Source organism: Manis javanica, chromosome 15 (genome assembly GCF_040802235.1).
Source record: "Manis javanica isolate MJ-LG chromosome 15, MJ_LKY, whole genome shotgun sequence".
NCBI lineage: Eukaryota > Metazoa > Chordata > Mammalia > Pholidota > Manidae > Manis > Manis javanica.
Window position 1 is genome coordinate 29,628,836 of NC_133170.1, and position 142,569 is coordinate 29,771,404.

At 46.4% G+C, this 142,569-nt stretch overlaps 2 protein-coding genes across 13 annotated transcripts; one reads left to right on the forward strand and one right to left on the reverse strand.

Annotated features, from left to right (window-relative positions):
* The first annotated feature begins 38,729 nt into the window (after positions 1–38,729).
* Positions 38,730–97,643, forward strand: DDX11 (DEAD/H-box helicase 11). Of its 8 annotated transcripts, XM_073223308.1 has the most exons (27): positions 38,730–38,865; positions 55,143–55,290; positions 61,542–61,790; positions 62,274–62,360; positions 62,628–62,785; positions 81,421–81,466; positions 82,406–82,513; positions 82,705–82,792; positions 83,225–83,433; positions 84,934–85,086; positions 86,006–86,052; positions 86,397–86,476; positions 87,297–87,341; positions 87,456–87,523; positions 89,600–89,638; positions 89,903–90,014; positions 90,144–90,269; positions 90,746–90,858; positions 93,458–93,530; positions 93,865–93,968; positions 94,687–94,836; positions 95,112–95,180; positions 95,295–95,395; positions 95,822–95,906; positions 96,195–96,273; positions 96,437–96,591; positions 96,698–97,643. In XM_073223308.1, the coding sequence occupies exons 2-27, from the start codon at positions 55,147–55,149 to the stop codon at positions 96,842–96,844; spliced, it is 2,835 nt and encodes a 944-aa protein (XP_073079409.1). In that variant the 5' UTR covers positions 38,730–38,865; positions 55,143–55,146; the 3' UTR covers positions 96,845–97,643. The 8 variants fall into 8 exon arrangements, with proteins under 8 accessions (XP_073079409.1, XP_073079410.1, XP_073079406.1 ...); XM_073223309.1 differs by having other exon boundaries at positions 95,112–95,395; positions 96,665–97,643; XM_073223305.1 differs by having other exon boundaries at positions 95,112–95,395.
* Positions 97,640–112,624, reverse strand: WASHC1 (WASH complex subunit 1). Of its 5 annotated transcripts, none has more exons than XM_017672235.3 (12): positions 111,894–112,436; positions 110,942–111,224; positions 109,395–109,548; positions 101,557–101,668; positions 101,197–101,343; positions 100,852–100,988; positions 100,473–100,608; positions 100,187–100,388; positions 99,937–100,098; positions 99,122–99,280; positions 98,242–98,310; positions 97,640–98,084 (listed from the first exon to the last, which is right to left on the reverse strand). In XM_017672235.3, exons 2-12 carry the CDS (start codon positions 111,000–111,002, stop codon positions 97,948–97,950), a joined length of 1,476 nt encoding a protein of 491 aa, XP_017527724.1. In that variant the 5' UTR covers positions 111,003–111,224; positions 111,894–112,436; the 3' UTR covers positions 97,640–97,947. The 5 variants fall into 5 exon arrangements, with proteins under 5 accessions (XP_017527724.1, XP_017527723.1, XP_036857449.1 ...); XM_017672234.3 differs by having other exon boundaries at positions 110,942–111,437; XM_037001554.2 differs by lacking the exons at positions 110,942–111,224; positions 111,894–112,436 and adding an exon at positions 112,471–112,624.
* Positions 112,625–142,569: the final 29,945 nt, after the last annotated feature.

The following is a 142,569-nucleotide window of genomic DNA, read 5'->3' on the forward strand; positions in this document are numbered from 1 at the left end:
TTTACTAGGATCTCCCCTATACCAGGTCCCCCCCAAAACCCCTTTACAGTCACTGTCCATCAGCATAGCAAAATGTTGTAGAATCACTACTTGTCTTCTCTGTGCTGTACAGGCCTCCCCTTTTCCCACCCCCACATTATGCATGCTAATCATAATACCCCCTTTCTTCTCCCCCCCCATCTTATTCCTCCCTACCCACCCATCCTCCCCAGTCCCTTTCCCTTTGGTACCTGTTAGTCCATTCTTCGGTTCTGTGATTCTGCTGCTGTTTTGTTCCTTCAGTTTTTCCTTTGTTCTTATACTCCACAGATGAGTGAAATCATTTGGTACTTGTCTTTCTCCACCTGGCTTATTTCACTGAGCATAATGCCCTCTAGCTCCATCCATGTTTTTGCAAATGGTAGGATTTGTTTTCTTCTTATGGCTGAATAATATTCCATTGTGTATATGTACCACCTCTTCTTTATCCATTCATCTACTGATGGACACTTAGGTTGCTTGCAATTCTTGGCTATTGTAAATAGTGCTGTGATAAACATAGGGGTGCATCTGTCTTTTTCAAACTTGAGTGCTGCATTCTTAGGGTAAATTCCTAGGAATGGAATTCCTGGGTCAAATGGTAAGTCTATTTTGAGCGTTTTGAGGAACCTCCATACTGCTTTCCACAATGGTTGAACTAATTTACATTTCCACCAGCAGTGTAGGAGGGTTCCCCTTTCTCCACAACCTCGCCAACATTTGTTGTTGTTTGTCTTTTGGATGGTAGCCATCCTTACTGGTGTGAGGTGATACCTCATTGTGGTTTTAATTTGCATTTCTCTGATAATTAGCGATGTGGAGCATCTTTTCATGTGTCTGTTGGCCATCTGTATTTCTTTTTTGGAGAACTGTCTGTTCAGTTCCTCTCCCCTTTTTTTAATTGGATTATTTGTTTTTTGTTTGTTGAGGCGGGTGAGCTCTTTATATATTTTGGACGTCAAGCCTTTATCGGATCTGTCATTTACAAATATATTCTCCCATACAGTAGGGTACCTTTTTGTTCTATTGATGGTGTCTTTTGCTGTACAGAAACTTTTCCACTTAATGTAGTCCCACTTGTTCATTTTTGCTGTTGTTTTCCTTGCCTGGGGAGATATGTTCAAGAAGAGGTCACTCATGTTTATGTCTAAGAGGTTTTTGCCTATGTTTTTTTCTAGGAGTTTTATGGTTTCATGACTTACATTCAGGTCTTTGATCCATTTTGAATTTACTTTTGTGTATGGGGTTAGACAGTGATCCAGTTTCATTCTCTTACATGTAGCTGTCCAGTTTTGCCAGCACCATCTGTTGAAGAGACTGTCATTTCACCGTTGTATGTCCATGGCTCCTTTATCAAATATTAATTGACCATATATGTTTGGGTTAATGTATGGAGTCTCTAGTCTGTTCCACTGGTCTGTGGTTCTGTTCTTGTGCAAGAACCAAATTGTCTTGATTACTATGGCTTTGTAGTAGAGCTTGAAATTGGGGAGTGAGATTCCCCCCTACTTTATTCTTCTTTCTCAGGATTGCTTTGGCTATTTGGGGTCTTTGGTGTTTCCATATTAATTTTTGAACTATTTGTTCCAGTTTGTTGAAGAATGTTGCTGGTAATTTGATAGGGATTGCATCAAACCTGTATATTGCTTTGGGCAGGATGGCCATTTTGATGATATTAATTCTTCCTAGCCATGAGCATGGGATGAGTTTTCATCTGTTAGTGTTCCCTTTAATTTCTCTTAAGAGTGACTTGTAGTTTTCAGGGTATAGGACTTTCACTTCTTTGGTTAGGTTTATTCCTAGGTATTTTATTCTTTTTGATACAATTGTGAATGGAGTTGTTTTCCTGATTTCTCTTTCTATTGGTTCATTGTTAGTGTATAGGAAAGCCACAGATTTCTGTGTGTTAATTTTGTATCCTGCAACTTTGCTGTATTCCGATATCAGTTCTAGTACTTTTGGAGTGGAGTCTTTAGGGTTTTTTATGTACAATATCATGTCATCTGCAAATAGTGACAGTTTAACTTCTTTACCAATCTGGATTCCTTGTATTTCTTTGTTTTGTCTGATTGCCATGGCTAGGACCTCCAGTACTATGTTAACTAACAGTGGAGAGAGTGGACATCCCTGTCTTGTTCCCGATCTCAGAGGAAAAGCTTTCAGCTTCTTGCTGTTCAGTGTGATGTTGGCTGTGGGTTTATCATATATGGCCTTTATTATGTTGAGGTACTTGCCCTCTATACCCATTTTGCTGACAGTTTTTATCATGAATGGATGTTGAATTTTGTCTAATGCTTTTTCAGCATCTATGGAGATGATCATGTGGTTTTTGTCTTTATTTTTGTTGATGTGGTGGATGATGTTGATGGATTTTTGAATGTTGTACCATCCTTGCATTTCTGGGATGAATCCCACTTGGTCATGGTGTATGATCCTTTTGATACATGTTTGAATTCAGTTTAATAATATTTTATTGAGTATTTTTTCATCTACATTCATCAGGGATATTGGTCTGTAATTTTCTTTTTTGGTGGTGTCTTTGCCTGCTTTTGGTATTAGGGTGATGGTGGCTTCATAGTATGAGTTTGGGAGTATTCCCTCCTCTTGTATTTTTTGGAAAAGTTTAAGGAGAATGGGTATTATGTCTTCACAGTGTGTCTGATAACATTCCGAGGTAAATCCTTTTGGCCCGGGGGTTTTGTTCTTGGGTAGTTTTTTGATTACCATTTCAATTTCTTTGCTCGTAATTGGTTTGTTTAACTTTTGTGTTTCTTCCTTGGTCAGTCTTGTAAGGTTGTATTTTTCTAGGAAGTTGTCCATTTCTTCTAGGTTTTCCAGCTTGTTGGCATATAGGTGTTGTTTGTATTTCTGTGGAGTCTGTCATGATTTTTCTGTTCTCATTTCTGATTCTGTTGATTTGTGTTGATTCTCTTTTTCTCTTAGTAAGTTTGGCTAGAGGCTTATCTATTTTGTTTATTTTCTCAAAGAACCAGCTCTTGGTTTCGTTGATTTTTGCTATTGTTTTATTCTTCTCTATTTTGTTTATTTCTTCTTTGATCTTTATTATGTCCCTCCTTCTGCTGACTTTAGGCCTCATTTCTTCTTCTTTTTCCAGTTTCGATAATCGTGATGTTAGACTATTCATTTGGGATTGTTCTTCCTTCTTCAAGTGTGCCTGGATCACTATATACTTTCCTCTTAAGACTGCTTTTGCTTCGTCCCACAGAAGTTGGGGCTTTGTGTTGTTGTTGTCATTTGTTTCCATATATTCCTTGATCTCTATTTTAATTTGTTCGTTGATCCATTGATTATTTAGTAGCATGTTGTTAAGCCTCCATGTGTTTGTGAGCCTTTTTGTTTTCTTTGTACAATTTATTTCTAAGTTTATACCTTTGTGGTCTGAAAAGTTGGTTGGTAGAATTTCAGTCTTTTGCAATTTACTGAGGCTCTTCTTGTGGTCTAGTATGTGGTCTATTCTGGAGAATGTTCCATGTGCACTTGAGAAGAATGTGTATCCTGTTGCTTTTGGATGTAGAGTTCTATAGATGTCTATTAGGTCCATCTGTTCTACTGTGTTGTTCAGTGCCTCCATGTCCTTACTTATTTTCTGCCTGGTGGATCTGTCCTTTGGGGTGAGTGGCGTGTTGAAGTCTCCTAAAATGAATGCATTGCAGTCTATTTCCCCCTTTAGTTCTGTTAGTATTTGTTTCACATATGCTGGTGCTCCTGTGTTGGGTGCATATATATTTATAATGGTTATATCCTCTTGTTGAACTGAGCCCTTTATCATTATGTAGTGCCCTTCTTTATCTCTTGTTACTTTCTTTGTTTTGAAGTCTATTTTGTCTGATATTAGTACTGCAACCCCTGCTTTCTTCTCCTGTTGTTTTCCTGAAATATGTTTTCCATCCCTTAACTTTTAGTCTGTGCATGTCTTTGGGTTTGAGGTGAGTTTCATGTAAGCAGCATATAGATGGGTCTTGCTTTTTTATCCATTCTATTACTCTGTGTCTTTTGATTGGTGCATTCAGTCCATTTACATTTAGGGTGACTTGAAATATATGTACTTATTGCCATTGCAGGCTTTAGATTCGTGGGTACCAAAGGCTCAAGGTTAGCATCTTTAGTATCTTACTGCCTAACTTAGCTCACTTATTGAGCTGTTATGTACACTGTCTAGAGATTCTTTTCTTCTCTCTCTTCTTATTCCTCCTCCTCCATTCTTCATATGTTGGGTGTTTTGTTCTGTGCTCTTTTTAGGAGTGCTCCCATCTAGAGCAGTCCCTCTAAAATACCCTGTAGAGGTGGTTTGTGGGAGGCAAATTCCCTCAACTTTTGCTTGTCTGGGAATTCTTAAATCCCTCCTTCATATTTAAATGATAATCCTGCTGGATACAGTGTCCTTGGTTCAAGGCCCTTCTGTTTCATTGCATTAAATATATCATGCCATTCTCTTTTGGCCTGTAAGGTTTCTGTCGAGAAGTCTGATGATAGCCTGATGGGTTTTCCTTTATAGGTGACCTTTTTCTCTCTAGCTGCCTTTAAAACTCTTTCCTTGTCCTTGGTCTTTGCCATTTTAATTATTATGTGTCTTGGTGTTGCCCTCCTTGGGTCCTTTCTGTTGGGAGTTCTGTGTATTTCCATGGTCTGTTCAATTATTTCTTCCCCCAGTTTGGGGAAGTTTTCAGCAATTATTTCTTCAAAGACACTTTCTATCCCTTTTTCTCTCTCTTCTTCTGGTACCCCTATAATACAGATATTGTTCCTTTTGGATTGGTCACACATTTCTGTTAATATTGTTTCATTCCTGGAGATCCTTTTATCTCTCTCTATGTCAGCTTCTATGCGTTCCTGTTCTCTGGTTTGTATTTCATCAGTGGCCTCTTGCATCTTATTCATTCTGCTTATAAATTCTTCCAGAATTAGTTTCACTTCTGTGATCTCCTTTCTGGCATCTGATATCTCCCTCCAGACTTCCTCGTTTAGCTCTTGCATATTTCTTTTCATCTCTGTCAGCATGTTTATGATTTTTATTTTGAATTATTTTTGTGGAAGACTGGTTAGGTCTGTCTCCTTCTCTGGTGTTGTCTCTGTGATCTTGGTTTGCCTGTAATTTTGCCTTTTCATGGTGATAGAAATAGTTTGCAGAGGTGGGACGAGTGACTGCTGGAAGAACTTCCCTTCTTGTTGGTTTGTGGCCTTCCTTTCTTGGGAGAACAGCGACCTATAGTGGCTTGTGCTGGGCAGCTGCACGCAGACAGGGCTTCTCATACCTGCCTTGCTGCTATGGAGGTTGTCTCCGCTGTTGCTGTGGGCATGACCTGCCTTGGGTTGGTGCTCCAAAATGGTGGAGCTGTGGAGCGGCTGGGAGGCTATTTATCTCTGTGAGGGGCCTCCGTGCTCCCTGCTGCCCAGGGGGTTAGAGTGCCCAGAGATCCCTAGATTCCCTGCCTCTCGACTAAGTGTCCCGGGATACTTCTGTCTGGTTTTGGGGTCCCTGTCCCTTTAAGACTTCCAAAAAGTACTTGCAAAAAAAAAAAAAAAAGCCGCTTGCTTTTCTTTGTCCTAGGGCGCCAGTCTCAGGGACCTGCTCACCGGTCTTGCTGTCCTGTTTCCCTAGTATCCAGGACCCCCGGCATGCACTGTGTGGGATGGCTGGGGCTGGGTGTTTAGCAGTCCTGGGCTCCCTCTCCCTCCCCGCTCTGCCTCCTCTCCTCCTGCCCAGAGCTTGGGGGAGGGGCGCTTGGGTCCCGCCAGGCTGGGGCTTGTATCATACCCCCTTCCGGCTGGGGCTTGTATCATACCCCCTTCGTGTGGCACTGGGTTCTCGCAGGTGTGGACATGGTCTGGATGTTGTCCTGTGTCCTCTGGTCTCTATTCTAGGAAGAGTTGTCTTTGTTATATTTTCATAAATATATGTGGTTTTGGGAGGAGATTTTCGCTGCTCTACTCACGCCACCATCTTGGCTCCACCCTCCAGATAGATATCTTTTAAGTCCACCTGATGTAATGTATTATTCAGTGCCTCTGTTTCCTTATTTATTTTCTGTCTGCTTGACCTGTCTGTTGATATGAGTGGTGTGTTAAGGTCTCCTACGATGAATGTGTTGTAATCTATTTTCCCATTTCATTCTGTTAGTATTTGTTATATATATTTTGGTGTTTCTGTGTCTCGTGCATAGATATTTATAATAATTATATCCTCTTGTTGGAATGACCCCTTTATCATTATGTAATATCCTTTATATCTTATTACTTTCTTTGTCTTGAAGTCTATTTTGTGTGATATAAGTACTCCTACTCATGCTTCTTTCTCCCTATTGTTTGCATGAAATATCTTCTTCCATCCCTTCACTTTTAGTGTGTGTATGTCTTTGTGGCTAAAATGAGTCTCTTGTAGGCAGCATTTAGATGGCTCTTGTTTCTTTATCCATTCTGTCACTCTATGTCTTTTTTCTTTACTTTTTTAAAATTTTGGTATCATTAATACACAATTACATGAGCAACATTGTGGTTACTAGATTCCCCCCATTATCAAGTCCCCACCACATCCCCCATTACAGTCACTGTCTATCAGCATAGTAAGATGCTATAGAGTCAATACTTGTCTTCTCTGTGCTATACTGCCTTCCCTGTGCTTCCCCGCTACATTATGTGTGCTAATCACAATCCCCCTTATTCCCTTATCACTCCCTTCCCACCCATCCTACCCAGTCCCTTTCCCTTTGGTAACTGTTAGTCCTTCTTGAGTTCTGTGAGTCTGCTGCTGTTTTTTTTCCTTCAGTTTTTTTCTTTGTTCTTATACTGCACAGATGAGTGAAATCATCTGAGACTTGTCTTTCTCTGCCTGGCTTATTTCACTGAGCATAATACCCTCCAGCTCCATCCATGTTGCTGCAAATGGTAGGATTTGTTTTCTTCTCATGGCTGAATAATATTCAATTGTGTATATGTACCACCTCTTCTTTATCCATTCATCTGCTGATGGACACTTAGGTTGCTTCCATTTCTTGGCTATTGTAAATAGTGCTGCAATAAACATAGGAGTGCATATGTCTTTTTCAAACTGGGCTGCTGCATTCTTAGGGTAAATTCCTAGGAGTGGAATTCCTGGGTCATATGGTATTTCTATTTTGAGTTTTCTGAGGAACCTCCATACTGCTTTCCACAATGGTTGAACTAATTTACATTTCCACCAGCAGTGTAGGAGGATTCCCCTTTCTCCACATCCTCTCCTACATTGTTGCTTGTCTTTTGGATGGTGGCCATCCTAAACTGGTGTGAGGTGATATCTCATTGTGGTTTTAATTTGCATTTCTCTGATGATTAGCGATGTGGATGGAGCATCTTTTCATGTGCCTGGTGGCTATCTGAATTTCTTCTTTGGAGAAGTGTCTGTTCAGATCCTGTGCCTATTTTTTTATTGGATTATTTGCTTTTTGTTTGTTGAGGTGTGTGAGCTCTTTATATATTTTGGCATGGGTTTCTTTAGGTTTACCCTGTTTGGAGTTTACTGGGCTTCCTGAAATCTCTGTATTCATGTCTTTCACCTAACTTGGAAAGTTTTTAGCCATTGTTTCTTCAAATTTTTTAGCACCACACTGTTTGTCCTATCCTGGGAGTCAGATGACACAACTGTCAGACCTTCTGTTATTGTCCCATAGGTCCCAAGATTCTGTTCATTTTCAATCATTTTTCTCTTTGTTTTGCAGACTGGGTAATTTTCATTGATCTATCTTCAAATTCACTGACTCTTTCCTCTGACATCTGTTTTGCTACTGAGTCTACCCAATTTTGTATTTCTCCATTCTAAAATTTCCCATAGTACTTCTTTATATCTCTTACTTTTTTTTCTGTATACATTCAAGAATGTTCACTATTACTTTTGGGGGAATTTTTTAAAATAACTGCTCTAGCTCTTTGCATGCTGAGTAATTTTGGATTGTATCATGGACATTACAAATATTAAGTTATGTGACTCTGGATCTCTTTTAAATCCTGTGGAGAATTATGATATTATTGTTTAGCAGGCAATTGACCTATTTAACTTCAGGCTCAAAGTCTGACTCGCCTTATGTGTGTTCAGCGTCAGGTCTGAATTCATAGCCTTTGCTATTCTGAGTTTGTGCCACCCAGTGGCACAAACCATTGGCTGGGACTTGGACCATTGTCTGTCCTGTAGGTTGGTCCTCAAAGTCTATGGTATGCAATTATGGTCAGATGTAGGCATGGAGTGAGCATGGGAGTTCATAAGCAACTTTATAGGGTAACTTTCTTGAGCTCCTCTCTGCAACCTCCCTGGGCTCCCTTTTTTTCCAGTTGTCTGGCAAGAAAGCTAGAGTTTTAGCCTGGCTGCAATACCAGGCCACCTCTGTGACTGTGCCCACAACTGGGCTAAGTGGTATGAGGGCAGAGAGAGGAAATAATGTTTTTGTCCATTCTCTTGGGGCCTCAGCTCCTTCACATGGAGAGTAAGGTTCACCTCCCTCAAAGTTTTGGCCCCTATGGACTCCCACTGGGGCTTGTTTGGGGGCAGTGACATGAGAGGATAGAGGGAAGAAAAGAAGTGAGGTATCTCCTACTCTCTCTGAGCACTCTGAGTTCCCTTTGTGGCTCTCAGAGCACTAACTAGAGGGCTTCCCTTGGAGTTCTCTGTCAGCCCGTGATGCTGGCTTCCCAGGCTCTGGCAGCCTTGCCGGCAGGTTAGGGGACCAGGAAGTATCAAAGCCATGGCCCCAGGTTACTGAGACCAGGACATTCCCTTCCCTCCTCAGTAGCTGGAGTGTCAGCAACCTCTTCATGTTTGGCCCCTGGAAATGCTCTTACTTTCTTCAAGCTTATCTATGCACTTAATAAAATTTTTATATATTTGAGGTAGCATTTAAAGGTGTTTGTAGTGGGAAAGTTGTCAGGTTATCTTTTCTTCCATATTTCTGGAATGGGAAGTAAAGAATTGTGGTCTGAGAAACAGTGAATAGTCATCATCTATACAGTGGTGACTTGGCAGAATGAACAGAACACTGACCCCAGGGCTGTAAGAGGTGGATTCTAGGCACCACTCTACCATTTTCCTCGTCCTGTGAACACAATTCAGCAAAGCTTGGTTTTATTATCTATAAAATCTTTTTCTATTATCTTGTTGGTCTGCCCTCTTTTTTCTTCTTTGAAGAGAAGTTTCAAGACCTTCTTTGGATTTATTCTCCATGTTTCTTAAGTTTTCTTTTATATTTCCCATATCTTTGTCCACTTTAGAAGAATCCCTGGGCTGATTGTTCTCTTACTACTTCACCCTTTATCTGTGGTTATTCTACTGTTCAACCCACCTACTGAATTTTTAGTTATACTTTTATGCAGCCTACGCTCTGTTATTTTCTTTTGGTTAATGGTGTGATATCGAAATAGCTATTACATTATTCTATGGGGATACTGCTTTCCTTTGCCTGTATTTATTTATTTATCTATAATTTTAAAGTTTGGATTTCCAAACACTTATAAGAAAAGCCCTCAAAATCTTTCTTTTTTTTTTTTTTTTTACAAACTCTTTCTGAGGATTCAATTATATTTTCTCTGAAGTTTTATTCTGATTGTATTATTAACTGTATCCTTGGATGCTAGGAGTTTTTTGTTTCTCTGTGGTGCTCGTTTTCCTAAATGTCTGATGATTCCTGGTGGCAAGTCCTGGAAACTTCCCAGTACAGCTTTCAGTGGCCTCTCTGTGAAAGCAGTCCCCGTTAGCACGGTCTGACTTGAGTAACTGTGGGGAAGCATCCAGGGATGTATGGACAGCTAGAGGGGCCAGTAGCCAGTCTTCTGATCTGGGGGCTCTCTGCTGTCTCTGCTGCTTGCTGCTTGGTAAAAGGGATAACGAGAGGGCAGGGTGCAGGGGGAACCCAGATTGTATGACTGAACTCTTGCACCCCAAATGACCACATTGTTGGTTGACCCACGTCCCCCACTCCCTATATTCGCAGCCCTTCCGCTTGGAACTTTCCCAGAACACTCCCTCCTGCAGCGTCCATGGTTGCCCGCACTTGAGGCTGTGGTTTCAACTCTATTTTCCCCTCCTGTCTGCTGTTAATCTTTCAGGGATCCCGTAGTCCTCTGTGCAGGGGGCCAGGGGAGGGAACCCAGCTAATACTTCAGAGTCATATGGATTTTAAAAATTTATCTCTACTATTTCTGTTAGGGATTTGGGACAGGAAGGGATGAGTGAAACAATACTCTATCATCCATCTTCAGCTAATCTACATGTGATACTTTTTCTTTTTCTTTTTTTTAATTAAAGTACTAACATTGAATCATCTCTGTGTCTAGCCATTATGCTCACTGTGCAAAAAATAATGTGTGCATCCAATCTGTCAAAATGTCTGTTTCTCTGTATCCTCCTTTAAGTTCTGGGACTGTCTTGTCCCACATTTTGCTGTTATTTGGCACTGTGCCAGCTCATGATAGCTGCCAATACCTGTTTGTTCAGTTACTATATCATGTACTCTTCCAAGTGCACAGTTTAGCTGTTTGGGGTCCTTGCTAATTGATACAAACTAAAATAGACCTAAACAATCATATTCAAAGCATAACTAGGATAATAGTATGTGTTTTTAAAACTTGGCATTCTTGAGCCAAGTACATAGAATAGTTGCAAGCCATAGATATGGTACCTCACAGAATGGAAACTATGATCTCAGCTTCCCCAGCACTGAACCGTAACAAATTGACTTACTAGCTCTAGGGGTCTAAAGAGGCTGATTCAGTTACACAAAGTATGCTGCCTTTGCTTTATGTAAACACAATGCCATCAGTGTACGTTCGGCATGGAAAATGAGATGTGGGGTATGGATGTCGGGCCAGGCAGGGCCAGAGGGATGCCTGGCACACAGCATCTGGCATCCACAGCAATAATGGCAGCAGCCCTGTGGCATGCGTGTCAGGACACTCAGACACACACGTGCACTCAGAAACAGAGGCTGAGACACGGGGGCTTCTAGAAGCAAAACATTTGTGTTGAACTGAACCTGGCTTCTGGGCTAGGGTGGGGTACGATGTTGAGAATGGCAGGTAGGGAGCCCTGATCAAGGGAAAGTGAACTTGTTCTTGGAGAGCAGACGTGCTCTCTCCAGCAGCCTGGAGACTTGGGAGCAGGATTGTCCCCTCAGGGCTCCACCCCTGGTTTCTAACCATGACATTTTTGTACCTCTGCTTACATCTCCTTGTTATTACAACTGAGGTCTCTACCAGGTAATAGACCCCTGTTTCCAGCACCACAGGGGAATTTCAGGAAAATATATCCAGAATGGAAGTCCTAAACACCTCCGTACACCAGAGAATTCACCTTGCCTTCCTCGTCCCGCCCAGCCTCCATGGAAGCCTGCCTGGGGCACCAGGCAGAGGAGTTTTCCCCAGCAGAGTCCTTCTAGTTACGCTCAGACCCATGTCTAGTGCCTCACAAACCATGCGGCCAAGAAGTGGTTCTTCACTTTGCCGCTGAAGCCCAGCTGTTGGTGTCCACTAAGTATAAAAGGAAAGCGCCATGCGGCTGTGGGCTCTGGTGGTCATGAGGCTCTTTCAGTCGTGGTGAGCCAGGGTTCCTCCCGCCCTCCTTACCCCGGCATGCCGGGTGGTTTCCTGTCTCTGCCCCCTGTCCCCACAAAACTCGAAGACCCTGCTGGCCATTCCTTGACTGGACCAACTAACCCTGCGCCTCTTCCTCCATTCACTATCCGGCACGCAGCAGCAGATTGTCTGTGGAACGTGTACATTGGAGCATGTCACCCCCCTTGCTTAAAGCCCCTCGGGAGCTCTCCAGTGCTCTTCGGATTGCCCCTCACCCTAGGCCACAAGGCCATGACTGAGCTGGTTTCTGACTCTGTCCCTACCCCTCGCCTCCTTACTTCCCCCTCACTGCACACTGCAGCCACCCACCGCTGTCTACACGGTGACTAGACACCTTCTCCCTTGGGGATACTCTGCCCTCGCGCCCCATGGGCTGCCTTGGAGGCTCTTATTCTTTGGGTCTAAGCTCAAATGGCATCTTCCCAGAGAGGCATTGCCTGCCTGGCCTCCAAGGAGTCCCATTAATCTGGTAAATTCATACTTAATGTGTTTTCTTGTGAATTTTGTCTTTCCTCCATGAGAATGTTTAGTTCTGGAGGGTGGGCTCTATCTGTCTAGGTCATCACTGTGTCCCCGGCCCTAGCATAGCACCCTGTGTTAGTAAGTGCTCAGTAGTAGTAGTTGAATGAATAGTTATTGTTTAACACAGTGAAACACTGCACACAACCCCTGTCAATTACGCACTGACAGGGGGTTCATCAGAGAAATTATGATAGAATCATGTGATTGGATATGTTGTACAGAGAAATATGAGAAGAAAAAATATTAATCCTATTTTTGTAAAAAAAAGCTTATGTAAGTATTTTAGAAATACAATGCAAGTATAGGTATGAAAGTATTAGTAGTGTTATCTTTGTGGGTGAGTGATTTTTCCTCCTTTCCTTTAAAAAAACATTTTCTATTTAAACATTTTTCTATGTAAGTAAAACAACTATTATTTTTAAGGGGGACAAAATTATTGTAAATCAAGTTCTGTAGTAAAAAAAAATGTACTTGTCGAACAATTGGGAAGATGTCTCTTCTTAATTGTGTATAGAATTGATGTTGTCATTAAAAAGAAAAAGACTGTTGGGTGGAAAGTAAAGGGATTTGGGTAGCAGGCCTCGGAGATCAGGAGCCTGAATTGACCTCCTTTCTGGTTTCAGCTCTGGGAAGTCTGAGGAATGATCCTGTGGAAACCATCCAGTCTTTGGTCAGCACTCTCCTGAAAAATACTGATGAATATGTTAAGCCTGAGTCTGTCTATATTTCCAGGATGAGCCAGCTGAGAAATAGCGTCTTTGGAGCCTGTGGTAGGAAAGTCCAAGAGAGAAAGAAACGACTGTTTAAGACTATCCAACGGGAGAGAGGAGTCAGAAAAAGAAAAGATGAGGTCAGTCAGAAAAAGAAAACCTGGAGTTGGCTTCAAGAACCTCTAAATTCACTGTACAACCGCCACAATGGGAGGGTGCAAAACTCTCCACTTGCTAAGAGGTGACTTACATGAGCAGTCAGCATGGCTCCAGGTGCTATGGGCTGAAAGTCCACCTAAAGAAGCTGCGTATGCCCCAAAGCAAGCTGCTTCTGAGCCACTCTGATGTGCAGAGCTGGGGACTAGAGAGAGGCCTTTCTGTTATTTGCCAGATGCCAGCCCTTCCCTCCCCAATCTTCTGTCCAGCTGGGTGGGCTACTTTAGATTAAACACAAGGAGGCAGTTTTGATCTTAGAAAATACAGTCTGTTTCTTGTCCTTTATCTCTCCAGGGGATTGTTGGCTATCAGCACATACACTTGTCAATAAAGCTTTTTTTCTCATCCTAAGTCAAGATGGCTTTCATTGTAGCTGTGGATGATTAGGGATAAACCCAAGGGACAGGAACAGCTCTGAAGCAGCTTCCCAACCTTCAGGCAAAGTTTCAAATGGCAGAGGACAGACGAGCACAGTATCACCACCTGCTGGGTAAAGCTCCCATGCCGGATACTGTTGCACAGTGTGTTCAGATTTCAGGGTTCAAAGGTGGGCTTGGTGCATACGGTGGAGTGGCAGTAACTCCAGCCGCCTCTCTTGCTCAGGGAGCATATCAGATTGTTGTGGAGTGATTGACATTGATGTTGAGATAACTTTGAGTCCATTCTCATTTATTTTAAAAAATCAGTCTAAGACTTAGATTTGAATCCTCACTCGCTCTACCAGGTACTGGTTCTTACTGACCAGTTCTTTCACCTACTTCAAAACTGCTTCTCTGTGCCTGACGAATATCGATGAAACGATATTGATAATACCTTCCATGGTGGTGTCCCCAGTCTCAATTCTTCCCTTCTCCCCTATTTTGAGCCATGCCTTTGGTTATTGCCTAGAATAAATAATATTCTTTAAGGTTTCCTACCCTTGCTTGCAGCTAGGTGGGGCTGGTTAACTAAGTTCTGACCAAGTGGGTGCAAGGGGAGGTGGGGGATGTGACTCCCAAGAGGCGCTCTGAAAGGGCCAGGGTACACGCATTCTTGTTCTGCCCATTTACTGGTGACTGGAATGGAGACATGATGGTTGGAATTTAACAGCTGTCTTGGACCATCAGGGGCAACGGATGTATTGAAGATGGCAAGGCAGAAAAATAAAAGGGACCTAACTTGGTTAGGAGAGTGGAGCTGTTTACTAGGTTAAGGAGTTCACTTTCAGACTTAGTTTATCCAGGGCGAGGATGAAAGATACAATTTCATTTATTTAATCAATGTTATTTGAGTTTCTTTCCCAGGCACACCCAATCCTGATGGATTTATATTATCTTTCAACATTGCTATGAGGATTAAAGGAGATATAAAGTGCTTAGCAGTCTGCCTGGCACAAAGTTAGAGGGCAGTAGTATTTTTTTTTTAAATTTCGGTATCATTAATCTACAATTACATGAAGAACATTATGTTTACTAGGCTCCCCCCTTCACCAAGTCCCCCCCACATACTCCTTCACAGTCACTATCCATCAGCGTAGTAAGATGCTATAAAATCACTACTTGTCTTCTCTGTGTTGCACAGCCCTCCCCAAGCCCCGCCACACACACTATATATGCTAATCGTAATGCCCCCTTTCTTTTTCCCCGCCCTTATCCCTCCCTTTCCACCCGTCCTCCCCAGTCCCTTTCTCTTTGGTAACTATTAGTCCATTCTTGGGTTCTTTGATTCTGCTGCTGTTTTGTTCCTTCAGTTTTCCATTGTTCTTATACTCCACATATGAGTGAAATCATTTGGTACTTGTCTTTCTCTGCCTGGCTTATTTCACTGAGCATAATACCCTCTAGCTCCATCCATGTTGTTGCAAATGGTAGGATCTGTTTTTTTTCTCATGGCTGAGTAATATTCCATTGTGTATATGTACTACCACCTCTTTATCCATTCATCTACTGATGGACATTTAGGTTGTTTCCATATCTTGGCTATTGTAAATAGTGCTGCAATAAACATAGGGGTGCATCTGTCTTTTTCAAACTGGAGTGCTGTATCCTTAGGGTAAATTCCTAGAAGTGGAATTCCTGGGTCAAATGGTATTTCTATTTTGAGCATTTTGAGGAACCTCCATACTGCTTTCCACATGGTTGAACTAATTTACATTCCCACCAGCAGTGTAGGAGGGTTCCCCTTCCTCCACAACCTCGCCAACATTTGTTGTTGTTTGTTTTTTGCACTGTGGCCATCCTAAACTGGTGTGAGGTGATATCTCATTGTGGTTTTAAATTGCATTTCTCTGATGACAAGCGATGTGGAGCATCTTTTCATGTGTCTGTTGGCCATCTGAAATTCTTCTTTAGAGAACTGTATATTTGGCTCCTCTGCCCATTTTTAATTGGATTATTTGCTTTTTGTTTGTTGAGGTGTGTGAGCTCTTTATATATTTTGGATATCAACCCTTTATCGGATCTGTCATTTATGAATATATTCTCCCATACTGTAGGATACCTTTTTGTTCTATTGATGGTGTCCTTTGCTATACAAAAGCTTTTTAGCTTGATATACTCCCACTTGTTCATTTTTGCTTTTGTTTCCCTTGCCCGGGGAGATATGTTCATGAAGAAGTCACTCATGTTTATGTCCAAGAGATTTTTGCCTATGTTTTTTTCTAAGAGTTTTATGGTTGCATGACTTACATTCAGGTCTTTGATCCATTTTGAATTTACTCTTGTGTATGGGATTAGACAGTGATCCAGTTTCATTCTCTTACATGTAGCTGTCCAGTTTTGCCAGCACCATCTGTTGAAGAGACTGTCATTCCCCCATTGTATGTCCATAGCTCCTTTATCGTATATTAATTGGCCATATATGTTTGGGTTAATGTCTGGACTCTTTATTCTGTTCTACTGGTCTGTGGCTCTGTTCTTGTGCCAGTACCAAATTGTCTTGATTACTGTGGCTTTGTAGTAGAGCTTGAAGTTGGGGAGCAAGATCCCCCCCACTTTATTGTTCCTTCTCAGGATTGCTTTGGCTATTTGGGGCCTTTGGTGGTTCCATATGAATTTTTGAACTATTTGTTCCAGTTCATTGAAGAATGCTGTTGGTAATTTGATAGGGATTGCATCAAATCTGTATATTGCTTTGGGCAGGATGACCATTTTGACAATATTAATTCTTCCTAGCCAAGAGCATGGAATGAGTGTCCATTTGTTAGTGTCCTCTTTAATTTCCCGTAAGAGTGTCTTGTAGGTTTCAGGGTATACGTCTTTCACTTCCTTGGTTAGGTTTATTCCTAGGTATTTTATTCTTTTTGATGCAATTGTGAATGGAATTGTTTTCCTGGTTTCTCTTTCTATTAGTTCATTGTTAGTGTATAGGAAAGCCACAGATTTCTGTGTGTTAATTTTGTATCCTGCAACTTTGCTTAATTCCAATATTAGTTCTAGTAGTTTTGGAGTGGAGTCTCTAGGGTTTTTTATGTACAATATCATGTCATCTGCAAATAGTGACAGTTTGACTTCTTTACCAATCTGGTTTCCTTGTATTTCTTTGTTTCGTCTGATTGCCGTGGCTAGGACCTCCAGTACTATGTTGAATAACAGTGGGGAGAGTGGGCATCCCTGTCTTGTTCCTGATCTCAGAGGAAAAGCTTTCAGCCTCTCGCTGTTCAGTATGATGTTAGCTGTGGGTTTACCATATATGGCCTTTATTATGTTAAGGTACTTGCCCTCTATGCCCTCTATGCACATTTTGTTGAGAGTTTTTATCATGAATGGGTGTTGAATTTTGTCGAATGCTTTTTCAGCATCTATGGAGATGATCATGTGGTTTTTGTCTTTCTTTTTGTTGATGTGGTGGATGATGTTGATGGATTTTCGAATGTTGTACCATCTGTGCATCCGTGGGATGAATCCCAGTTGGTTGTGGTATATGATCCTTTTGATGTATTTTTTTAATTCGGTTTGCTAATATTTTGTTGAGTATTTTTGCATCTACGTTCGTCAGGAATATTGGTCTGTAGTTTTCTTTTTTGGTGGGGTCTTTGCCTGGTTTTGGTATTAGGGTGATGTTGGCTTCATAGAATGAATTTGGGAGTATTATCTCCTCTTCTATTTTTTGGAAAACTTCAAGGACAATGTGTATTATGTCTTCTCTGTATGTCTGATAAACTCCGAGGTAAATCCTTTTGGCCCGGGGGTTTTGTTCTTGGGTAGTTTTTTGATACCACTTCAATTTTGTTGCGGGTAATTGGTCTGTTTAGATATTCTGTTTCTTTCTGGGTCAGTCTTAGAAGGTTGTATTTTTCTAGGAAGTTATCCATTTCTTCTAGGTTTTCCAGCTTGTTAGCATGTAGGTTTTCATAGTATTCTCTAATAATTTTTGTATTTCTGTGGGCTCCGTCGTGATTTTCCTTTCTCGTTTCTGATTCTGTTGATATGTGTTGACTCTCTTTTTCTCTTAATAAGTCTGGCTAGAGGCTTATCTATTTTGTTTATTTTCTCGAAGAATCAGCTCTTGGTTTCATTGATTTTTTTCTATTGTTTTATTCTTCTCAATTTTATTTATTTCTTCTCTGATCTTTATTATGTCCCTCTGTCTGCTGACCTTAGGCCTCATTTGTTCTTCTTTTTCCAATTTCGATAATTGTGACATTAGACTATTCATTTGGGATTGTTCTTCCTTCTTTAAATATGCCTGGATTGCTATATACTTTCCTCTTAAGACTGCTTTTGCTGCGTCCCACAGAAGTTGGGGCTTTGTGTTGTTGTTGTCATTTGTTTCCATATATTGCTGGATCTCCATTTTAATTTGGTCGTTGATCCATTGATTATTTAGGAGCATGTTGTTAAGCCTCCATGTGTTTGTGAGCCTTTTTGCTATCTTTGTACAATTTATTTCTAGTTTTATACCTTTGTGGTCTGAAAAGTTGGTTGGTAGGATTTCAATCTTTTGGAATTTACTGAGGCTCTTTTTGTGGCCAAGTATGTGGTCTATTCTGGAGAATGTTCCATGTGCACTTGAGAAGACTGTGTATCCTGTTGCTTTGGATGTAGAGTTCTGTAGATGTCTATTAGGTCCATCTGTTCTAGTGTGTTGTTCAGTGCCTCTGTGTCCTTACTTATTTTCTGTCTGGTGGATCTGTCCTTTGGAGTGAGTGGTGTGTTAAAGTCTCCCAAAATGAATGCATTGCATTCTGTTTCCTCCTTTAATTCTGTTAGTATTTGTTTCACATATGTTTGTGCTCCTGTATTGGGTGCATATATGTTTATAATGGTTATATCCTTTTGTTGGACTGAGCCCTTTATCATTATGTAGTGTCCTTCTTTATCTCTTGTTACTTTCTTTGTTTTGAAGTCTATTTTGTCTGATACTAGTATTGCAACACCTGTTTTTTCTCCCTGTTGTTTGCATGAAGTATCTTTTTCCATCCCTTGACTTTTAATCTATGCATGTCTTTGGGTTTGGGGTGGGTCTCTTGTAAGCAGCATATAGATGGGTCTTGCTTTTTTATCCATTCTGTTACTCTGTGTCTTTTGATTGGTGCATTCAGTCCATTTACATTTAGGGTGATTATTGAAAGATATGTACTTATTGCAATTGCAGACTTTAGATTCGTGGTTACCAAAGGTCAAGGTTAGCTTCTTTACTACCTTAGTGTCTAACTTAACTTGCTTAATTGAGCTATTATAAACACAGTCTGATGATTATTTCTCTCCCTTCTTATTCCTCCTCCTCCATTCTTCATATGTTGGGTGTTTTGTTCTGTGCTCTTTTTAGGAGTGCTCCCATCTAGAGCAGTCCCTCTAAAATACCATGTAGAGGTGGTTTGTGGGAGGCAAATTCCCTCAACTTTTGCTTGTCTGGGAATTGTTCAATCTCTCCTTCATGTTTAAATGATAATTGTGCTGGATATAGTATCCTTGGTTCAAGGCCCTTCTGTTTCATTGCATTAAATATATCATGCCATTCTCTTCTGGCTTGTAAGGTTTCTGCTGAGTAGTCTTTCTGATGAAAGCCTGATGGGTTTTCCTTTGTAGGTGACCTTTTTACTCTCTCTGGCTGCCTTTAATACTCTGTCCTTGTCCTTGATCTTTGCCATTTTAATTATTATGTGTCTTGGTGTTGTCCTCTTTGGGTCCCTTCTTTTGGGAGTTCTGTGTGCTTCTGTAGTCTGAGCAACTATTTCCTGCTCCAGTTTGGGGAAGTTCTCAGCAATTATTTCTTCAAAGACATGTTCTATCCCTTTTTCTCTCTCTTCATCTTCTGGTACCCCTATAATGCGGATATTGTTCCTTTTGGATTGGTCACACAGTTCTGTTAGTATTGTTTCATTCCTGGAGATCCTTTTGTCTCTCTCTGTGTCAGCTTCTCTGCATTCCTGTTCTCTGGTTTCTGTTCCATCAATGGCCTCTTGCATCTTATCCGTTCTGCTTATAAATCCTTCCAGAGATTGTTTCATTTCTGTAATCTCCCTCTGGACGTCATCCCTTAGCTCCTGTATAGTTCTCTGCATCTCTGTCAGCATGGTTATGACCTTTATTTTGAAATATTTTTCTGGAAGACTGGTTAGGTCTGGCTCTGCAGATCCTCTCTCAGGGGTTGTTTGGACTATTTCGTACTGGACTAAATTTTTCTGCCTTTTCATGATGATAGCAGGGGCTGTAGGCAGGTTGCGGGTGTGTCAGCTGGGAGAAGAAAGTCCTTTCCTGCTTTCTGGATGCCTTGCCCTTCTCCGCTGCCTGTGTCGGTTTTCCGCACTCCTGGAGTCCACTGGGTTAATCTCCTAAGCTGCTCTGGGCGGGGTCTCCGTCAGAGCAGTGCAGAGCTCTGCAGGGAGTGGCAGGCACGCCAGGTGCACTCCTCCGCGATAGCTGCACCCCTCCCAGGCAGCTTTGTACCAGCAGTGGCCTTTGGGTCTGGCCCAGGCGGCTGTGCATCAGGCTGGGATTCTGTTCACCTGCTGGGAGCATGGCTGCTCCCTCTGGCATCGCTACAGGTGCACGCGGGCCTCTCTCGTGCCCCTCTGTCACCACTGCCTCTGGCATGCACGGGCCAGTCCTGGGCCACTTGGTTGCCGCTGCCGTGGGCTCATGTGGTCCTTTCCCGGGCCCCTCTGGTGCCACTCCCACTGGTGCACACAGGCTGCTCCCCGGCTGCTCGGTTGCTGCTGTGGCAGGCTCGCATGAGCCACTCCTGGTCCCCTCTGGCGCCACCGGTGCATGTGGGCTCCTCCCAGTCCCCTCTGGCACCACTGCCCCCGGCGCGTGCTGCCACTCTCCCACTACTGGGCCAGTGTGTCGGGGTCCACGCCAGTTGGGGGAACGACTGGCAGGCTGCTTCTTGCCATGAGGGGCTTTAGAGCTGTGCTGCCTCCTCAGGGTTTAGGGCACCTAAGGTTCCCCAGAATTCCCAGCTGCTGGCTAAGTGTGCCGGGATAAGTTCATCCAGCTATGGGGTCCCTGTCTCTTTAAGATTTGCAAAAAGCACTTGCTTTTCTTTTGTCTCAGGGGTGCCAGTTGTGAGGACCTGCCTGCAGGTTCTGCTTTTCCGTTTCTCTAGTATCCAGCAACCTGTGCACCTTGTGGCTATGCTCTGGGTGTGGATTTCTAGAGCTGGTTGTTTAGCAGTCCTGGGCTTTCACTCCCTCCCCATTCCGACTTCTATCTTCCCTCCTGGTTCTGGGGTGGGGGAGCGTTCGTGTCCTGCCTGGCTGCGGCTTGTATCTTACCCCTTTGGTGTGATGTTGAGTTCTTGCAGATGTAGATGCATCCTGGCTGTTGTACTGTATCCACTGGTGTCTCTTTTAGGAATAGTTGTATTTATTGTATTTTCATAAATATATATGTTTTTGGGAGGAGATTTCACTGAAGTACTCACGCCGCGATCTTGGCTCCCCTTGGGTCTTGCTTTTTTATCCATTCTATTACTCTGTGTCTTTTGATTGGTGCATTCAGTCCATTTACATTTAGGGTGATTATTGAAAGATATGTACTTATTGCCATTGCAGGCTTTAGGTTTGTGGTTACAAAGGTTCAAGGGTAGCTTCTTTACTATCTTACTGTCTAATTTACCTCGCTTATTGAGCTATTATAAACACAGTCTGATGATTCTTTATTTCTCTCCCTTCTTATTCCTCCTCCTCCATTCTTTGTATGTTAGGTGTTTTGTGTCTCTGTGTGTGTTCTTTTGTGTTCCCTTTGACTGTTTTTGTGCATAGTTGATTTTATTTTTAGCCTTTAGTTAGTATTTGATTGTTCTGCTTTCTTTGCTGTGATTTTATTTTCTCTGGTGACATCTGTTTAGCCTTAGGAGTGCTTCCATCTGGAGTAGTCCCTCTAAAATACCCTGTAGAGGTGGTTTGTGGGAGGCAAATTCCCTCAACTTTTGCTTGTCTGGGAATTGTTTAATCCCTTCTTCATATTTAAATGATAATCCTGCTGGATACAGTATCCTTGGTTCAAGGCCCTTCTGTTTCATTGCATTAAATATATCATGCCATTCTCTTCTGGCCTGTAAGGTTTCTGTTGAGAAGTCTGATGAAAGCCTGATGGGTTTTCCTTTGTAGGTGACCTTTTTTCTCTCTCTGGCTGCCTTTAAAACTCTTTCCTTGTCCTTGATCTTTGCCATTTTAATTATTATGTGTCTTGGTGTTGTCCTCCTTGGGTCCTTTCTGTTGGGAGTTCTGTGTGCTTCCGTAGTCTGAGCAAGTATTTCCTCCCCCAGTTTGGGGAAGTTCTCAGCAATTATTTCTTCAAAGACACTTTCTATCCCTTTTTCTCTCTCTTCTTCTTCTGGTACCCCTGTAATGCGAATATTGTTCCTTTGGATTTAGTCACACAGTTCTCTTAATATTGTTTCATTCCTGGAGATCCTTTTATCTCTCCTGTGTCAGCTTCTCTGCGTTCCTGTTCTCTGGTTTCTATTCCATCAATGGCCTCTTGCATCTTATCCATTCTGCTTATGAATCCTTCCAGAGTTTGTTTCATTTCTGTAATCTCCCTCCGGATGTCATCCTTTAGCTCTTGTATATTTCTCTGCATCTCCATCAGCATGGTTATGACCTTTACTTTGAATTATTTTTCAGGAAGACTGGTTAGGTCTATCTCCTTCTCAGGGAGTATGATTTTGGTCTGTATCAAATTCTTCTGCTTTTTCATGGCGATAGAAATAGTTTGTGGAGCTGGCACAAGTGACAGCTGGGAGAAAGTCCCTTCTTGTTGGTTTGTGGCCTTCTCTCCTGGGAGAACAGCAACCTCTAGTGGCTTGTGCTGGGCATCTGCGTGCAGACAGGGCTTCTGATTCTTGCCCAGCCCCTATGTAGTTTAGCTCCGCAGTTGCTGTGGGCGTGGCCTGCCTCGGGCTGCTGCTCCAATATGGCGGAGCCATGTTGGAGGGGAATCGGCCGGGAGACTGTTTATCTCCGTGAGGGGCCTCTGAGCTGTGCTGCTGCCCAGGGGATTAGGGTGCCCAGAGTTCCCTGGGATTCCCAGCTGCTGGGCTAAGTGTCCCAGGACACTTCCTTCCAGCAGTGGGATCCCTGTCCCTGTAAGCCTTTCAAAAAGCACTCGCTTTTCTTTGTCCCAGGGGTGCCGGCTGCAGCGACCCACTCACAGGTCTTACTGTCCTGTTTCCCTAGTTTCCAGCACCCCACACATGCACTGTGTCTGTGCTCTGGTGCAGATGGCTAGGGCTGGCTATTTAGCAGTTCTGGGCTCCCTCTCCCTCCCCACTCCAATTCCTCTCCTCCTGCCGGGAGCTGGGGTGAGGGGCACTTGGGTCCTGCCAGGCCGCAGCTTGTATCTTACCCCCTTCATGAGGCACTGGGTTCTCGCAGGTGTGGATGTAGTCTGGCTGTTGTCCTGTGTCTTCTAGTCTCTCTTTTAGGAAGAGTTGTATTTGTTGTATTTTCAAAAATATATGTGGTTTAGGGAGTAGATTTCCACTGCTCTACACACGCTGCCATCTTGGCTCCACCCCGAGGGCAGTACTATTTTTTTCAAAGCTCATAAAACATTTAGGCTCTTGGAACTTGGTTCTGAGAACTTTGGTAGATGTGGAAGACCAAATAACTAGTTTCCACTTGGGTCAAATTGACTAATTTTACTTCTTTGAATTTAACGATGATCAGAATGTTTTTGCTTCTAAATTTTATGAGCTCATAGATAAAATTTTTCTCAAACCAGTTTCCTTATATTTAAAAATGAGAATATTTAAACTTACTTCTTAAGATTTACAGAATTAAATGAAATAGTGCTAAGTACTTGGTATAAAATAAATGCTTAATAAATGGCTGTAATTATTACCTAGGTATGATGGTTACTTTTATATGTGAACTTGGCTGGGCCATGGTGCCCAGATATTTGGTCAAACATTATTCTGGATGTTTCTGTGAGAGTGTATTTGGATGAGATTAATATTTAAATTTTAAGTAAGTAAAGGAGATTGGCCTCTATAATGAGGGTGGGCCTCATCCAATCAGTTGAAGATCTGACTAGAACAAAAGACTGACATCTGCAGAGCAAAAAGGAATCCTGCCAGCAGATGGCCTTTGGACTTGAACTGCATCAGCTCTTTCTCTGATGGCCCATCCTATAGATTTTGACTTGCTGGTCTCCATAATTGTGTGCTAGTTCATTAAAATAAATCTCTCTATATACACACACACTTTGGAGAATCCTAATACACCAAGTATAAGGTATTATCCTCTGAATATACAGAGATGTCAACTCTTTAGGATGACAGAGGTAGCTGGTAGGGGTTCATGAGAGGTAGCTGAATTTTAGAGGAGCAACGCTAGTCTGATTTTAGCTTCTGAACTGAAGAACTGAGACTTCTAATGCTTTATGTATTGGCATTTGCCCCCTCAGCCTTTGCCTAGCTTTAGACTCTGTCTTTGGCTTTCTGTCTTTCACTTCACTTTGCTTCAAGCTTGGACTTCTCAGGAGACTCTCAATCCTCTATGATCTCTATTTTTGCCATTGTGCCCTGGCTTTACATTCTGTACTAAGACAGCTACCCCAACCCTATCCAGGATTTCAAGGGCCCTTAATCTCATATCTTTTGGGATCTTGACCAAGTCAGGATAGCTGCAGAGGAAGATGTCCGCAGGCAGAGAGAAGGGTGCTCTCTCAGAGCCCCGGGGTCACCCTCTCCAGCCTTTTGCACAGCCTTCTTTTCTTGCACCCTCAGGCACATGTACTCATTTCTCTTCTCTTCTCGAGACTTCTTGAATGGATGATGTCCTTCTGTTCCTCCAGCCATCTCATCATTTAGACTCCTCTTAATCCTTGCAAAGTGATTTTGTTCAAACTGCTGTGTTGACATGCTCTCATGGGGTTGCCAGGGGATTTATTCTCTAGTTACTGCTCTCCTTGACATTGCTGTATCTGACACTGTTGATCCCTGATAGCCCTAATTTGCCTTCACTGCTCTAAGTAATCATTCTCTCATCTCCTTTTCCTATAAATGCAGCCATTTCTTAAAGGTCATTCCTTTATTTTTTCCTCCTTTAAAAAAGAAACTGGTAAAATATATGACATAAAATTACCGTATTAGCCATTTTTAAGTGTACAGTTGTGTTCAGTACATTTACATTGTTGTTTTGCAACCACTCTCCCCAACTCTCATCCTCTTAAAGTGAAACTCTACCCATTAAACAACTACTCCCAATTTCTCACTCATCTTAGCCCCTGGCAACCACCATTCTACTTTGTATCTGCATGAATTTGACTACTTTAGGGACCTCATGTAAGTGAAATAAATCATACAGTATTTGTCTTTTTTTGTGACTGGCTCATTTCCCTTAGCATAATGTGGTTTAAATTTATGTGTCAACTTAGCTGGGCCAATGGTGCCCAAATATTTCATCAAACATTATTCTGGATGTTTCTGTGAAGATGTTTTTTAGATGATATTACACTTAAATCAGTGGACTTTGAATAGAACATATTATTCTCCATAAGGAGGGTGGGCCTCATCTAATCAGGTGCCGTAATGGAACACAGCACAATCTCCCTAGAGTAAGAAGGTTCTGCCAGGAGAGAGCCTTTGTACTTGAACAGTAACTCCTCCCTGAGTCTCCAGCTTGATGGCCTTCCCCATCAGATTTTGGACTTGCCAAACCTCCATAATTGGGTGAGCCCAGTTCCTTAAAATAAATCTAATTACACAACCTGATTTTTCTGGATAACCCTAATACACATATAATGTCCTCAAGGTTCATCCATGTTGTAGCATGTCAGAATTTCATTCTACATTCAGGCTGATTAATCCATTGTGTGCCCATACCACATTTTGTTTATCCATTCATCTGTTGATGGGTACTTCCACCTTTTGACTGTTGTGAATGATGTGGCTATAAACATAGGTGTGCAAATATCTGTTCAAGTCCCTGCTTTCACTTCTTTTGGGTATACCCAGAAGTGGAGTTGCTGGATCATACAGTAATTCTACTTATAATGTTTTGAGGAACTGCCATGCTGTTTTCCATAGTGACTACCTCATTTTACCTCAGCAGTGCACAAGGGTTTCCATTTCTCCACATCCTTACTAACCCTTGTGATACTCTGTTTGTTTAGTAGCCATCCTAATGGGTATGAAGTGGCATCTCACTGTGGTTTTAATTTACATTTCCTTAATGATTAGTAGTATTGAGCATCTTTTCCTGTGCGTCTTGGCCATTTGTATATCTTTGGAGAAACGTCTATTCAATTCCTTTGCCCATTTTTTCACCAGACTGTTTTTGTTGTTGAGTTGTGGAAATCCCTTATTTTCAGCCCTCAATCAGAGATACGATTTGCATGTACTGTATCCTAAGCCATGGGTTGCCTTTTCACTGTTGATTGTGTCCTTTGATGCACAGTTTTACATTTACTGTAGTCCAGCTTATCCATTTGTACTCTTGCTGTTGTACTTTTGGTTTCATATCCAAGAAATCCTTGCCAGATCCAAATGAAGTTTTTTTCCCTATGTTTTTATCTAAGAGTTTTATATTTTTAGTTCTTATATTTAAACCCACTTTGAGTTAATGTTTATATATGGTGTAAGGTAAGGAGCCAACTTTGTTTTTTGCATGTGGCTGCCTCCCCACTTTTTTTTTTTAAACGATTTGCTTCCTCAGAAATGTTACTACTTACCATGGCTTTCGTTCTTTCATCAGAGGTGATCAATCCAAATATCCAGCTCCCACCTCTTTCCTGAGCTCTAGGCCCCCATTTTCAAAAACCACTGACCACCTCATAGAAACAGTGAGGAGGGAGGGACAACCTGAAAATTCAGTCTGATGAATTAGATAAACCTATTATGTGAGGAAGCAGAATGTATCCCACACCCACACTCTAGGAATATATCTAACATGATCAATATATTACATTATATATTGATATTGATATCAATATATCTAACTCAAGAAAATTATCTAAATGTACACCTGACACGGTCATCAAATAAATTAGGGCTTAAGAGAAGCAAATATTAGGGTGCTTCTTGCACTGTTCCAGGGTGAGGCACATAGGGGCTTGGGGATGGGAGCAATCTGGTCTCTAGAGTTACCTCCTATATGACAGACACATCTCATGGGACTTCCCCAGTACCTGTTCCTCTTTCCCTTGTTCTGATGCTACACTAACCAAGCAATCTTCCAGTTCACATGGGCTTCCCGAGTAGAAAGAGATAAATTAGCTTATGCTGCAAGAAATGGCTCCTTTGCAAGTGAATCCACTGGCATGATTGTAAATTTAGTGATCATGCGTCTGTAGTGAGCCTGATATTTTCTGGGTTTACTAAGATAATTCAGCTTCTCGACTGAATTATTTTGATAAAAATAATTGAATAACCAAGTTAGTTATATGAGTCAATGAATGCCAAGGCTAGGCTACCCTGGAAGATGCCTTTAGGAGGTCCTGGTCCTGCCTGTAACATGATGACCTCCCCCTATCCCAAAATGCACTAATGTGTACCCCACGAAACTGCATAACTCTATCTCAAAAACAAGAATGTTCATATTCTCCCTTAAAATGCACTATCACTCCTGACCTCCTTATTTCTGCTGTCCCAATTGCCAAAAGCCTACATCTCAAAATTTGATTCACAGTGAGGACCCAACTTTACTTTTTACACAATTTTATTTATTTGTTAGATCTATATTACAGTTATTTCTAAAGAGGAAGCTAAGAAAGCTTATAATAAAAGCATAAGGACACTAAAACCAAACCCAATTAGTATGAGTAATAGCAAACCTTTGTTGAGTTTTTATAACATGGCATGTGAGGTGCTAAACCCTGTTAACAAGATTATCTCATTTAGCTTACCAGAATCCTGTAAGGTAGATCCTATTATTATATCCATTTTATAAGTAGGAAAACAGAGGCTCAGAGGGCTTAAACACCTGCCAAAGCCATCTAGGTCATCAATAGTGGAGTGAAGATCTGAATCCAGGCAGTCTGACTTTACAAGGGCATGAACTTAAAATTAACAAGTAATGAGAACTGAAAAAAAGCATAAAAAAATGCTGGCCAATGAAAAACTAAAACCACACATTTAGCTCTGTGATTACTAGCAGCAAAGGCAAAGAGGACTATATCATGGTGTAAGATACATCAGAGACTTTAGCACGTCATCAGTGTCTGACGTGCTCACTCCTCCCTCCGGTGCCTCCAGCCTTACACATGGGTGTAAGTAGCTTTCAGTGTTGAGTTACAGAAAGCACATCTGTACATTTGTAGAAAAAAAATTCTCTCCTTGGCCCTGAGCTTTGAGAGGAGTTTGAGTTAATTCAGCTAATGGCATCATCCAAGGCCATTTAATAAGAAATGCAGAGGTGGGCCACATAGGGCTAATTTCTGATTTTACCTTTGGAACATAGCCCAAGGTCTAATGTTGGAAGTACTCATTCTATGTAACCTGTGGGTGAGGATGAGAGGTGGATAGAGGGACATGAACTGGGTTTAGGGCCTGCTGTTACCAGCCTCCATCTCTCCATTACTGAGGTCCAGGTCCCTGCTGCACTGTCTGCTTTACTGCATAATCTGACTTGTTTGCTTGCTCTGGTGTCTTTCCCCTCCAAACCATCCTTCACCCTGCTTCCAGCTTAGTTTTTCCAAGACATTGCTTTTGCAGTTTCACTCTGTTCAAAAACATTTCAGTGACTTGCAAATTGCTTATAGCAGTAAGTCTAAACTTACTACCTTGCTGTTTAAAGTCTTTTACCGCCAGATCCCAACTTTATCTTCATGTCTTATTACCTACTTCTCCAAAGGTGCTTCTTAGAGGATTCATACCCTACCCTATGAGTGTGTGGGTGCAGAGGAAGGTGGTGGTGGTGGTGGTGGTGTAGGATCTGAAGAATCAAAAGTTAGCATAAGTACAGCCATCTTAAGGCCTAAATACCACCCCCTAACCCAGAAGAAGCAAAATCATTAGAATCTTGAAAAACAAGTTAGTTAGCCTGTGTCAATTGTAGTGACCTTTCTGTGTCAATTGTAGTGACCTTTAGTTAGCTAACCGTAAATCAGTTAATCATATATGCCTAGCTTATCTTACTAGAACCACCCTAGACATTCCGTAGGTGATCTCATCTAATCAGACCCCAGGATGTGGCGCCAGCAAAAGATTTATGAGCCTATAGAAAAAACTCTGTATTGTGATTATGGAAAATTTTACCCCTTTTGAAAATACTATAAAACCTTCTGCCTTAGTGTGCTCGGGGTCCTCGTTGAGACCTGCTGCGACAGGCTGACTTGGACCCCAACTAGTTGGCTTCCGAATAAATTCCTCTTGCTTGTTGCATCAAGAAACGTCTTTGGTGAGTGATTTGGGGCGGCGCCTTCCTCAGGGGAATCCAACATTTGGGGGCTCGTCCGGGATCGGTTGTCCACCCCGCTTCACTCCCGAAGTCGCTCTTGGAGGAAGAGGTAAGATTAGTGGCGCCTTGAGTTGTTGTTTGTGTTCTGTTTTCTGTTTCAGTGAGACCGGTCAGAGTTCTGAAGGGTACCCGTTGTCTGGCAGCCGTCTCAATCCCGTACAGGGGCTGTGACTGCGGTCGGTAGACGTACTAGAGCACCGCAGGCTGCAACCCTGGGGGACGCCTCAGGGAGGTTGGGGGGCCAGGGACGCCTGGTAGCCTCCCGTCTGTTTTTCCGGCAAACTGAACCTGATGAGATAGGGTTGATTTTTGGGCGCCGAGAATTTCAACCCTCTGATTCCTTTCGGTTTCTGTTCGAGGCTCTGAAAAGAACCAAAAGCGGCCGCTGTGTGTCTAATCTGTGTGTGTCTTTGTTTTTTGTGTCCTTTACGTGTCTAATTATTGTTATACTGACAATGGGACAGACAGTGACGACCCCCCTTAGCCTGACACTAGATCATTGGACGGAAGTTAGAGCGAGGGCACGTAACTTGTCAGTAGAAGTGAAAAAGGGACCATGGCAGACTTTCTGTTCCTCCGAATGGCCCACCTTCAATGTTGGGTGGCCCTCGGAGGGGACTTTTGATCTCCCCACTTTACTAGCAGTAAAAGCTATTGTTTTTCAGGATTCGTCTCAAGGACACCCGGATCAGCAACCCTACATTGTAGTCTGGCAAGAGTTGGTGGAGAACCCACCACCCTGGGTAAAGCCCTGGGTGCAAAAGAAAATGGGCCCTCGAGTTTTAGCTGCCCAGACTCAACCTCAGAAAAAAGAAAAAGAAACTACCAAAGTTTACCCTGATACTCAAGATTCGCTTATAATTGATGATCCCCCTCCCCCTCCTTACCCTCCTGCCCCCACGGCACCCCCGGTGCCCCCGGCCCCAGCACCCCCAGCACCCCCAGCACCCCCAGCTCCGGCACCCTCAGTCCCTGATGCTGAGGCAGTAGGGCCGGCTCCGGGACCTGCCCAGGGCACCCGGCGCCGCCGAGGGGCCATCTTGGACCCACCGGGTATCTTTCCTCTCCGGTCTTATGGAGTTCCCATCCTTGGAGAAGAAGGGGAACCGCCTTTCCAACCTCTGCAATATTGGCCCTTCTCCTCTGCTGATTTGTATAATTGGAAAGCTAACCACCCGCCCTTTTCAGAGGAACCGCAGAAACTAACTGGTTTAGTAGAGTCTCTGATGTTTTCCCACCAGCCCACCTGGGATGACTGTCAGCAGCTTTTACAGGTGCTCTTCACCACGGAAGAGAGAGAGAGGATTCTCCTGGAGGCACGGAAGAATGTGCCTGGAACCGACGGACGGCCTTCGCAACTCCCTCATGACATAGAGAGGGGGTTCCCGTTGACTAGACCCAACTGGAACTTTAATTCTCCAGAAGGTAGGGAGCGACTAACCATCTATCGCCAGGCTCTGGTGGCGGGTCTCCGTGGGGCCGCCAGACGCCCCACCAATTTGGCCAAGGTAAGAGAGGTCAGCCAGGGAGCCACTGAAGCACCTGCAGTATTCTTAGAACGCCTGATAGAAGCCTTCAGGCGGTATACTCCCTTTGATCCCACTTCTGAGGGGCATAGTGCTTCAGTGGCCCTTGCTTTTATCGGGCAATCGGCACCCGACATTAGGAAAAAACTTCAGAGATTGGAAGGCTTACAGGATTTGTCGCTGAAAGATTTAGTGAAAGAAGCAGAGAAAGTTTATCATAAGAGAGAGACTGAGGAAGAGAAAGAGTTAAGGAAAGAGAAGGAGAGAGAAAGTAAAGAAGAAAAGAGAGATAGAAAGCATGAGAGAAATTTAACAAAGATCTTGGCCGCAATAGTAGAAAGTAAGGGACGACCGCCCTCTAGTGGTAAAACTAGTAAGGCAGGGTCCCTGGGCAACCGACCTCCTTTAGATAAAGATCAGTGTGCGTACTGCAAGGAAAAGGGGCATTGGGTGAAAGAATGCCCTAAGAAACCACCACGGGGACCTCCGAAGAAAGTGTTGTCCCTGCTAGAAGATGAAGATTAGGGAAGACGGGGCTCGGAGCCCCTCCCCGAGCCTAGGGTAACTCTGAAAGTGGAGGGGCAACCCGTTGAGTTTCTGGTAGATACCGGTGCTCAACATTCAGTACTGACCCAAGCTAGAGGCCCCCTTTCTAGTAAAAAGTCTTGGGTGTTCGGGGCCACGGGTCAGAAACAATATGCATGGACTACCCAAAGAACAGTGGACTTAGGAGTGGGACAAGTAAACCACTCATTCCTTGTTATACCAGAATGCCCTACACCCTTGTTGGGAAGAGACATCTTGACCAAAGTCGGGGCCCAAATATCCTTTCAGACTGAAGATACCCAAGTGACTGATAGCAAAAAGAGACCTTTGGGCCTAAGCATCCTGTCCATAAAGTTAGAAGACGAGTACCGCCTTTTTAAAGAACCAGAACCCTCCCGAGTTAATCAGAGGTGGCTCAACCAGTTTCCAGGGGCCTGGGCAGAAACGGCAGGTATGGGACTTGCTGTAAACCAGCCCCCGGTAGTCATAGAATTGAAAGCCTCAGCCTCACCAGTAACTGTGAGACAATATCCAATGAGTAAAGAAGCCAGAGATGGGATTAGGCCCCATATCCAGAGGCTCATAGAGCAGGGGATATTAGTAAAATGTAAATCCCCATGGAACACTCCCTTGCTGCCCGTAAAGAAGGCGGGAACAGGAGATTATCGACCAGTGCAAGATTTAAGAGAAGTTAATAAGAGAACACAGGACATTCATCCCACTGTGCCGAATCCTTACAACCTGCTAAGCTCTCTGGCCCCAGAAAACACTTGGTACACAGTCTTAGATTTAAAAGACGCCTTCTTTTGTTTGCGCCTGCATCAGAGTAGTCAACCGCTGTTTGCCTTTGAGTGGAAAGACCCCTCCACAGGAACTACTGGACAATTGACCTGGACTCGCTTGCCACAAGGATTCAAGAACTCACCTACCCTCTTCGACGAGGCTTTACACCAGGACTTGGCCTTTTACCGAGCCTCCAACCCGCAGGTAACCTTGTTACAATATGTTGATGACTTACTGATAGCCGCTCCTACACAGGAAGTCTGCCAAGCGGCTACTGAAGCCCTTTTGACTGAACTTGCTAGGCTGGGGTATAGAGCATCTGCCAAAAAAGCACAGATCTGCCAACAACAAGTGACTTATTTAGGGTATTCCCTGAGAGAAGGGAAAAGGTGGCTTACTGAAGCCCGGAAGCAGACTGTGACGCAGATCCCGGTCCCTACTACTCCGCGCCAAGTCCGCGAATTTCTGGGAACAGCAGGGTTCTGCAGATTATGGATACCTGGATATGCCACCTTAGCTGCCCCCCTGTACCCCCTGACCAAAGGGGCAGCCCCGTTTGTTTGGGGACCTCAACAGCAACAGGCCTTTGATGAGATCAAGAAGGCCCTCCTGTCGGCACCTGCTCTGGCCCTCCCAGACGTATCTAAGCCGTTCATCCTTTTTGTGGATGAACGGAGTGGAGTAGCTCGGGGAGTGTTGACCCAACAATGGGGACCTTGGAAGAGACCTGTCGCCTATTTGTCAAAAAAATTAGACCCAGTAAGTAGTGGGTGGCCTGCCTGTTTGAGAGTAGTGGCAGCTGTGGCCCTCCTAGTTAAAGATTCTGACAAACTGACACTGGGACAGAAACTTACTGTGGTTGCTCCACATGCGTTAGAGAGTGTGATTCGGCAGCCACCCGAGAGATGGATGTCGAATGCCAGAATGACTCACTACCAAACCTTACTCCTGAATCGTGATCGAGTAGAGTTTGCCCCCCCTGCCATCCTAAACCCGGCCACTCTGCTCCCCGAGTTGGGGAAAGAAGTGCTTCATACCTGCCAGGAAATCCTGGCTGAAGAGACAGGAACCCGCCAGGACTTGCAAGACCAGCCCTTAAGGGGAACAGGACTCCTGACTTGGTACACGGACGGGAGCAGTTACATCATGGATAGTAAAAGAATGGCTGGAGCTGCAGTAGTAGATGATGACCGAGTTGTATGGGCCAGTGGACTCCCAACGGGCACCTCTGCACAGCGAGCAGAACTCATCGCTCTGACTCAGGCCCTAAGGATGGCAGAAGGTAAGAGACTTAACGTCTACACTGACAGCAGATACGCCTTTGCCACTGCTCATATACACGGGGCTATTTATAGACAGAGAGGGCTGTTAACTTCTGCCGGGAGAGATGTTAAAAACAAACAAGAAATTTTAGATTTGCTAGAAGCCATCCATAGGCCTAAAGAAGTAGCAATAATACATTGCCCTGGACACCAGAAAGATGACTCTCCAATAGCTCGAGGAAACCGGAGAGCAGACCAAGCCGCAAAGCAAGCGGCTCAGGGAATGAACATTTTGCCCCTCCAAGTGTGTCCGGAAGCCACTCACATCAAGAGCTTCCAGTACACACCTGAAGATCTCATTTGTATAGACAAATTAGGGTTCAAAAATTCTTTGCCCCAAGAGATATACAAGTCTGAAAAAGGGAAAGTTGTCCTGCCCCAGAGAGAGGCAGCAGAATACTTAAGGCAATTACATCAACTGACACATTTGGGAGCAAAAAACCTAAAGACCTTAGTTCGAGACTCCCCTTATCATGTTATTAAATTAGGAAAATTAGCTGACGAGATTGTAAAAAATTGTGTTCCCTGTCAATTAGTAAACGTGAGCAAAAATCAAGCAATATCCGGGAAAAGACTTCGAGGAGATCGCCCAGGAGCTTATTGGGAAGTTGACTTCACTGAAATTAAGCCTGCCAAGTATAGATATAAGTACCTTCTAGTTTTTCTAGACACATTTTCAGGATGGACAGAGGCGTTCCCCACCAAAACTGAGACAGCTCAGACGGTGTCTAAAAAGATCCTTGAAGAAATATTTCCCAGGTTTGGAATCCCAAAGGTAATCGGCTCCGACAACGGCCCTGCTTTTGTTGCCCAGGTAAGTCAGGGATTGGCCAAGATCCTGGGGACGGACTGGAAATTGCATTGTGCATACAGGCCCCAGAGCTCAGGACAGGTAGAAAGGATGAACAGAACTCTAAAAGAGACCTTGACTAAATTGTCCATAGAGACTGGCTTATGTGATTGGTTAGTCCTCCTTCCCTTCGCCCTATTTAGAGTCAGGAACACTCCCGGCCGCTTTGGACTAACGCCTTTTGAAATAATGTTTGGGGCCCCAGCTCCGCTTCAGTCAGCACATCTTCATGTATTCCCTGAGTGTGCAACTAATAAGTTTTTGCTTGAAAGGTTACGAGCCTTGGAAGCTGTGCAGAAAGAGGTGTGGGCCTCCATCAAGGAAGCCTATCGGCCAGAGGAACTCTCAGTGCCTCACCAGTTCCAGGTGGGAGACCCTGTCTATGTAAGAAGGCACCGGACAGGAAACCTCGAGCCACGGTGGAAGGGGCCTTTCGTCGTCCTCCTGACTACTCCCACAGCTGTAAAAGTGGACGGCGTCTCTTCCTGGATACACGCTTCACATCTAAAGAAGGCACCCCCGGACCCAGACTGGCGAGTAACTCGGACTGATAACCCCCTTAAGCTTCGCTTGTGTAAAAAGAATTATGCTGTTAGTAATTCTGATGTTTCTGCTACCTCCAACCCACCAGAACCCTAACCCTCATGAGCCCAGGTTACTGACATGGCAAATCATTACCCCAGCTTCCCGCCAAATAGTAGTCCAGATAACAGGACAACACCCTAAGGGAACCTGGTGGCCTACCCTCACTGTAGACGTATGCACTCTTTTCAAGCAAGACCCTAAGTATGAGGACACAGTTGGAGTACCCGGATGTAGCACTCGGGATTATATAGTGCATTGGGGCTCTGGGACTATGAAAGAAATTCAAAGTGCCTGCTTTTATGTATGCCCGGCCCCCTCAACTGATGCTGAGGTCTCACAATGTGGAGGGCAGACAGATTTTTTTCTGTAAAAATTGGGGTTGTGAACAGACAGGGACATGCCATTGGCTGACAGGAAGCGCAGGGAGACCCCCTCCAGGCCTTATAAAAATCCAACGAGGTGCCACTCATGCCCAGTGCAAGACTCATCCCACCTGCAATCTCATTGATATCTCCTTCACAGATGCAGGAAAAAGGGCAGCAAACTGGGAAAAGGGGCTTACTTGGGGACTAAGACTGTACCAGAGTGGGTATGACAATGGAGTCTTATTTATGCTCAGGCTAAAAGTAGAAACTCTCCCGGCTATCCCAGTGGGACCCAACACTGTCCTGCAGGACCGGCCGCGTCTCCCAGCCCCGGCCCCCGAGCAGACCCCAGCCCCCCCTGTAGTCTCTACCGCCGCTCCCTCTGTTTCCACTCCTGGTCAAGTTGCCCCTTTCCCTAGCACAGGACGACGCCTCCTTAACCTCCTTGAAGGAGCTTTTCAGGCCTTAAACACCACCAATCCTAAAACTACTGAATCCTGTTGGTTGTGTTTCTCTTCTGGGCCGCCTTATTATGAAGGATTAGGATTGTTAGGCAATTTTAATAAAACAACCCGTCACGAGATCTGTAGCTGGGGAAGCCACCGGAAACTAACTCTAACTGAAGTAACTGGAAAAGGAAAATGTTTAGGTACAGTCCCCCCCACCCATAAAGCCTTGTGTAATGAAACCGTAGCTATAACCCCCTCAGGTAAAAATGAGTATCTAGTCCCTCCCCCCGAGGGATGGTGGGCTTGTAATACTGGAGTGACCCCATGTGTCTCTACTTCTGCCTTCAATTCCTCTCGCGATTTCTGTATTATGGTTCAGCTAGTACCCAGGTTAATGTATCATGATGATCTCTCATTCGTAACTGAATTTGAACCTAGGCATAGATATAAAAGAGAGCCGGTCTCGCTGACCTTAGCCGTGTTGTTAGGGATAGGAGTTGCAGCCGGAGTGGGAACGGGGGCAGCCGCTATTGTTCAAGGGAACCAGCATTATGAAGGACTAAGGACTGCTATTGATGAAGACCTAAAAACAATAGAGCAATCCATTACAAAACTTGAAGAATCTCTAACTTCCCTCTCTGAGGTAGTCTTACAGAATAGACGAGGGCTGGATCTACTGTTCCTAAAAGAAGGAGGACTGTGTGCAGCTTTAAGAGAAGAATGCTGCTTTTATGCAGATCATTCCGGGATAGTAAGAGATTCAATGTCAAAACTTAGAGAGAGGCTAGATCAGAGGAAGAGAGAGCGAGAAGCAGGCCAAGGACTGTTTGAATCTTGGTTCACCAGGTCCCCGTGGTTTACAACCCTGATATCCACTCTGGCTGGGCCCCTACTCATCCTTGTGTTGCTTCTAACTTTAGGACCCTGCATGTTAAACCGGTTAATAACTTTTGTTAGAGAAAGAGTGAGTGCCGTTCATGTACTAATGTTGAAGCAACAATACCACTCACTCAACTCCTAAGAAGATACAAACATTCCATGATTGGAATGCCCCAAAAAGAGAAATGGGGAAATGTAGGATCTGAAGAATCAAAAGTTAGCATAAGTACAGCCATCTTAAGGCCTAAATACCACCCCCTAACCCAGAAGAAGCAAAATCATTAGAATCTTGAAAAACAAGTTAGTTAGCCTGTGTCAATTGTAGTGACCTTTCTGTGTCAATTGTAGTGACCTTTAGTTAGCTAACCGTAAATCAGTTAATCATATATGCCTAGCTTATCTTACTAGAACCACCCTAGACATTCCGTAGGTGATCTCATCTAATCAGACCCCAGGATGTGGCGCCAGCAAAAGATTTATGAGCCTATAGAAAAAACTCTGTATTGTGATTATGGAAAATTTTACCCCTTTTGAAAATACTATAAAACCTTCTGCCTTAGTGTGCTCGGGGTCCTCGTTGAGACCTGCTGCGACAGGCTGACTTGGACCCCAACTAGTTGGCTTCCGAATAAATTCCTCTTGCTTGTTGCATCAAGAAACGTCTTTGGTGAGTGATTTGGGGCGGCGCCTTCCTCAGGGGAATCCAACAGTGGCCTTTGAAGCAAAAGGCCAAAACCTAGTTTATCTTCTTGAAGTGTCAAGTTAACCAGATGACAATTACTTTATGCTAAAAACAAGCATGGATGCTAGAGTAGAATGCAACACCTATTATGATTTTTTAAGTTGAAACTGAGGCATCAGAGATCCTTTCAGGATTTTGGTGGGCCACACCCCAAGACCTGAAGGACATCAGTTCTTGCCCTCTCTAAACACCACTAACCAGTGGTAGTTGTAGATACAAGAACCTGGAATCACCTTTTGTAAATTCTCACCCCCACGCTTTTCCGCAACTTGCAACACAGTTCTCTCTGAAAGCCTTTCCTTCAAATCCCAGCAAACTGTCCCTAATCTGGGAAGTCACACTAACTACTAATGTCTCTTTCTATGGGAACACTTGGCATAAAATGCTCCTGTTATCATTTCATAGAACCATACCATTATATTGTGATGATAAATATGTACTTGGTCTTCATCCCCATTCCTAAAACCCTTGTAATTTCCTAAGTGAGGAGATGCAGAAGAGATGCCTTTTGTTGTGTTAATATAGTGATTGTTGAAAAGCCCCTGGGTAACCTGAGGAGGAGGGCTGGTTGCCAGGGGAACCAACCTAGTGAGCAGAGGGCTGGAACTGCGGTCAACACCCAAACCTTCTGGGAGGGGAGAGGACCTGGAGATTGAGTTCAATAACCAGTGACCAATAACAGAATCTATCAATTATGCCTATATAATGGAACCACCATAAAAAAACAAAAGGGGCGGGTTTGGAGCTTCTGGGTTAGTGAACATGGGAGAGCAGCCCGCCTGGAGTGGGCATGGTAGCTCCATGCATGGAAGCTTCCCGTATACCTTGTTCTATGCATCTCTTTCACCAGGCTGTTTCTGAGTATATAGACTTTTTAATATTAAAGTGGTGCTCTAGTAAGCAAAATGTTTTCCTGAGTTCTGTGAACCTCTGCAGCAGATGAATCCAATCCAAAGAGGGGTTCTTGGGAACCTTACATCTAAAGCATAGTAAGTCAGAAGCACAGTAACAATTGGACTTGCAATTGGTGTCTGAAGCGGGAACTGGGCAGCCTCCTATCTCCAGTTTGGCAGTGTCAGAAATTAATTGCTTGGTGGTACTGGAAAACCATGCATTGGGTATATGTTTCAGAAAAGTTGGTAGAGATCATCTAGTCCGATCTTGCCTTTGAACAAAGTAGAATCCAAGTTCAGGGAGGTTACAATAATGTTTTGTCCTAACTAGGCGAGCTCCCTGATGGCACGGCTGGTACTTTGCCGCCTTTGACCACCCCTCCGCGTACTGCAGGAACGATTCCAACTTGTCAGCTAGAGTGCCTTCATTTACACAGTCAGAGACCTCAAGACAAGACCAAGGTTGAAAGTCCTGCACAACCCTGTTGAGGTGGGCAGGTCAGTACCAACCTAAAATTAAAAGTAACGGGTCCACACACACTGAGGCCTGACGCGAACCGGGGCCAGAGCACGTTTCCTGATTCTCGATACACTATCTGGACCATCGGGTGGTTGGTAAACCTCAGCCAACGTGATCCAGTCAAGCAACTGCTGTGCGATTGGCACCTGTGGCGTTAATTGGAGGGGTCATCCAATCATCCCGCACTGGCAAGCAGGGTAGTGGGAAGAAGAGAGCTAAGCCCATACCCTCGGAGCGTCAGTCGAGATCCACACTCCCAGGGCCGGAAAAACAGCCCGAATTAGACCTGCCGCGCAAGCGCAATGGCACAAACAACGGAAAGCCCTGCCCCTTCGTGCCGGAGCGCGCACGCGCAGGGGCATAGGGGCGTAGCAGCGCCACGCTCCTCCCCGGGCGCACGTTGCCGGAGGTGGACGGCGATTTCAAGTTCGGCCACCTTCAGCTGGTTGGTTGCTCACCCGCCTGGCTTCAGCAGAGCAGTGCCGCTGGCCGAGAGGGTAAGCGCGGAGCCGCGTGGTGACACCGGAGGACGAGGAGAATCGAGATGAGAAAGGGCCGACTGCGGTGAAAACGCAAATGAGGGGGCGCTGTGTGCGCAAAGGGGCGGGGCCAGTCGAGAGCGGGAACGCGGTGCGGATGAGGAGGGCGTGGCCAATGCGTGATGGACAGGCGGGAAGCCATTGCGAGGAGGGAGGGAGCCACTGAAGGTGGCGCGGCGCCTTCGAGTTTTAACTGCAAACACGCCTGAGGGGCGTCAGTTAAGCCCCGCTATGCAAAGTGGTTTTCGCAAATTATTTTACTTAGTGGCCACTACAACGCTATGAGTGTGCGTAATTGCCTGTCTTAGAGAGGTGGAAACTATGAGGCTTGGGAATATTAATTTCAGCGAGGATGCAGCTGGGATCCCAAACTTGGCCGGCCGACCCCAGAAACCTACCGGTAGCGGCCGGACCCAGCGGCCCCTCGGGAAATCAAGGTGGAGCAGGGCCCAGTCTAGAGGCCTGCATGAATGGAAATGCCCAGGACGTTGGAAGTGTCATAGAAGTGTGAAAGCTCTGAGGATGGGCCTGGGAGGGAGAGGGGAGGCCAGAAGAGGAGAGAATGTGGGAGAGAATGAAGGCCCTCATTGAAGGTTAGGCATCTAACACACGACTTCTGCGGGTGGGGGTGGTGAAAGGAAAGGAGCGACACACAACAGCAATTCACCGGAGAGTTCCGCTTTATTAGGGAAAGGTGCTGGGTTATATAGGAAGGGGCATAGGGTGATTGTGGTGTTACTTCTATGGGGCTGTTGGCTGTTGGCTAGGTGCTGGGATTGGGAGGGGGGCGAGAGGTGATTGGGCTTCAGGTGGCGCCGGCGGGAACCGAGGACCCCGAAAAGAAGCCGGAAGTTTGCCATCTTACTGGTGGGGACCCTTCATTCCCCCCTTTCTCCTCTATGGGTTTGTGGACGTTGCTTTCTCTCTGACTGCTTCCTGCTGAACAGGGGCGGAGAAGGGAGTGAGGGTTTGAGGATTGGGAGGAAAGGGTTGATAGGACTCCCCACAGTAAGGATGAGTAGATGTGGACTTCTTCAGGTTGGAAATCAATGAAGGTTCCCTGTAACCATAGGTTGAGGACCTGTTGATTCCAATGGTGCCAAGAGGATATGGGTGTCAGGAGCCAGGCGTCTGCGGCCATTGTTTCCAGGAACAGTTTCCAGCGGAGAGAGGGGTCTATCTCAGCATGTGGTGAGGAGGTCACGTGAGGGTGAGGGGTCTTCTGTGACCAGAAGCTGGTAGTTCCTGAGTAAAAGCTGGTTGAAAGCTTGATTAGAGATTTTTCCGACTTGGGATTTGATGAACTTTATTATACAAGGTAAGAAGAGACAGACGAGAAGAATGACTATTATGGGGCCTGCAATGGGCCAGAGCCAGGTGAGGAGGGGATTTGTTAGTATTGAAGAGAATGGGTTGGAATTGGAAGCAGAGTGGAGGCTGGAGGCAAGGTCAGTGAGTTTGGTGATGTCAGTTTCTACAATGCCAGATTCGTTGATGTAATAGCAGCACTCTTCCTGGAGGAAGACGCAGGTGCCGCCCTTCTCGGCTGTAAGCAGATCTAGGGCCCGCCGGTTTTGAAGGGTGACTTTAGCTAGCGAAGTGACCTGTCTTTGAAGAGAGGCTAGGGAATCGGCAGTGGATGTCAGGGCTCCCTCAAGTTTGGCGTCGAGATCTCTAACTGCCCATAGAGAGTGACCCAAGGCTCCTCCCGAAAACCCCACCCCAATGGCTGAGGTGATGAAAGAGATACCGACCATGATGGGAAGGCTGCCTTTTTGTGCGCGAGTGCAAGGGAGGTTGGAGCTCAAGGAATTCTGCCATGCTGTAAAGTGTAAGCTGTGGGATTAGGGTGACGAGAATGCAGGGTGTATCGGAGTTGAGAGGTAGTGAGTTGAAAAGGCTGCCATTACACTAAAAGAAGTGTCCCGGTTGTGTAAAAGTCTTAGAGCCGGAGGTAGGGGTGTAGATAGAGAGGCAGTGAAGTGCACTGGAGGGGGGTGGAGTTGGGCCTACACAGTGGTGGATGGTGAGATTATCTGGGTATTCTGGTTCCCATAGGGGTATGTCTGCCAGGGGACGGAGGGGTTGTCCTTCTGCATGGAAGGAGTGGTTGGAAATATTGAGGGGCACGGCGGCCAGCAGTGGGCGCTGTAGTGATGCGCACAAGAAACAATTGGCGATGTTGAGGGTGTGGTTGAGAAAGATGGTGGTGTCTTGAATGAGCTGTAACCAAGAGTAGGAGGAATAAGAAGATGAAGAGGTGCCATCAAGAGTTTGGATAATGACTTTCTCGGAATGTCTGATATCTGATGCAACTTGAGAGATCTGGGAGCGAGAGGGAACATACTCTCGAGAGATATGAAGATACCATGGGGGGTCGAGGACCCCTTGTAGTAAACTGAGGCTGTTACTCCAGCAGCCCATCGAGAGTCCCAGGGATCTGGGATTGATAAGGAGAATGAGCCGTTGGGATATTTCATGAAATGGTTGGAGGAGTAATACTGTGGGTACTGGAAGTCACCCATGTAGTGAATGGTGCAAGACCAGTAGGGACATCCCCCGTAGGTGTCTTGCCATCGCCTGCAATAGGCTTGTCTTTGGTCATAGAGGAAGCAGAGGTAGGGAGAATAAAGGTAGCTGTAAATGAATACTTCGGTGGAGGGAGGAAAGTGGAGGTACAAAGGCTCAGAGCAGCCTTTCAGAGGTCAGTCTGATGTGGCAATGAGGGCAGTAACTTTTGTTTGATGCTGTGTGTAAGTCTGCTTGACTTTGAATCGCCATACAAAGGAGGGTGGGGCGGCAGGGAAGACAATAGGAATGAGGGAAAAAAGCGAGAGAGCAGTAAAGGAGGAAAAAGTCATGATTCAGGTATGGATGGCAAAGGGGGTGCACGGGAGATGCGGAGCTTCAAGGGATCAGAGGGATGAGGCGTGGTAGAGTAGACAGCGTCTTGGGCTGTATCCGAAGGACTCTGGATTGTGACTGATGGGTCTTGGGTGTCCAGAGAAGGTGGGTCTTGGGTATTTGGTTTCAACCTGGAGATATGAATCCAAGGGGTGACAGAGTTATCAGGCAGTGAGAGCTTGGCAGCCGAGGGGGTGCAGAGAATAACTGGGTGTGGACCTTCCCATTTTGGGGTGAGAGAGGGCTGATCCTCTGGTGGCTTATAAAACACTAGTTGGCCGGGCTGTAAGACAGGAGGATTTTGGGAGGCGGATGGATCAGGAAGGAGCCAATCCTGATATTTCCACAATTCAGTGTGGAGGAGAGAGAGTAGTGGAAGGGCTATATTGGGAGGAATTGGTCCTTTGTGGGAAGGGAGCCCCGGGGGTAGAATCGGGCGGCCGTACATGATCTCAAAGGGCGACAAGAAGGAAGGTTTCTTTGGGAGGGCTCGAATGCGGAGTAGAGCTAAGGGAAGTAAGCGAACCCAGTCAAGGTGTAGTTCTAGAGATAGTTTGGTCAGGATGTCTTTTAGAGTCCTATTGGCTCTTTCTACTTTTCCTGAAGCTTGTGGTCGATAAGGACAATGTAAATGCCAGGGGAGCGAGAGCGACTTGGAGAGGTTCTGGATAATTTGGGCAGTGAACTCAGGGCCGTTATCTGATTGGAGGGAAGTGGGCATCCCGAACCTAGGAAAGATCTGGGTGAGGAGGATAGAGGCAACTACGGATGCTCGTTTGTTAGTGGTGGGGAAAGCTTCGACCCATCCTGAAAATGTATCTACTAGCACGAGTAGGTATCTGGTACGTCGTACAGGGGGCATGTTAGTGAAGTCTATTTGCCAATCTGCAGCGGGGACATTACCCCTTGCTTGATGAGCCGGGAAGGGTCGGGCTTTGAGGGGGGTATTAGGGTTAGTGCGTTGGCAGATGGTGCACTTGCAGGTGATTTGGTTAAGTAGGGTTTTGTCTTCAGGAGAGAGAGGAAAAAAAGATTGTAAAAAATGGATCAAGGATTGGGAGCTGGGATGGAACAGGTCATGTAAGAGGCGGAAGAGAGACTCTTTGTCCTGAGAGCAGAGGGCGTCTTGTGATAAGGCTAAAACTGCAAGGGCAGACGGATTGTTGTCTGGTGCGTTTTCTGATAGGGCAACTGACCGGGCTACTCTGTCGGCCTTGTTGTTACCTCTTGCAATGGGGGAGTCATCTTTTTGATGTGATTTGCAGTGGACTATGCCTAGTCGGTGTGGGAGTTGTGAAGCCTCTAGAAGTTTAGTAATTAAGGCTGAATTAGTTATGGAATTCCCTTTTGTGGTGAGGAGGCCTCGTTCTTTCCATACTGCCACGTGGGACAAGAGAATGTGGAATACGTACTTGGAGTCAGTGTACAATGTGAGAGATGTGTCCCGGGCCAGAGTGCAAGCTCTGGTGGCTGCAATGAGTTCAGCCTGCTGATTGGTTGTACCAGGGGGTAGGGCTCGTGCTTCAATGACATCTTCGAGGGAGACTACTGCATATCCTGAGTAGTGGATGCCCTCATGTTTAAAGGAGGACCCATCAGTAAACCAGATGAGGTCGGAGTGTGAGAGGGCTCCTTCGGAGATCGTGGAGTGGCACGGAAGGAAGTTGTGAAGGGCTTCCAGGCAATCATGCGAGGGAGTATGAGGAGAGTAGGGCAGAGGAAGAAGAGTGGCCAGATTCAGGGGCGGGCAGGGGAGGAAAGAAATGTTTGGATTTTGGAGGAAAGAGGACAGTAAGGTCAGGAGTCTGGAGGGAGGGAGAGTCTGTAAACTTTTGTAGGTTAAGAGATCTTTTAGGTGATGTGGGGACAGAATGGTAAGGGGCGCTCCGAATGTTAGTTTATGAGCTTCTTTCTGCAAGAGCTGTCCAGCAGCTAATGCCCGTAGGCAGGGGGCCCATCCCCGAACTGTGGGGTCTAATTGCTTGGAGAGATAAGCTACTGGGGCAAAGGATGGGCCATAATATTGGCCTAGGACTCCTAGAGCTTGACTGGACCTCTCATGAATGTATAATGAGGAGGGCTTCGACAAATCAGGGAGATGGAGAGCTGGAGCTTCTACAAGGGCTTGACGGAGCTTAATGAAGGAGTGTCGGGGTGAGGATGATAATGATTCTTCAGGGGGGCCCTTGCTGAGGTCGTATAGGGGTCTTGCCAACAGGGAGAAGTTAGGGATCCACACTCTAAAATACCCAGCCAAGCCTAGAAAGGAAAGGATTTCTGTCTTGGTTTTGGGAACGGGCAGGTCAGAGAGGAGTCGTTTTCTGTCTAAGGTAATGGACTTTCTTTGTTGAGACAGAAGGAATCCAAGGTAAGTGACAGAAGGGGAAGAGATTTGAGCTTTGACAGGGGATACTCGGTAACCTCTGGAAGCTAGAAGGTTAAGTAGAGACGCAGTGTCAAGTTGAGACTGTTCCCACGAGGGACTGCAGAGCAGAAGATCATCTGCATATTGTAATAAAGTGGACTCGGGGTGATCATGGTGAAACTGTTTGAGGTCTTGAGCTAGGACTTGTCTAAAAATATGGGGACTATCTCGCAAGCCTAGTGGTAAAACTGTCCAAGTAAGTTGTACAGAATGTCTGGTGTATGGGTCTGTCCAGGTGAAGGCAAAAAAATCTTGGGAGGAGGGGTCTAGAGGGATAGAAAAAAATGCGTCCTTGAGATCTAGGACTGAGAAGTGGGATGCGGAAGCAGGGATCTGCGATAAAAGGGTGTATGGATTTGGAACTAAGGGATGGATAGGGACAACGGCTATGTTGATGAGGCGAAGGTCTTGGACAAGGCGGAAAGATCCGTTGTTTTTTTTAACAGCTAATATGGGGGTATTAAATGGGGAGTGAGTGGGTCTGAGGTAGTTTTTGTTTAAGAGATCTTGAATGATGGGTTGGAGGCCTATGAGGGCTGAAGTGGTTAGGGGGTATTGGGCCTGACAGATATACTGAGAGGGGTCACGTAATTTGATAGAGGCAGGGGGACATAGGGCCATGGAGGGGCTTGTAATGTCCCAAACTTTGGGATTTACAGGGTGTATAAGGGCAGAACTGGAGCTTTCATTGGGTAGAGGGGGGTTGTCGGCTATGAGGGCCATCAGAAAGGGAGTACTGGGGGCTGTGGGATTGGATATAGTTATGGAAACGTGGAGGAGGGAAAGGATGTCCCGTCCTAGTAAAGGGATGGGACACTGGGGCATAACTAGGAAGGAGTGGGAGAAAGGTATGGGACTGTCTAGGATTGTGCATAAAAGTGGGGGGGGTTTAATAGGAAAATCTGTTTACCTCCTACCCCGACTATAGGAGTAATGGCTGGCGTGGTAGGGCCCCGGTATTCTCGCAAGACTGAGAAGGTGGCTCCTGTATCTAGGAGGAAGGAGATGGGGCGACCGTCTACTGTTAAAGTAACCCTGGGCTCCTGTTTGGTGATGGAAATGGTCGGGCGAGAAGCCCCCGGGCCCCATCAATCTTCTTCTGCCAGCCCCACTACGGTGGGCTTAGGATGGGGGTTGTTCATCCAGCCTCCCCTTCGGGTGGTTGGGCAATCAGACCCCCAGTGGCCCTTTTTGTGGCATCTGGGGCATGGGGTGGTAGGAGATCTGGGGGAGGGGCATGCCCTTGACCAATGTCCCTCTTTTCCGCACTTGAAACAAGCTCCTGGTGGGGGCTTGTCTGTAGAGGGGCGCCCAGGTTGTGGTTTTATCAGCTGGGCCAACATCTGGAAATTGGCCTGATCAGCTTTTTGTTTATGGTGTTCTTTCTCCTCCTCCCGGTTATGGAAGACTTTAAAGGCCACTGTTAGGATCTCAGTCTGTGGGGTAGCGGGGCCCTGTTCTAACTTTTTGAGTTTAGCTTTAATGTCGGGGTAGCCTTGAGCTAGGAAGTATGTCATAAGGACCTGTCTTCCTTCAGGTGTTTCTGGGTCCAGGCTGGTATACTGTAATAGGGCTTGAGTGAGTCTATCTAAGAACTCGAAGGGGGTTTCGTCTCTCTTTTGAATTATGTCTTGGAGCTTTTGAAAATTGACTACTTTACGAGCTGCCTTTTTTAGACCTGCTATTAAGCAGGAGGCAAAAATATCTCGAGAGTGGAGACCCACGGCGGTGTTATAATCCCAGTGTGGGTCTTGTTCGGGGACAGCAGTGGGACCAGGGGGACAGGTGGGGTCAGTCCTGTGGGTTTCGGTAGCATGCGTTTGGGCGAAGTCCCAAGCTCGTCTTCGCTCCTCAGGGAGGAGAGTATTGGCCAGGAGCATGAAAATGTCATGATGCGTGAGGCTGTAAGACTGGAGGGTCCATTGAAACTCCCTGATGTAGGTCGTGGGATCAGTGGAAAAGGAACCTAGGCGTTTCTCTAGTTGGGCTAAATCTCCTAAGGAGAAAGGGACGTGAACGCGCATGATGCCTTCAGATCCTGCTACTTCCCGGAGCGGGGCGATAATTTTGGGAGGCCCTCGGGACCGAGTCTGAGGGGGACTGAAGGGTTCTGGCTCAGTCTGTGCGGGAGAAACAGGTGATGGGGGCAAAGCCGCGGTAATTTTGGGAGGCTCTCGGGACCGAATCTGAGGGGGCAAAGACGGACAAGGCTCTTGGAACTTAGTTAGAGGGGGGCTGAAAGGCTCAGGCTCGATTTGCGGGAGGGGGGAAGGTGAGGGGGACGGAGGAGGAGGTGGTGAGGTGCAGGAGGAGATGGTGGAGGAGGGGAAAGGGAGAGGATGGGAGGCTTCTGCGGGGGTGGAGGCGGCGGCGGTGATAGAGGAACGGGGAGGGGCTGTTGTAGGAGAAGAAGGGGAAGGGAGAGGATGGGAAGCTTCTGCCGCGGGGAAAGAGGCAGCGGTGGCGGCGGTAGAGGAAGGGGGAGCGGCTGTTGTAGGAGGAGAAGGGGAAGGGAGAGGATGGGAAGCTTCTGCCGCGGGGAAAGCGGCAGCGGTGGCGGCGGTAGAGGAAGGGGGAGGGGCTGTTGTAGGAGAAGAAGGGGAAGGGAGAGGATGGGAGGCTGCTGCCGCGGGAAAAGGGGCCGCGGTGGCGGCGGTAGAGGAAGGGGGAGGGGCTGTTGTAGGAGAAGAAGGGGAAGGGAGAGGATGGGAAGCTTCTGCCGCGGGGAAAGTGGCGGCGGTAGAGGAAGGGGGAGGGGCTGTTGTAGGAGAAGAAGGGGAAGGGAGAGGACGGGAGGCTTCTGTCATGGGGAAAGAGGCAGCGGGGAGGGTGGAGGGGTTGTAGGAGGGGGAGGGGCCGAAGGGGGAAGTCTGTATGGCGGAGGCTCGTCGGCCGGGTCAAAGGTCATTGAAGAGGGACTGGGAGTGTGTGGAGGGGAGGGAGACGGCTTGCAGGCTAGGAGAACTTGGGGCGGGGAGCAGGTGGTGCAGAGGCTGGGATTTTGAGCTAGGAGGCGAAAAGCTTCGATATAGGGAATCTCCTTCCATTTTTTCAGGCGCTGGCAGTAGTTAAAGAGATTGCGAGTGATGTTAGGATCAAGAGTTCCCCCTGCGGGCCATTGGTTGTTATTGTCTAGGGGGTATGTCGGCCAATCTTGGGAGCAATATTTACGGAGAAGTTTTGGTTTTATATCAGGTGTCAGGGAGAGGGTAGCCAGATGCTTAAGCAGGCATTCAAGAGGTGAACTTTCAGGGAGGGATGAGGAGGCTCCCATGGCTAAAGGACAGAGAAGGAGACAAACAGGGGAAGACAAACGGAGATCCTCGGACTGGAGGCAGACCACAAGGAGACAAAGGGCGTCCCCGATGATCCTTGGTGGTCTGCAGAAACTTGTATACGAGTCGGAATTTCTTGGGAAGTGTGGGTCGTCACCCAGACTTCCCTAAGAAGGCAGAGTGCCGGAGTCACGAGGTACCTAGCGCTAGGCGTTTTCAGCAGACCGAACAGCTTTCGGCAGACGGAAGAGAAGGAGGAGGGGGCGGGAAAGGGAACGTTCTCATCCGCAAAGGAGTCACCTCGTTTATGGCTGTTGGAGGGGGGTGGGCTGAGAGTCTGCTGCAGCTGTGAAGGCCTGAGGTGGGGGTTTATGGCTTTTGGAGGAGGGGCCTGAGGGTCCGCTGCAGCCGTGAAGGCCTGAGGCGGGGATTTATGGCTGTCGGGGGAGGGGCCTGAGGGTCCGCCGCAGCCGTGAAGGCCTGAGGCAGGGAGCGTTCCCTCCTCGTCCCGAGCGTCAGGGCCTTGCCCTACGATCACGGTCAATGGCACTGCGATAGCTCGGAGAAGAGTGGCCCACCCCGGGGAGATTTTGCTTAAAAAGTTTCAGCTGAGGCGGGGTTTTATGGCTTTTGGAGGAGGGGCCTGAGGGTCCGCCGCAGCCGTGAAGGCCTGAGGCAGGGAGCGTTCCCTCCTCGTCCCCGAGCGTCAGGGCCTTGCCGGACGATCACGGTCAATGGCACTGCGATAGCTCAGGGAAGAGTGGCCCACCCCGGGGAGATTTTGCTTAAAAAGTTTCAGCTGAGGCGGGGGTTTATGGCTTTTGGAGGAGGGGCCTGAGGGTCCGCCGCAGCCGTGAAGGCCTGAGGCGGGGAGCGTTCCCTCCTCGTCCCCGAGCGTCAGGGCCTTGCCAGACGATCACGGTCAATGGCACTGCGATAGCTCAGGGAAGAGTGGCCCACCCCGGGGAAATTTTGCTTAAAAAGTTTCAGCTGAGGCGGGGGTTTATGGCTTTTGGAGGAGGGGCCTGAGGGTCCACCGCAGCCATGAAGGCCTGAGGCGGGGAGCGTTCCCTCCTCGTCCCCGAGCGTCAGGGCCTTGCTGGACGATCACGGTCAATGGCACTGCGATAGCTCGGGGAAGAGTGGCCCACCCCGGGAGGCGGGGGGGGGGGAAACTTACCTAAAGGCCAGAGAGGAGTGGTGAGTGTGATGAGCCAGTGCCAGAAAAAGAGGACGAGGGCAAGCTGCTGCTGGTGTTGGGGGAAGACAGGGCCCAGTTGGGGTGTCCCGTCTCCCGGGTTTTGGCACCAATGAAAGGAAAGGAACGACACACAACAGCAATTCACCGGAGAGTTCCGCTTTATTAGGGAAAGGTGCTGGGTTATATAGGAAGGGGCATAGGGTGATTGTGGTGTTACTTCTATGGGGCTGTTGGCTGTTGGCTAGGTGCTGGGATTGGGAGGGGGGCGAGAGGTGATTGGGCTTCAGGTGGCGCCGGCGGGAACCGAGGACCCCGAAAAGAAGCCGGAAGTTTGCCATCTTACTGGTGGGGACCCTTCAGGTGGGGTCACAGTTCAGTCTGTAGCTGTAGTTTATACCCAAGTAAATAATGAGTGATAATCGAGGACTGGAGAAAACACTTTCAGAACTCAGCATATGAGGTGCTTCCATGTGTCTCCCAGCAGCTGGGGAGTTGCAGTGCGTGCCACGTGCAGAAGAGCTTCTCTTGGGGTGGTGTTGTCTCCCAGGTGTGAGATGTTAAGGCATTTTAGGAGCATAATGGCAGGGTTGTAGCTGGAACATAGTTGTCTTGGACTGACGTAATAAAATGCTGTAGACTCAGAAGTTTGTTTCCTCACAGTTCTAGAGGCTGGAAGCCCAAGATGAAGGTGCCTACCTGTTCAGTTCCTGTTGAGAGCTCCATTCCTGACTTGCACACAGCCCCATTCACTGTGTCCTCACCTGGTAGGGGGAAGAGCCCCTTTCCCGTCCTCCTCTTAGGAAACCACCAATCCCTTTCCAGATCAGGACCCACTCTAATGACTTCATTTAATCCCAATTACCTCCTAAAAGCCTTATCTCTACATTGAAGGTTAGAAATTTAACACTTGACTTTTTTTTTTTTTTTGGTATCATTAATATACAATTACATGAACAACATTGTCGTTACTAGATTCTCCCCATTATCAAGTCCCCACCGCATATCCCATTACAGTCACTGTCCATCAGTGTAGTAAGATGCTATAGAATCATTACTTGTCTTCTCTGTGCTATACTGCCTTCCCCGTGTACCCTTACTACATTATGTGTGCTAATAGTAATGCCCCTTATTCCCCTTATCCTTTCCTTCCCTTCCCACTCATCCTCCCCAGTCCCTTTCCCTTTGGTAACTGTTAGTCCATTCTTGGGTTGTTTGAGTCTGCTGCTTTTGTTCCTTCAGTTTTTTCTTTGTTCTTATACTCCACAGAGGAGTGAAATCATTTGATACTTGTCTTTCTCTGCCTGGCTTATTTCACTGAGCATAATACCCTCTAGCTCCATCCATGTTGTTGCAAATGGTAGGATATGTTTTCTTCTTATGGCTGAATGATACTCAATTGTGTGTAAGTACTACATCTTCTTTATCCATTCAGCTACTGATGGATACTTAGGTTGCCTCAATGTCTTGGCTATTGTAAATAGTGCCGTAATAAACATAGGGGTGCATATGTCTCTTTGAAACTGGGCTCTTGCATTCTTAGGGTTAATTCCTAGAAGTGGAATTCCTGAGTCAAATGGTATTTCTATTTTGAGTCTTTTGAGGAACCTCCATACTGCTTTCCACGATGGTTGAACTAATTTACATTCCCACCAGCAGTGTGGGAGGGTTCCCCTTTCTCCATGTCCTCGCCAACATTTGTTGTTGTCTGTCTTTTGGATGTTGGCTAGCCTAACTGGTGTGAGACAATATCTCATTGTGGTTGTAATTTGCATTTCTCTGATGATTAACGATGTGGAGCATCTTTTCATGTGCCTGTTGGCCATCTGAATTTCTTTGGAGAAGTGTGTTCAGATCTTCTGCCCATTTTATAATTGGGTTATTTACTTTTTGTTTGTTGAGGTGCATGAGCTCTTTGTATATTTTGGATGTCAACCCCTTACCGGATATGTCATTTATGAATATATTCTCCCATACTGTAGGATGCCTTTTTTGTTCTACTGATGGTGTCCTTTGCTGTACAGAAGCTTTTTAGTTTGATATAGTCTCACTTACTCATTTTTGCTTTTGTTTCCCTTGCCTGTGGAGATATGTTCATGAAGAAGTTGTTCTTGTTTATATTCAAGAGAGTTTTGCCTGTGTTTTTTTTTTTTTTTGAGTTTTATGGTTTCATGACTTACATTCAGGTCTTTGATCCATTTCAAGTTTACTTTTGTGTATGGAGTTAGACAGAAATCCAGTTTCATTGTCTTACATGTTGCTGTTCAGTTTTGCCAACACCAGCTATTGAAGAGGCTGTCATTTCCCCATTGTATATCCATGGCTCCTTTATCATATATTAATTGACCATATATGGTTGGGTTTATATCTGGAGTCCCTATTCTATTCCACTGGTCTATGGATCTGTTCTTGCGCTGATACCAAATTGTCTTGATTACTGTGGCTTTGTAGTAGAGCTTGAAGTTGGGGAGTGAGATCCCCCCCCATTTTATTTTTCCTTCTCAGGATTGCTTTGTCTATTCGGGGTCTTTGGTGGTTCCATATGAATTTTGAACTATTTGTTCCAGTTCATTGAAGAATGCTGTTGATATTTTGATAGGGATTGCATTGAATCTGTAGATTGCTTTAGGCAGGATGGCCATTTTAACAATATTAATTATTCCTACCCAAGGGCATGGGATGAATTTCCATTTATTAGTATCCTCTTTAATTTCTCTTAAGAATGTCTTGTAGTTTTCAGGGCATAGGTCTTTCACTTCCTTGGTTAGGTTATTCCTAGGTATTTTATTCTTTTTGATGCAATTGGGAATGGAATTGTTTTCCTGATTTCTCTTTCTGCTAGTTCATCATTAGTGTATAGGAATGCAACAGATTTCTGTGTATTAATTTTGTATCCTGCAACTTTGCTGAATTCAGATATTAGTTCTAGTAGTTTCGGAGTGGAGTCTTTAGGGTTTTTTATGTACAATATCATGTCATCTGCAGTGATAGTTTAACTTCTTCCTTACCAATCTGGATGCCTTTTATTTCTTTGTGTTGTCTGATTGCTGTGGCCAGGACCTCCAGCACTATGTTGAAAAAAATTGGGGAGAGTGGGCATCCTTGCCCTGTTCCCGATCTTAGAGGAAAAGCTTTCAGCTTCTTGCTGTTAAGTATGATGTTGGCTGTGGGTTTGTCATATATGACCTTTATTATGTTGAGGTATTTAACCCTCTATACCCATTTTGTTGAGAGTTTTTATCATGAATGGAAGTTGAATTTTGTCGAATGCTTTTTCAGCATCTATGGATGTAATCATGTGGTTTTTGTCCTTGTTGTTGATGCGGTGGATGATGTTGATGGATTTTCAAATGTTGTACCATCCTTGCATCCCTGAGATGAATCCCACTTGATCATGGTGTATGATCCTCTTGAGGTATTTTTGAATTTGGTTTGCTAATATTTTGTTGAGTATTTTTGCATCTATGTTCATCAGTGATATTGGTCTGTAGTTTTCTTTTTTTGTAACACATGACTTCTTGAAGGGTCACAATTCAGTCTGCAGCACTTGTTTATACCCAAGTAAATAATGAGTGATAAATCAAAGACTGAAGAAAATGAATTTTCAGAAAAAATACATATCTGAGGTTCTTTCATGTGTCTCACCTCATTTAATATGCATAAGGTTTGCCATCTGGGTGTCCCTGAGCACTGGTGGGGAATTCTGGGGAGAGCTGTGTGGGAGGCCATGGTTGTCGTTGACGCAGCCAAACTGAAGAGGTCAGAAAAGGTTACATCAATCGTCCTTAGTAGCGCTTAGTGACTCCATTATTCGTAGATTTATCTAAACCCTTCTTAACTTGTGATAAGGCTTGAACTGCTTCTGTAAAGAGATCTATAATTACCACCCACAGGGAAGCGAAATAATAATTACTTTTGTTCTGTATCATTTCATGTTATCATTTGAAAGTTTAGTCACGAAGCCTGCCTTTTCACCCTGCCCCCCTGATAGCAGGAAGCCTGAAATGTTAAGCTCAGGGGGTTGGCAGTCTTGTAGATGTGGCTTCTAATCCTGATTCAGGCACTTGTTGAGCAATCGTAGCCAAGTCTTTTGACTTCCTGAGTGTTCACTTCTTTATTTATAAAATAGGCTAATAAAAATGTTGACCATACAGGTTGTGAGGTTTTATGAGAACAGTTTGAAACCATTAGAGAACTGGCCCTTGGACTTGATATTTAAGTCATGGGCCATCCTCCACCTACACCTCAGGAACAGAGACCTCTGCCTGTAGCTCCCCAGTCAGGCTGGCTACTCATTAATTCATTCAAAAATTATTTGAATGCCTACTATGTGCCAGAGTGAGTTTTAGTGTCAGGGAGGAGCAAGATCAATAAAGTTTTCTCTTCTATGCATTCTAGTGTGGGGAGGACAGTAAATAAAGAAAGTTCAGATAGTGCTAAGAACCTGAAGAAATTAAGCATGGGTAATGAGATAAAAGAGGGACTGAAAGTAGTGTGGGGTCTGTGTGTGTTTGGGTGAGGCATGGTATTTGGTCACTATCAGGAGGCCGAATAAGAGGCTTCTCTAGGGAGGTGAGCTGAGCCTTACGTAGAAGAGAACCCATCATTCCCAGGCAGGGGGCGGTGGTGAGCAGCAGGTGCAAGGCCTGGGCTGGTTAGATCAGGGTAGGTACCTCACTGAGCAGGTTTTAAAGGAGAGGAGACGCTGGTCAGATTTTTCTCTTGGGATTTGGAACTAACAACATGAAAAGAATTTTTTGGTTGACAGTAGGAACTGAAGCTAAAAAGTAGAAGGGGGCCAAAGAGGCTGTATGCAGGCTGAACTTTGGGGTAACCAGGAGCTACGAATAAGGAGAAGAAATTGGTTAGTGGCTCTATCTGGCATGTGACTGAACAGGAGAGTGGCAGACAGTCCATGGGTATGTACTTGGTGAGGTTCCTGGAGCTGTCTTGAAATCAGAACTATTTTGTAATTCTAGTCTGCAAGAAGTTCCATCCTGTTCTTCCACTTACCAAATGGTCTCAATTCTTAATCTCTATATGATTCTTTTCAGTAAATGTCACATTTCTTAAGCTAGTCATCTCTTGTAGCTGGATGCATTTGACCAAAACAGAACCACATGGACCTGGATTTGGATCCTGGTTTTGCTCTTATTAACTGTGACTTTAAACAGTTATTTAATTTCTGTAAGCATTAGTATCCAGAATAGTATCCTTATAGTGTGAGATAAAGTAAATGGGGCTGTAGAGTATTTAATACATAGTAGGTACTCAAAATGTGTCAGATACCCTTCTCTTTCCCCTTTCCTTCATATCTAAATGGTCTTTCGATCTTTTGCCTCCCTCTCGGTGTTGAACTGTCCTAGTTTTTTAAAGTCACCCTTGGAGTTTCCCCTCTGCGAGCCATTTTTGCCACCCCTAAGCTGTGACTGGAAGAACACTTGGCACCTACCTTTCTCTTCATAAATGTATTGACACCATCACTCATCTAATGAGGCTACTTATGTAGCAAAAATGTAAATGGGTTTCAGATTTACTAAAATTGCTACTTAGAAGAGACGGATCTGCCGAATAGCTTGGAGTGGTGGCTTCCAAAAAGAATGTGGGAACCAGGAAGAGTTAGTCCTCCAGATGGTGATTAAAGGAAGAAAGGGTATGTAAAAGCTGTCTCAGGGAAATTGGGTTCAGAAGAGGAGAAAGAAGATCAGCCTGGAGAGAGATGTTCCTTTTTGCCTTAGACCTTTTCCTGGCAAGGAAGCTCTCCTGGCCAGGCTTTAGACCCTGTGAAGAGAGCTCCCCAGTCTGGAACCAGACAGAAAGCTTTTATTTCTTGAGGCTAGGAGATGTTTAGGAGGAGGCTCTGGTTTGTACCAGAAATGGAGGCTGGGATGAACTAAGAAGCAGCCCACGGTGTCTGTAAAATCTGGGCAAATGTGTGCCTGTGCTATGTGCAGAACTGACTTGTAATTCTCTGCCTGGGTGGCGTGGTTTTCCAGGTCCTCACAACAGGATGCAGGAAGCAGGTTTGTCATGCTAATACCGTTCTCTGGAGGTGTAGAGCACAGTGCCTCAAAGGAACCTTGAGCGTCATCCTTGATCCCGGGGATGCAGGTCCTTCAGGGGAAATCTCCACACCTTTCATAGAGGCTTTAGGAGGGTGTCCCAGCAGCAGAGGAATCCCAGGTGAAAAGGCAGGAGTTCTGTTTATGGCTTTGCTAATCTGCATTCTGCTACAGCCACTTCTGAAACGCTGCTAGATGGATTGCATGATTCTGGTGTGGCTTCATGAGGGTTTGCACTTGGTGGAGAGAACATGGTCTAGCTTGCAAAAAATGCATGTCCTAAGAAATTCCGTAACAACTTTTGAGACTTTTGTTATAAACTGTTCTGGATTTCAAGCCAGTACTCCCAGATTTATTTATTTTTTCCCTAGGACCATGGCTAATGAAGCCCAGGAGGCTGGTGGCATCCATTTCCCTTTTCCCTTCACACCCTATTCCATCCAGAAAGACTTCATGGCAGCACTCTACCAGGTGTTGGAGGATGGGAAGATTGGGATATTTGAAAGTCCAACTGGCACTGTAAGTATGAATGATTGGAGCCTAAGAAGGGTCCTCAGAGACCCTGATTACGACAGCATAGGGTCAGCCCAGCATGCTTGTTCACATATGCAGAGATTTTCATGGTTTGTAGTTGGACAGAGTGATTATCTCAGTTTTCTTTCTGAGTAACAGTCACTTTCTCTATTAAATGGTTGAACACAACCCAAGGGCTGAGAAAAATTAAGCTAAAGGCAGATGAGAATTTGAATGGCCCTGGAAACCATGACCCACAGCACTGAAACCTTCCAGATTTCTCTGGGCACACAACTGCTTTGATATTGAGAAACACAGAAAGTACTTTGGCTTTTTCACAGATTAAACATATTGGTTTAGTCTCCAGGAGCCAGCTTACTGAGTGCTGGAAGGATCCAATCAAGGGCCCTCAAGTTTTTCCTCCCTAGCCTGGAAGGAGGGAGGGATTTATTAGAGGCTGGCCATTGAGGCTGATCAGGGCTGTAGTGACTGGTCCCCCTTCTCTCTTGCACTTTATCGGTACTATGTGCTGGTGACATGTAGGAGTTGATGTGATGGTCCCCCCCAGCTGGGCTGTGACCTCCTGGAGGATAAGGACCTTTTGTCCTCACCTCTGTGTCCCTGTCATCTAGTGGAGCTTGGCAAGCCCATGGGAGGCTCTTAATGTGTGTGAATGAGTAAAGTGATTCATTTCTCCTCTCTCCCTTGTTAAGGGAAGTATGTCATCTCTCTCGAGATGGCATCTGGGACAGGAAGAGTGCAGATGGGGCACTCTGTTCTGCATGCAGTAAGTGGAGAGAATAGGTGAGCACGATGTGGGTCACAAAGATCACATGCAGAGTGATCTGTGTTTTAAAAAGCATTCTACTAATATTCTTAGCCTCCACAGAAACGCAGTGCAATCTGACTTCTACCAACCCACTGGAATCTTTTCTAGGATCAGTAGTGACTTCCTGACTAATAGATTTGTATGTTTCAAGTCCTTATTTGACCATTCTGCAACATTTGATATTGTTGAATATATCCTCTTCCTTTGTTTAAAGTAATAAAAAATTTAGTCAAAGAATAATGCATGTCATTTAAAAAGTCAAACCTATCAAACTTGGTTCTTTGAGCAGGTACTTTTAATTCTTTGAACTGTTTCTTAAGAAATGTACTTGTGTAGCATATTTTGAGGTGATCAAATTGTGGTGCTGTTTCTGGGTTTATTGATTTTATTCATCATACCTTCCGCTTGTGATAGATAAGATGTAGTTTTCTCTCCCTTTTCCCTCCTCCCCACATAATTAGATTAAGTTTTAGTCTCTTTTAAGTCATTATACTGCAGCTGTGAATTTGTTTTTCTAGAGTTAATAATTACCTTTTAAAAGCTAGTTTGTTTTTAATATACCTATGCCAACTCCTCTCACATCACCCAGTGGCCTCTCAAAAAAGATATTCCATATATAAAATTACTGTTTTAGTCTGCTAATGCTGCCATAACAAAATACCCTAGACTGGCGGCTTAAATGACAGAAATTTCTTTTCTCACAGTTGTGGAGTCTGAAGGCCCAAGATCAAGGCTTCAGGGTTCTGGTGAGGGCTGCCCACCTGGCTTGCTGATGCCCACCTTCTCACGGTCCTCTCGTGGAGGGGGAGAGATCTTCAGTGCCTCTCTCCTTTTTTAAGGGCACCAGTCTGTCAGTTCAGGGCTCCACCTGTAAGACGTCATTTAACCTTAGTCACCTCCAGACAGGCCCTTTCTCCCAACACACTCCCATGGGGGATTAGGGCTAACACATAAGAATCTAGGGGGACATAATTGAGTCCGTGGCGAGTACCAATCCCATGTTACCCTGGAGCCTTCCTTCCTGGAGTCCTCCATCCTTGTGCCTGGGTCTCAGTTGCTCGTTAGACCTACTTCACCAACTACTGTCCTAGGGTTTCCTGCTCTCTTTTTTAAAAAATCAACCTCATTGAATATAACTGACACATAACAAAATGTGTACCTTTAAAGTCTACAAGTTCAGTGAGTGTTGACAGATGTGAATGCCTGTATTACCACCTTCACAGTCAAGGTACAAAACATTTCCATCACCCCAGAAAGAAAGGTCCTGGTACCTCCTGGCTGGTGTTCCTCCAATCACCCCAGCCCAGCCCTGGCAGACAGCAGTTATTTCCTGCCTCTTTAGATTTTCTTTCTAGAGTTTCATAAAAATGGGTCATACATTATGTTCTCTTTTGTGTCTGTTTTCTTTTGCTCAGCCAGCGTATTTTTGAGATTCATTCATGTTGTGTGTATTCTTTTCTTATTTTGTCTGTGTTGGATTCTGTTTGCTAAATTCTGTATCTTCTTGGTTTACTTTCTTGTTTTGGTAGAGAACTTTCCTGAGGATTGTATAGGAGGTAGATGTTGATAGTTTGCTGGTCTGGAACTGTATTGATTCTGCCTGTCACTGAATTGGTGATGGTGGTCTGGTTGGGTGTATAACCTAGCTGCCGGGTTCTTGTCCCTCATAGTGGTGCTCCCTGTCTTCCAATGTCCATTGGTGACCTGATCCCACCCCACCCGCCAGAGTTCTCTGGGGCTTTGGCCTTTGTGTGCCAGGGTCTCGTGCTGACGGGCCTGGAGTGTGTGTGTGTGTGTCATTCTTTGGGCTGCCTCTTGATGGGAACTTTTGTCTGGGGGCTTTGACCTTCTGTCCTGAGACATGTTCGTATATTTGTTAACAGCCTTCCTAGTACTCCCTTTCTTTGAGTTTCGGACTTTCTGGTTAATCCTGTAATTAATGTTTTCTTCTAATTGCCCTTCTCTTGGGTACCCTGGTTTTTGTTTGTTTTTGCTTTAAACTCTACTTCCTTGAAATTTCTTTGATTTTATTGCCAGTCTTTCTATTCAGTTCATTTGTTCTTATATCTATCATGTTCAAAAACTTGTTCTTATTCTTTGATACAAAAAAATAGCATTCTGTTCTTGTTTCACGGAAATACTGTCTCAGGATATCAATTATAGCAACAAATTCCCCACCCTTGCACACCCCTAGTTTGGATTCTGTGTTTTGTTTGGAGACCTTCTTCAAGTGTCTGGCAATCCTTGGCTGGCTACTCTTGGTGTTTAAGAAAAAGGCACCACAAGGCTGATTGACAGGTCTGGGGTGCAGGCTGGCTGTGGACCATGGGGCTGGGCCTGTCTGTTGTGGCCTCCTGTTGTCAGGGTCTAGATTTTCCCTACAGCCATCTGGTGTTTCCGTAGAAGCTGTTTGTAAAGCATTGCTTCATAGCTCCAAGCCTGGCAGCCAGCATACCAGAGGGCACCCGGCAGGTGGCTTCAGGTGCGGAGTCTTTGAGTGCCCCTGCTTTCAGTCCCGCCCTCTTCCCCACTCTTCACCTGCTGACTGGGGCCCTCCTGTCTCCACTTCTCAGAGAATAAACTTGCAGTCTTTGAGTGGGATCTAATCATTCTTTAAAAGAACTTCTGTTAGTCCCTTGGTTTTCAGCACTATGCTGCAACCCTGCTGGTTTCAGGGTATTGCTGAGGGGGAGCCAGGGGGTCTCTGCAGGCACTGAGGCTTTGTGCCTTTCACTCTGCTAGGTCAGCTGCTTCCCATCTCCTACAGCTTATTACTGTCCTTTCCTCTACTCCCTTTGTGTTGTGGGCACAAGCCTCTTTTATTCTTTTGGTATAATTTTAGTGTGTTTTGGAAAAGAACATAAAAAGCATGTGTTCATCGCCTCGTCTAACCTGGGCCTTGGTTAGACAAAGCCCAGCTGCCCGACCCCCAGGCATTTCTGTCCCAGCCCTTGGCCTGCTCTGTGCACCCTCTTCCTCCCCTCAGCCTGTCCTTGTTGGTGTTCTCATCTCCTTGTTGTGTATTCAGTTACCTTCTGGTTCTGATGTCCTCTGAATCTCCTCTGATAAGCTGTCTCCTGTCATTGGGGCCCCTTTGCCCATAGGGGACACCATGCTGCATGCCTGCCCCACCTGCCTGTCCTGTGCCTCAGAGGCCTGGTAAGGCCTTTTAGCTTTTAGGAGTCACCTGGTAAGCCTTTCATGGGTGCTCTATGCAGAGGTGAACTCTCTGCTTTGTGCCCACTGTGCTGTGTTTAACATTGCACTTCTGGGAGCTCTTGAACCCAGAGTCCACACTTGTGCAGGGAACCATGACACTCTTCAGTTGTATGTTAAGTTTGTAATGTAGGTGGGCATTTTCTAGGGAGCTCTGTGTTCCCAGCCTCAAGCCCCGTGCTTGCTACAATGTAGGTATTTAGAATGAATGAATTTACTTGTCTTGGCGTAAGTTTCATATCTGTTATCTTGGATAGTACCCTAGGAAATAACATTGCTCAAAGCTAGCTGTACTGTGGGTGCTTTAATCTGTAACTGAGTGAGCGTTTGGTTATACATCCTACTAACATTTTCCAGTCTAAAATTTTGGTGGTCTTATGACAGGATATAGAATTGCAGGGCCTCAGTTACCCTCTTTGTCAGTGTTAGAGGGTACTCACAGTTGTTTCCAGAAGGTACCTTTGACCATCACATTGGGAACTTCCTCAGCTTGCTTTCAGATGGAAGGCGCTGGCTCTAAGCAGGTGTCTGTCCCTGGGCCATTGTTACAATGGGACATCTTGCCTGCCCATCGCTTGGTGACAGCTGAAGCCGGGTGGCTGCGCACGTCCCTGGCTGCACAGAGTGGCTGCTGCCCAGGTTCTGCTGGGACTGCTGTCTGGGAGGCTTTGCCATTCAGTGTTTACCAAAAGCTGAGAGAAATGGTATATATGGGCCTTTCCAAAGATGTGTGATCCATCCAATCTTCAGAAGTGTCATTCTGTCATAGGGCCTTTCAAGAATTTGATGAGAGTTAATAGATTATTACTCTAGGATAATAATAATAGTATTATTAATTCAAAATATCAGAAAAATAGCTCCAGTTGTCACTTATGTACCAGGTATGCTTCTAATCCTATATTAACTTCTAATCTTTTATGTGTATTGGCTTAATGCTTGTGGTTCCTCTGAGGAAGGTACTATTATGTCCATTTTTGCAGATGTGGAAACAAGCCTGAGGTCACAGAGCTGCCTAGGGGAGGAGGCAGCATGTGACCCAGGCAGCCTAGAGTCTGTAGCCTCAGCCGTTGTGCTGTGCTGTTTCCCCTACTCTAAACCCACCTGCATTTTACGCACAGTTCTCCACGCCCCAGCTAGGTTCAGAGCCCCACTCTGCATACACTAAGTGGGCTCAGAGAGCTGACTGCCTGGACTGGAAGGTGTTGGCCCCTCTCTCCCAGAGACTCACCAGAATGGACCTGCCCTTTGGACCAACAGTAGCAGCCTGTCTGCAAGGACTGGGTTAGCCTCCTCGTCCTGCTGTAACGGAGCCACCAGCTGGGGGGCTTAAGCCTCAGGAATTTATTCTTTCACAGGTCCAGAGGCCAGAAGTCTGGAATCAAGGTGTCGCAGGGTTGGTTCTTTCTGAGGGCAGTGAGAGAAGCTGTGTTCAGGCCCCTCTCCGCAGCTTGTAGATGGCTGTCTTCTCCCTGTGTCTTGTCACAATGCCTTCCCTCTGCATATGCCTCTGTGTCCAGATGTCCCCTTTTTATAGGGACACGGGTCACACAGGATTTGGGCCACCTCATCTTAGTGGAATACATCGCAGTGAATCTGTTGCCACTTAAGGTCTCATTCTGACCCACTGGGGCTAAGACTTCAACATAAGAACTGGGGGGATACAATTTAGCCCAAAGCAAGGACCCACAGGGAAAATTCTGGTCTTCAAGTCAAGAATTGTGTTCTTCAGAGCAATTGGTTTGTTTTAAAAACTTTTGTGAACACCAGGCCTCCTGGGACAGATCGTGTTTTTCCTGCACATTGGCTGCATTGAAGCATAGCACCAAATGGTTCATGCGATAGTGGTTCCCTATCGCAAGTACATGGGGTTTCATGCTATGTATTATTTGGCCTTAATTGTTTTTGGGGGCCCCTTAATTTCTGACCTTCTAATTATGTTAACTTGTAGCATTTACATGTAACCTGATAAGCCACTTTAAAGTCTTTTAGGAACAGTGAGCTGCGTAATTAAACAAGACCATTTTTATTTCTCGTTTTCCTGTTTCCCTGGCTACTCCTTTGCTAATTCCTTTCTTTTCCTTCCCAGGTGGGTGTTAGAGTGCCCTCTAGTTCTCAACGTCACACTGTCCATGAAGACTTTATTAAAATGGGGAAGGTCCTTTGGGAAGCTGTTTTTTGTTCTCTATTTCTAAAGACATTTTTTTTCCTGTAGGGCAAATCCTTAAGTCTTATTTGTGGGGCCCTTTCTTGGCTCCGTGACTTTGAACAGAAGAAACGTCAAGAGGAGGCTCGTCTCCTTGCAGCTGAAACTGTTTCCTTAAGTGATGGGAAGGACCTGTCCTCGTCCCTGTCTTCCTCCTGCCAGGAGGCTCCGGGCCCCCCAAGGCCTCCTGGAGAGCCTGACTGGGTGACTCAGTTTGTGCAGAAGAAAGAAGAAAGGGACCTGGTGGACCGGCTAAAGGTGTGACCTGGGGGGAAAGAAGGAGGGGTTTAGGAAGCGGGCTTCGGTGACCCTCTGGGGTTGATTCTGGGACTCAGTGCCTCTGAGCTCCTGTCGGTGCTCCTGTGTCAGCGGCGTGCGCACTTGCTGTCTTCTTTAAGCTGGTGTCAGCAGGTCTCTAGAGAGGGGTGGGTGGTTCCATTCATTACCCACCTGGGAAAGGAAGTGCACTGTTGCCATTGACAACATGGTTCAGTGGCTGCAGACTTAATTGAGGAATGCATCTGACTGAGAGCGTGTGTGGCCCTGGGAGGGAGTATACAGACCTCCCGCAGGGAGCAGTGAGGCTGGGCCCTGGTGCAGCTCGGGGTCTGGAGACGGGCGCACCTGGAGGGTCAGCCAGGAAAGCGAAAGGGAGGCACTGGGCCAAGCCCCAGACTCTTCAGGAAACGCCTGGTTTGGGGCGTCATGCAGGAGTTTCCTTTAGGGCTGCTTTACCCTTAGGAGGAGCAGGTCAGAAGGAAGAAACGGGAAGAACGCCTACAGCAGATCCGCCACAACACGCAGCTCAGACAGGCAGCCAAACGTGCGGTGAGTGTCTCCCTGAGCAGCCGGGACTCTGTCTGGGCAGTGTTGTTCCTTCGGGTGAGCAGCCGGGACTACGGCTCTCTCCTGGCCCCCACGGGCCAGTTCTCTCCCAGCTGGGCAGCTTAAGCTGGGGAGCTGGTAGCTGGCCTGTGCTGAGGCATGCACGCGAGTGTTCTGGTGGCAGCCACACCAAGACCGACGCCATCCAGGAAGTGGGAACCCAGTACTGAGATGTCCTTCTCGTTCCCCATGTGCAATGCTCCTGTGCAGAGACAGGATGAAGAGGAAACCGAGCGCATCCTCCGCCTCAGCAAGGCGATGCTGGCAGCAGGAGCGGGGACCGAGGTGCCGGAGCCTCTGGCACCCGGGGAGGAGGAGCTGATCCTCGTGGAGTACGAGAGTGACGAGGAGAGAGGAGCAGCTCGCAGGTAATCAGTGCCTCGCCCCCCGCCCTCTGCCCTGGCCGAGTCGGCGGGGCTTCCAGCGAGGCACTGCCTTCCCAGGTGCCCAGAGACGCAGGCTGCTTTGTGGCTCCCAAGGCATCTGAAGGGGTGGAAGGCCAGCCCCCTGCCTGTCTTCTCCCAGCCGGGCTCCTCCTTGGAATGCATAAATGATGATATCGCAGTGGTAGCCGATATCCGGCTGTGGTACGTGCCCAAGGAGGCCATGGGTATTGAGTTGAGTGACAGGCATGGCCCCCATCCTCAGAGAGCCTGTGGTCAGTGGAGGGAGACAGATGATAAATGTCAGAACAAAGAGCCCTTACTGGAAATTAGCACAGCTGCCTTTGAGAAAAATAAAACAGAGTCAAGTTGGTAAGTGTAGGGTCGCACCTCAAACCCAAAGTCAGGAAAGACCCAAAAAGGCAACATGGGCCGAGATCTGAAGACTGAGAAAGATCCCTGGGAAGACCTTGGAGGGGAGAGCTCAGGTCAGAGGCCTGCCAGTGTCATGGTCTGCAAACAGGAGCAGCGTGTCTAAGGGACCCACAGGCCCAAGGGCTGAGCAAAGAATGAGCAGGAGAGAGAGAACAGAAGCCAGAGACGAGGCTGCTGTCATTTCTTCGGCCCTCATAGTTCTGCCGAGGGGTGTGGACGTTATTCTCAAGGCACCGGAGGTTTCAGCAAGGGGGTGCTGTGATCTGACTTGGGCATTAGAGAGGTCACTGTGGCAAGAAGGTCAGCCGCTCTTCCCCTGCAGCCCATCCCACCAGGCTCCTAGCTTGGAAGACCTCTAAAGGTGACACCAGGCCCTGTGTGTCTCTTTGACACCATGGGCACCATGTCTGGAGAAACTCCAAGGCCAGAGACCCTCTGTGGACTCCCATGAAGGGGAAATCAGTCCTTCACATTGTCTGCAGTGCACCTTCTAAGTTCACCTTCATAAACCCAGCATCCTAGCTGCCCTGACTCCTCTCACTTTATTTCCCCAGCTTTATTGAGATATGATTGATATAACAGTGTGTAAGTTCAGGATACACTGTGATGATTTGATATGCATATATATTGCAAGACAATTACCACAATAAGGTTAGTCACCACATCCATCACCTCACATACTTAACATTTTTGTGTCTGGTGAGAACTTCTAAGATCTGCTCTCTTAGCAACTTCTAAGTACAGATGGTCCCTGGCTTAACAATTTTGCAACTTTACGGTGGTGTGAAAGTGAGATGCATTCAGTAGAAACCATACTTCGAATTTTGAGTTTTGATCTTTCCCCAGGCTAGCAATATGCAGTATGACCCTCTCGTGATGCTGGACAGGGTGGGAGCTTCAGCTCCCCATCACTCCCGTGATCACGAGGGTCAACAACTGGTAAGCTTACGGCCACTCTGAACCCAGACAACCATTCTGTCTTCATATTTAGTACAGTATTCAATAAACTACACGAGGTATTCCACACTTCATTATAAAATAAGGTTTGTGTTAGATGATTTTTCCCAACTGCAGGCTAATGGAGCGCATTTAAGGTAGGCTAAGATAAGCCATGATGTTCAGTAGGCCAGGTATATTAAATCATTTCAACTTAGGATATTTACAATTTATGATGTGTTTATTGGGACATAACCCCATCATAACTCAAGGAAGATCTGTATATGATAGTGTATATATAATAACTGTAGTCATTGTGCTATATATTACAACCCAGGACTTACTCATCTTATAATGAGGTTTACACTCTTTGACCACCTTCACCCATTTCCTTGACCCGTCAGCCCCTAACAACTACCAGTCTACTCTGTTTCTATGAGTTTGGCTTTTTTAGATTCCACGTATGAAGTCATTGAGTATCTTTCTATCTGACTCATCACCATAATGCCCTCAAGGTTCATCTATATTGTCACAAATGGAAGATTTCCTTTTTTTTATTTTTAACTTTTTAAATTTTGGTATCCTTAATCTACAATTACATGAGGAACACCATGTTTATTAGACTCCCTCCTCGCCAAGTCCCCCCAACATACCCCATTAGTCACTATCCATCAGTGTAGTGATATGCTGTAAAATCACTACATGTCTTCTCTGTGTTGCACAGCCCTCCCTGTGCACCCCCAGTTATACATGCTAATCGTAAGGCTCCCCTTCTTCTTCCCCCCACTTCTCCCTCCCTTCCCACCCATCCTCCCCAGTCCCTTTCCCTTTGGTAACTGTTAGTTCATTCTTGGGTTCTGTGTTTCTGCTGCTGTTTTGTTCCTTCAGTTTTTCCTTTGTTCTTATACTCCACAGATGAGTGAAATCATTTTGTACTTGTCTTTCTCTGCCTGGCTTATTGCCCCAAGCATAATACCCTCTAGCTCCATCCATGTTGTTGCAAATGGTAGGATTTGTTTTCTTCTTATGGCTGAATAATATTCCATTGTGTATATGTACCACATCTTCTTTATCCATTCATCTACTGATGGACACTTAGGTTGCTTCCATGTTTTGGCTGTTGTAAATAGTGCAGCAATAAACATAGGAGTGCATCTGTCTTTTTGAAACTGGGCTGCTGCATTTTTGGGGTAAATTCCTAGAAGTGGGATTCCTGGGTCAAATTGTATTTCAATTTTGAGCTTTTTGAGGAACCTCCATACTGCTTTCCATAATGGTTGAACTAGTTTACATTCCCACCAGCAGTGCAGGAGAGTTCCCCTTCCTCCACAACCTCGCCAACATTTGTTGTTTGTCTTTTGGATGGTGGCCATCCTAACTGGTGTGAGGTGATATCTCATTGTGGTTTTAATTTGCATTTCTCTGATGACTGGTGATGAGGAGCATCTTTTCATGTGTCTGCTGGCCGTCTGAATTTCTTCTTTGGAGAAGTGTCTGTTCAGCTCCTCTGGATTGTTTGCTTTTTGTTTGTTTGAGGTGTGTGAGCTCTTTATATATTTTGGATGTCAACCCTTTATCAGATCTGTCATTTATGAATATATGCTCCCATACTGTAGGATGCTGTTTTGTTCTATTGATGGTGTCCTTTGCTGTACAGAAGCTCTTCAGCTTGATGTAGTCCCACTTGTTCATTTTTGCATTTGTTTCCCTTGCCCGGGGAGATATGTTCAAGAAGAGGTCACTCATGTTTATGTCTAAGAGGTTTTTGCCTATGTTTTTTTCTAAGAGTTTTATGGTTTCGTGACTTACATTCAAGTCTTTGATCCATTTTGAATTTACTTTTGTGTATGGGGTTAGACAATGATCCAGTTTTATTCTCTTACATGTAGCTGTCCAGTTTTCCCAACACCAGCTGTTGAAGAGGCTGTCATTTACCCATTGTATGTCCATGGCTCCTTAATTGTATATTAATTGAGTATATATGTTTGAGTTAATGTTTGGAGACTCTATTCTGTTCCACTGGTCTGTGACTTTGTTCTTGTGCCAATACCAGATTGTCTTGATTACTGTGGCTTTGTAGTAGAGCTTGAAGTTGGGGAGTGAGATCCCTCCCACTTTATTCTTCCTTCTCAGGATTGCTTTGGCTGTTCGGGGTCGTTGGTGGTTTCATATGAATTTTAGAACTATTTGTTTTAGTACCTTGAAGAATGCTGATGGTAATTTAATAGGGATTTCATTGAATCTGTGTATTGCTTTGGGCAGGATGGCCATTTTGACAATATTAATTCTTCCTAGCCAGGAGCATGGGATGAGTTGCCATTTGTTAGTGTCCTCTTTAATTTCTTTTAAAAATGTCTTGTAGTTTTCAGGGTATAGGTCTTTCACTTCCTTGGTTGGGTTCATTCCTAGGTATTTTATTCTTTTTGATGCAATTGTGAATGGAATTGTTTTCCTGGTTTCTCTTTCTATTAGTTCATTGTTAGTGTATAGGAAAGCCTCAGATTTCTGTGTATTAATTTTGTATCCTGCAACTTTGCTGTATTCCAGTATCAGTTCTAGTAGTTTTGCAGTGGAGTCTTTAGGGTTTTCTTTTGTACAATATCATGTCATCTGCAGATAGTGACAGTTTAACTTTACCAATTTGGATTCCTTGTATTTCTTTGTTTTATCTAATTGCCGTGGCTAGGACCTCCAGTACTTTGCTGAATAACAGTGGGGAGAGTGGGCATCCCTATCTTGTTCCTGATCTTAGAGGAAATGCTTTCAGCTTCTCGCTGTTCAGTATGATGTTGGCTGTGGGTTTTTCATATATGGCCTTTATTATGTTGAGGTACTTGCCCTCTATACCCATTTTGCTGAGAGTTTTTATCTTGAACGGATGTTGAATTTTGTCAAATGCTTTTTCGGCGTCATGCGATTTTTGTCCGTGTTGTTGATGTGGTGGATGATGTTGATGGATTTTCGAATGTTGTACCATCCTTTCATCCCTGAGATGAATCCCACTTGATCCTGGTGTATGATCCTCTCAATGTATTTTTGAATTCGGTTTGCTAGTATTTTGTTGAATATTTTTGCATCTATGTTCATCAGGGATATTGGTCTGTAATTTTCTTTTTTGGTGGGGTCTTTGCCTGGTTTTGGTATTAGGGTGATGCTGGCTTCGTTGAATGAGTCTGGAAGTATTCCCTCTTCTTCTGTTTTATGGAAAACTTTAAAACTTCTTCTCTTTTATGGAGAAAATGGGTATTATGTCTTCTCTGTATGTCTGATAAAATTCCACAGTAAATCCATCTGGCCTGGGAGTTTTGTTCCTGGGTAGTTTTTTGATTACTGCTTCAATTTCTTTGCTGGTAATTGGTCTGTTTAGATTTTCTGTTTCTTCCTTGGTCAGTCTTGGAAGGTTGTATTTTTCTAGGAAGTTGTCCATTTCTTCTAGGTTTTCCAGCTTGTTAGCATATAGTTTTTTGTAGTGTTCTCTAATAATTATTTGTATTTCTGTGGGGTCCGTCGTGATTTTTCCATTCTCATTTCTGATTCTGCTGACGTGTGTTGTTTCTCTTTTTCCCTTAATAAGTCCAGCTAGAGGCTTATCTATTTTGTTTATTTTCTCAAAGAACCAGCTCTTGGTTTCATTGATTTTTTCTATTGTTTTATTCTCAATTTTATTTATTTCTTCTCTAATCTTTATTGTGTCCCTCCTTCTGCTGACTTGAGGCCTCATTTGTTCTTGTTTTTCCAATTTCGATAATTGTGACTTTAGACATTCATTTGGGATTGTTCTTTCTTCTTTAAATATGCCTGGATTGCTATATACTTTGCTCTTAAAACTGCTTTTGCTGTGTCCCATAGAAGTTAGGGTTTTGTGTTGTTCTCATTTGTTTCCATATTTTGCTTGATCTCTATTTTGATTTGGTCGTTGATCCATTGAGTATTTAGGAGCATGTTGTTAAGCCTCCATGTGTTTGTGAACTTATTTGCTTTCTTTGTACAATTTATTTCTAGTTTTATACCTTTGTGGTCTGAGAAGTTGGTTGGTAGAATTCCAATCTTTTTGAATTTACTGAGGCTCTTTTTGTGTTCTAGTATGTGGTCTATTCTGGAGAATGTTCCATGTGCACTTGGGAAGAATGTGTATCCTGTTGCTTTTGGGTGTAGAGTGCTGTAGATTTCTATTAGGTCCATCTGTTCTAGTGTGTTGTTCAGTGCCTCTGTGTCCTTACTTATTTTCTGTGTGGTGGGTCTGTCCTTTGGAGTGAGTGGTGTGTTGAAGTCTTCTAAAATAAATGCATTGCATTCTATTTCTACCTTTAATTCTGTTAGTATTTGTTTCACATATGTTTGTGCTCCTGTATTTGGTGCATATGTATTTGTAATGGTTATATCCTCTTGTTGGATTGACCTCTTTATCATTATATAATGTCCTTCTTTATCTTTTGTGACTTTCTTTGTTTTGAAGTCTATTTTGTTTGATACTGGTACTGCAACACCTGCTTTTTTCTCCTTGTTTGCGTGAAATATCTTTTTCCATCCCTTGACTTTTAGTCTGTGCATGTCTTTGGGTTTGAGGTGAGTCTCTTGTAAGCAGCATAGAGATGGGTCTTGCTTTTTTATTCATTCTATTACTCTGTGTCTTTTGATTGGTGCATTCAGTCCATTTACATTTAGGGTGATTATTGAAAGATATGTACTTACTGCCATTGCAGGCTTTAGGTTCGTGGTTACCAAAGGTTCAAGGGTAGCTTCTGTACTCTCTTTCTGTCTAATTTACCTCATTTATTGAGCTATTATAAACACAGTCTGATGATTCTTTATTTCTCTCCCTTCTTATTCCTCCTCCTCCATTTTTTGTATGTTAGGTGTTTTGTGTGTATGTGTGTGTGCTCTTTTGTGTTTCCTTTGACTGCTTTAGTGGGTAGTTGATTTTATTTTTCGCCTTTAGTTAGTATTTGATTGTTCCACTTTCTTTGCTGTTATTTTATTTTCTCTGATGACATCTGTTTAGCCTTAGGAGTGCTTCTATTTAGAGTAGTCCCTCTAAAATACCCTGTAGAGGTTGTGGGAGGCAAATTTCCTCAACTTTTGCTTGTCTGAGAATTGTTTAATCCCTCCTTCGTGTTTAAATGATAATCGTCTTGGATACAGTATCCTTGGTTCAAGACCCTTGTGTTTCATTGCAGTAAATATGTCATGCCATTCTCTTCTGGCCCTTAAGGCTTCTGTTGAGAAGTCTGATGATAACCTGATTGGTTTTCCTTTGTAGGTGACCTTTTTTTCTCTCTCTGGCTGCCTTTAATACTCTGTCCTTGTCTTTGATATTTACCATTTTAATTATTATGTGTCTTGGTGTTTTCCTCCTTGGGTCCCTTGTGTTGGAAGTTCTGTGTGCTTCCGTGGTCTGAGAGGCCATTTCCTCCCTCAGTTTGGGGAAGTTTTCAGCAACTATTTCTTCAAAGACACTTTCTATCCCTTTTTCTCTCTCTTCTTCTTCTGGTACCCCTATAATGCAGATCTTGTTCCTTTTGGATTGGTCACCCAGTTCTCTTAATATTGTTTCATTTCTGGAGATCCTTTTATCTCTCCTGTGTCATCTTCTCGGCGTTCCTGTTCTCTGATTTCTATTCCATTAATGGTCTCTTACATCTCATCCATTCTGCTTTTAAGTCCTTCCAGAGATTGTTTTATTTCTGTATTCTCCCTCCTTAGCTCTTGCATATTTCTCTGCAAGTCTACCAGCATGGTTATGACCTTTATTTTGAATTCTTTTTCAGGAAGATTGGTTAGGTCTGTCTCCCTAGGTTCCCTCTCAGGGGGTGATGTCTGTGTGATTCTGTTCTGGATCAAATTCTTCTGCCTTTTCATGGTGATGGGCAGATGGCTCGTGTGTCAGCTGGGAGAACAAAATCCCTTCCTGCTTGCTCCTTGTGTTCCTCTCCTGGGAGAATGGCAAACCCTAGCAGCTTGTGTTGGGCAGTTGCACGCAGACGGGGTCTCTGATTCTTGCCTGGGCCGCTGTGGAGTTAGCTCCTTGTGGTTGCTGTGGGCATGGCCGCTTTCAGGCTGCTGCTTTGCTATGGCGAGGCCATGCTGTTGGGGGAATGGCCGGCAGGCTGTTTATCGCTGTGAGGGGCCTCCAAGCTGTGCTTGCACCCAGGGGGTTAGGGCACCCAGTGTTCCCCGGAATTCCCATCTGCTGGGCTGAGTGTGACGGGACAGTTCCATCCGGCTGTGAGGCCCTGTCCCTTTAAGACTTTCAAAAAGCACTGACTTTTCTTTTGTCCCAGGGGTGCTGGCTGCAGGGACCCACTCGCAGGTTTTACTGTCCCATTTCCCTAGTATCCAGCACACCACTCACTGTATGTCTGAGCTCCCAGTACAGATGGCTAGGGCTGGATATTTAGCAGTCCTGGGCTCCCTCTCCCTCCCCGTTCCGACTCCTCTCCTCCCTCTGAGGAGCTGGGGTGAGGGGCGTTCAGGTCCCTCCAGGCCACGGCTTGTATCTTACTCCCTTTGTGAGGCGCTGGGTTCTTGCAGATTTAGATGTAGCCTGGCTGTTGTCCTGTATCTTCTGATCTGTCTTTTAGGAATAGTTGTATTTTCAAAAGTATATATGTTTTTGGGAGGAGATTTCCGCTGTCCTACTCATGCCACCGTCTTGGCTTGTCCTCTAGATTTCCTTTTTTATGGCTGAATATTTCAGTGTGTGTGTGTGTGTATGTGTGCATGTGCGTGTGCATCACATTTTCTTTGTCCATTTATCTGTCTTTGGACATCTTGGTTGTATCCATGTAGTGAACATGTGGGTGCAGGTGTCTCTCTGAGATAGTGATTTTGTTTCTTTCTGGTATATACCCAGAAGTGGAATTGCTGGGTCATAAATGGTACTTCTATTTTGAATTTTTTAGTAACCTCCACACTCTTTTCCATGGTGGTTGCACATGTGTATATTCCCACCATCAGGGCACCATGAGGATTTCTCTACATCCCTGCCAACACTTGTTTTTCTTGTCTTCTTGATACTAGCCATTCTTGATGTGAGGTGATCATCTCATTATGGTTTTGATTTGCATTTTGCTGATGATTAGTAATGTTGAGTATCTTTCACGTCTCTTTTGGCCATCTGTCTTTTTTTGGAAAAATATCTATACAGTTCTTCCTATTTTTTAACTGAACTATTTGTTGTTTTGGTTTTGAGTTCTTTATGTATTTTGGATATTAACCTCTTCCTGGATCTTCCATTTGCAGATATATTCTCCCATTCAGTAGGTTGCCTTTTTGTTTTGAGGATGGTTTCCTTCCCTGTGCAGAAGCTTTTTAGTTTGATGTAGTGTAGTCCCACTTGTTCACTTTGCTTTTGTTTCCCTTGCCTGTGGAGATATATCCAGAAAAAAATTGCTAAAGTCAATGCCCAAGAGCTTACTATCTATGTTTTCTTTTAGGAGTTACATGGTTTCAGGTCTGATATTTAAGTCTCTAATCTGTTTTGAGTGTATTTTTTTGTGTATGGAGTGAGACAGTGATCCAAGTTGATTCTCTTGCATGTAACTGTCCAATTTTTCCAACACCATGTTCTGAAGAGACTCTTTTCCCCATTGTATATTTTTGCCTCCTTTGTTGTAGATTAATTGACCATATAAACGTGGCTTTATTTCTGGGCTCAGTTCTGTTCCATAAATCTATGTGTCTTTTTCTGTGCTTGCACCATACTTGTTTTGATTGTTACAGCTTTGTAGTATAGTCTGAAATCAGGGAGCGTGGTACCTCCAGCTTTATTCTTCTTTTGAAGATTGCTTGGGCTACTTGGGGTCTGGTCTGTTGTGGTTCTGTACAAATTTAAGGATTATTCATTTTAGTTGTGTGAAAAATTCCATTGGTATTTGCATTGAATATAGATCTTTTGGTAGTATGCACATCTTAACATAATTAATTATTCCAGGCCATAAACACAGTGTATCTTTCCATTTATTTATGTCTTTTCAGTGTCATTCATCACTGTCCTAAAATTTTCAGAGTACAGGTCTTTTACCTCCTTGGTTAAATTTATTCCTAGGTAGAAAACAATTCCATTCACAGTTGCATCAAAAAGAATAAAATACCTAGGAATAAACCTAACCAAGGAAGTGAAAGACCTATATACCCTGAAAACGACAAGACACTCTTAAGAGAAATTAAAGAAGATACCAATAAATGGAAACCCATCCCATGCTCTTGGATAGGAAGAATTAATATTGTCAAAATGGTCATCCTGCCTAAAGCAATCTGTAGATTTAATGCAATTCCTATCAAAATACCAACGGTATTCTTCAATGAACTAGAGAAAATCATTCTAAAATTCATATGGAACCACAAAAGACCTCAAATAGCCAAAGCAATTCTGAGAAGGAAGAATAAAGCTGGGGGCATTACACTCCCCAACTTCAAGCTCTACTACAAAGCCACCCTAATCAAGACAATTTGGTACTGGCACAAGAACAGACCCATAGACCAATGGAACAGACTAGAGAGCCCTGATATAAACCCAACCATACATGGTCAATTAATATATGATAAAGGAGCCATGGATATACAATGGGGAAATGACAGCCTCTTCAACAGCTGGTGTTGGCAAAACTGGACAGCTAGCTACATGCAAGAGAATGAAACTAGATTATTGTTTAACCCCATACACAAAAGTAAACTTGGATTAAAGACTTGAATGTAAGTCTTGAAACCGTAAAACTCTTAGAAGACAACATAGGCAAACATCTCCTGAATATAAGCATGAGCAACTTCTTCCTGAATGCATCTCCTCGAGCAAGGGAAACAAAAGCAAAATTGAACTAATGGGACTACATCAAACTAAAAAGTTTCTGTATGGCAAAGGACACCATCAACAGAAGAAAAGGCATCCTACAGTATGGGAGAATATATTTGTAAATGACATATCTGACAAGGGGTTAACATCCACAATATATAAAGAACTTACATGCCTCAACACCCAAAAAGCAAATAACCCGATTAACAAATGGGTAGAGAATATGAAGAGACAGTTCTCCAAAGAAGAAATTCAGATGGCCAACAGACACTTGAAAAGGTGCTCCACATTACTAATCAGGGAAATGCAAATTAAAACCACAATGAGATATCACCTCACACCAGTAAGGATGGCCAGCATCGAAAAGACTAAGAACAACAAATGCTGGCGAGGATGCAGAGGAAGACTGCTGGTGGGAATGTAAGCTAGTTCAACCATTGTGGAAAGCAATATGGAGGTTCCTCAAAAAACTAAAAATAGAAATACCATTTGACCCGGGAATCCCACTCCTTGGAATTTACCCAAAGAATACAAGTTTTCAGATTCAAAAAGACATATGCACCCCTATGTTTATTGCAGCACTTTTTACAATAGCCAAGATATGGAAGCAACCTAAGTGTCCATCAGTAGATGAATGGATAAGGAAGATGTGGTCCATATACACAATGATATACTATTCAGCCATAAGAAAGAAACAAATCCTACCATTTGCAACAACATGGATGGAGCTGGAGGACATTATGCTCAGTGAAATAAGCCAGGCAGAGAAAGGCAAATGCCAAATGATTTCCCTCATTTGTGGAATATAACAGTGAAGCAAAACTTAAGGAACAAAATGGCAGCAGACTCAGAGACTCCAAGAATGAACTAGTGGTTACCAAAGGAGATGGGTGTGGGAGGGTGGGTGGGGAGGGAGGGAGAAGGTGATTAAGGGGTATTATGTTTAATACACATGGTGTGGGGGATCGCGGGGAGAACAGTGTAGCACAGAGAAGGCACATAGTGGATCTATTGCATCTTACTACACTGATGGACAGTGATTGCATTAGGGTATGGGTGGGGACTTGATAATATGGGTAAATGTAGTAACCACATTGTTTTTTCATGTGAAACCTTCATAAGAGAGTATATCAATCATACCTTAATAAAAAAGAAAAAAAAAATTTATTCCTAGGTATTTTATTCTTGATACAATTATAAATGAGATTGTTTTTTTTTTTGCTAGTTTATTTTTAGTATATAGAAATGCAACGGATTTCTGTATTTTGATTTAGTAATCTGCAACATTACTGAATTAAGTTATCCTAATAGTTTTTTGGTGGTGTCTTAGGGGTTTTCTATATATAGTATCATGTCATCTGTAAATAGTGAGTTTTACTTCTTCCTTACCAACTTGAATACCTTTTATTTCCTCTTGTCTGCTGTGGCTAGGACTTCTAGTACTGTGTTGAATGAAAGTGGTAAGAGTGGGCATCCTTGTACCTGATTTTAGAGGAATAGCTTTCAGCTTTTCACCATTGAGTATGATGTTAGCTGTGGGTTTGTCGTATATGGCCTTTATTGTGTTGATATATGTTTCTTCTATACCCACCTTGTTGAGAGTTTTTTATCATGAATGGAGATTGAATTTTGCTTTCTTGGTATCTGTTGAGATGATCATATGGTTTTTATCTTTCCTTTTGGTAGTATGGTATATTACATTGATTGATTTGTTGGTGTTGAACCATCCTTGCATTCCCTGGAATAAATTTCACTTGATCATGGTGAATGATCCTTTTAATGTATTTTTTTTATTTTAGTATCATTAATCTACAATTACATGAGCAATATTATGTTTATTAGGCTCCCCCCATCATCAAGTCCCCCCCCACATACCCCATTACAGTCACTGTCCTTCAGCATACTAAGATGCTATAAAATCACTACTTGTCTTCTCTGTGTTGTACAGCCCTCACCGTGCCCCCCCTACATTAAGTCTGCTAATCATAATGTCCCTTTCTTTTAATGTATTTTTTAATTTGGTTTGCTAATGATTTGGTGAGGATTTTTGCATCTATGTTCATCAAGGATATTGATCTTTAATTTTCTCATTTTATAGTGTCTTTAGGTATCATGGTAATGCTGGCCTCGTAGAATGAATTAGCAAGCATTGCTTCCTCTTCTGTTTTTTGGAATAGTTTGAGAAGGACAGGTATTAACTCCTCTCTAAATGTTTGGTAAAATTTATCTGTGAAGCTGTGTGATCCTGGACTTTGATTTGTTGGGAGTTGTTTGATTACTGATTCAATTTCATTACCAGTAATAGGTGTTTTCAGATTTTCGATTTCTCCTTTATTCAGTCTTGGAAGATAATATGTTTCTAGATATTTATCCATTCTTTTTAGGTTGTCCAGTTTGTTGGCATACAACTTTTTGTAGAATTCTCCTATAATCCTTTGTATTTCTGTGGTGTTATAAATTCTTCTCTTTCCTTGAGTTTACTCTCTTCTTTTCTTGTCTTTAGGTGTGAAGTGAGTCTCTTATAAGCAGATGAGCCTTGGATTTTTATCCAGTGATTCGTCATATATCTTTTGATTGGAGGATTTAGTTCATTTACATTTAAAGTAATTATTGATAGCTGTGTATTTACTGCTTTTTGTTCATTGTTTTTATGGTTGTTTTGGAAGTTCTCTGTTCCTTCCTTTCTTCTTCTCTTTCCTTGTGATTTAGTGACTTCCTTTAGTGTTATACTTGGATTTCCTTCTCTTTGATTTTTGTGTATCTGTTAAAGGTTTTTGGTTTGTGGTTTCCATGGTTATGTATAGCATCCTATGTATATAGTAGTCTATATTAGGTTGATGGCTTAAATTTGAACACATTCTAAAAGCACTTCTTTTTTATTAAACCCCCCTCCACATTTTATTTATATGATGTCATAGTTTACACATTTTTATTTTTTGTGTCCCTTGATTAGTTTTTATATATAAAATTGATTTTACTACTTTTGTCTTTGGAACTTTATACTACCTTTATAAGTGATTGATCGGCTACCTTTACAGTATGTTTGTTTTTACCAGTGAAATTTTTTTCCTTTCATAATTTTGTACCAGTTATGGTCTTCTCCAGTTGAAGAAGTCCTTAAAATATTTCTTGTAAGACTGGATAATGATGATCTCCTTTAGCTTTTGTTTGGGAATCAGCCCTGGATGATAACCTTGCTGGGTAGAGTATGTGAATATATCACACTACCACCTTCTGGCCTACAGAGTTTCTGCTGAAAAATCAGGTGATAGCCTTATTGGGTTTCCCTTGTATTTAACTGTCTACTTTTCTCTTGCTGCTTTTAGGATTCTCTCTTTATTTTTCATTTTCACTGTTTTTACTACGTGTCTTGGTGTGGCCCTCCTTAGGTTCATCTTGTTAGTGGCTGTCTGCTTCCTTGACCTGTCTGTCTGTTTCATTCCCCATGTTAGGGGAGTTTTCAGGTAGTATTTCTTCAAACAGGTTTTCTACCCCTTTCTTCTCCTTCTGGGAACCCTATTATGTGAATGTTGTTTTGCTTGAAGTTGTGGCAGAGATCTCTTAACCTCTCCTCTTTAAAAACTTCTTTTTTCTGCTGTTCAGTTTGATTGCTTTTCCCCACCTTTTCTTGCAGATTGCTAATCCGTTGTTCCACAGCCTTTAATCTGCTATGGATTCCCTGTAGTGTGTTTTTCATTTCACATATTGTATCCTTCAGCTCTGACAGCGTTTTTTATTATTTCCCATCCTTTTGTTAAAGTCCTCCCTGAGTTCATCTATTCTTCTGTCCAGTTCAGTGAGCATCTTTATGACCATTACTTTGAGTTCTTTATCAGGTAGATTGCTCTACTCTGTTTCATCTAGCAGGTTTTTTCCTGACATTTTGTCTTGTACTTTCATCTGGAACATACTCCTGTACCTCCTTATTTTGTCTGGCTCTCTGTGTTTGTTTCTGTGTATTCAGTCGGTTATGTCTCTTGGTCTTGCATGCAGTGGCTTTATGTAGTAGACATCATGTGGTACCAAGAAGTGCAATACCCCCTGCTCACCAGAACCAGGTGGCTCCAGGGGAGTCTACTATATGGGCTGTGTGCACCCTTCTGTGGTGGCTGAGTCAGGTTGCTGCAGGTGGGCTGTTGTCCCGGCCAGCCCTGCCTGGCTCTCAGCAGTGATGGCTGTGACTGCTGCAGGGGCATGGGCTCGCAGGCTCACTCCCCGTGTGGCCTCCAAGAGGCTCTGCTGCAGCCCCTGCAGGTGCGCTTGCTCACAGGTGGGCCCAGCTTCAGCCTGGCTGTCAGCAAATGCTGGGCAGGGAGGGGGCAGGTTGGGAACTAATGTGAGCATGCTGGTGGGTGGAACTAGTTCCTCCCCTCAGGGCAGGAGATACTCTGGTCCTGGCAGGGGCTAGTTGCTGGGTATGGTAGGTTGGTAGTTGCTCTGGGGGGGATACCAGTCCCAACTGAGGCTGTTCCCTGGTTGTGGTGGTGTGGCAATCGCTTTGGAGGGGCACCTGCTGGGGTGGAGGGTTGGGCAGGGCAAGTCTGCAGGGAAACACAGGGCAAAACAAGCAGTAGAGTCATGGTAGATGGAGAGTTTCAGTTGGCTCCTGCAAGCATCTGGTCAGCTAGGGTGAGGGAGGGCAAGAAAATGGTGCCAGCTAGCCTCTTCTTCCCTGGAGAGAGCTCCTGCAGATCTTGCCCCTCAGGCTCATGGCCCAAAGTTAATTGTTAATTCTTCACGTATAACCCAGGTGCTTTTCAAATTGCTACTTCTGTGCTGGGTCTCAAACTGATCACCATCCAGGAGCAGAGGCTCATTCCAGCAGCCCTGCAGCTCTCCTGGAGTTAAGCCCTGCTGATTTCAGAGCCACCTGTACAGAAGCTCATCTAGTGCAGGTTCCCAGGGTCTGGCTGCCAGGATGCCAGGTGTGGGGCTTTACCTCCTTGCTCCCTCCTTCTTGTGGGCTGGGTTTGGAGAAGGGTTTGGATCCTGACTATGGCTCTGCCTCCTTCATTTTTCTTAGTGTGGCCTTTTCTTTGTCATTCACTGTGGCAGGTCTGTTCTGTAGTCTTTGGGTTGTTTTCAGAGTTGTTCTATATGTTGTTGCTGCCTTGGTATGTGCATGGGAGGAAATGATCAATGTGACTTCCTATTCTGCCATCTTCCCAGGATCCCCACCCCTCTGCTCATTTTTTAATCGATGATTTGGTTTTCTGCTATTGAGTTATATGAGTTCCTTATATATTTAGGCTCTAAACCCTTTATCAGGTATATGGTTCGTAAATATTTTCTGCCATTTGATAGGTTGCCTTCTCATTTTGTTGATGGTGTCCTTTGCTGTGTAGAAGCTTTTGGTTTGATGTAGTTCCACTTGTTTTTGTTTTTGTTGCTTGTACTTTTGGTATCATATCCAAAAAATTGCCAAGACCAATGTTAGGAAGCTTTTTCCCAGTGTTTTCTTCTAGGAGCTTTGTAATTTCACATCCCACATTTAAGTCTTTAAGTCTGTTTTGAGTTAATTATTATGAGTAGTGTAAGATAGGGGTCCAGTGTCGACATTTTGCATGTGAATATCCAGTTTTCAAACACTATGTTAAAGAATCTCTTTTCCCCTTTGGGTATTTGTGGCTCAAATATTAGTTGACTATGTATGTGTGGGTTCATTTCTGGGATCTGTTATGTTCCATTGGTCTGTGTGTGTGTTTATGCCAGTATCATACTGTTTTGATTATTGTAGCTTATAGATTGAAATCAGGATGTGTGATGCCTTCAGCTTTGTTTTTGTTTTTTCCTCAATATTGCTTTGACTATTCAGGGTCTTTTGTGATTCCATGAGGTTTTTAGGATCACTTTATTTATGTGAAAAATGCCATTGAAATTTTGATAGGGATTGAATTAAATCTGTAGATGGCTTTGAGTAGTATGGACATTTTAGCAATATTCTTCTTGTCCATGAACATGGGATATTCCATTTATTTGTATAGTTTCTTTCATCAATGTCTGACAGTTTTCAGTGTATAGATATTTCATTTCCTTGGTTAAATTTATTCCTATGTATTTTATTGTTTTTGATGCCATTGTAAATGAGATTGTTTTGTTTTTCAGATAGTTCATTGTTAGTGCACAGAAATGCAACTGCTTTTTCTATGTTGATTTTATATCTTGCAATTCATTTTTTAGTTTTAACAGTTTTTTGGTAGAGTCTTTAGAGTTTTCTATATATAAAATCAGGAGATCTGCAGAGACTGTTTTACTTCAACCTTTCTGATTCAGATGCCTTTTCTTTTTCTTATCTGATTGCTGTGGCTAGGACTTCCAGTACTGTGTTGACTAGGAATAGTGAGAGTGAACACCCTTGTCTTGTTCCTGATCTTAGAGGAAGTTTTCAGCCTTGCACCATTGCGTATGTTGTGTATGGCCTTGGTTGTGTTGCAGTACATTCCTTCTATACCTTATTTGTTAAGAGTTTTTAACATGAATGGATGTTGAATTTTGTCATATGCTTTTTGTGCATCTTTTGAGATGATTGTATGATTTTTATCTTCCATTATGTTAATGTGGTATATATGTTTATTGGTTTGCTTGTGTTGACCATCCTTGCATCCCAGGGATAAATCCCACTTAATCATGCTATATGATCCTTTCAAAGTCCTGTGCAATTCAGTTTGCCAGTATTCTGTTGAGAATTTTTGGTCTGTATTCAACAGGGATATTGTCCTGTATGTTTTCTTTTTTCGTAGTGTCTGTATTGGCTTTGGTATCAGAGTTAATGCTGGTCTTGTAAAATGAATTTGGGAGTGCTCCTCCTTTTCAGTGTTTTAGACTAGTTGGAGAGGGATTGATACCATTTCTTTAAACATTGTGGTAGAATTCACCAGTGAAACCATCTGGTTCTAGGTGTTTCTTTGTCCGTGCTCAGAGGCCTGCCCTTAAGTACAGATTTCAGGGCATGGATTAGAACCAAAACTTAATACCCTGCTCAAGGCTGAGATGTCTGGGCTGCTTTATGCATCTCACTCAGGCAGAGATGGTAGCAGTGAGTACTCCAAAATCCCTTTCCTACTGCCTCCAAGATAGCTTGTCCACTCTTACTTCTCCTCAAGAGCCCCTTAGGAACAAGATAAAGACTTGAATGAAGTTTGTGATTATTAGAGAAACAAAGTGCTCCTTAAGGTCTGAGCAAGAGCCATTAATCCTGCAGATTAGCTTCTGTAGCTTCCGAAGCTGTGGCATTTTGAGAGGACACGAACGAGCCTCTCTAAGGACACAACCAATTCTGAATGCAAATTTTTGCTCTTCATTTCTTCACACTTACAACATTAGGTCCTGTTGAGTTTGCTAACCATGTGGTATGTGATTTAAATCCAGGCCTTTTGGACAAAGCTGACTGAGCAATTTTTTATTGACCAGGAAGCCAACCCTATAAATAACTCCTCTTATAATAGCTGAAGGCTATTTGCATTTCTGCTTTTCAAAAAAAAAATTGCTAGGTTAACAAAAACATTCTATATGATGGTTCTGTCAGTAACATGTACCTATAAAAGGATTTTGTGTTTCTAAAGGAACCTAGACTAATGCTCATTCAGCCATGTAATGTGGGGCTGGCCTCCTTCTCAGTGGTGGGCTCTTACTCACTCTCACTGCTCTAAAGAGGCAGGCTGAGGTACTGAGGAGAGAAGAGGCCTGCCTGGTCATGAGTGGCAGCTGTTTATTCACTCAATCAGTCCTCTGTGGCTCCAGTCAGGAAATGTGTGTGGAGTGCCTGCTGTGTGCTGGGCTTCGGGTGGGACCCCAGAGTGTCACAGAAACCAGACATGCCCAGGTGCTGCCTGTGGACATAACAGTCTGGTGGGGGAGACACCCCAAGAATAGCAATTTTGAATGAGATGGGTAATTATAAAGAACAGGTGTAGGGGCCAAGGATGGCCTCCCAGGAGGAGGTGATGTTTATGCGGAGATCTCAAGGTTGACAGGAGCTGGCTAGGTAAAATGGGAGTCAAGGAGAGAGTACTCCATGCAGAGAAGAGCACGTCCAGGGCTCTGCGGTGATGAGGAGCAGAGGTCTCCTGGGGAACTGAGAGGAGTCTAGTTTACTGGAGGGCAGGCAGTGTGGGGAGAGCCCCCTCAATGACAGAGTCAGACACTGGACCCAGGCATAGGGGTGCCACGCCCCTTTCTCCTCTCCCTCCTGAGTGGCAGTGGGCCCAGGGCATTGGTGTTGGCCAGGAGGGCATCTCTGCAGAGCGAGGGGGGATTGGGCACCTGGTGGGGCCTTGGGGCTGGACTGTGTCTGCCTCCTTCCAGCTCAGAGCTCAGACCTCTGTTCTGATGGCCTCTGTTGAACCTACATCCTTAGGCCCAGGGCTAGTCACTGGCATGTGGCGGATGCCCAGCACGTGTTTTCAGTTGACCAGCATTTCCTGAGAAGACTGTTTTCTCAGTGTTGTTTCTCTCTTAGAGTGGATGAGGATGAGGATGACCTGGAGGAAGAACATGTAACTAAGGTAAGACCTTGTCCTGGGAATTCTGCTGTAATGGGTGCCGAGTCCAGGGCTCTCCATCCCCAGGGACCGTGTGACAGTCCCTTCATCTGCTTCCCCCTCTTGCTGTTGAAGGGCTCCAGTCTGCTGAGTGGGGCTCCCCAGGCCCGGACCATGGTCCCCAGGTGCTCACCTGGCAGGTGGGGCTGGGCTCCTGGGATGAGGCTTGGCTCAGGTGCCCCAGGGCGTCAAGGAGCTGCCTCCTGGGCTGAGGCTATGCTTTCTCCTCCATGGGGGTGGCGGGAGGGGGAGACAGGCCAGAGCAGGAATGCTCCACCCTTGGCCCCCCCATGGTCTGTTCCTCGTGTGTGTGTGTGTGTGTGTGTGTGTGTGTGTGTGATTTGCATGGAATGCCTCTCGGTAGGTGTGGGTGGCACCTCTCTGATTTAGAGAGATTTGCTTTCATTCATGTGAGACTAGTTTTTGTTTTTGAAATGAGGCATTCCCCTCCCTACTTTTCCTTTTCTCACTCCTCTGGATCTTAGAGGAGCCCAGACTGTGTTCAGATGAACCCCTGCCTGCCGGCAGCCCTGCGCATTGAGCCCTCAGGGAGCCCTCCCCAGCACACTCCCCAGAATCAGTCTCTCCCCTGTCAGGAATCACCACTCTGGGAAGTACTGTTCCCAAGGGGACCAAGGCCTGCAGAGACAGAGCATCCAAGGCTGGGGGCTGCTGACGGGAGGAGTTCCATCTTGCAGGAACTCTCTGGAACTTCTGGAGCTGAGGGTGCAGTGGGGACACATTAGCACAGACTTGCTCCGGGAGGGTCACCTTGCTCTCTGTGTCTTTGAGGCCATTCCCTGTTCCTCAGCCTCTTGGGCCATGGCATTCTGTGATGTGCAGAGGATATTCAGGTACGGTGCAGTCTCCTCTTTGAAATCCCCTTCTTTTTCTTTGGAGCAGATCTATTACTGTAGTCGGACACACTCCCAGCTGGCCCAATTCGTGCACGAGGTCCGGAAGAGCCCTTTCGGCAAGGACACCCGGCTTGTGTCCCTTGGCTCTCGGCAGGTACACAGAGGCAGGGTGTCTCAAACCAGGCACACCCTGGTCCCTTCCCTGTGCCTTCGTCTTCCTCTCCCAGGCAGGCCAAGTGGTGGGTCCATGGAACAGAGGCAGCTGGGTGGGCAGCCCCGGGTGAGTGCTGTATATCATTTTGCCAGCTCCATTTCTTTGACTCTTCCTCCCTCCTCTGCCCGTAGAACCTGTGTGTAAACGAAAATGTGAGGACACTCGGTTCTGCGCAGCTCATCAGTGACCGCTGCCTGGAGATGCAGAGAAGCAAACATGGTAGCCACAGTGCCCTTGAGCTGCAGACAGAGCCCCTGGGGCTGTCATGTAGCCTTAGGTGGTGCTGGGAAAGGGGGCAGGAGTGGAGTGGACCCAGGGGTGCAGGAGATAAGGGCAGACTCCCAGCTGGCAGAAATGGAGGCAGAGCCGAGCCCAGGTTCCCCCTAAAGGCCGTCTCCTTGGGAAGGGGCGTTTTGCTTGCTGGGTCAGCATCTGGTCCGAAACCCTGACTCTCAGACAAGTTTATCAGCTGCTCCTGAGAACACAAAGCAGGTAGGTGCCAGGGTGCTCTGAGGAGACCATCGTAAGCAGTACTTGGAAGGGCTTTCTAGACCCCATAGAGAGAGGTCTTAACACTGCAGACCAGCTCCTGGCCCCATGGACAGTTAGCATTCTTTCTGCCCTTGTCCCTTGGGCCTCTGCCACCCTCAGAGAAGAAGAGCAAAGCTGAGGAAGAGAAGCCCAAGAAGAGAAAGCAGGAGCCTCAGGCTGCCTGCCCCTTCTACAACTGTGAGCAGCTGCAGCAGCTCCGGGATGAGGTCCTGGCGGAGGTGAAAGACATTGAGCAGCTGGTGGCCCTGGGGAAGGAGGCTCGGGCCTGTCCCTATTATGGGAGCCGGTTTGCCATCCCAGCAGCCCAGGTGAACACCCTGGAGGGTTGGGCAGCAGCTCTTGTCTCTAACTGCAGCCTAGGCCACAAGGGAATTCCCTATTCCTCTTTTCATTCAGAAGGGTATCCCTGGCCAGGGGTGGACTCACGTGTAACCCACTCTCCTAGTACATCAGGTTGGGGCAGCTCCAGTGTCCTTGGTGGCTCTGGACCTCCGGGACAGTTGGCATTATTGTGGGACAGCAGAGAAGAGCCAGGAAGGACTGTGAATTCCTGATGAAAAACTAGTAGAGGTGCCAGGGATGCAGGGAGGGAGCTGCAGAATGTAGATATGTTTCCAAATGGCCTTTCAGAGCAACTGTCCCAACTTAATGCACCTGCCTGCCCCATGTGGGAATACCATCTTCTCTAGACTTGCCGTATTGACTGTTAGCTTTAACCAGAGAAAAACTGCCATTTGGACATACTGTTATCTGGTAGGTGTGATTTAAACTGTTTTCTGCCACTTGCTTAATTTGACTTTCGGGAAAAGGTATCATTCACGGAGAATTCCATGCAATCAAGAAGAGATCTAAGTAGATTTTCAAAGATGCAGGGAACTACGTGGGTAATAACTTCTACATGGCGGTGGAGTGCCCATCGGTACATGACCCTGACCTGTTGGGGGGTACCCCCCTGGAAGTCTGGGATCCTCCCAGCTCACTGGTCTCATGCCCTTGCCAGGTGCTGTTTGCCACAGCGTAAGGTTAGTGCTATTAACATGCATATGCAAAAATAGTAAGATGTCCTGAAATTTTTATGATCTTAACTTAGTAAGGCACTTTTCACCTCATTTTTGCTTTTATAGTGTCCCACTTAAATGGCTAAGGCAGATGTTATCCATATTGTACACATAAGGACACTAAGGCCCAGAAAGGCTGTGATTTATGTTTTCTCACAGCAAGTGAGTAATGGAGCCAGTATTAAAACCCTAGTCATAAGTTTCCAGTTTTCTGGATTTTCACATGTTTGTCAGTATTGTTCTAACTGGAAAATTATCCTCACAACACTGCACCTAAAATTTACAGTGTGCTTTTATTTTTGTGACCCCAATGTCTACTCTGTCGATCTGCATTTGAGATAAAGCTTATCAAGCCCATTTTGCAGCTGAGAAAATCGAGGTTCAGAGAGGTGGTGAGTTTCCCAAGAGTCACACGGCTGGGAAGTGGCCAGAACCCAGGGCTGCTTTTAATACTCGAGGGGTTTTCACATTTGAGCCAACTTGGGTGCTTCTACCTTGGGGGCACGTTTAGTCCTCAGTTCAGTTGGAAGTCAGAGCGGCTCCCATTTTAGCTGTTCTGTATATTTGATGTGGCCCCTAAAACTTTTGAGGAAAGGGTTTGCAGCCAAAAGCCCAGTACTGTGCTGTAGGTTTCTCTCTCAAGTTCCCTTCACATATTCCGGGCAGCACATAGAACCACTCACATCAGGAGCTTAGTATCAACTGGGCCCCCCCACCTGTGGGATCTCAGGCTGCCCATCTCCTCCCCAGCTGGTGGTGCTGCCCTACCAGATGTTGCTGCATGCGGCCACCCGGCAGGCCGCGGGGATCCGGCTGCAGGGCCAGGTGGTGGTCATCGACGAGGCGCACAACCTGATTGACACCATCATGGGCATCCACAGTGCCGAGGTCAGCGGCTCCCAGGTGGGTCAGCCTCGCTGTCCCGGGCCAGGCCTGCTATGGGACGAGGCACGTGGTTGCTCCTCTCAGTACCCAGAGTCCCTCTGTGGAGGGGGCTTGGCAGAGGGTGCCCAGAGTCAAGGCAGTGCCGTCATCAGAGACAGAATCTGGCTTCCCAGCAGATCTTAGACTACAGAGGCCTAGCTCAGGAGAGGCAGCTCATTTCCCTGCTCTTTACCAGCCTGTGTCACCCCAGGTCCTCCCAGCCCAGGATGCTAACTAGTTCTCCATTACCCCAGGCAATGGGACTGAAGAAGCAGGGGTACCCATGTAGTGGGATGTTATTACCGATGCTGCTTTGAGGGACGCTCAGGATTTCTGAAAGCCACCATTTATTTACTTTTTACTTTTCCTGTGCCACACCACACGAGGAGTCTCTAATTTTCACACTGACTACATGGTGCTAGTGTTTTGGTTTTGTGTTGAAAACTCTCAGATTCAGAGTGGCTTAAGCAGTGTGTCTAAGGTCACACAGCTAATTGTGGAGCTCTGATTTGACCACTGGTTTCTGACCCCACATGACCTCCCACCACCTCTACTGATCAGTGCCTGGGTGACCTTCAGCCAAAATGTGATGGCTGCCTTGAACCAGACAGCAAGTCCTTCCCCAGCCCAGTAAAAACTAGCAGGGGGACTCCCTCCCTGAGAGATTCAGCCTCTTGCTTTTTCCCTGATTCAAAGTGGACCGTGTGGCAGAGCCTGCCTTTCTTCTTTTAAAACCCGTGCCTTTTGTCTGTACCCAGCCCCACTGTCCGCACCTTGGTGTCTCCCTGTATGTCCTGGCTGGCATTCTCTAGGAGTAACTAAGATGTCACTGGTACAGGCCTTGGCTGTCTGCCCAGAGCCTGGTCTGCCTTCTCACCTGTTCTCTGTCCTTCCCCAGCTCTGCCATGCCCACTCCCAGTTGCTCCAGTATATGGAACGATACGGGTGAGACACTGACCCCTGAAGGGGAGGGAAGGCCCTGCCCACCTCAGGGCCCTGTTAGCCTCTGACAGGGGGCATGTGGGGCACCGTCAGTGGCCTGCCTGGGCCCTGCATCGGGTGGGCCAGCGTGCTGTCACCGTGGCGTGTACCCCATACAGACCAAGGGCACTTGAGACTGAGAGCTGGCTGTGAAGGCCTTGGGCCACGACCAGCCATTTTTCCTGGGAGTGTATTTGTACCTGTGACCCTCTTGGAAAGATAACAGACAGATAGGCCTCAGCATGGGGCCTTGGGAGGGCAGTTGCTGTTGGATTACCACCACTTGACAGCCATTTTTGTCTCCTCAGGAAGCGTCTGAAGGCCAAGAACTTGATGTACATCAAACAGATCCTGTATCTGCTGGAGAAGTTTGTAGCCGTGCTAGGTGGTAAGGAGCACCATGGCTGGGCCTGTGGAACTTACTGGACTCCATTCTCTGGATGCAAGTCCAGAAACCTGGATTTTCTGTGTCCTCAAGAATTGTACTGACCATTGATTTAGAAAATTCTTAATTTTTATAGCTTGGTTGAATTGTCTGACCTTAGATCTTTTTCTAGAATCCTAGTTTATTTGCCCCTGTTCTGAGTCTTTTATTTTGCCAAATTTTACTGCACAGGTTGTATTCATGATAACAGAATATAAATACAGGTGTATGACATGTTCTATAGCCATGAGAGTGCTCTGACAGTCTGCTGTGAGGAAAGCAGCAGGCAAGCTGACCTCCTAGCCAATGAGCCAGCCAAACCTCAGGGCAGACAAGTGACCTGCCCCATGGGCCCAGGAAGAGGGACTGGAGTCTCTGGATCCAGGTCCCTTGCATTCTTTGCTCCATGCCCTTTCCTTTACTGTAGAGCAATCCCTTTGAAGTTCCAGAAAGCCAGCGAGGGATTTTTCTCAAGGGTTTTTGTTTCATTGGTGCTCTTTACTTCCATCCCTACCAGCACTGGTCACCTGCATAAAGTGGGGAGGTCCCTCTGTCCCGGCCTCCTTTGAGCAGGCGTGAAAAGAATGAAATCACATGCTTTGGGCTCAGTACGCAAATATGGGTCAGACTTTGAGGCTCCCTGGAAGGCTCTCAGTGGGTTCTCGGTGTGCTATAAATGGCAGAAATCCTGTTGAAGTGTGGGTGCTCTTCATATTTGAATGGAGAGTGTGAAGGTGGAGAGCCAGAGGGACCACCATCCTGACCTGTTCAAATTCTGTTTTAGGGAACATTAAGCAAAATCCCAATACCCAGAGCCTCTCGCAGACAGGTAAGCAGGCTGCCCTCCGCGGCCCAGAGCTGGTCTGAGCTGTGTCTGAGCGTTTCTCCGGGACCATGGTCTTCAGGACAAGGACTCCAAGGCCCTCTGTTTGTTTCCTCTCAGGGACAGAGCTGAAGACCATCAACGACTTTCTCTTTCAGAGCCAGATAGACAACATCAACCTGTTCAAGGTAGAGGTTTTCATCTTTTTATATTGGCTGTGTGTGTCCTGGCTGGCATTCTCTAGGAGTAACTAAGACATCAGAGTTCCTTGTCTTTATCACCACCTGTGGGCAGAGCCCAATGTAAAGACCACAAAAGAGATAAAAAGTAAATTCCTTCTGTCCTCAGGTGGCCTGGAGGTCTGAGACCTACAACATAGGTGTTTGTAATTACTTAACCCTTAAACAGAGCAACGTGTCAGCAAGAAGAAAATAATCTTTGACTGAGGGTTGGAAGATCGCAGGGGCTGGGGAGAAAGGTGTCTTTCTTTGTACCTACTTAGCACAAATGAACTCCAGGGGCTTTGCCTCCCTCCATCTGTCCTCAGGCAGTCCTTCCCCTGGGCTTCTGGACAGAGCAGGAAGCCACCTTGGTGAGCATTGTCCTGCCATAGGCTGAGGGTGAGGACATGCTTGAGCTGCTCTCTTGGCCCCCCTCTTCATCCTGCTCCAGGCCTGCATGGCTGCGCTCTCCCGGGTGGGGCACACCCACCACCACACTATTCGCACCCTCAGTGATTCCAAATTAATAACACGGAGCACTTGCTGTATCTGAGGCAGTGCGCCAGGTTCTGAGACCACAGGTAGGCTGTCGTACCACCATTCAAAAGCAAAGGGAACAGGCTCAGAGAGATTTCCTCAGGAAGACGCAGGGCACAGGCCACACAGGAGTGAGCCAGCCAGTGAACCCAGGGGCTTGGACTCAAGATCCTTCCCTCTTTCCACCCTTTCCTGTTTTTCTTCAAACCAGCTTGCCCCTGACCTCCCATTTTGGTCATGGTCTCTGCCATTATCCCCATCAGACAGGCTGGCAGTCCGAGTCATCTTTTCTTACTATTTTTTTTGTGTGATGTATAGCTGGCATAGTATTAGTTTCCAGCATACAGCATAGTGATTTGACATTTATATACATTGCAAATGCTCACCGTGGTAAGTGTAGTTATCATCTCTCACCACACTAAATTATTCCAGTATTACTGTTGGTGGTCCCATGCTGTACTTTCATCCTGTGACTTACTGTTTAATAATTGGAAGTTTGTACCTCTCAGTCCCCTCACCTGTTTTGTCCATCCCCACCTTCCCTCCCTTCTGTCAACCACCAAATCTCTGTACTTATGAGTCATTTTCTGAGTGTGTGTTTTAATTTTTTTAGATTCCACGTAAGTGAGATCAAATGGTATTTGTCTTGCTCTGGCTGATTTATTTCACTAACAAGATTTTCTTTTTTATGGCTGAATCTATTGTGTATGTGTACCACATCTTTATCCATTCAACCATCGTTGGACACTTAGGCTGCTTCCGTGTCTTGGCTATTATGAACAGTGCTGCATTGAACATAGGGGTGCATGTGTCTTTCCGATATGGAGTCATTTTGAGACTTCTGATCCCTTTCCCCCAGTCACCGGCCCAGGAGCCTTAAGCAGCTCTGGTCTTACCGTTGCTTCCCCAGGGCTGCTCCTGCAGTGCGGGCTCCTTTTCCTTTTGCCTCCTTCCTGGTCTTACTTTCATTCTTTCTCCTTCCCAATGTCTTTTATAAACCCCAGTCTAGTGAATGATACGCAAAAGCTATTACTCTTTTCAGAAATTCTTAAAGGCTCCAAACTCACTGTCTTGGGTTTCAGGCTGCACAAACTGTTCATGCCAAGTAACTGTACTTCAGATGTATCCCGAGCAAGTCCCCAGCTTTACCTCCCATGTGCCTTTGCTCATTGGGCATTCATTTTAACTCAGTCCTTCAAGTTCCAGCTTAGGTGCTATCACACCTAAGGAAAGCAGAGGAGATATAACTCGCCACGCGCCTGTAGAGGGCCAGAGCCGTGCAGATGTGTTTGTGAGGAGGCCACTTGCCTGAGGCTGGGGAGGTCCTCTCCTGGGAGGGCCCGTGTTGTGGGGTGGGGGGCAGTGGCAGGTGAGTGGCCTCAGAAAGGAGGTTCATGTGGCCACAAAGAGGTGGCAAATTGTTCTCCCTGGATTTCGGAAGATGGATGTCTTTTTTCCAGCTTGGGTGACATGCACACATGCCCACGGCTGGGTCTGCTCTTGCAGGTGCAGCGCTACTGTGAGAAGAGCATGGTCAGCAGGAAGGTACGTTCACCCCTTTCTGGGGGCCCGGAGGTACCCAGCAATGCCCTGCTTTTGCCACCCTCAGTGCCTTTCTCCTTGCCCTTTGGGACCTCTGGAGCCTCTAGGACCTTGGTCTTGTTCTCCTTATTGTGGAGCGGCTTAGCTGGGGTGGGCAGGGGCGCCCAGATGCCTGTGGGCTGTTGGGGCTGGCAGAGCCCCTCTTCCACTCTGGACTCACACACTGCGCCCTCATTCCTCACTGTGTTCTCTCACTCCTTGTCTCAGCTCTTCGGCTTCACAGAAAGGTATGGAGCAGTCCTCACCCCATGCAGGGAGCAGCCCAAACTGGCTGGGTTCCAGCACTTCCTGCAGAGCCTACAGCCCAGGGTAGCTGAGGGTGAGTCAGGGGGATCCTGCAGGCCCTCCAGCAAGAATGTGTGTACCTCAGGCTGGGCTCAGCTCCCCTGGGTGAGCAGCAGGGGCCTCCCTTCGTGGTCCCAGACCTCCTTCCTTCCTTCATCTGCAGAGGCCCCTGTAGAGGAGGTGGAAGCCAGGGCACCACAGCCTGCTTCCCCGCTGATGCACATAGAAGGCTTCCTTGCAGCTCTCACCACTGCCAACCGGGACGGCAGGGTCATCTTGAGCCGCCAAGGTAATCCAGGAGGAGCCAGCCTGGAGCCAGGGGCCAGAGCATGCAAGGGATCTTTACTTCACTCCTGGCACCTCCCAGGGTTCAGATGAGGAAATGGGGTGATAGCTGGCCTCCCATGACCTGGGTAGATGGTCATGGGGAGGAGGGATGCAGAGGCACTGAGATGGTGGGTCAAGGTTACAAGAGAAGCCACATGGCCTAGTGGTTAAGGTAGGGAGGCTTTGGGTTGAGTCTTGGTTGATCTGTGAGCTGTGTGACTTGGCCCAGTTTCTTTATGACTCTGAACGTGTTCTGTGCAAAGGGAGGGAATGGTGGTGTCCACCTCAGGGTTGTTCTGGTGCTTCGGCAGGATCTAAGTTGAAAGGGAAAGGTAGACCCACCTGGAGATCCCCTTCACCTCAGGCTGGTGGAAGTATTGGTGGGGCCTGAACCCCACCCCTTCCCCATGTAGCTGTCTTTTATCTGTCTTTTTTTAGGCAGCCTCAGCCAGAGCAGCCTCAAATTCCTGCTCCTGAATCCAGCTGTGCCCTTTGCCCAGGTGGTGAGGGAGTGCCGGGCAGTAGTCATTGCGGGGGGTACCATGCAGCCGGTAAGGCACCAGACTTGGGTGTTGGGATGGGACAGGGAAGGACAGGAAGTATCAGGCCGCCACTCCTGCAGGTCCCCAAACCAGAAAGGGTCAACTTGAGCAGGCCACACAGCGTCCACCAGGTGGCATTGCTGTTCTGTCACTGCCTGGCCTTGCAGCCTGGGGGGAGGGGCAGGGGTGGCCCTGCTGTGCCCGGGGTGGGGGAGGTGGTTTCTGCGGCCACCGGAACGTGCTTCTCCCAGGGATGCCTCTCTGGAGGTTCAGACCCTCACCTAGCTGCATCAGTGGGTACCATTTCTGTACCCACCACAGATACAACATTCCTTCACTTCCAGAAATTTAAATTGTAATATATATATTTTTAGAAAAGTATCTTTTCACTGTAGAAAGCCAAGACAAACAGAAATAGGAAAAAAATTCCACCAGGGAGATTCATTTTGGTGTGTATCATTGTAATAGTCTTTGTATAATTTTTACAAGTATGCATACATATTTTAAAAACAAAAATCTCTATCTCTGCATGCTATTATTATAATTTGTTTTTCTCAGCAACAAACAATCATAAACATTTTTCCTTATCAGCAGTATTCATTTATTCTGCCATACTCTGGCTGTACTTCATTCCATTACATGAATACATGGTATTTTATATAACCACTCTTTTTGTTAGGTATTTAGGTGATCTCCAGTTCCTCTGCTGTAAACACTACATGGTAGATAGAACTACATCTCCACGCCATGGTTATATCCTTAGGAGGCATCCTTGGACAGGACTCCCTGGATAAAAGGCTGTTCAGCATTCTCAGGCACTGCATGCTTCCCAGCATCAGCTGCTGGACTCGCCCCTGTGGCTTGATGATTTTTCCATTTTCTTGTGTATAGACTTGTGGGTTTTTATTCATTCATTTATTTTAAAAAAGCACGTAGAGTCGAGTCATTGTTGCTTTTGTTGCACAAATTGTCTCAAACTTGGCCCATGGGGCCCCCTCATGCCACCTTTGGCCTTTGACCTGGCCCCATTAGCCTTGGATGCTTTCTGCCACAAGAGACTGTCCCAGGCTGCTTTATCCTTTCTTTGCCCCAGATTTGGAGTCACACATTTCTCCAAGGTGCCCTGGTTTCTGTTACTGGGGATTGTTATTTAGAAACCAACATCTGGGTGCTGGGTGTTTGTGGTGCTCCTGGACTACCACAGTTTATAGGCCTTTTCAGTAGACAGACCTATGAAATGTTTTCAGTAATCATGAACCCATATTGATATTTCTAAATCAGTAACTTTATTTGGTGTTACACTGTGTCTTCTATCTTGAGCTGAACATTTGGTTTCTACATTAACAATTACTTATTTGCTTTATCCCACAATATACTTAAAATAATTTCAAGATTATACCATGAATATTATTCTAACAATAAAATGCTGATTGAAATTTCATTTCTTTGCATTCATTTTTTGCCCTTAGGGTATATCCCACTAAGGCTGTGGGTTGGTCACTGAGGATATGAAGTCACTGAAAGTAGGCTTTGCTTTGCTTATGTTGTGAATTTGATAGGAAGCTACGCTTTCTGTGTTTCAGTTTGTTTTCAACTTTAGAGTTTGCCTTTTTATTTTTGACTTGATTATATTTTTAAAATATGTAAACATGTTTCAAAAGTCAAAACTATATAAAAAGATACTTTCAGAAAGTCTCCCATCCACTCCATCAGTAATCACTTTTATCAGCTACTGATCTATCCTTACACTGTTTCATCATCTTTCTGCAAAAATAAGCAGATGTATGTACTTACATTTTCCCCTTTCCTTTTTTATTTACACCAAAGGTGGCATAATCAGTTTATTTGCCAGGATGTTCTGGGGGTCACTTGGCATCAGTACACGGGGTGGGCCGCATGCCCTTTGTGCTGCATAGTTCTCCACTGGATGGATGCATCCTAGCTTACTTAGCCAGTTCGGCTTGAAAGGCAGCCTTGCCGTCACAGACAAGTTCTTGAGAAGTCTCTTCATGCATGTGTTATTTGGTTTGTGGAGCTGTGTCTTCAGGGGACTCCTTAGATACGGGATTGCCAGGTTAAAAAGTAAAAAATAGATCTCATTTGTTATGTATTGTCAGTTCTCCTCCAGCTGGAGTTACTATTCTGTAGCAATCTGTAAGAGGGCCCCTTTCTCCAGAGTGGTCAAACTTTGGGGTTTTGCCACATGTGGAAAACCTGGAGCTCTTAAAAAATACAGATGCATATGTTCCCCTACGAGTTTTTACTGAATAATTTGGTCCGGGGCTTGGCCCTGTGTATTTTCATTCACCAGTGATCTTGCTGAATAGCCTGGGTTGAGACCAACTGTGTCAAATTTGCCAAATCCCCTTTGCTATTCCCACCGTCTGCCACCTTGGGGTATTGTTATTACTATTATTATTTTGCTAATTTATCAGCCTTTCCTTGTACCTGATTTTCCTGTTCTTGTGTACTTGGCTGCCTTCAGACCAGACACCCGCCCAACATGATTCTCTCCCCCTTTCCCTGCCGAGGCCTTGTCTGCTCAGGCCTGGGGTCCCTGTCCCCAGACCTCTGGGAGATCACAGAGCCTTGATGTTGTGATCTACAGGTGTCTGACTTTCGGGAGCAGCTGCTGGCATGTGCTGGGGTGGAAGCTGAGCGAGTGGTGGAGTTTTCCTGTGGTGAGGAACATGTCCAGGGCAGAGTGGGCCACACAGTCACATGGTGGCCCCTTGTCATGTAACCATATGCTGTTATCAGGCCCAACGGGCTTTGGAGACCACAGGGGGGCTTCATCCTTTGGTAGCTTTCTGGTGAGCTCATTTGTCCCCATGCTCTCATGTTCAGTGTCCCCTCCGTCTGAACATTGCCCAGTTTTATTGTAGAAATGGGGTGGTGGTGTTATAAATTGCTGTTCCTGGTCTAGAAGACAAGGGTTGGGGGTTGCTCTTTCTGGGTTCTGCTTTGCAGGATGGCTTACACCTCCATTTTCAGCCCCTCTCTGAATTTTACCAGGTCATGTGATCCCTCCAGACAATATCTTACCCCTCATCATCTGCAGCGGGCCCTCCAACCAGCAGCTGGAATTCACATACCAGAAAAGAGAGCTGCCTCAGATGGTTAAGTACCAGCCAGCTTGCCTTACCACAGCCTCTGCTGGAGCAGAAGAGAGATTTCCCGGGGTGGGGGGCACTCTGGCCAATTCTGAGTGCTCAGGCACTGGGGGAATTAGTTCTGGGGTCTTGTATCATAGAACTGGCTCAGGGTGAATCATATCTACCTAGATGTTTATCAAGGAAAGTCTGGGCTTACCCCTACCCTTCACCCCTTAGACTGCCAAATGTCTTCTTAAACCTCCAGGCATCCCTTTAGGATAAAGCTAAGGAGAAGGCTGCTCATTTCCTTTGCTTTCTTGCCATTTGGGTCTATCAGCCCCTGGCTTAGACAGGGATGCGGGTGTTGGGACACATCACTGGGGTGTGCCTGGGCTTTCAGTGCCTGCTGTGTGATAGATGGTTCCCACCTGGACCTTGTGAGTTGGAGAAGGGGGTGCTTAGTGGCACGCTGCCAGCATGTCTTAGTGCTGCAGTGCTAGCATTGTGATGTGTGTCGTAACTGCCACCAGTCCCCAGAAGCATCAGTTGGGTGTGTTGGGAGGGAAGGTAGCACTTGCCAGTCTGACTGCTAACCGGGGGAGCCACCCGGCTGCAGTCCTGTTCCCTGATCACAGCCACCCAGGGGTCTCCATCCTTGGCTTTGAGTGTCAGGGTTAGGAAGCCGCTTTGGGATGTGGCTCCAGGAATGCTCCATGGGGTACCCCTGGTCTTCCTTCCTTAGATGGATGAGACGGGTCGCATTCTCTCTAACCTGTGCAACGTGGTCCCTGGAGGAGTGGTCTGTTTCTTCCCCTCCTATGAGTACCAACGCCAGGTCCATGCCCACTGGGACAAGAGTGGCCTGCTGGCCCGTCTGGCTGTCAGGAAAAAGGTGCGTGACCTATCAGCTGGAGCCCCCACTCGTGAGGACAGTGGCCCCCAGGCACTCCTAGGATTTCTCATGCACATGAAACCAGATGGTTAGGCCTCATGAACGGGCTTCTGCTAGTTCCTTACCCCTGCCACTTATAATCCCTGATCACCACCCAGAGGATTTCCCCATAGCCCTTAGCTTGGTGGGGTTCTCCACTGCCCAGGCCTGGAGCAAAACTGAGACCCAGGCATTCTGAAACCCCTTCTTGGGAGATATTATCTATTTACCTTCAGATATTTAAGGAACCCAAGAGAGCCAACCAGGTGGAGCAGGTGCTGATGGAGTATTCCAGGTGCATTAAGGTGAGAGGGGGGCCTGCAGCCCTGGGTCCAGAGAACATGGGCCGGCAGCTGAAAATATTCTGGGCGGCAACCAAGCTTTGGCTCCACGACTCCAGGGCTGGGTATTCCCTTCAGTGCTGTGGCCAGGCAGGAGGCATGTTGACTGGGGCCCTGCTCTTCTCTGTGGTTGGAGGAAAGATGAGTGAAGGCATTAACTTCTCTGACAACCTTGGCCGGTAAGTGGCGGGCTTCTCATCTCTCGGGGCCCTGCCACCTGATCACCCCTCCCTTGGAGCATCCGGGCCCCTGCCTGTGATCCAGGGCTGAGTCTGCACTGGTCGGGTCAGCCCACTGCATGGGGGTATGTTTTGCCATCTTTGGATTTGGCCCTTTGAGACCAGGTAGAAAGGTAGGCCACAACTCTATCAGGACTCCATTCACTGGCCTGAACTAGACATCTTACCTGGAAAAACCCTCTCCAGGTGGTATGTATAGGGTGGGGAGCGATAGGCAGAGCGCTGAGCACAGCTTGTGGGGGCTGAGGAGGGGTGGCCGTAGCAGGTGACCTGGGAGTGGGGACCACATCCTCCATCCTGGGCCATGAGAACGTGAAGAGGGCCTGAGCGCCCACGTGCTGTTGGCTTCTCTGTGCTTCCCCCCAGGTGTGTGGTTATGGTGGGCATGCCCTACCCCAACATCAAGTCTCCAGAGCTGCAGGAGAAGATGGCCTACCTGGATCAGACCCTTGTGAGTACCTCCAGTATTGCAGAGGACGAGGAGAGGGCAGGAAGAGTTCTGCTGCTTCTGGGGCTGTAACCTCCCGACTGCACCTTGACAGGTGCCATGTTTCTGTTTGCTTGAGGGAGGGCTGCCCATCCATCCCCACTGGAGCTTCTCCGTGACATCATCCATTACATCAGCTGCTGGCATGGTGCCCACGCAGCCTACTGGTCTTGCTCCAAAGCCTGGCAGTATCATGCTCAGCACATCAGGCAGGAGACCTCTTCTGACAAGTCATCTCCTTTCCCTTCCCAGCCCAGAGCCCCAGGTCAGGCCCCCCGAGGGAAGGCTTTGGTGGAGAATCTGTGTATGAAGGCTGTCAACCAATCTATAGGTGAGCCCGGGACCATTCCCAGCTGGGGATGGGTGGTAGAGAGTGAGGTGGCAGGCAGCGGGGATTTCACTTGCATCTCCAGTCTGAGGAAGGGGCGGGCACACGGTAGAGGTGTGCTGTTGGGGAGGCAGGTTTAACAGCCCCAGCCTCTGTTCCCATCCAGGCAGGGCCATCAGGCACCAGAAGGATTTTGCCAGCATAGTGCTCCTGGACCAGCGGTATGCCCGCCCACCGATCCTGGCAAAGCTGCCAGCCTGGATCCGAGACCGTGTGGAGGTCAAAGCCACTTTTGGCCCTGCCTTTGCTGCTGTGCGGAAGGTCGGTGCTGCCTTCTCTTCCCCGGAAAGTCCCCCACCCTCGCAATGTCGTGTCTCACGGTCTGTCTCCCCAGTTTCATCGTGAGATGTCTGGCCCTGCCTGACAGGGCTGCAACCCTGCCTGCTCACCGGGATCCTGCCTGACAATGGGAAACCCAGGTGGAGAGCGCAAGCCCAGACCAGCCCCTTCTGGGACTAGCAGGCTGCCGGGATCCAGGCATAGGCAGGCAAGCCACCGAGAGAAAACCAACTGATGGTGTGGAACCGTGGGGCCTGGCCATCCCCTGGCGCATGCCTGCAGTTCCCGCCCTGGGGTGGAGTCGTCTTCCCACTCGCATGGCTGTCCCCGGGCTGCCCTCGGCGGGTGGCTCAGAAGCTGTGGCCCTGCGCCACAGTGGCTCTGCTTGGTTTCCCAGCACTTTTCTGTAGCCGGCAGCTGGAACCAGCCCACCCTGCCTCCCCCGTCTGCCTCCCTTTTCTGTTAAAATTAGCTGTTGGAGACTTTTCTCCGTCTCCTCAAATTAAAAATGTTCCCCATTTCTAGCCCACTGGTGTCAATGGGGCTCTTTCTGCCCAGGGGCTTCTGGCCACCCAGCCTCCTTCCCTCTAGCTGGTGAGGCGCCCTGTGCCCACCCCCACTGCTGGCCTTGCCTGCTCACAGCCCACCCAGCATCCCGTCTCCCTGGCCTGGGTCTAGGTACCCACTCCAGTCAGTGGTGCCTCCCTCCCTCTCAAACCCATGAGCAAACACCAAGACACCTCCCAACACCAGCAACGACGCCAAGGGCCAGTAGGCTCTCAGCATGACTATTTTTAGAGACCCCGTGTTTGTCACTGAGACATTTTTTCCCCTGTGAAAATATCCCTCCTCCATCTGCCACAGCCTCCCCTGCTGATGTCCTGCTCTTCCCTCCCTGACCCCACAGAAGGGGCCCTTGGGCCATATGGGACTCTGTCCCCACTGCCTAAGACCAGTGGGACCTAGAAGCCAGGTACTGGCTGGAGCTGTTTGCACAGCTCCAGTTCCTCAATTAAAAGTGTACTATCACTTTATGCTCAGTCCGCATTACACTAATTTATTGATCAGGTACTATTTTATCTCCAAACATTGGTGGAGGGGGTAGGTAGAGCCCGGGCTGCTCCTTCTTACCTGCCCAGCTGTCTGACCTCAGAAGCTGGCCTCCTCACTCCTTGGAGAAGGCCCAGGCACAGCCCTGGGACAGCCCCCCGCAATCCCCGCCCCTTCAGGCAAGGGCAGCAGGGCCTGGGGGGCGCCGCAGGCCAGGGAGCCCATCCTGGCTGCTCCTGTGCGAGGGCCACAGCCAGGCCTGAGTTTGGGGGCAGGAGCGGCCGGGCCCTAGGATTCCCAATCACCCTCCTCCTCTCCGGGGGGCTGCTGTGGGGGAGGCAGAGGGGGGATGGAGTCCGACATCCGAGCAAAGGCGCCTCCTGGCCCCTCAGTGGCCCCCATCCCAGGTCCTTTCCCAGAGATTCCTGGAAGGGCAGAAGTAGGGGGGGTCAAGGGCTGGGTTTGGGGTCACCAGTTCACCCAGACCCTAGAGACTTAAACAGGAATAAAGGCAGAACGTGCTCAACGCAGAGTGTCCTGAGATCCCAGCCCAGGGGAGGTGGCCAGTGCCCTGCCTCCTACCTTTGCGCCTCATGACCAGCTTGTTGAAGAGATCCGACATCAGGTCCCCACCATGGCTACTGGCTCTCCCTGCAACAGGAAAGCCCCAGGAGGGAAGTGAGGGACCAAGTGCAGAACATGCCCCCAGAATGGCATCCCCAAGGCTCTAACACGTTTGTCCTCTGCTCACCACCAACAGCCCAACCCCTTCATAGCCACCATGTCACCACCAGCTCATGGAGCCTCAGTCAGTCTGCAGACCCAGCACCGGGGCACTGGTACAATGGTCAACATTTGAGTAACGTGGTCACAGCCACCTTGTGAGACAGAGGGATGAGGTGAGGGGCCCATGGTACAGGTGAGGAGACTAGGAGAGGTTGGGCAGTCTGCCTGAGATCCCAGTGCAGAGCTCAGAGGCAGAGCCGGGACTCAAACTCAGGGCTGTTGACTTCTGGGGCATTTTTGCTTTTTGCCCAGGTGTAACATTTATGCCAGTGTTAGGATTCTGAGTGGACAGAATCTGTAGTCTCAGGAGGCCTGGAAAAGCAGGATGGGGCTACCCCTCAGGTCCTGTGTGTCCCAGAATATCGCAGGACGCCAGCCACTGCCCTGGTCAGCTCCTGGCACAGTCTAAGGAGATTCTCGGCACAACTTGAGCCAGGCAGCCTCTGTCCCCTACCAACTTAGAAAACAAAGTTCGAATAAGCACCTCCAAAACCAGTTCAGAACCTACGGCCCGGGCAGGAAGAATGGGGACGTCAGGGGTGGCCATCAGCACAACCCGGGGAGAGCAGGGTCAGCTGGCCGGGAGCAGCCTCCTGACGTGACAGCACCCTAGGCACAGTGGTGGCTGGAGGAGTAGGCAGCGCCCTCCCCCTGGCACGCAGGGTGCGGCCCGCACCTTGCTCCTGCTCCTTCTGCTTCTTCTTCTCCAGCTTGCGCTCCTTGACGCTGCGGAGCTTGGCCTTGCCGATGCCCCCGGCCTGGCGGATGGACTCAAGCAGGGTGGCCCGGCCGCTGGAGGGGTCCACCACTTCCTTGGGCGCACCCTGGACTGGAGCTGGGGTGGGGAAGGGTGTGAGGAACAAAGGCTGCTCAGGCTGGAGGTCCAGAGGCCTCCCCTCAAAAGCCTGGCTGGGAGGAAGGGCTCTTGAGCTGGTGAGGTGGAGCTTGGAGACTGCATGGGGCCTCGCTGCTGACTGCACCCGCCCAAACTCGAGAAGTCTATCCAGGCTCCCTGCTCCCTGTCCAGCCCCAACTGGTTTACGTGCCACCCTGCATAGGTGGACCCTAGGAATTTATCTGAGTGGACAACGTGTGAACTTGACTCATGAGTCAACAGGGGTTTGTGTGCCATTTCTGCAGTGCTGGAGGCAGACTAGGAGATAGACCGAAACTGAAATTCTTCAGCTTAAAAACACATGGATATTTTGTTGCTATTTTTTCAGTAGCTCCTTTTTTCATTGGTTTAAACAGGAACGAGGACCCACAGCCCACGTCCCAGGCTCCCTCCACCCTGGAGATAGAATTCCAGGGCTTAAAAAACAAGGTCTGAAAAACGCAGTTTTATGAACCCAGTAACAAGATTTTGAAATTGGAATTACTCTGAAAATCTAGAACTCATGACTACATAACAAACCCACAGAAACTCCTTCAGGGATCCGGAAGTGAGTGGCAGCCCCCCACAGCCCCCTGGCGCCCTAGCGGCACTCCTACCTGAAGGAGACACACCACTGCTGCCGTCCTGCCTGGCATCTTGGCCCGGAGAGCCTGCCATCTGGGGTGGCGGGGGTGGTGGGGGAGCGCTGACCAGCACTGCTGGGGCTGGAGGGAGCGGTGGGGGTGGTGGGGGTGCTGTGAGCACCCCGTGTTCTGGGTCTGAAACGGAAATGTGAAGAAGCATGAGGTCCCCAGGGAAGAAAGGCCGAGCTGGGGAGCTCCTGCCCATGCCCAGCTCTCAGCTCACCTGGCTTAAAAGGCTCAGCTACCTCTGTGTGGAAGGTAGGCAGCTCTGGAATGGTGCCAGGGGCAGAGGGCGCGATGCCGGGGCCCAGATCAGCACTGTACATGAGGTCGTCAGCAATGCCTGGCAGGTCGGGCAGGTAGGACGGCACGTCAATCTCGGGCACTTGGCCCAAGTCAGGCACGTAGAAGTAGTTCTCTGGAACCTGCAGGATGAGGTGGGGTATGCGAACAGGGTTGTTGGGGCATACCCATGCACCGCTGGGTGGGAGAACGTGACAGGGCTCTACCTGCTGCTCCAGCTGCTCTCTCTTGCTGATGGACAGAGGGGCATCAAACAGCTTCTCCTCCGTCTCTGCCCGCAGCATTACATGGGTCTTTGTGACAGCACCAGCCAGGGGGTCCAGGAAGACGTACTTTTTGTACCTACAGAGGTGGGGTGGAAGTCAGGTGGTCTGTCAGGTGGTCTAGACCCAGGTCCTCACCACTTGTCCCATCTCACTGGGGCCGTCATCCGTTTGTGCGGCAGGCTCTTAAGCCACACAAGGCAAACCAAATGGGTCAGCCCGGGCTGCAGGCTCCTCTGCTCCTCAGTCTATCTATCACGTTCCAGGGCCCCCTTGAAGCCCAGCCCAGCCACACGGTTGCAACCCTGTCTTCTGGCCGTACAGGTTCTCAGTGGTGTTGAAGAGCAGCAAGGAGCTGACAGAGCTGATGTTGCTGGGCAGACCCCCAAGCCCCTCCTCGGCCTCATCCTCAGGCTCCGGCTTGGTGATCACACACACGGGGAAGTACTTCAGCTTCTCCTGGGCATGAGGGGTGGGGGCAGGGGTGACAGAGGGATGCTGGGTTTCAGCACCAGTCCAAAGTGACCTCCACCTCATCCCAGTCAGGATCTTCTAGGTGGAGGGGACAAAACCCTGTGGTGGGCCCTCAGTGTCTCCCCAACATCCAGGGTCAGGGCCACCACTGGTCACCCCCTGCAAGTGTGTGAGCCAGGTTAGCCCGTCAGACCTGCAGGGCCCACTCATCCAGGGGGCGGTGCTTGCTCTGGATTCTGTGGCGGGAGCGTCTCTGCAGGCCAGGGTCCTGGGCCCCTGTGAAGATGGAGCCGTACTCCTGCAGGCGCTCTGGAGCCGGGTACTTGGCACTGGAGAACACCTGCGGATGGAGTCAGGTCACCTCTTAAGGGGTCGGGAAGCTCCAGAGCCCAGGGTTGGGCGGGGGGAGAGGGGATTCTGGGTAGGAGGAAAGCTTGAAATGTGGCTGGGCAGCAGAGGCAGAGCCCTGGGCAACCTCAGAGGCACAGAGAGATGGAGCGAATAAGGTTCTGGGACTGCCCACCAGCCATGGGGATACGGACACGTGGGCTACCTTGATGGCTTTCTTGCTGCCCTTGATCTTCTCAATCTTGGCCTGGGCCAAGGAAACCCTCTCCCCAATGGCCTGCAGCTGGCGCCGGCTGAGCTCCACTCGTTGGGAGATCCTGCCACGGAAGAAGATCACAGGGGCTGGGGGCTGCTCCCCATGTCCCTGCAGCCTCCTACATGCCTCCCACTTCCAACAGGCAAGCTGTGAAGCCAGGGACTTGGGAAAGGCTCTTAAAATGCAGTGTTATCTGCTTGTCAGGGCCAGTGTGGGAACTGCCCAGGGGACCTCTAGAAGGACCATCTAACCTCAAGGTCTAGGAATGAACTTTTAAATGCTCTGGAGCTCTGGGTAGCGATGGGCAATCACTGATCCCAAGCTGGTGTTTGGAGCCTCAAGCAGGGGCAGAGACAACTGTCACGACTCACATATAGTCACCTACGTACAGATGAGGAAATGAGAGTTCAGCAAGTTGAGTGACAGGCAAGGCTGAGTCTAAAGCAAGTCCTAGGTCTGTTCAGGAGGAACTGCCACGACACATCATAAATTTAGAGTCCTCCCCATGGTTCCGATGATTGAGGTCAGACCGCTCACAGGCTTCCACTCCCCCACCCGTTAGTGGGCTCCAGAGACTCTGGGGCCCTATTCCCCGAACATGCCAAACAGGCCTGGGCATGAAACAGGGTGCCACTGCCCCAGATACCCACGCTGGGCTCCTTCACTGAGCACCCTCCTTGCCAGAGCCTTCTTGACCACGAGATCTGAGCATGCACCTGTCGCTTCCCAAGCCCCTCTGACACAGAGCACTTGGGGTTGTGCACTGATGGCCTGTGTGCTCCAAGGGGCGAGCACCTTGTTTTGTTCCTTGCTCTATTCCCAGTGCCTAGAACAGTGCCTGGCACCTGCGGGGCCTCCCTCTGTGGTTCCTGAATGCCTGACACCCATGCACCCTAAACCTAAATGCACAAGAGCCTCACTTAGGCTGGCCTGCATTGTTTGGCAAGAGCAAGGTTCTCATGCAGTTAATTCCAACTCGCATGTGCCAGGGCATCCTCCTAAGTCCTCCCCAACCTCCAAGAACACAAGCCCCTGCCTATGACTCCTGTGTCAGCATTCATGGTGGGCACGTATCCATGCTCACCCAGCAGGAGTGAGCGCACAAGTAAGACACAAGAAACGAGACAGAGTAGCCAGTTCAGGTCATGGGAAAGGCCAGAGGATGGTGGATGAAAGGGTTAGGGCCCACTAACTTAGGGTGGACCCTATATGGCCAGGGAACTCTAGTTCTTTACATGTTGGAATGTACAGTCAAGACTCCAACCCAACCTTCCTGAGCCAGCTGCCCACCAGCTCTACAAGGGGTTGGCCCCCAGAACACCCACCCCATCAGCCAATTCCACAACCCAGGGGTTTCCAACCCCTAGTGAAGCCTCCCTGATTATTCTGGACTCCTCAAAGTCAGGGGGCTCCGGGAAGCAGGGGCAGGGGTACAAGCAGGCACCCAAAGCAGCCTAGGTTCCTTGATGGGCCCGAGAAGGCAGCAGTACAGACGGAGGGCAGAGGACAGAGTCTCTGTCCAATGAGAGGAGGTGGTACCATCTGACACCTCCAGCTCATCCCAGTCAGGATCTTCTCGGCGGAGGAGACAGAACCCCATGGTGGGTCCTCAGTGTCGGGGAAGGGGAAGTCCAGCACAAGCTGTTTCCGCCAGCTCCTGATTCAGCCACATTCTGCACCTGGGCGCAGAGCAAGCTCAGTGGTTGCACAACCATTCCACTGGAAGTCATACGGAGAGTGGGAGGGACGTCAGGACCGGAGGTGGACGAAGGCAACTCTGCTGTGCTTTTCCCCCTCAAGGAGGGAAGCCTGATTTCTGAAAGTTGCAAACATCAAGCTGAACAATGAACCCTGGCAAATCTCTGGAATGATTATTAAATAGAGGGTCTGTAAGCAGTTGGAAAAGGAAGAGACAGATCCCAGGGGCCAGCATTGTTCTAAATTCACAGCATTTCTTTTTTTGACAGCATTATTAAACTGGCGTCTCAAGGGAAAGCCTGAAACACAGTGCATCTTGAGTCAGCAAGGATTTCAACAGCTTTTCACAAAATCCTGTGGACAAGATGGAGCTGTGGGGGTTGGAGGAGAATACATTCAAGAAAATACAGCCAGAGGAACACCACCACACAGGGCGCTGCTGAGGAACGGACTGCTGTCAGCCCCACAGAGGTCCCCGGGAGGGCCCCATCCAGCTCACTCCACGCCTGGGATGTAAACTAGGAATGTCAAATGGGAGGGTCAAAACGGTCGGCGTGATGGAATCAAGACTCAAAAAATCTTTTAAGAGGTCAGAAGGATGGGCTGCAATCAACAAGACAAAAATGCCAAGGAATGACTGTGAAGCCCAGCGTTAAGTTTAAAAAGCCAAGTGCACAAATACAGAAGATGGAGGTTTAGCAGCAAGACCTGAGATTTTGGTTACCTATAAGCTTGGTATGAGCTAAAAACATGTTCCTAGGCAGCCTGCACAGGAAATGCAACCTTAGGGCACATGGTCCCTTGTCCTGTCCTACCCTCCTTCCTTCTTTCAATGAACGGGGAAAATCCACTCTCTTGGAGGCAGTAGAGAGGAAACAGAGCAGCAGATAATGAGATAATCTATGCCAGGCACCAATCTCCATAGCTGTGTCCCCTTTAAACTGGCTCTCAATTCCCTCCTGGACTGTAGGGCCTGTCCTATTCACAGCTGTACCTCTAGCACCTGGGACAGTGCCTGACACATAATAAATACTGGCTGGAAAAAAGTGACAACCAACGTCCAGAAGAGGGTGAGAGGACGTGAAGAATGAGACACTCCTGTCAGACAAAGGAACTAAAGGCCACTCTGGCTACAGATGAGATGACTCAGAGAATACGATGATTCCCGTCAAATATCAAGAACACTCCAAGAGCTTCAGGTGGGAAAGTGATCAGACGTATTCTCTGTCACCCCAGAGGGCTGCACTGGGAGCAGTGTGGAGTTACAAGGACGCAGATCCATAAGAACTTCCTAGTAAACAGCTGCACAGCTTTGCAAAGCAATCAGATTGCAGCTGGATGGCCCCTGTCAGAGATGCTCCAAGGGAGACAAGAGATTTCCTCTGTGCAGCAGGGGTTGGAAGACATGATTTCCAGGGTTCTTTTCTTATCCAAGAGCCATAGTGTACGTAATGGCTTCTAATTGACAAAGCCCCCAGAGAGTCTAATCTCTTAGTCATACGCCCAGGAGAGTACAGACCACAAATGAGGAAAGGCTTTCAATCTCTACGTTGCCTCTACCGACAGGTGGCAGCAGTCTGGAAGGCTGTTAGGAAGGATGGTCAGGCCACATAGGGGCTGGGATGGAGAGCTATGAACGACGAGTGGCCCCAAGGAGGGCGAGGAACGGGGGCAAGAAGGTGATCTGTTTGCCTTTCCTGATCTAGGCCCCCTGGCCTAGTGGTCTGCTTCAAAGTTAAGTCGGCCTCAGAGCTCATCACTGAAGCCATATGCCCATAACACATCTGCCCAGACACCGCAGAGGGCTGCATCTGGTGGTGCCAGAGCACAGCCAGCTACCCAGGGGCTCAGAGCCTGGGGCAGAGATGAAACCGATAACACATCTGTCCTCAAGAAGATTCCAGCCCACCAAGGAGACAGCTAATATGATGCCCCACAGACCCAGGTTTAATATCTGTTTAGTATGGGGGTGACCTTGGGCAAGTCACTGAATTGGCCTTATGTCTTCAGCTGAAGAAGGAATAGTAACCTCTTCACCATGGAATTATTGTGAAGGTTAAAATGACCAAATGCGTCTAGTGTTCGTCATCCAGCTGCCACATCCTAAGCACTGGGTTAACATTCGCTATTACTTGTAAGACTGGGAGGGGGGAGGGCTCCGGGCACTCAGAGGGAAGCAAGGGGAGAGTGAAGCAGACAGGGAGAAGTTCCAGGCCCTTGGCAGGAGGACACCATGGCAGCCGCTCTGCTGGCTGCGGTGTGGGGGCATCAGGCGAGCACAGGGAGCCCTCCCCTGGTGTGGGCGTGGAGGGGGTAGGGTGCCCAGGGCAGTGCTCAGGCTTCCCACCCACCACCCACACAGCGGAGCCCTGCGTGGTCCTTGGGGCCTACAGGCTGCGGGAGTGGGGGGAGGTCACCCCTCCCGGAGCTGCCCCCGCCCCTGCCTGTGCTCTCCTAGGCATGCAGACCTGAACCTGGGCTCTTGCCTTCACCTTCATCTTTTCCACTCACTGGGATAATTAAGAATGATCTGCTAATTATGCAGGTGGCTGATTGAGTGCTTCCTAACCTTGGGAGTCACCAGGTGCCAGTCAGGAGAGAAAGGAGGGGAGCGGAGGATGGGAAGCTGGGAGGAGGCAAGGAAGGAAAAGGGGAAAGGATGGGGGAGGAGAAAGGAGGGACGGAGGAAGGATGGGGAAGAGGTAGGAAGGGAGAAAGCTTTACGGAGAATACGGGGCCCTTTCTCCAGGAAGGACGGGCTGCCGCTTCCCGGGTGGAGAGTCAGGAGGGGCTGATGAAAATGGCAAATGACAGCACCCCAACTTCCACCACACAGTTTGTCCGGCTACTCTGGTCCCCTCAACCTCGTCATCTAAGTCATGTGAAGCAGATGACGTCTCTGGACAGTTATTTTGGGGCCTGGCTGCTCCCAGGTGAAGAACCCGGAGGTCTGCTAGGCTGGAAGAGGAGCCTGGAGGGCGGGGCAGGGAAGGTGGGGCGCGGGGGAGCAGCAGGGCTGGGAGAGCCTGAGAGGCCCTCGTCATTCTCTGCCGGCTCTGCAGGCTCCGCAGCACCCGCGCTGAATGCTAATTTCCCATGAGCTCACCTGCCTGCAGAACTGAGGGCAGGCTTCAGCGCGCAAGCGGCTGGGCCGGGCCTGGGGTGCCAGAGCTGTGGGGAGGGGAGGTAGAAGGACCCCAGAACCAATCCAGGTCAGTGGTGAGTGGGACTCCGGAGGAAATGCGACACAGAGGACAGCACTGCTTCCGGCTGGACCTGAAGCTGTGTGTGAGCTCCAACCCTCCTGGTTACCGAGGCACCACCAGACCTGTCTAGGAATGGGGCCAACTGAAAAGCGGCAAGCCGGGATGGAAAGAAAGAAAACTCGGGTCCTGGAACTCCACAGCCTGCTCTACCGACTGGTTACTCTTTGCTTTAACTAGTTTAGGGAGCTCTGATTGATAAATATGCAGCCAATTCTTACTTTTCCCTCTTCTCTGGGACCCTAGGAACCCCCAGTTTGTGCTATGCAGTTAGGAGTCACCTGGACGTACTGTGTTCCCGTTCCAGACCATAAGACCTTCAAGGGCAGGAACTGTCTGTCCCACACAGCTTCCGCAGCCCTCAGGGCCTAGTGTGCTGGTTCCATGGCAGAAGCTCAGTGGGGTGATCTGGAATCTGGCTGTGCAGGGAGCCTGATCCCGGGTCCCTGAGAGGCATCCTAAGCTCCTTGGGCCATGGCTAGCCACATGGAGCACCCACATCCATGCTCACCTACCTCCCCACCCCCTCCTTAGGGAACCCTTCCTGCCCTCTCCCATCCCATGCAGGGCAAGAAGAAACAAAACTGTCTACAGGTGCCAAACACCTTTCCAGGAAGGAAAAAGAAAGCATGCGAAAAGGCCAGTGCTCCCCTTACAGAAAGGCAGACATACAGTCACCATCCTGGAGAGGAAACACAAATATTTCAGATGGACTGGTTTGGCATCCATTTCAATCACTGGGCATGCAGTGGCCATAATCTGGGCCTGATGGCTCTTAAAAGCCCTGTGTCCTCTTGTTTATGGATTCCTTAGGAATATTTGTACAAAAATAAGGCACCTAGCATGTTCTGTAACTATTGACCAGGTTTATGGGGATCACTCTGGGCAGCATATGAGCAGAGATGGCATCAACCCATAAGAACGAGTATTTACTGACTGCTTACTAATATGTGAGCACTTAATTCCTCTGCAAGTTTTGATTCATTTGATCCTTACAATAATCCTATGATAAAGGTATTATTATTATCACCATTTTATAGGTGAGAACACTGACGTTTACAGAGGTCAAGTAACTTGCCCAAGCAAATTGGGCAGCCAGATTGGAGCCCTGGCAGACTGCTCCAGAATCAACCCCCTTACTCACTTCAGGGCACCACCCCTGGGTTATATTTATACTCTGGATCTGCTTGGGGCAAGAAGCTGAATCGGGGGGAGGTCAGAGGCAGAAAAGTAAGAGGATTTGGTGTTTATACTAAGTCCAGCTGGAGACAATGACCCATTTTCTGCCTCCATTGGAGAAGGCTTCTGGGAAGAGGGGACCTTCCAATGGATGAAGGAGGAAACTGCACGGTGAGGCAGCAGGGGACGCCTGGTCTGAGGTCCAAGCAGAAGTGAGGGAAGACTTCAGTCACAAGAGGGACCTCAAAAACAGGCAGTCGGACACTTCACACTGGGAGGGATAAAAGGTTCCTGGATGAGGTATGGTGTGAGCCCCCAGGAAAGGGAAGATCTAAGCCCCACCTCAGGTTGCTTATGGTCAAAGGCAGGACAATTCAGGGCAAAACCTGGGACCTTCGCGAGGCAACAGCCAACACCATCCATTCACGTTAAATAGCACTGAATAAATCATTACCGCCCAAGGACGGTACTAGAGAAGCCCTGGTGACAGGAAACGCTGCCCTCTCCCACTCAGACTGTCAGTAACCTCTAAGGCCCTGCCCCCTGCATGGCTGCTCAACCCTGGCCCCCACTCTCCTGGCTCCAGCCACCCTGGCCTCCATTCAGGTCCTTCCCACCTGGGGGTTTTAGCTCATGCCCTCTTCCTTCTGGAACACTTCTTCCCAATTTAACTCCTACTCACCCTTGAGACTTCCACATGTTTTTCCCCACATATGGTGCTCCTGACCCCCCTAGACCAAGCCAGGCCTCCTGTTAACAACTCTCAGAGCACCTTATCTCTCCGTCACGGCAGGGCAATAATGATTCCAGAGTCTAGAGCCACAGTGCTGGGTGTGGCTCTGGCTCTGCTGCTTGGGCGAGTCTCTTAGCCTTTCTGTGCTTCAGTTTCCTCATCTATAAACAGAGATAACAGAACCTCCACATGAAGCTGCTGTGATTTAGATGAGTTAACGCACTCAGATCAATGGCACACATGGTTAATGCTATATAAACAAATTACAAAATCCTATCACAATTCTAATTAAATAACTAATCATGCAGTTGATTAGTTGAATCTGTCTCTCCCGCCAGAGTACAGGTTTCTGCCACTATCTGAAAGCAGGGTCCTATGAAATCTTTTGTAAGCTGAAATGGCATGATGTGAAGAAGCAATTGCCATTTCCTACAAGCTCAGCTCCTCTTTGGATTTCTCGTTAGTGGAAACAGGTATTAATGTAGGTCTTTCATAAAACGTGTAGCATAATGTAAGCTTTTGATAGTGGGGGAGCCTGTACATCCTCTAGGTGGACAAGGACGACGCCTCACTCATTGCTGTAACTCGAAAGTAGCACAGTGCCTTGCACACAGGAAGTGTTGAATAAATATTTGCTGACTGCAGGAGTGAGGGAAGGTGCCCCCCAATGGGAGGAAGAGCATGAGTTGGGAGAGTAGACCACCCGGGGGCCCCAGGGATGGCAGGAATCCTGGGGCTAAGTGGGAATGAGCTCTTACAAGAAAAAGCTTCTAAGCCGGGCCCCTACCTTGAGCCTCTGGGGCACAGGGAAGCCTGCTGGGTCCCTCCAGGACCAAGAATCACCAAAAGGGCTGCTCCTGGAAGGTGCCTTCCTGGGAAAGGAGAGATCAGATAGGGGTGGTGGAGGCACCCACCTGCTAAAGATGTCTCCGGAGACCTTCTGTAGGTACTGCAAGGCATCTGCCACCTGCTGGATGACCTCCTCACGCCGCAGGTCTGGCTGGATGAGGGGCACCTCGTAGGTCTGGCCCACCAACGCGTGCTGGGTCCTCATGGGAGTCATGGTGCCTGTGGGTGGGAACCAGAGCATCAGCATCGCCACCCACTCACCCACAGGGCAAGGTTCCAGAAGAGAGCACAGCCCTTCTCCCCAGCCGTCTGCCACAGGTTGGGAGTGGGGGACGGAGAATTTGGTGGGAGGTCAGGAGCCTGTACTTTGTTGATGCTTGTTGGGTGGATGAGAGGGTAAGCTGGTCAGGACAATAGTCTCTGCAGACTGAAGAGAAGCCTTCAGAGAAGGTGCAACGGTCACTGGCTGCCAGAGGGTGCTTGGTACCTTGCTAGGCACTCTTTCCATACACAGTCTCATTTCAACCACCCAAGCCTGACAAACAAGAAACCCTGGCCATGGAGTTAAAAGGAGGCTGGAAACAGGGATGGATTTTGGGGGAAAAATTGCCTGTATCAATTGCCAAATGGTACCCAGGTCTGGAAAAGCCTCAAAAATGTGGGCTGGGTCTGTTCCTGAGATAGGATAGGTAGTAGCTGGTGACTGGGTAGAGGACTGTCCAGGCTTTGCTCACCCAGGCGAGGAGAGGCCAGAAGGAGGGGCATGTGAAGGCAGGGGAGAGGAAGGAAAAACACTCCTTCAAATCGCAAGGCGAGGGCAGAGTCTATTTTTACTGTGTTTAATTAACTCGGCTCCCTGGTGCCACTGAAGCGGCAGTCACACTGCAGACGGCCCTGATTTGATTGGCAAGAGATACACCAAGCAGAATGTTAAGGCACCAGGCCCTTATAAATAGGCCTAATCACAGCACCTCAGTAGAAGGTGAGGAAGACACGGTACTGTTCTCAGACCTGCTCTCTTAGCACCAGATTGGGGCCTCTGATTGCAACAAAGGTGTGGGTGGGGCCTGGGGAAGCGTGGGAGGGCTTAGGAGGCTCCATTTGGGCTTAAAGGGCTGGATGACGTTGGGTAAGTTGCTGGCCTCTGAATCTGATTCTTTCCATTTCCCATTCTGCGGACTGAGAATAGGCATTGCTAAATGGTTATTCCCAGCGTATCACACCAACCTCTTCTCCCAGCAGGAGCTTCCTCCTTTGCTCCCTGTAGGCTTTCCCAGCCATTCCTTGAACCCTACTCGTTCTCTCCTACCCTTTCCAGGCCAGCACTTTTCACATCTGAGATGGCTGTTCACTCTTCAACTCCTTCTCCAGCAGCGATAACCTCAGCTTCCCCGACCTGAACCTGCCGAGATTCATCAAGGCCCAGGAGTCTCTCTTCACCTCCCCACTTCTCGTACCTCCTATCAAATGACTCAAGTGGGGCCACTGATCCCCAAGCATCCGAGAAACCTAACTCTTGAGATCACCACACTCCTTCCAAGGACAGCCCCCCTTTTATATTTCTATCAAAGCAAATTTGCAGCCCTCCGTTGCCCTGTACCTATTTTCCCACCTGTAAGATCAGGAGCGGGCCAAAGATAGGATACATCTTCAGTGCACAGCTTGAGGTGCATTCCTCATGGTTACTCAAGGCACCTGTGTGTGTTATGTGTGCAAGGAGGTAGTAGTACAGGCACACATCTCAACAAGGAAGCAGCAGGTCCATTCAAGAATTGAGAGACTGAGTACAGCTGGCTAACAGTGAACTCCTGTCTGCAACCATCTGCTGATTAATCCTCAGGCGACAACCATGCTCACAAGGACGAACAGGGCGCTGGGGCAGCCACGGAGACAGCCTGCGAACAGTCGGACGCTGTGATGATTGCTCGAATCCAGCTAAGCATACACTGCTAGGGGAACATCGAGGAAGGGGCGGCAAGCCCCTTCTGGGGTCAGGAGAGTCGGGAAAAGCCTCTCAGCAGAACCGGGTCGGGGGAGGCAGTGCAGGGACAGCATTCTGGGCGGAAGGTTAAGTCTGACCAAAGGTGCGCGGGGCAACGGCAAGAGGTCTTGAGTGGGGATGGTACAAGCATCCATGGGAAGTAGCAGAAAAGAGAAAAAGAGAGGCCGGATTGTTAATAACACTGAATCCCACAGTGAGGAGCTTGTATTGTAATCCTCAAACCAGTGTGCTGCCACTATCCACGTGGCTATACAGCACTTGAAAGTAGCTAATCTGAACTGAGATGTAGTTTAAGTGTAAAATGTACACCAAAATTCTAAGACTTGGCAGGAAATAAAAGTAAAATAGTTCATTAAAATTTTTTACGTTATATGATGAAATGAGTATCTTACGTATTTTAGATATTTAAATATATAGTTTAGATATATTGAGTTAAAGAAAGCATTAATTTCACCTCTTTCTGCTTTTAAACTCACACGTGGCTCATATTGCTATTGGATAGCGCTAATATAATCTGGTAAAAACTATGGGCTCTCCCAGAAAAATGAACATAACATCATACCCGTTTTCCATAATACTGTAACTTCGGAAGTGCGCAATATCCTTCCTGCAAACCCGACACCCAGCTCCCTGGGCCGATACCTCAGTCAAAACCTGCTGCTGCGGGCAAGCAGGAACCAAGCACGGTTAGGGCGGCGTGGGGTCCGCTACGAGCGGCCGGGGGCGGCGGAGGCGCGAGACGAGGTCTGACGATCCGCTCAGCCGCCCTCCCGGCGCCCGGCGGGTGGAAGGCACGTGACGGTAACGGCCGGGCAGGAGGTGGAGGGCCGCGGCCCGGAGCCCCGGGTCGGCGCCCGCCGGGCCCGGCCTCCCGCCCGGGGCCAGGCACGGGGGCGGTGGCGGAGGACCCGCCTCCCTGGGGCACCGCCCGCGCGGCCGCAGAGTCGGAAGTGGACCCGGGCGCAGGCCCGGAGCCCCAGCGCCTGCCGCCGAGCTGCGCAGGCCCGCGCCCGAGGGCTCCCGCGGCCCAGGCTCAGCGCCGGGCCAGCCCCGGAGAAAGGGCCGCGGTCGGCTCCCGGGCTTTCCCGGCCCGCGCCCTCGCCCTCCCCGGCCCGCGGGGCTGTCGCACCGCCCCTCACCTGCACGCCGGCCACCGCCCGGCCCCGCTCCGGCCGCCGCGCTTCCGCCCCGCCAGCTCCGCCGGGTCCTGGCGCCGCCGCCTCCCGGGGTTCCGCCTCGGGCGCTCCCTGGGCTCCCAGAGCTCCGCCCGCCGCCCGCGCTGCTACCTCCCCCACGCAGCTCCCTCGTCCTGGGGGTGACCTGTGCGCCGTCCCAGCGCAGGGCCGGGACACTCCCACCCCCAGCCTCATACACATGACTGATTTCATTCATCCTTTAGCGCGCACTTACTTTCTTGGCTCTACCTCTGTGGACGGTTCTCCCCAGAGCCCACTTGATTCCCATTCTTTTAAGAATTAATATATAAGCCAGACACAAAAGGACAAATGCTGTATGATCCCACTTACAGAGTACCTGGAAGCCAACTTCATACCCACAGAAAATAGAATGGTGGTTACCGGGGAGGGGGTGTTATTGGGTAAGTACAGAGTTTCTGTCTGACAAAGTCTCTCTTTGACCAAACTTAAGTCAGGCTCCTCTGAATCCCCTATCCAACTAGGCCTTGATTTGTGTCACCCAATTTAGGGAGCACCCTGTGAAGTCACTTTAGCCAGACTATGTCAGACCACCCTTCATATCTGACCAAGTTCCTCATCCCCCACTAATCCCCAGGTGGGGCTGGCCTGCCTTCAGTGGGAATCCTGTTAGGTCATTTGGGTGGAGAATTATCCCACCCTCTTAGTAACTTTCATCCACCAGCCTGCCTCCCCTTGGCTGTAAATCTCCATGTGTCCATGCTGTATTTGGAATTGACCCTGTGTAGGGATGTCTTCCCAATGGGTTTCAGCCCCAGGTAAGTTTGCTATGGATTCAATGTGACCAAAGAAAATGGCAGCAAAAGGTTCTTTGGGATGAAAGGGTTTATTACCCTGCTTGTTCTCCCAACCATAGGCTGAGCACTAGCATCTCTACCTCCACCCAGAGCACTGGGCTGAGCTCTCTCTATAGCACAGTAATAGCTTATTGCCTAAAGGTGTGGAAGCAGCAGCGCAGCAACAGGCCAGTTACATCATCAGGTGGTTTAAGTTCAATGAGGATCCTGGCCACAGGAGCCCCAACATCCCCACAGGGAAAATGGAAGTACCAATGACCAGGATCCTCACCTGACCCTAATCTACCTGATGATGTAATAGGCCTACTGCTAGGCTGCTGCTTCCACACTTGAGGGCAATGAGCCATTATTGTTGGTGATGCTATATAAAGAGCTCCCCCCAATGTTCTGTCCAGAAACAGAGGTACAGACTGATGGAGGCTTTGTGGGAGACAGGGTCCATGAGCATCAAGCTTCATATAAACCCTTTACCCCTAATGTTACATTGTTGTTATTTGGTCTCACCTGAACCAGAGTGAACCTCCCAGGGGGCAATCCCCCTCAGACAAGCCACCTTGGCTCCATACTGAGGTCTTGTTTCTCCTGTTGCCAAGTTTTGGATAAGATCTGTTTTTACTGCTTTAACTACTGTGCAGCTCAAATTTTCTTTGACATGTCAGGTTGCAATGATGAGAAAGTTCTGGATGTTGGGAGTGGTAATGGTTTCACAACAATGTGAATGTTCTTACTGTCACTGAACTGTACGCTTAAAAATGGTGTATACTTAAAAATGGTCAATTTTATGTGTATGTTATGGCAATTTTTAAAAACTAGCAGGTTTTTAAAAAGACTTTTAAGAAGGAAACATCAGTCCAGAAGTGCTGCAATAGTTCTTGGTCCCTCTCTTTTAAGGTTGCAAAATAAAAATACAGGATGCCAAGTGTAGGGAAAATGGACGGCCAGGATCCTCACCTGATCCTAATTTACTTGCCCACTGTCCATGTGCAATGATGTAATACTTAGCCTACGGTGCAGGTGAATGCTTGCACACTGTTGGCAATAAGCCATTACTGCCTGTGTTGCAGTATAAAGAGCTTCATCCAGTGCTTGGGGCAGAGCCTGGAGCTGAGGCTCTAGAGACAGAGAGAGACTTGCCAGAGGTGGATGGGATTCTAGTTTGACCTGCCACCAGGAGAATAAAGCTTGTGAATGTTTATACAACCCTTTTACCCCCAGTGTTCTGCTGTTGATATGTGGTCTCACCGAATCCATAGTGAACTTGCCTGGGGCTGAAACCTTCAGGTGAAACACCAAGTTAATTTGTATTTCAAGGAAAAAAAAGAATTTTTTAAAGTATATTCCAAACCAAGTATGGGATATACCTAGACTAAAGAATTATTCATTATCTATTTGAAATTCAAAACTAAGTAGGTTTGATATTTTTATTTGCTAAACCTGGCAATCCTACTCTTCCTAATACTCTCTTGAGTTTTGTCCTCCTTCCCTGCCTACCCTTCCACAAAGGGGAGTTAGGGTAACTTGTCTTTTTTGACAAGAACATTCCAAAGTCTTGCTGGCTGCATATGGTCCCCACCAACAAGGAAAAAATGGGTTTCTACTTGTATTTATAGACTGTGCCCCAAACTGCCCCCCAAGAAAAATGTTGAAATCCTAACTCCCAAGGTGATGGTATCTAGAGAGAAGGCCTTTGGGGGTTAATTAGGGTTAAGTGAGGTCATAAGGGTGGGGCCCTTGGGGCGGGATTAGGGAGAGCCTTTGTAAGAGACACCAGAGGCCTTGTTCTGTCTTGCTCTCTCTACCACGCAAGACTCAGGGAAAAGGTGGCCATCTGAAGAAAAGCCAGGCACCTTGATCCTGGGCTTCCAGCCTCCAGGACTGTGAAAAGTTAAGTGTATGTTGTATGTTTAAGTCAGCCAGTCTATGGTATTTTGTTTTTGACTAATACAGCCTGCCAACACATTTCCTTCTCACTCCACCTGAGCAATGACAGCAGCTTAAATTATCCAAGACACATCAAAGAGGGGGAAATGTGCCATGTGTGGAGGAGAGCATGCGGGCTCGGCTCTGTCACTCATCCTTCATGCCACTTTGGGTAGGTCGTCTAATGGGGCCCCACTTGCCCCATTTACAAATTGGGGTTAAGAGTGCTTGCCCTGACTTCTTTTGAGAGCTACAGAGGAAGGATGTCAAAGTGCTTTGTGATCTGTAAAGATGATTCAAACATGAGAGGAAATTTTTTAAGTGCTCCAGGATTTCTGTCTACACATAGACACACATACCATATCACGTATCAAACCTGGCTTTATTTTCTTGCAAAAGTGCTGCTAGACAGTACCTCTGACCCAGACCAGCCAGGTCATCCTCCAGACAGTTCACCCTCTGCTTCATAATAAGTTCTATACCTGACCTGTTACTGAGAGGCTCATCCAGACCTAATTTTAAAGATTTGCTAGGAGCTGGATTGCAAAGACATTTAACCTCAGCCACCTGAGCTGCAGTGGAATCCTTGACCTCAGTCTGGAGAAAGAGAAGCTGAATGTCATCCTAAGTATGGACACAGAGTCCCTGCCTAACTTTGCTGGCCCACATATCATTCCATTTATAGGAAATATCCAGAATAGGTCAATCCATAGAGACAGGGTGCAGACTGGTGGTTTGCAGGGGCTGAGGGGAGCAGGGCATGGGAAATGGCTTCCTAATGGGTTCAAGCTTGCATTTTGGGGTAATGAGGTTTTGGAATTGGAGCAGTAATGGTTGCAAACACAGTGAATGTACTAAATGCCACTGAATTGCTTGTTTCCTTTCGAATGGCCAATTTATGTGACTTTTGCCTCACTTTAAAAAAGTGAAGCTGGGCAGGAGTGGCCCTAAATGAGCACTGGGCTTTACCCTGTGTGCGTTGCTTGGCTGCATGATGGGAAGGCCAGGCCTGCATCTTACACTTCTGTGTGCTCCCTGGTGTGGAGGCTGTACAGGGTGTGAGGTGGAATTGGAGAACCAAAGCTTGACCTCAGAGGGCAGAGGGCAGAGGATGGAGTGAGCAGGGAGGTCGCTGGCTGAGGGCCTTTTCTGTGTGTACTCCTGGGACATCTTTTTGAGGATACGGGAGACACATGGTGTCCCTTGTCACCGTTCTCTCAGCATACTTTTATTGAATGCTTGCTCTGTGCCTTCGAACAAGTTAGGGAAACAGAAGCTTAGGCGGATGATTGCCATCGTGTTTTGATGGAAGCAGTGGAGGGCAGCACAGGGCACTCGGAGCAGGGGCATGAATTCAGCTGCTCCAAATAGAACCCCCACTACAGAGCTTAACCACTAGGAGTTTCTATTTCCCGCATTACAGGAGAACTGGAGGTAGGCAGGACGGGGCTGGTCTGGCAGCTCTATGGTGCCCTGAGGAATCTGGAATCTCCTTTCTCTTCTACTTTAGCACATGGCTGTCATCCTTGTGACTGTAATATGTGCGCTGCATTCCCAGGCGCTGCTTCTGACTTCTAGGTAGGAGGAAAAGAAGTACAAAGAAAAAGATAAAAGGCAAATATGAGTCCAATCTATTCCTTTTAAAAACGATTCTCAAAGAGTCTCCATCTAGCCGCTTCTCACACCTTATTTGGCAGAACTGGAACACCTGACTGCTGCTAGCTACAAGGAAGTCTTGGTAAATGGGTATTTTTAACTGGGTACATTACTCCCTGAACACACCTGGGGTTCCACCAGAAGAAGGAGAGAATGGACAGAAGGCTGTCTACAGCAATGTCTGGGGGAGACTCCTAACCCTTGGCTGAGTTGCTGGGGGGTTGCTTAGTGGCTTTCTGGAGGGCGTGGTATGCCAGAGAAGGAGCTTAAGGGTTACCTCAGAAGGCAAGGTGGGGTTGCAGGCATTCCAGGGCCACAAAATAGCAAGAGTGCATTAGTTAAGGCAAGACAAACTGCTGCAAAGACCAAAAACTGTATAATTGCTTAAACATAATGGAAATCCGTTTGTCACTAATTTAATGGAACATCCAAATCAGTGGATGGCTCTCTTCCATGGTTTAATTCAAGGGCCTGGGTTCTTTCCACCTGTGTCTCTACCATCTTCAACATGGGACTTCCAAGCCATCGAGCTCCTTGGGGAACGAGCATGAATGACACATGGGAGGTTTGCTGGAACACGTCTGGAAGCAGCACAGACCACACTTGGTCAGGTTCCTTTGGCTAGAGCTCATTCACATCTAACTGCAGGGTGTGTGGGAAATAGAGTCTATCTATACCCAGGAGGAAGACCTAGCCAGTTTCTGCTACAGTGATTAGGAGGTGAGCAAATGTGTAGTTGGGTGTGGAGTGGTAAATGAGACAAGACCGTAAGCAGTTTGGAGTCAGAATTCAAGGAAAGTGAGATCAGAGGAATAGGTAAGAACCAGACCACAATACTCGGTACCGTTTTTGGAGCTCCTACTCTGTACCAGGCAATGCATTTGGTACTTCCCATACAGTCTGTTACGAGAGGGTATCTGATATGTGGAGAAGAGGTGGGAGACATTCCATATTTGTTTGTTTTGCATAACAACCCTAATTTCCCACCAAGTATAGAGCATTGTTGTGTGCAGAATGCATGTACATGGACAATCTTTAATTCTCATAAGAATTGGGTGAGAAAATATATTCCCATCATTTCTATGTATAGGTGGAGAAAAATGAAGCTTTGAGAGGTTTAAGAACTTGCCTAAGATTCTCTTAATAAGCACTCTTATCTGCTATCTTACATTACCTTTCATAGAAGGTCTCATGTGTCATAGTAAGGAGTCTGGACTTGAGCCAGCATGTGTTGAAACCTTGGGATCATGGCCAGTGGGTTTGGAAGAAGACCTCTCTTTTTGACACCAAAATTGGGCTCCCTCAGATTTGCTCAGACTTACCTGTAATCAGTGGCATCGCAGGAAGGACTTCATGAAACCATGAATTTATCCATCCCTCCCAGGCAGCACCTGTGCCTCCCAGGTGAGGAAGGGCTCCTTTTCAGAGGGAAGGGACAGGGAGTTTCAGCACTCCCTCTGAGCCCAAAATGACTCACCCAAGGACTTTGAGCTCTCCTACCTCTCTGATTCTGGCCTCTGCTATCCTTGGAGGACTATGGCTGGGAAAAAAGGTGGGAGTATAAGCAGGGGCACAGGCAGGGCTGACTTACCCATTAGCCACAGCAACACGGTATCTTTAGAGAACCAAGAAATATTTCAATTAAAATCAGAAGAAAGAAAGGAACTTTAGCTCAAAGAAGATATTTTAACATTATATATTAAAATATATAATAATATATAGTTTATTGATGTATTAACATATAATTATTAATATATTATATACAATTATATAATTGTATATAATATATTAATTATATTGATTATATATTAATATATTAATTAGTATATATCTATACCAACACAGTCATAGTCTAATTTTTAATATTTTTTTTGATGGAGTAAGGTCCCCACAAAGGCAAAAGTGCACAGTCATAATGAAGTTGTGTGCAGAAGTGACGGGGAGGAGAGTGGTGTGCGAGAGGGAGTGTGTGGGGGTGGTGTGACGGGTACGTGTGTGTTGGGGGGGCCGTATCAAGGAAGAGATGGAGGACCCAGGACTTGGGGCTGTCAACTCTCCAATCCTTGGACTTAGGGGCATACTTAGGGTCACAGGCTGCCAGGGTGCGTCTCACAGAACTCCAGGCCCCATGACATGCTCTAAGGACCCTGGAACCTAGCCTGGTGCCCACTGCCCTGCTCGGCTTGACATTGGAGGAGCAGCACCCCTCCCGTCCTGGCCAGGCGTCCGCAGCCCTGAAATCCCTGCTGTGTGGGAGCTGGGCACCGGCACCAGGACTAATCCTTGAAACAGCTCAGGGAGGATTATGCCAGCCTCTCAGCAGCAGCGCAGCCGGCCTCATTCCCGGGAGGCCAGGGAAGGGTCGCTACCCAAAGTGGGAGACAGGAAAGGCAAACGGGGGCGTGGCAAGGGCGTGCCCTGGTGGGCAGGTCCAACCCTTGAGGTGGGACTATGCAAATAAGGCCAATTTCTGCCAGAGATCTGAAGCTTGAAAAAACCCAGCCTTTGTGGGACGGGGGCGGGAAGATTTTATACAAATTTAAAAGTATGGAATGTGAAATAATCCCTTAAAGTGCTTATTTAATAAATCATCCTGACACAATGAACTATATATGAAGTGTCCTCTCCTCTCCCACACGCTACCCACCACGGGAGGAAATTATTTGTCTTTAACACATCATAAAAGTCCAGCAATTACTAAAATCCTCCAGGGGCGACAGGAAGACAAGACCCGTTTTGGGGGATCCATCAGTTGCAGGGAGAATGCCTCCTGATTCTGAATGTGTGGATTTCACTAACCAGCATGCAAATTAGCTTTCCCGTATGCTAATATTCCTTCACACAGATGACAATCTAGATGGGAAGGCCTGGTGAATCAGCGATGGGTGTGCGTTCTGAGTGGCTGCCACGGACATGTTGAGATGGCAGGGTCTGGAGAAAGCTGGAGCCGAGAGGTGGGCTTGGGGCCCAGTGCTCTGGGAGCCTCTCATCACCTGTGGATGTTGACCACTTGAAATGTAGCTCATGTGAGGACCTAAACTGTTAATGTGCTTACTGCATTTTAACACATTTAAAAGTAAATTTTTAAAACTGATAATCCATTCAGTTATTGGAAAACCATGCATGAGAAACAACTTGGGTATGTGAATAACTTTTCCAATGTAAATTTTGTGAAATCTAAAATGCAGATCACATTATTTCCAATCAGAATTTAGCATCCAAATCGAAATGTGTTAAGTATCAAATATACAATAAACTTTGTGGTATGAAAAACAGAATTTTTAAGTACCTAGTTAATAATTTTTATACAATTACATGTTGAAATAATATTTTGGATATATGGGTTAAATAAATATGTTATGAATATTAATTTCCTTTTTTAAAATCTAAAAATGCAGCTACTGCAAATTTAAAAACTACACATGTTCTCCACATTACTTCTACTGCAACGCTCTTCTCTAGGTGTAAAGGCTGCTAACAGGGACCTACCTCTGGTTTCAGGTGGAAGGGAAGAATCGAACACAGGGCGGAGGGCTCTCTAGAGCAGAGCCACAGGTAGCTTGGTGGTCAGAGTGGGGGGCTGGGAGTCTGGGGGGATCCAGATAACTTGGCCTGGCAATGTTAAGAATGTGCTTCAGGGTAGGCCAGGTCTGCTAGCTTATATCATGAGGCTTAGGTATTTCTCAGATACCCCTAACTCTGCACCCCTCAGTACCCCCAATCTTTGTTCATGTGTTGGCAGAGTGAGTCCCACCTGCAATGGCCTGACCTTCACTGGGCTATAGATTCTCCAGTATGTAGACTGAGACTTATTTCTCCTTGTATTTTCAAGATTAGCATCATGCAATAGTTAGAAAGGGCACTTAGCAAATATTTTGCTGGCAGGTGGAATGCAAATTGCTGTTCACTTTAATGGGCTGACAGGTTTATGTTGCACTGAAGACAAGGGAAGGAAAGAGGACAGGCCCTCAGAGACGGTGACAGGGAGAGGCTAGCGTGTTGGGGGACGAGTTCCTCATCCCTTGGCGATGTTCCAGGGACCCCTAAGAAGTGGACAGGGACTGTGTCTGTGTCAATCCAGTAACAGGCCCACAGCCCAGCTTCCATTTGGATTGTTTCTGCAGTAGCTTTCTCACTGGTCTCCTGTAGCCACTCTTGACTTCTTCAATCTATTTTCAAAATGACAGTCAGAGGTGTCCTTTTAAAACATGTCAGGTCATGTGACTTCTTCAGCTCAAAACCCTCATCTCAGAATAAAGCCCTAGTCCCTTAAAATGGCCTATGTGGCAAAAACTGTAAGGTGACCCCATGATCCCCACCGTTTGGTGTTCACACCCAGCAAATACAGCAAAGGTTACAGGGCAGCTGTGACTACATGTATGTGATTATATGACATGAGGTTGTAAAACTGTGATACCACTGTGCCAGGCGCAAGGCCTTGTTGCCTTTGACAAAGCAGGCTGCCATACAGAGGGCCACACAGCAAGGAGCTGGGGAGGCCTCCAGCTGGCATGCACAGGAACTGAGGCCGCCTATCCGGCAGCCCGCAAGGAACGGAAAGCCACCACCTGTGTGAGCTTGCAGTGGCTCCTTCCCCATTCAGACCCCACATGAGAACTCAGTCCTGGACAGCGTCTTTTGTTTTTTAATTGAAATATAATTCACACACCATAAAATTTGCCCTTTTATAGTACACAATTCAATAGTTTTCACAAAGTTGGACAACCATCCAAAATAGTAGTTGGACTACTAATTCCAAAATATTTCCATCACATCAAAAAGAAACCACATACCCATTAGCAGTCAATCCCCATTCCCCCTCTTCTGGCTGCTGGAAACCACTAATTTACTTGGTGTCTCTGAGCATATCTCTGTTGCAGCCTTACAGAGGACCCAGTTCAGTCCTGCCCAAACTCCTGCCTTCCAGAAACTGGGAGATAATGCATGCATGGTGTTTAAAACCTCTGAGTTGGTTGTAAAATTATTACACAGCAATTGGTAGCCAATACAGATTTGGGTACTGGAAATGAGTGGCCCCTGCAACAAATACCTGACAGAGTGGAAGTGGCTTTGGAACTTTGCGTGGGCTTTGCAGAGGCTGGAAGAGTTTTGAGGGGCGCATTAAAGTCTAGATTGCCTTGATTAGCCTGTTAGTGGAAATGTGGACTTGGAGGACTTGCCGGAGAGGATTCAAAAGAAGTAAGATTTATTAATAGCAACAGGAGGCAGGAGATCCTTGTTAGGTAGCAGCAGAAAGCTTAGGAAAAATTGTCCCCTGCAGTTATGTGGAAAACAGAGCACGTAAGTGATACATTGGTTAATATAGCTGAGATTTCCCAGCAAAACACTGAGGTACTGCCAGGGTTCTTCTTGCTGCTCCTGGTACAGTATGAGAGGAGAGACACAAATTGAGGGAAAATTGGCCTTAAACACTGTTGAAAAGGAATCAGGACTTGAGAATTTGGAAAATTCTCAGCCTCCCCACATAGCAAAAAGTACTAAAATTAAGAAATAGCCTCCAGGCACATGGAACAGAGATAAACCCTGATCTAGAGAAAAAGGGGAAAGTGCGACTGTACAATCTTTTGTTAGAACATCACAAAGATCAAAGGATCAGAATAGTATTGAGTCATGCGAAGGGCTGGTTCGTGAGATTAAGATGTGCCTCACAGAACCTCTTGATCCAACCATGAGGCCTCGAGGCAGCTCACATGAGTATCCCCAGCCCATCTCAGCAGGAGATGGCTTCTCCTACAGAGACCTAGGATGTGGCTTTTGCCTAGTGGCATGAACCCTGTTGGAATCCACAGAAGAAATGCAAAGTTTTGGAGAAGGCTATTCCAGCAGGTGCACTGCCAGCTGGGACTGTAAGGGACAGAGAGTGCAAAATGAAAGGAGGCTGTGGGATCCCCCAGATTCTACTGGTAAGAAGACAGCTGATAAGACAGTGGCAAACATATGCTACTTTTCCTGACAAGGAAGGATGACCCAGAGGGCAGAAGCCTAGAAAGCAGAGCCAAGAGACGTGAAATTTTTTCAGGTCTTAAAACCTGATCAGAGAGCACCTCATGTTTGCCCAACTGGACTTCAGAATCACGAGGACCTGATCCCTTTGTACCTCCCATGTTACCCCTTTTTGAATGGAATGTCTATAGCTATTATCCCAAGATTGTATGTTGTGTCTGTGAAGGCAGACAGCTTGTGTCTTAAGTTACACAAATTAAGTGAGACAAGCACCTAAAGGAAACTCTTCTACACCTAAACCTGTTTTAGATGAGATTCTGGACTTTGAGCTTTCAGCGATCTTGGGGAGTGGAGGTGAATGCATTTTGCAAGCACAATGGACACGAGTCACTGGGGCACAGAATCTAAGATAACCCCATGACCCCCACCTCTGGTATTGATGGCATCACATGATTCCCTTGGGTATGGGCAGGACCTTGGCCTCACTTCCAATAAATAAAGTGAGGCAAAGGTGACAGTATATATGTGATTACATTAATAGGATTGTCAGCTTGTCCTACTGTAAGTGCACTGTCTCCTTGCTGGCTTTGGAGAAGCAGGATGCCACAACGCCAGCAGCATATGAGGACCGTTCTGCAGCAGGACCTATGAGACATCTCCAGCTAACACCCAGCTGATGGAGACCTTCCGTCTAGTAGCCTGCAAGGAACTGAATGTCACCACATGCACAAACCTAGAAGCAGATCCATTCCCAGTCCGGCCCTAGATGAGGACCCAGCTCTGGCCAACAGTTTGATGGAAGCCTTACAGAGGACTCAGTTAAGTTGTGCCCAGACTTCTGACCTGCAGACATGATGAGATAGTGTGTAGTGTTTGAAGCTGCTACTTTTATGATAATTTGTCACCCAGCAATAGAGAACTGATACAACAGACCAGGCCTTAATCTGAGCCTCTCCCACCTCATCTCCTTCCCCTCCACCCCTGGCTCACTCTTCTGTAGCCTCAGGGTCCCTTGCTGATCGTCAAAACCATCAGGTAAGCATCAGCCTCCTGGCCTTGGCACTTGTTGCTCCACCTCCCTGGAATGCTCTTCCTGCACATGAATGTATGGCTTAGTCCCTTGCCTCTTTCAGATTATTGCTTATCTTTTTCCAGGGCAGTAATGCCTTCCCTGGTCACCTTTTTAAAAATTGCAACCCACTTCTACCCCATCTCTGAAAACACTCACTATCCCCCTTTCTTTTCTATTTTTCTCCAATGCTTTTTTCATCATTTTTGCTTGTTTTTTTACTGTTGCATCCACAGACCATGGGAGATGCTCACTAAGCACTAGCAGAGAAAATGAATGACCGTGGAGATCAGTGGACTGTGAAGCCCACTGGGATAATGAGGAGGAAGAGGCTGGGAAGCCACAGGACATTTGCTGTCTGGCAGACTTCTATTGAGTCCAACTTCTAACATACTCTTCCTGGACACACTCCTCATTATAAAAAATGTGATCCTGCAGGTGGGGATGGGCTGTGAGTCCTATTCCTATGTTCTATAAAATAGCAGTGATAGTACACATCTAATTACTGGAGGTACATAAAAGGGTGAACGTAATGTCACGCCTCGTAAGTGGTCAACAGGGATGGGTGTGCCTCTCGTCTGATCCTCACTGTATATGAGGACATCCAGATCCAGAGTGGCCAGTAAGCTTGACAAGGTCACTCAGCTATTTCTCCAGGGCTAGGAAGCAGAAAGGAGGTCTCCTGACTTACAGTCCACAGCCGGAGAAAGTGGTTTCCTAGAAAAGCATCCCAGGAGCCATTGCTCCTGGAGTGGCAGGTGGGAGCTGTGGGTTCCAGTCTGGCTGTGCCACCGAAGTGCCTCAGATCCCAGGCAAGCTTCCTCCACCCAGGACAGGAGCTGGCATTGCCCACTGAGCTGAATGCTTGTCACTTTCTGACTAGCAAGAGAAGATAAAGGAGGTTTGCCAGATGCTAGAGGGTCCTGGTGGGCACACGGAAGAAAGGGCAAGGAGCCCCAAGCCACAGAGGGGTCTGGGGAAACCGCCATGGCCTCCGCAGGCCTCTCTCTGCCCAGGCTTCCAGTGGGCATCCTTCCTTCTCCTGCCTTACTCCACCTATTCTCAGTCCTTCCTTCTTTCTCCATTCCTCTCTCTCTCTCTCTTGCCTCTGCCTTCTTCTCCCTGGATTTCTCAGTCCCTTTTGGTGTCATCTCTCCCTTGGTTTCTGTGTTTCTCATCTCCCTCTTGTTCTTCTTCCCCTGTCTTTCTCAGCCTCTTCTCCAAGCTCAGGCTTTGACAGGGAAGCACACTCCATCCCTCACCCCAGAGCTGGTTGGGGTCTGTGGGGAGCTTCAACTGACTACGCAGAGAATGTGTGCCTGGACCAGAGTAATTCCTGTGTGTGGGGAGCACTTTGCTCAGACTTCTCTCTGGTCATGTCAGAGACTGAGGAGTCTGCATTGAGGGTCCACACTCCAGAAATCAGTACAGCCAGAGGTCAGGACTGCAGTGTGGGAAACCCATTGCCCTGTTCTGTTCCACTGTTCCACTCCTAAACTAGCTGTGTGATCTTGGGAAGGTCCTAACTTCTCTGAGTCCCACTTCCCTTATGTGCAAAATAGAAATAGTATCTCTCTCCTCGGATTACTTGAGGATTCAATTCAACTGAATAAGCTTTTCCCTAGTGATTCCAATGTGCCAGGCAATGTGTGAGTTGCGAAGGAAAACTAAGACGGTTTAGATATGTGCTCAAAACTGAAGGCAACTGGGAAAAATGGACATTTAAATTAACCTTTATTCAAGCAGAATGAAAAATGCTAAAGAGAGGTATATGAAAATGCACTATGGGAACAAAGAGGAAGGTATGATGAGCTCGGATTGGGAGAGGGTTGAGATTTTTCAGAGGTGTGCTGTCAAATAGAACCGCAGCAGGCCCAGGGAGATGGAAAGGCAGAGGTGGGGTCATTACATAAGCACAGAAGGGTTTGGACAGATATTCTGCTATGGCTGGAATGAAAGATGTGGAAACATACAGTGAGGCAAGAAAGGTAATTGACATCCCTTCATAGCAAGGTTTTTCGGCTTTCAAACCTTTTAACTGTGATTCACAGCAAGAAATACATGTTGCATCTTGAGTCAATATATAAAAACACACCTATATGTTTAAGTAGGTAAAACTTAATTGAACCAAACATTTCAAGAGATAATATTTAGCCTTATCACCAATCACCAGGTCTGGCATTGGTCTAAGAAGCCGCAGGAAACAGCTTTGAGTGTAGCTGTCCTCAGCAAATGCTTCTGGAGTTGGAAAGCATAAAGCACTGTGGCACTGCTGAGATTCCTGGCAGATCAGGGCAGGTATGGTTTCTCTCCCTGGAGCAGATCTCACCTGGCTCTCTGGGTGTCTGGCAGGCACCCTGGCTTGTCATCTTGCTAGGGCTCCCCTGGGCTCAGTGGGGACTTGCGGGGAGACTATGGCTGGCAAAGCCAGCATCTTGGTGATCCCCATATGCTCCCTTCTATGGGGTTGGTAACAGGTGAGGAGCATCACCTTCCATGCCAAGAACAGCACATGGTTTTTCACATGCAGCCCAACCCCCAAGGCCACTGACTTTATTCTTCAAAGAATAGGAGTTGGGGTCCCATTCCCTGCATGGTCGTCAGGTACAGTGTGGGCCTGGCCTAGTGGTTGGGAGGGACTGAAAATTCAGAATGTGCACCTCAATATCAGATGGCTCTGGCTTTGAGCCCAGCTTTACTACTTAGTGGTCATGTGATCTTGGGTAAGTCACTTCACTTCTCTGAGCCTCATTTTTTTTCATGTGCCAAATTGGGATAACAAACATCTCTCACCTGTTAATAAGATTGGCAGCCCCTGGTCCTCTTCACTTAGTGAATCTTACCTATACTCATGGCTTAAAAATAAATTTATTAAGGTATAATTTATATACAGTAAAATTCACACATTTTAGTGTCCAGTTCTATGGGTTTTGACACACATGTAGTTGAGTAACAGTCCCAACACCTCGAAAATCCCTGCCTCACCTCTCTGCTCCCCACAACACTGATCTGATTGCTGTCACTAAAGATTAGTCTTTCCTATTCTAGAGTGTCATGTAAATGGAATAATTATACATATACACTCTTGTATATCTGACTTCCTTTACTAAGCACAATATTTTTGAGATTCACCCAAGTTGTTACATGTATCTATAGTTTGTTTCTTTTTATTAAAGAGCAATATCCATTGTATGGATGAACCACCGTCTGTTCATCCATTTGCAATTGATGCCCATTTGGGTTGACTCCATTTGGGGGTTATTATGAATAAAGCTGTGATGAGTTTTGTTTTGCAAGTCTGTGTGTGGACTAATGTTTCATTTCTCTGGGGTAAATATCAAGGAGTACAACTGCTGGGTTATATGGTAAGTACATGTTTAACTTTTGAAGAAACTGCCTGTGTTCCAAATGGTTGTACACTTTTACATGTCCACCAGTAATGTATGAGAGTTCCAGTCATTCCCCATTCTGGCCAACATTTAGTTTTGTCACTCTTTTACAATTTTAGCCATTCTAGTGAAATAGTTATCTCCGTGTGGTTATAATTTTGCATTTCTTTAACAACTAATGTTGAGCACTTTTCCATACGTATTTGGCCACTTGGATAATCTGTTTTGTGAAGTGCCTATTCAAGCTTTCTGCATGGCTGCAATTTTTTTTACTTCTTTTTTTTATTAAGCTATCACTGATACACAATCTTTTGAGGGTTTCACATGAGCAACATGGTGGTTTCAACATTCACCCTTCCTGTCAAGTCCCCACACAGCCCATTATAGTCACTGTCCATCAGCATAGTAAGATGCTGTAGAGCCATTACTTGTCTTCTCCGTGCTGTGCTGCCTTCCCTGTGACCTACCTATATTATGTGTACTAATTATAATGCCCCTTAGTCCCCTCCTCCCTCCTTCCCCACCCACCCTCCTCAACCCCTTCCCTTTGGTAACCACTAGTCCCTTCTTGGAGTCTGTGAGTCTGCTGCTGTTTTGTTCCTTCAGTTTTGCTTTGTTGTTATACTGCACAAATGAGTTAAATCATTTGGTACTTGCCTTTCTCTGCCTGGCTTATTTCCCTGAGCATAATACCCTCCAGCTCCATCCATGTTGTTGCAAAATGATAGCATTTGTTTTCTTCTTACAGCTGAATAATATTCCATTGTGTATATGTACCACATCTTCTTTATCCATTCATTTACTGATGGACACTTAGGTTACTTCCATATCTTGGCTATTGGGAACAGTGCTGCAATAAACATAGGGGTGCATATGTCTTTTTGAATCTGGGATCTTGTTTTTTTTCTTTGGGTAAATTCCTAGGAGTTGAATTCCTGGGTCAAATGGTATTTCTCTTTTTAGGTTTTGAGGAACTTCCATATTACTGTCCACAATGGTTGAACTAATTTACATTCCCACCAACCGTGTAGGAGGGTTCCCCTTTCTCCACATCCTCACCAGCATTTGTTGTTCCTTGTCTTTTGGATGTTGGCCATCCTTACTGGTGTGGGGTGATAACTCATTGTGGTTTTAATTTGCATTTACCTGATGATTAGCAATGTGGAGCATCTTTTCATGTGCCTGTTGGCCATCTGAATTTCTTCTTTGGAGAACTGTCTATTTAGATCCTCTGCCCATTTTTTAATTGGGTCATTTATTTTTTGGGTGTTGAGGCATGTGAACTCTTTATATATTTTGGATGTTAACCCCTTATCAGATAAGTCATATATTAATATATTCTCCCATACTGTAGGATGCCTTTTTGTTCTACTGATGGTATTCTTTGCTGTACAGAAGATTTTTAGTTTGCTGTAGTCCAATTTGTTCATTTTTGCTTTTGTTTCCCCTGCCTGAGGAGATGTGTTCAGAAAAAGTTGCTCATGTTTATATTCAAAATATTTTTGCCTGTGTTTTCTTCTTAGAGTTTTATGGTTTCATGACTTACATTCAGGTCTTTGATCCATTTCAAGTTTACTTTTGTTTGTGGAGTTAGATAATAATCCAGTTTCATTCTCTTACATGTAGCTGTTCAGTTTTGCCAACACCAGTTGTTGAAGAGGCTGTCATTTCCCCATTGCATATCCATGGTTCCTTTATTAATTGACCATATATGCTTGGGTTTGTATCTGGGCTCTCCGTTCTGTTCTATTAATCTATGGGTCTGTTCTTGTGCCAGTACCAAATTATCTTGATTACTGTGGCTTTGTGGTAGAGCTTGAAGTTGGGAACAATAATCCCCCCAACTTTACCCTTCCTTCTCAGGATTGCTTTGGCTATTCAGGGTCTTTGTGGTTCCATATGAATTTTACAACTATTTCTTCTAGTTCATTAAAGAATGCTGTTGGTATTTTGATAGGAATTGCATTGAATCTGTAGATTGCTTTAAACAGGAAGGCCTTTTTGACAATATTAATTCTTCCTATCCATGAGCACAGGATGTATTTCCATGGCTGCAATTTTTATTAGCCAGTTTACTGCTGTTCAAACCTCACTCTGGGCTCTGGATAAATACGCCAACAGCATTTTTAAAAATATCATTAGTATACAATCTTAGATTGGTTTCAAGTGTACAACACAGTGGTTCAACAGATACCCATGTTATTAAATCCTTACCCCCTCTAGTGCGGTTACTATCTATCAATGTAGAAAGATGTTACAGATTCATTGACTATATTCTCCATGCTGTACTACCATCCCCATGAACAATTTATATTGTGATTGCAAATTACTGTGCCCCTTTATCCCCTCATCCTGCCTGACCAACACCAACCCCTCTCCCTTGGTAACCACACATCATTTCTCAGTGTCTGTGAGTCTGCTGCCAATAGCATTTTGATACCTCTGCTTAGAAGTTTAAAAGGCACTTCAACTGGACATAAACTCATAAACTCCTCTTTTGCCCTTCCTCCCCTATCTGAACTTGGCCTCCACCACTAATAGATGTTTTAGAAATGACCTCACTATCCACACGTGGCACAGACTGGAAACTCAGGAGTCATCCCTGGTGCCTCCCTCTCCTGTACCCCAACCCCATCCCTGCCATCGCTTTTCCTCCTGTCTCTTGAATCCCTTCAATTCTCTCCCTTCCCACCATAGCCTAAGCCACCATCATCTCTACCTGGATTACTGCAATAGCCTCCTTTCTAGCTAGTCTTGCTTCCCTCAGGGTGTTCTAACACATAGCAATCAGTGTCAGCCCTTTTTAAAACACAGATTTTATCACATTACTGTCCTATTTAGATTTTTAATGGCTTCCCATAATTTGGGGGTTAAAGATCAATTCCTTATTATTTATAAGACTGGACCATGCCCCAGGCAGGTGGTTTTCTTCTAGTGGTAGTGCTAGGCTTTATCCTATCTCAGGGCCTTTGCACATGCTGTCCCCTGTACCTGGAGTGCTCTTTCCCTTTCCCTCACTAACACCTGCTAATTCTTCAGATCTCAGTTCAAACATCACTTCCTCAGGGAAGTCTCCCTTGAGAACAAGGCTAGTTTAGGTCTTACTACTATATGCCCTCTAAGAACCCTATAATTTTCTTACTTAGCACTGATCAGCTTATGATTATATATTTCTGGGATTATTCAATCAACATATGTTTCTCCCACAAGGCTAGTAAGCTCTCTGAAGGCAGGGAGTGTATGTCATTCATCATTTGTCCCTGGTATCTCACCCCAGGCTACATAATATGTGGGGTCCAGTGCAAGATGGAAATGCAGGTCCCTCTTTAAAAAGGAAAAACTGCCACTAAAGGTATTAAAATATATAGCTTTTTCCTTTCTTCTATGTTCTCTCTTTCTCTTGTCATGGTATTTTAATATTTGCTATTTAATGTCATTCTAAGTTAAAACATAAGTTTATATTATTTTCATAGGTATACTATTTATCTTTATATTTTATGATGCAAATTTCAAGTGGAAATATGAGCATTTAACTCATATGTGGAATTACCAAAATTACAGTTGGATTTCATAGCTTGTACATATGTGTGGACTTTGTTCTTACCAAAACACTGGAAATGCTAAACAAAATGAACTCTAATATTTCCATTTCACTTCTTGACACATGCCTATTTTCCCACACACTCTACCTTTGGGCTAAAGATGAATATGGCTGGACAGGAAGGAAAAGGAGCTATAGGGTACTGTCTTTCCCTTTGCTTCTATGTCACTATTTTCAGCATACATGTTGGTTAACATGGGGATCTCAACCCACATCCATAAAGGATATGAAAGGGTCCCTTGGTCATTTGTGTTCTCACTCTGGTTTGAATGGAAGTGTGGTTTCTCAGTCACTGGGCGTTCCCACTCCCTAGTCATGGACCCAGCACTGCTCCCTTGTGCTGGATTTGAGTCTCCTTGCACCCCACCATGGACCACCAGAATCCTGTGCCCATGGGTTACTGAGAAGGCTGCATGTGAATGTGGTGGAAGGAGTGGGAGGCACTCCCATGTTACTAATATTTCCTCTGCCTGTGTGCACGCTCCATTTCCCATTGGACTTCACTTGTAAAGCACAAATATCAAGATAAAATGATTCATGATTTCAAGATGGTGACAATAGAGCATTATACCAAAGGGCATATCAAAGTGTGAGCAAAGGGTCTGTTTGTGTTTATACAGAGGATCAAAGCCTAATTTGGCTACCCATAAAATGAACTAAGATACTATATGAAGAAGAACTTCCAACATCAGCACTCTCTGGAAGAGTCATACCAGAAGATGATTATCAAAAAACCTCAACAAAGGTCCAGGTGCTGCTACAGTTGTAGCTGCATTCATCCCACTGCTTCCTGGACTTGCCATGGGAATGAAGAAGGAGATATCTAAGCTGGCCTGTGCATACAGTAAAACAACAAATTTGATTGGATCTATACTGTTGGAACTCAACCAAGAATTAGGAGAAGTGCAAGTTGTAGCGCTCCAAAATCTTACTGCTACAGACTATCTACTGTTAAAAGAACATATGGGATGTGAACAGTTCCCAGGAATGGGTTGTTTTAATTTGTCTGATTTCTCTCAGACTGTTCAAGTACAGTTGGACAATATCCATCATATCATAGACAAATTTTCACAAATGCCGAGGGTGCCTAACTGGTTTTCTTGGTTTCACTGGAGATGGCTGGTAATTATAGGTCTGCTTTGGTTATGTAACTGTATTCCTATTATGTTAATGTGTGTGCAATTTAATTAGTAGTTTAAAACCTATACATGCTTAAGTTACTCTACAAGAAGATATGTCAAAGAAATAATCAATCTTCCCATGTTTTCTTCTGTCTGCTACTTCCATAGCTTTTCTTCTTCCTTCCTAATTACAACCCTTAAATAGAATTCGTGCCTCATATCGAATTTATCGAGTATCATAATTCTTCCAAGTGGTAAAGATACCTCAAGACAAATGCTGGGCATAGAAGCCACAGGGCATAAATCTGCAAAGAAGTAAAAAGCTAACCTTTTCAAACAATAATGCTTCTCTCTCACTTACCAACTTTACATTTCCCTGTATGGCCCCGGAAGATGACTGGTTAGCCAGAGATGGGTAAGGTTCCTTAAGGGAGGAACAACCTAAGACAGGCACAGTCACAGGGGGGCCATCAGGTGAGAAATTGGGGATCAACAGAGGTGAGGCTTAGAACCTCACCCCCCCTATTTTGAGAGAAATCTTCTGCATCCATGGATCTTTTATTGCCCTTGTCTAGCTTGGATTAACACATAGTCTACAGGCACACACCTGATCATCTACATTTGCCCTCTTACAACACTAAACTATGTTTTCTGCCTTTATCTTGCATCTACCTACCACTTCAGCATTTTATTAAAAATAATAATAATAATAATAATAATAAGGGAAAAATGTGGGATTCACATATAAATCAAGTATAAAAATCAAACAAATATTCATATTTGACCTGATTGTTTATAGTTCATAATGCGTGATCAAAACCGAAAGTTTCTATGATGATTGCCCTTGTACTGTTCACCATGTAAGAACTTATTCACTATGTAAGAATTTGTTCACCATGTAAGAACTTGTTCGTTATGCTTCAGAAGATTGGAGACTGACGAGAATTAGGCTTGGGGTGGATTAATGATTGTGCATTGAGCATTGAGTCACCTATACAGAATTTTATTGTTGTTAACAACCATTTGATCAATAAATATAAGAGATGCCCTCTCAAAAGAAAAAAAAACAACAACAGAGCATTATACCAAGTGCAGGATGCTGTGTGGCTGCACAGGCCACACGCGGATGAACGTGGCCTTTCCTAACATCCACGGTATATAATAAATACGTGTTGAATGAATGAATGAATGAATGAATGAATGAATGAATGAATGAAGGGCTGTCAGTTGATATCAAGTGAAATAGTTCTTTTGCTTTTGATAAAAGTTAGAGACCTCCCTCCCTACCACCTTGGAGATTCATTGTGAACCTTAGAGGGGTACCACTGCCTGGAACTCCCTGTCTTGGGGAGAGACACTTCTAATATTTCAGAGGGAGAGTGAGAAAAAGGAGTGAGGGGTAGAGGAAGCCTGGCGAGTCTTGCCTGTCGATTAATCACTGCACTTTGCACGTACAGCATGTAACACCTTATAGCCTGCGTTCTTTAGACATGGCCTAAGTGTGAGTTAAGTTTCACAACTCACTGCCTTCCTCCACCTCCTCCCCCGCCCTTCAGCCTCCACCCTCCCACCAAGACACACAGTTGCTGCTTCATTAGCAGAGGACCTCTGGGATCCATCCTGGAAGAAATAGGGTGCAAAGTAGCTCAGCCAAGGTCAAACAGGCAGCTGGTAGATGCTCAAATTCCTCGTCTCTGGCCTTGACTTCTGGTCCATGGTTCAGCACGTGCAGAAAGATCTCTGAGAACTGCAGAAGCCAAGTGTTAGGAGACCTCAGCTCAAGATATGGCTTTACTCTGCACACTCTATGTGTAACCTCAGGCAAATGATGTCCCCTCCCTGGGCCTCGTTTTCTCCTGTCAAATGAGAGAATGAACTGAATTAAGTGGTCTGCAGGCAGCATTCCCAGAGCCTCCAACGTCTCTGGAATTACACTGGTTGGAGGAAGGGAGAGTGTCATACAAAGTGCTCATGGCTTCAGGTGTTACCTGAAGTGCTTTATATGCACTTAATATTCACTCATTTAGTGTCACAGTATTCCTATGAGATGGGTTTTAACTATTATGCCTATTTTCAGATGAGGAAACGGAAGGGCTGAGTGGTTAAGTGACTTGCTCAGGGTCACACAGCTAATAAATGACAGAGCAGGGATTCAAACCCTAGTAGTCTGCCTCTAGAGTGCATCTACTTAACTACACCATTTAATCTAACTACCTGCCTGTCCAAGCACCAAGCCATCCATCCATGCCTCCTTCCCTCCAACCATCCTTCCATTCATCTGAGTTCCACAGAGCATTTTTGATAAAAAGGATTCTTCAGAAAAAAACTATGAAAAATAATACAAAATTGAAAACTAGTGAATGTTGCCATTCAGACTGGAGAAGCCCCAGGGGGTGGAGTGCTCTGACTGCTCCCCACTCCCTGGGTCATTCTTAGAGCAGCTGCTGGCGGGGGGGGGGGGGTGCGTGGTGAGGAAGAGCTGGCAGCAATCAGAGAAGAATATTTTATAACAATTTGTCAGACGTGACACCCACAGCCTGGGTGTAGACAGGTGCTTTGTAAAGAAAGCTCAGGCTGTTCTATCTGGCTTCCTCATCTCCCCGTCTTCCTGGGAGGGCAGAGCTGAAGGGGTTCAGGGGTTGACTTGTATAAGGAGACTTAAGAGGGCTGAGCTCAGACTCATGGGAGAAAGATAAAGGAAGGCAGATCCCAGCTCAGTGTAAGAAAACTCTTCCTAGTATTTGCCATCCTAAAATTGGAGAACATCTTGTGATGCAGGACTGGTCTGTGCTGGAAATTCTGGGCAGAGCCTGGTGCCCAAGGATGGTGTGGGGAGGATGCCTGTGTGGGGCAGCAGTGTGCCCGAGAGTAGATGGGCTCCCAGGTCCTTCTTACTCCTGGATCCAGGATCCCATCCCCATCCCTGACTCCACTGCCGGCCTCCTGAAATGCAGAGAAGGGAGCCCTTGGCTGCAGCTCACACGGCTTGTCAGGAGCAGAAAGAACAGGTTAGCACCAGTAACCAGGGCTCTTCGACCTGGGTTCCAGCTCAAAACTTTCTCAAGTATTCTCAATGAACCCCCACTGGTAGGCAAAGTCTCTCCATGCCCTTCTCACTCCAGGACTTTCTGGATTGTCTCAATGTGCCTGTCAAGGAGGCTTGTGACCTTCTTCAAACCGAGGCAGGCCATTTATTGGGGCTGAAGATGGCAAACAGAGAGGGAGCTTCCACCTTCAGCTGGGCCCACAGGTTCTGTTTGGATCTGGGCTTATTGCCCAAACAATTAATTTACTACTTCCCTGTTCACATAGAACATCCACAGATGTGAGCTCAGGAGATACCAATACCGACCCATTTCACAGATGAGGATGGGGAAGCTCAGACAGAGTAAGTGACTCACCCAGGTACCATGACCAAGGTAAACTCAGTCTTCAGACTCCAGGGACATCTTCACCGCTCCTATTAAATGCTAACAACGATGAAGCATTTACTGTATGCCAGATATTATGTTATCACAAAAACCCCACTGCATACCCATTGCATAGGTGAGGAGACTGAGAGTCAGATAATTAAAAACATCTCCAAGGTCACATAGGTGGGAAGAGGCAGAGTGATGCTTCAAATTCATGTCTGTCTTTTCCAGAACCTATTTTCTTTTTCCATGACTCTCTACCATTCCTAAATCCAGAGAAGCTCCACAGAAATGGTATCTTGGGAGGAGAGTGCGAAGGCTCTGCTCAAGCCAGAAAGTTTGGGGTTCCTTCAGCAGGTCTCAGAACCTGGCAAGACTGGCTTGATGCACCAAGGTGGGCAACTAGTGGGGAACAGGGCTTTCCCAGCTCTACACCTGATTGCAGGATGGCCCTCAGAAGCTCCTGCTGGGACCCATGCTTTGAAATGCATCCCCTTAGCTGACCTTTGCTGCATGAGATATGGAAAAGTCGTCCCAGGCTGCATTTAAGGGAAGCCCTGGCTGAGAAAACCTAGGGCAACCTGGTCCGAATGGGATTCTGGCTGTTATTTACTAGCCTTGGGTAATTCACTTTACTTCTGTGGGCCCCTGTTGCCTTTCCTGTCAAATGGGGTTACTAGAATACCCTGTAGGCTTTTTGTGAGAACTAAATGAGATCATGTATCTGTAAAAGTACTATATGTATAGTATAGCACTAACCACTCGGTAGTAAAGATGATTTTTATTGTTCTAAGTGTGTTACATGCTTTACCTCATTTAATCACACACACACATATAAGGTCATTGCTGATGGCCTCCCCAGTCCAAAGTATTCTCTCCACACTGGATGTCCTAATACACTGTATGTCCTGTGCAGAGGGAAAGGGGAAGGGCTTAGGAGACTTGTGCTCCAGTCCTGATTCTGCCTTTATTGGCTGTGTAACATCAGGAAAGCTGCCCACCCTCTCTGAGCCTCATTTGTCACATCTGAAAAACATATGCCCAGCTTACCACTCACTGAGCATCAAATAAAATCGATACATGTGATACATTACATGTGCTGTTTATTTTCCTTGCAATCTTATGATGCAGATTCAGTTATTATTGTCATTTTACAGTTGAGGACACCAAGATATCTAAAAACTATTTTTAAAAACCCCAGAGATACTTAAAAACCAATAAATGAATTACAAATGCTGGCTAGGACTATCATCACTATTATTATATAACAACAGAGCAACACTATGAAAATAGATCCAAAAGGCCAGAAGGAGAGGCCGTTTTTCCTTTACTTCCATGTAGGCTGATAGCCTGATTTATTTCTAGTCCTGGCAACAGAATATAGAAGAAGCATGTGTGAGTCAGGAGAAGTTCTGCTGTGTGTGGGGCTTAGCTGCTGCTCTGCCCAGAGGCAGAGGCCTGAATGAAATGATACTGAATGCATTCTAATTGTCCAGAATCCACGGAATCTCCTGGGCAGGAGCAACACAGCCCTGCCGCTGCCCTATCTGCTTGTCTGGAGAACAGTCCAGTCAGAGCCAGGTGACAAATCTGGGCCTCCTGTGCTAACATGAGAGGACGTCCCCCAGGGCTATGCAGCTGGTGGGCAGAGAGGGCAGCACCTTTGTTCCTGGCAGGTAGCTGGGGGAGAAGAGAGGCACTGAATTCACACCCTGAGCCAGAAAAACCAAGTGCCTTGCTATTCCCGCAGGTGGTCATTGAGCATCACCGCCCTCATCAGTATGCCTTCTGCTCCCATCAAAGTTCCCTAGAATTATGATTATACAGGTATGCATGTCATAACTAAGAGGAAATTTAGAAATGACCTGTCCTACAATCTCAATTTTGAAATGTTTTATTATTGGTTATATATACATGTAGGAAAGTACTCAAACCACTCACACTTCAACCAAGTGTCCCACCCCACCCTTTTACAAGAGACATCTGAGGCCCAAAGGGGTAAAGTGGCATTTTCTATGGCTGAGTTCTTTCTTACAATGAAATACAATTTCTCATTGTTCTCCCCATCAAGAATTACCTATTCTTTTATTGAACACATATTATTTGAATACTTGTTGTGCCAAAGGCCCTAAGATTTAGTGCTGAGTAGGGTGTGGGGTGAGTGCCCAGATTTGTAAGGCACTAATTCTTTCCCTGGAGGAGTTTGCAGTCTGGGAGAAGACAACTACACAGATAACTACATAACAAAAGAGAGTAGCGAACACCAGAGGTAGACATGGGGAAGGTGCGATAAGAATCTAAACAAAGAGAGAAAATGAAAGGCACTCATGACATAAATGACAACGTTCATACTGAGCTTTAATGGGACAGGATTTGGGCAAGCAGGGGATGCAGGGTGAGGAAGAGCACTTTAGACAGAGTAGATACTAGAAAGACAGAAATGTGTGGCTGGATCTGGGGAGGAGCAAATGATCCAGCCAGGTTGGACCTGAACATTCATTCGGAGGAGCGAGGGACGTAATGCTGCAAGAGGCTGGGATGCAGTGGCAGAGAGAGGCAGGAACAGCCTGCACTGGGGGGAGAACACATGGCATGGAGCAGGGAAGGGTGACCCCAGTGCACTCTTAGGCCTGTTTCTTCCAGGGCTTCTCACTTCTCACAGTGTGTGGGAGACGAGTCTGTGTAGGGTCTGAAGACTAGAGTTCCAGCATGAGCAGTCCCATCTACCAGCCATCCTGCTTCAGGAAGGTCACAGCTTCCTTGGGTCTCACATTTTGTGTCCTAGGAAGGGATCCCTTCCCTGCCTTCCTCAGAGGGTGAATGTGAGGATTAAATGATAATGAATGTGAAAATGACTTGTAAACTAGAAAGTGCTACACAAATGTAAGGCATTATTTTTATTGTTCTCTAACTCAGGAGTTCCCCACATTTAAAGTGCATCAGAATTATGTAGGGTGCTTGTTAATGTAGTTTTGGACTGTTGGCCAGAAAAATTGCCCAGAAGCCAAAAATTGAGACTGCATCAGGCCTCCTACTATTAACAACTAGAAAATTGTTATATTCCAGTGTAAACATATACTTATAAAACAACTTTTAGACATTTAAAGACTGTCAGCACAAGACTGTGATTCCTGAGAAAATGAAAACAAATGAGATGAGCCCTGCAATCACCTTGGCTGCCTAGAGGAACTTTCAAAACTGCAGTGTAGGAAAAGGAAACCAAAACAGAGTATCATAGTCTTTCTGAATTGAGAACACAGAGATTGTACTTTGGGGAGGCTGCTGTGGCTGGATTTCACAGGGCAGAGTACCAGAAAAGAGGGAGTTATATAAAGAAAGAGCTCCAGGAATCTGCAGAGAGCCCTCCTTGAGTCTGTTGCTGGATACTAAATTGCACTCATGTAGGGTGAAACTGCATAGGATTAAGCAAATAATGACTGAGGGTTTAAGATGGAAAATTCTCACGACATAAAGCTGGAAGAGATGACAGTTCTGACCAGCTAGACTGCTGAGACCTTGATAGCACTCCATGGGATGAAGCATGATCACACCATAGTAGTAGAGATAAATTAGTTCTAGAATAGTGATTATTCTAGGTTTGTCCTAAAAGAGCTTAAAAACAAGTTTTAAACAATCAGTTGGATCCACAAGTAACTACCTGCAAAATAAAGTCTAAGACTGTTTAAGGGAAAGCAACGAAATTCAGGACTCAACAAAGTCACATAAAAAATGTCCAGCATAGGAGGTGGAGCCAAGATGGCAGCATGAGTAGAGCAGCAGAAATCTCCTCCCAAAACCACATATATTTATGAAAATATAACAAAGACAACTCTTCCTAGAATAGAGACCAGAGGACACAGGACAACATCCAGACCACATCCACACCTGTGAGAACCCAGCACCTCGCAAAGGGGGTAAGATACAAGCCCCAGCCCAGCGGGACCCAAGCGCCCCTCCCCCCAGCTCCTGGCAGGAGGAGAGGAGTCTCAGCGGGGAGAGAGAGGGAGCTCAGGACTGCTGAACACCCAGCCCAGCCATCTGCACCAGAGCGCAGACACAGTGCATGCAGGGGGTCCTGGATACTAGGGAAACAGGACAACAAGACCTGTGAGCGGGTCCCTGAGGCTGGTGACAGGGATAAAGAAAAGCGAGTGGCTTTTTTTTTTTTTTTTTTTTGCGAGTGCTTTTTGGAAGTCTTAAAGGGACAGGGACCCCAAAACTGGACGGAAGCATCCCAGGACACTCAGTCTGGCAGCAGGGAATCTGGGGATCTCTGGGCACTCTAACCCCCTGGGCAGCAGGGAGCATGGAGGCCCCTCACGGAGATAAATAGCCTCCCAGCCTCTCCCCCTCCAATGCAGCTCCACCATAGTGGAGCAGCAGCCTGAGGCAAGCCATGCCCACAGCTACAGTGGAGATAAACTCCATAGCAGCCAGACAGGAATCAGAAGCCCTGTCTGCATGCAGCTGCCCAGCACAAGCCACTAGAGGTCGCTGTTCTCCCAGGAGAGGAAGGCCACAAAACAACAAGAAGGAAAGTTCTTCCAGCCGTCACTCATGCCAGCTCTGCAAACTATGCCTATCACCATGAAAAGGCAAAATTACAGGCAGACAAAGATCACAGAGACAACACCAGAGAACGAGACAGACCTAACCAGTCTTCCTGAAAAAGAATTCAAAATAAAAATCATAAACATGCTGGCGGAGATGCAGAGAAATATACAAGAGCTAAGGGATGAAGTCCGGAGGGAGAATACAGACTCCCGGAAAGAGATTACAGAAGTGAAACAAACACTGGAAGGATTTATGAGCAGAATGGGTAAGATGCAAGAGGTCATTGATGGAATAGAAACCAGAGAATAGGAACGCATATAAGCTGACATAGAGATAAAAGGATCTCCAGGAATGAAACAACATTAAGAGAACTGTGTGACCAATCCAAAAGGAACAATATCCGTATTACAGGGGTACCAGAAGAAGAAGAGAGAGAAAAAGGGATAGAAAGACTCTTTGAAGAAATAATTGCTGAAACCTTCCCCAAACTGGGGGAGGAAATAATCGAACAGACCATGGAATTACACAGAACTCCCAACAGAAAGGATCCAAGGAGAACAACAGCAAGACACATAGTAATTAAAATGGCAAGGATCAAGGACAAGGAAAGAGTTTTAAAGGCAGCTAGAGAGAAAAAGGTCACCTATAAAGGAAAACCAATCAGGCTAACATCAGACTTCTCAACAGAAACCCTACAGGCCAGAAGAGAATGGCATGATATACTTAATGCAATGAAACAGAAGGGCCTTGAACCAAGGATACTGTATCCAGCATGACTATCATTTAAATATGATGGCGGGATTAAACAATTCCCAGACAAGCAAAAGCTGAGGGAATTTGCTTCCCACAAAACACCTCTACAGGGCATCCTACAGGGACTGCTCTAAATGTGAGCACTCCTAAAAAGAGCACAGAACAAAACACACAACATATGAAGAATGGAGGAGGAGGAATAAGAAGGGAGAGAAGAAAAGAATCTCCAGACAGTGTATATAAGAGCTCAATAAGCAAGCTAAGTTAGGCAGTAAGATACTAAAGAGGCTAACCTTGAACCTTTGGTAACCACGAATCTAAAGCCTGCAATGGCAATAAGTACATATCTCTCAATAGGCACCCTAAATGTAAATGGACTGAATGCACCAATCAAAAGACACAGAGTAATAGAATGGATAAAAAAGCAAGACCCATCTATATGCTGCTTACAAGAAACTCACTTCAAACCCAAAGACATGCACACACTAAAAGTCAAGGGATGGAAAAACATATTTCAGGCAAACAACAGAGAGAAGAAATCAGGGGTTGCAGTACTAATATCAGACAAAATAGACTTCAAAACAAAGAAAGTAACAAGAGATAAAGAAGGACACTACATAATGATAAAGGGCTCAGTCCAACAAGAGGATATAACCATTCTAAATATATATGCATCCAACACAGGAGCACCAGCATATGTGAAACAAATACTAACAGAACTAAAGGGGGAAATAGACTGCAATGCATTCATTTTAGGAGACTTCAACATGCCACTCACCCCAAAGGACAGATCCACCGGGCAGAAAATAAGTAAGGACACACAGGCACTGAACAACACACTAGAACAGATGGACCTAATAGACATCTATAGAGCTCTACATCCAAAAGCAACAGGATACACATTCTTCTCAAGTGCACATGGAACATTCTCCAGAATAGACCACATACTAGGCCACAAAAAGAGCCTCAGTAAATTCCAAAAGATTGAAATCCTACCAACCAACTTTTCAGACCACAAAGGTATAAAATTAGAAATAAATTGTACAAAGAAAACAAAAAGGCTCACAAACACATGGAGGCTTTACAACATGCTCCTAAATAATCAATGGATCAACAAACAAATTAAAATAGAGATCAAGGAATATATGGAAACAAATGACAACAACAACACAAAGCCACAACTTCTGTGGGACGAAGCAAAAGCAGTCTTAAGAGGAAAGTATATAGTGATCCAGGCACACTTGAAGAAGGAAGAACAATCCCAAATGAATAGTCTAACATCACGATTATCGAAACCAGAAAAAGAAGAAGAAATGAGGCCTAAAGTCAGCAGAAGGAGGGACATAATAAAGATCAGAGAAGAAATAAACAAAATTGAGAAGAATAAAACAGTAGCAAAAATCAATGAAACCAAGAGCTGGTTCTTTGAGAAAATAAACAAAATAGATAAGCATCTAGCCAAACTTACTAAGAGAAAAGAGAGTCAACACACATCAACAGAATCAGAAATGAGAATGGAAAAATCACGACAGACTCCACAGAAATACAAAGAATTATTAAAGACTACTATGAAACCCTATATGCCAAGAAGCTGGAAAACCTAGAAGAAATGGACAACTTCCTAGAAAAATACAACCTCCCAAGACTGACCAAGGAAGAAACACAAAAGTTAAACAAACCAATTATGAGTAAAGAAATTGAAACGGTAATCAAAAAACTACCCAAGAACAAACCCCCCAGGCCGGACGAATTTACCTCGGAATTTTATCAGACACACAGAGAAAACA

Excerpts from the sequence above, each read along its gene's own strand:
- WASHC1 (XM_017672235.3), bottom strand. The coding sequence starts at position 111,002 with ATGCACCTCAAGCTGTGCACTGAAGATGTATCCTATCTTTGGCCCGCT. Across the intron at positions 101,344-101,556 it reads GCAGCAAGAAAGCCATCAAG|GTGTTCTCCAGTGCCAAGTA; the intron begins GTAGCCCACGTG and ends CTCCATCCGCAG. Across the intron at positions 99,281-99,936 it reads CAGTGGTGTGTCTCCTTCAG|CTCCAGTCCAGGGTGCGCCC; the intron begins GTAGGAGTGCCG and ends TCCCCACCCCAG.
- DDX11 (XM_073223305.1), top strand. The coding sequence starts at position 55,147 with ATGGCTAATGAAGCCCAGGAGGCTGGTGGCATCCATTTCCCTTTTCCC. Across the intron at positions 83,434-84,933 it reads TTGCCATCCCAGCAGCCCAG|CTGGTGGTGCTGCCCTACCA; the intron begins GTGAACACCCTG and ends TCTCCTCCCCAG. Across the intron at positions 93,969-94,686 it reads AAAGAGAGCTGCCTCAGATG|ATGGATGAGACGGGTCGCAT; the intron begins GTTAAGTACCAG and ends TTCCTTCCTTAG.